Below are 118,542 nucleotides of genomic sequence, written 5' to 3'. Positions count from 1 at the left end.
TCAAGAAGGTCCAGATATTTGGAATTGAACCCACTCTTTTGTTCTGAAATCCCCAGTGGGAAGGGCGGGGGGTGACACGTCAGGACACAGAATTTCCTGAAGGACCTGAAGTTAGGCTCTATCCACAGAAGAGTGAGCGATTCTGCTATGGCAACGAGCAAGGTGCCCCACGGCTCAGTGGTCCCTCCAGGCCTGCTTTTCCAAGGACTGGGCCAAGGGGGAGAATATGGACTTGGCCAGGAAAAGCGCCGGGACATCTCTTTTGTCTATCCGATTGCTTCTTGCCTCAGAAGCAGGCAGACCGCGCGCTGTGTGACAGATGCCCTGGGAACACACCTGCACCCTCTCCCAGCCTGTGTGTACTCCCGGGCCACGCTGGGGTGGCTCTCCCAGGTTTCCTCAGCTGCTTGTCCTACAGCGCCACCCTCTGGCAAGTCTGAGTATGAGGCCAAGGAGGTGCCCGGTCCTTCCCTCCCGGCCTCCTTCCCTCCCCCAGCTGGGTCCTTCCCTCCTCATTAATTATTTGTGCCTCCACAAAGCCCCAGGTCCGATTCTGGTCTGATTCCGCCTTCTCGGGTATCCTGTCACATCGGCCAAACGCCTGTCCTGACTCACGCTGACCCTGGCTGGGGGGACCGCCCGGCACAGCTGGAGTCCCTGACTATCCTTCCTGACCCAGGGTAGAGTCCCCAAAGTTTCCAGCCTGCAGGGGCCTTAGGGACCATCTGCTAACCTCCCTGCACCACCATCGTCCCCGCTCCACAGATGGAAAAGAGATGTCAAAGGAGGCCTGAGTTCACTCAGTAAGCCGGCCCCAGGCTAGCGACTGGTCCACTATGCATTCCAGAGCCTGTCCCTCCAAACCACTCCTCAATTAAAGATGGACGGAAATGGGGGGGAGGGCTGAGCTTTCCATCCCAAGTCGTCCTAATCACCTGCCGACAAATGCCACGTGAGCATGGCTGTCGCCAGAGATACGGCCTGGAGCCCCTGTTTTTGTTCATTTCCCTGCTGGTCGGCATTTGGGAACATTCTACCTCCTGGTCGGGTTTCTTGGCCAAACCCCACCGGAGATTTAACCAAACAAAGAGGCCCATGTGTACTGTCCTCACAAACCACAAGGAGGCAGCTGGTCTGGACCCACAGCTGGTCAGCTTGAAATTCTCAGAAGTTCCCTTGGAGGTGGAGGAAGACAGTGCCCGTGTTGCTGCACACTTGGCAGGAGTGGGGGGTGGGGGCAAGCGCCGGCCTGGGGTGCTGAGACGGAGCCTTTGGAAACAGGACTCACGAAGCGGGGAGGGGCTCGAGGACATGTCTAGTCCTTCCAGAGAAGAAGAGGGATGCCGTTCCTCAGCAGACAAACTAGGACTAGAGCAGACCTCTTGGCTGGTAGGTCCAGCTTTCTTTTCCTGCCGAACGCCCACTGACTTCCGTCTATTTCCAGTCTCTTTTATCTTTTCTTTCTTTTTTTTTTGGCCACAAGCCGGGATCTTAGTTCCCCGGCCAGAGATTGAAGCCGGGCCACGGCAGTGCAAGCACCGACTCCCAATCACCGAACAACCAGGGAACTCCCAATTTCCAGATTTTTAAACTAGAGCCCAAACCTCATCGGTTCTCCCATTGCCACACACTCCCACTCTGATATGACCAGATAACTAACAATTTTCTCAGCCAGAAGAAAGGAGAGGGGGCTCTGGAGTCTGACATCATATGCAGGATTTTTATCAGGGATGGCAGCAATGAGCGAATGGTGATTGGTGTCTGATCTCTGCCTGGTAGGGGGCTTCTAGAAGCCAGAAGAGAAAGCACTGCTCACAGGCCAGAAACCCAAATCCAGTCCCGGGAGGTCCCTGCATCCAGTTAGAGCTGGCTTGGCTTTTTGGCTCACTCATCCAAGCTCCCCAACTAGCAATGGCTTAGAACCACAGATTTGGGGGTCTAGAGCAAGCACACATGCACGACAGCAAGCAGACCAGAAGCTCAGGCGCCAATGTGGGCCTGCATGACAGTCACACAGGTCTGTGTTTCCAATCAAAAACATTCTCTTGCATTTATCCTTCTCGACCAAAACAGTCTTTCCGCTGCATTTCCTTTTACTTGGGAAACCCTTTGATGCTTGAAATCATCATTAAAAGAAAAAAAAAAAAACCACTAGGTTGGCTTTTTATACAGGTTCCTAGAACTGAATGAGGGCAAACATAAACTTGAATTCACAAATGGGAAATAATCTCTGAAGGGGAATTTAGGTTGATGGACGTTGCTGCACTCTGTGAGATCCATGCACACAGGTCCATCCTGCCATACCCCCCGTGACATCACCAGCCTCTAGCCCAGGGAGCACTGCAGGACAGACGGCATGTTTACAGGGGAGGAAGGAAGGGAGGGAGGGAGGGAGGGAAGAATAGAGGAAAAGAAAGAATATCTTCTCTTTCTGGTTTCAGGCGCTCCATGGGGTTTTGAGCTAAACCAACAAAAATGACTGAGAACGGCATGACCTTGAAACCCACAAACTGTCCAAATCCTTGTCTGGCCCATCTGTTTGCATTAGCACCCAAGCTTGGCCCGCAACAGCCAAATCCCTTGTCCCCTCCATGTCACAAACCGGTTTTGTAGGAAGGCCCAGAGCAAAGCGCAGGGCGGGGTGGGGGGAATGGGGGCCTGACTTCCCCAGTGGGGGCCCTAACCTGCCAGAGGAAGAGCTCTGCCTATTGTTCTCCATAGTCGTGATTTGAAATGCATAATCAGTATTCTCCAGGACCCCAGCCAAGTGCAGAGTCCTCCCAGTGACCACGTGAAGTGGGCGACATCACCCCCATCTTACAGCTGAAGAACACATGGCCCAGGAAGCGTCTGCTCAAGGTCACAGAGCAGGGCTGGGATTATGGTGAGGCAGACAAGGCCCTGGCCTAAGGTACAAACCTTTTGACCTCCCCCCAAACTCAGGAACCAAGACAAACAATATTTTAATGTAATATTTTAACATCAAAATTGAAAAATCCCTGATGGACAAAACAGCAACAGGTTCAATAAGGACTTGCCTCACCTTAGCCCCAGCCCTGGATTCTAGAGCCAGGAGTCGACTTCAAGCCTAGCGGATTCTGGAGTCCATATCCTTGGCCACTCCACCCCACCGGCGTTACACTGCCCCTGGCCCCAGCTACTCAGAACCGTGATGACAGCACTCACGCTACAATCCTCCAGGAGCAGAGAAGAAGACCTCAGGACCATTCTCGAAAAGCTTTGAGCACATCTCCTCACGTGGCTCTGCCTGCTAAGCCAGGGAGCAAAACCGGCCAAAAGAAGGCCTTTTCCACGCTCGGGGCAGTGGAGTAAGAAAGTTGCTAAGAACCGTCGATCAGCCATTGGCCCAGGCACTGATCTAAAGTCAAACCCAAGCCAAGAACCCCAGGTAGAGCATGAAGGACGTGGATTCTATAGGCAGAGGCCACATCATAGCCGGCATGGGCCTCTCCTATCCTTGCCTCTCACTACAAACCTCTGATGTTAATGGCTTTGGACCAAAGGGAAAGCTGAGGTCCAGGCAAGAGAGATGAGCTGCCCAGAGTGGAGGCGGGGCCAGAGCCCAGGCCTTCTGAGGGCCAGTCCGTGCAGCCGCTTCCCTGCCCTGGAGAAGAGCGAAGCTTCCTCCTTCGTTGCCGTCGCTCTGTGAATGCTTGGTTTGAGCCCTTCTAGGGCTCTGGGCTCATTGAGAGACTGAAGGTTTAAAAGCAATTTCAAAGGACTGGATGGGCAGGGGCTGGCATCGGAAGCTAGAGAACCCAGGAGAAGTGGGAAGCTGGGGAGGAGGTGTTCGAGCCCAGAACAGGGGTCTGGGTGCTGGTGTCCTGGGAGCCCGGTCCTGGACGTGACCTCATCTCACTCATTCCCTTTCCCTCCCCTGAGTCCTCCAACCCTCTTCTCTCCCTGGGGGGTGGGGGGTGGGCAAGACCCCCAAGGTAGAGGGCTGGGGCTCAGCCGGGACAGAGGGGGAGAGAGGTCTGTCTCCTGCCTTGTCAGTGGAGTTCTCAGAGGTTAAGTAACTTGCCATGGTTCACACCCTGCTTTGTTGAAACTTCTACCCCTCCAGGACCAACCAGACTCCTTTCTCAAAGGGAGGGGTGGGTCACCCACCCAGGATCCCTGGCCGCTTAGTAAAAGGCCAATTCCTGGGCATCCTCCCAGCTAAACAAGAGCCCAGGTGAGTACACACACAGACCTCTCAGGCTGTGGACAGGCTGAGGTGCAAGAACCACCCCTGTGATGGAGAAAAGAGAAAGGAGGAGGAACAATAGTGGAGTTGGAAACCCCCAAACAGGAATAAAACAACGTTAGCGAGAGGGGTCTGGACCTAAATTCCAAATGGAATGAATCGCACAGCATGTTTTATATCACAGTAGACTATGATAATTCCATACTAATGATAGCACACTGACAGCCTGTTAAATACTCTCGGGCTCTAAGAAGCACCGAGACGCTGGCTAGGGCTGCGGGAGGCTGGGGTTCTTGCCTTTTTTTTTTTTTTTTTCCACCGTAGAGGGTTCCCTCCCCAGCCCTTACTCGTCCCCACGCCGCTCCCCGCTCCAGCTCTGATACCCGCGCGGTGCCCTGCGCCGCCAGAGGCCTTGTTTTCGCTGGGCCCGGGATCCAAACCCCCGCCTAAGACCCCGAGGCCAGAAAAAGTCCGTGCTTCGACAGATGCAAGTCCGCCCAGGGCCGGGGCGGGCGGCTCGGACCGCCGGCGGGCAGAGCAGGACGAGACTTGCTTGCGGCTCAGCCGATTCCGCGGATCCTGGCCCCCGGGGCGTCAGGCTCTCTAACAGGCCCAGGATGACAGGCCCGTTGACCCAAGTTGGGGCCTTGGGGTCTGGGGGAGATGAGGTTCTTCCTGAGATGCGGGCGCAGGCCGGGAGCAGGGGTGGGGTGAGAGAGTGGAGAGGGGAGCGGAGTCTCCAGAGGCGCCCAGAGCAGAAACGAGGCCCAAGTTGAGGGCTGGCCGGGAAGGGCGACGGCAGCCCAGGGTCCTCGTGATTTACGCTCCCCTCCCCCATCGGCCAAACGAAAATGAACGGACCGGCCGGCTCGGCCCCGCCACGGGAGGCGCCCACTGACTCGGCCGCCGGGCCTGGACGGGGGCCCCTCGGCGCCCGCCCTCCCGCCTCCCCGACAGCTTGCAGCCGAGCCGGGCCCGCCGTCCCCGGGGAGCCGCCCGTCCTCGGCCCCAGCCCGGCGAGGCCGCTTCCAATCTGCCGGCAGGCTCAGGGGGAGAGGGCGGGGAGCCTTGCCGGAGGCCACCGCCGACCTCGCCCGAGGGAGAAGTTTGCGCTCCGCCCGGCTGCGCGGGGCTTCCCCGGGCCGGGGCTCGGGTTTGGGGGATTCGGGCGCCTCACTGTTCCGCTGAGATCTCAGAGCTGAGCCAGACACGGGGCCGGGGTATATTCTGGGGGCCCGTGGGGAGGGCGCCCGGAGCGCGCGGGCAGCCTGGAAAGGCCTGGGCTCCGGGCGCTGGGCGAGCGAAGGGCGCCTTGGGCCCACGGGGCCCGGCTGCAGGTGCGCGGGCTCGGCTCCCTGCGCCCTTTGACTGCAGACAAGGGTCGCCATCCCTGGGGTAGTGCCGAGAGGATCCAGGCCCCGGACGTGCTTCAGATCTGCCCGCCGCCCTGCGCCCCGGCACCGGAGGCCGAACCCTGAAAGGCACAGAACTAGAGCGTCGTGGAGGAGTCGGGGAGGGTGCGGGGAGAGTTATTCACAGTGAAAAGACCGTGTTTCCAGCGCTGCTTTGAAAATAAATCCTCGGGCGAGCTCCGGCTCCGTGCGAAATGAGAAGCCGTTTGCAGATGTCTACACTCGCGCTCAGAAGCTCTCGCGTGTTCCTGTTCAGAGGTACAAAAACACCCGATCCCGGGACACGCGCCACAGGAGAGGCTATCGGCTGGGTTGGGGTCCGTTGCGCTGTCTCTCTCGGGCCACGGGGATTTCTCAGGGTCCCCCTAACGTCCCAGACACGACATGCCCACGTTTTCCACCCTCGCCCCACAGCGAAGCCATCGTTCTGGCTCCTTCTAGGTGCAGACACCGAGCTTTCCCCACCCCTGCCAGGTCCGCGGGGTCCAAAGAGGTCAGAGAGAGGGCTGCAAATTTTCCTGCACGAAAAACATGTAGACCCCGACGGAAACGCCCTAAAACAACATAACAAATTAAACTATCTTCTCCACACACACAGGTCTTTTTCTGCTGGATTTAGTCCCTTTCTGTTGCTGAAGGAAGAGAAAACGGCGGGGTGGAGGTAGAAAAGGGATCTTTGACAGCCTGGAGGACGAATGATTTGAATAACTGTAGGAAAGTGTAGGGGAAAACTTAAAAAAACCCTCACATTCCAACCCCACGGTAGCGGCGGCCGGGCTCTGGCCCCCTCCCCGCCAGCCTGTACCCCCCTTGAGCTAATCACCCTCATTAGAAGCCTCATCACCGACCTAATGAAAGCAAACCGTGTGGAAATCGCCGGTAAACAGTTGGGTCCGCGCTGTAATTAATTCAGTGTCTCTTTTAATCAAACCGAAAGGAATCGGGCAGCGGCTTGTGGAGCCGTGACATCACCCCCAAAATCGGCCGGAGCCAATCAGCGTCATCACTCCGGGGACACGTGGGCGAGTCCCCTTTAAAAAAAAAAAAAAAACAACGAAAAAAAAAGAAACGAAAAAAAAAACAAAACCCTAGCCCCAAAGTAAAAGTGACACAAGTTCATTTTTTAAAGGAAGGGGGGGAGGCGAAGGCGCGCGCGGAGGACGGGCTGCGAGCTGCAACAGCGGAGCCGGGAGGTGCTGTCCACGGTGCTGACGGGCCCCAGGAGCGGTGCGAGCGCGGAGAGAGGACCTCCCCGGCCAGGTGGGGAGCGTCATGCGCCGAGGGCCGCCGTCGCCGCTATCCGCGGTGCTGACGCCGCCAGGTGCGCTCCGTTCCCCCGGCTGGTAGCGCGGCTCGGGCCCGCTGCTATCCGCGGTGCTGACCCCGCTGCCCTCGGCCACCGCTCGCCTGGAGGAAGCGTGCAGTTTGGATTTTTTAAAAGCCCTTCTTTATTTAGATTCCAACGTCCTCGCATCTCTTCTGTGCCAAAGGGGAGCTCAGGCCGTCCGTCTCCCCCTTTGCTCTCCCCAACTTGGCGCACCCTCCCTCCCATTTCTCCCTGACACTCCCACCACCCCCCTCGGCTCGGCGGCTCCGCGCGATGCTGCAGAAGACGCGCTGAGCCCTTTTGGATCTAATGCGCAGAGGAGGTTGGCCCAGAGCTCCCGGGCTCCCCCAAGGCTGAACTCCATCCAAGGTGCCCGCAGGCTCCCTGCCCGCCTTCCCCATGCCAGCCCGCAGCTAGGGGCAGGGGCAGCGGCGGCTGGGGTTGGGGGGGGTGGGGAGCTTTTGGGGAGGACAGGTCGCAGCTTGGCTATGGAAGGCTCCAATGGCTTTGGGATCGACTCCATTCTCTCCCACCGAGCGGGCAGCCCCGCCCTTCCCAAGGGGGACCCCTTGCTCGGGGACTGCCGCTCGCCCCTGGAGCTGAGTCCGCGCTCGGAGAGCAGCAGCGACTGCTCCTCACCAGCCTCGCCAGGAAGGGACTGTTTGGAGACGGGCGCCCCACGGCCTGGCGGGGCTTCGGGCCCAGGTTTGGACTCCCACCTGCAGCCTGGGCAGCTCTCAGCCCCAGCCCAGTCTCGCACCGTGACCTCCTCCTTTCTGATCAGGGACATCCTTGCTGACTGCAAACCACTCGCGGCCTGTGCACCCTACTCTAGCAGCGGGCAGCCAGCCGCTCCTGAGCCTGGGGGCCGTCTTGCGGCCAAGGCTGGGGAGGACTTTAGAGAAAAGCTGGACAGAAGTAGCAGCAACGCCTCATCGGACTCTGAGTATAAAGGTAAGAAAACGGGAGTTGAAAACTTGCGGGGGGGGAGATGCTGTATTTCTGAACACTGGTACTAAAACAGGAGTGCACACACGTGGGGACATACACGTATCCACTCGGAGCTGCCCCCAGGGCCCAGGCTCAGCAGTCGGTCTTGTCTGAGCCTTTCAGTCGGCCCTGTGGTTATGTTTTTGAGCAACAAAGAGTCCAGCGGAGAGAGTGAGGAGAGGGACGCTGTGTGCCCCAGGAGAGATGCCCCAAAATGCACAAACTTTCCAAACTTCGGTGGACTCCCCAACCTACCGGTGGGCAGAAGCAAGTTCCTATCAGGCCAGTGGCTCTCTGGGAAAAGATCTTGCAGAAGCAACGGAAGACCCAAAGGGTTCTGCTTGAACCCCCTTTTATAAGGGTGAAAACATAGCAGGAAATTTCAGCTGGAGCCCTGAGAACAGTCAGAATTTTCCACCCTTTAATTTGAATTTCCAGAGGGGGAGGGGAATTGAGCTTTCCCTCCCGTTGGCCCCGGTGTGATCTGGGCCCGGGAATCATGCAAAAGAAACGCTCCCTTCAAAGTAGATAGAGCAGCCAGGCGGCTCACGAGCACGGAGCGGGTTCAGAGGTCTCTTCGAGAGGGGAGGTCTCTGCACCCACCCAACTGTTCTCGCTGGATTTGATTTTAAGTGCATTGAGCAATCAACTTCAGGTTCTGTGTGTGGGACCCAGAGATTGCCCGGCGCCCAACCTATCCTGGGGTTGCTTCCCCTCTACTCGCGTTTTCACCTCCATGAATCTTTCCATTGTTGTTGTTTCCTTTCCATCCCGTCTTAACCAGGAAGCTGAAATCAGGATTAAGATGAAAGGGGAAAGGAAGCGGGAAGAAAGGAAAAAAGGAAGAGAAGAAGGAGAGAAAGAATTCCCTAATTTTGTTTCTCACCCCCGCCCACTGCCTTCACTTTAGGTCTTTGGTGAGGCCAGAGGCAGAAAGTTCTTTCTCAGGAAGAAGTCGGGAGGCAGGAAGGGAAGGAATGTCAGGACTTCAAGGGAGAGACCCTGTGTCCCCATCCAGCAGAAGATGGGGGGCTGAGAGCCCTGTGTCCCCACCCAGCAGAAGATGGGGTGCAGACAGAGGCTGTTCAGAGCTCTTTCAGCCTTATAATTAATTCCCAGAACCCTTTCCATGAGATAAAACTTCCCTATAAAGGCTACTTCTTTATCGTCTTGGGGGCCCTACACCTCCTGGTCTATACTCGCACTAAGTCTTCACAAAAATTTCGGAAGGCTCATTTAACACTCTCTTCCCAACTGAGAATTCGTTTGTGGACATGCCCTGACCTCAGATCGAAACCCATTTGGGGCCCCACTCCACATCTCACTCCCTCCGCTTCCCCACACAACTGGTGGAACCTCCACCAGCCTCACTGGGCCAGTCATGCCTAGAAGACGGGCAGCTTGGGCTAGAGCACCCAGGACCCCAGGACGGAGGTCCAGACGCATGTGGCCCAGCGACCCTTGCTCCCCCCGATCACGGCCTGTTTAGAGGGGCAAGGAAAACTTGCCCCGGAGAAAGACAGGTGCGGTGCGGGGTGGGCAGGAGGGGTAAGCAAGGGAGGCAACGTAAATATATATGTATAACATCATATCTTATTCTTTATAATTCTCAGCCACAACACTCCAGTTTTATGTCTAGAGTAAGAGGCCAGACCCCCCCCCAACCCGCCCAAAGCCCTGCATGCTTGTGTCTGGCGCTGGTGCTGTGAAAGGGTTCGGCTCTTGTCTCCTTTTATTTTCTTGTCCGTAGGTGGGATTTTGAGGAGAGGTTTCGTTTAAGTTAATTGGAATATCAATTTTCTTCTCTTGTCCCTGATGATATCTGATCAGGGAGGTGATGAGGGCCAGCTGTCCACATATGGCTTAAATAGGTTTGGCGCTGAGGACAGAGGAAGGTCTCCCCCACCCCTAGGCACCGCTGCCTTTGCACCACCAAAGCCGCGGGGTGAAGAGGGAGCAGAATACCCACCACCAAAACAGTGTCTGGAGCATTTCTCAAAGGTGGAAGCGACTTTTTCAGGACCCACGTTAGGAAATCTTGCCGAGAGACAGACACATGGGGTGGGCATCTAAGCGATTCCCCCGTCCACCTAACCAGCTAAGAGTCGTTTCCTCCGAAGAGGGCACGGAGGGAAGGTCAGTCCCATCCCGAGTTTCTGGTATCAAAGCTTCCTCGGCATAACGTTTAAAGAAGCTGGGCTTTGAAGTAAGGCGGTCTGCCGCGCGCGCAGTCTTCCAGCCAGAGCTGATATCCGTGGAGAAATGAAACCGGCGCTTTGCTCCCAGCAGGGTCAGTGGGCCTGGAACTCTGAGGCATTGAGATCTGGGCTGAGCCTGTTTCGGAGGCTGAGGCTGGACAGCGGCGAGTGCATATCTGAAGGCTCCAGCCTGTGCCGGAGAGGGATTAGAGAAAAAGCCCAAACTCAACCCTCACCCCACCCCCGACCTGGGAGCTCAGCACTGAGAAATGGGGGCTTTTCCAAAATAGTCAGTCCAGACAATCAGGTCAAAAAGTAAGGTTTCCACAGTACCAAGTTTGAGGTTTGGATACTTGTTTCCTTGAACTTGTTTAAACTTTACCTGCCTAGCATAATAGACAGAACTCAAGTCCCCCCCACCCCATCCCAACACATCCCCAGCTCCTGAGGCAGCCGTGCCCCAACGTGGCCCGAGCCTAGGAGGGCAGGGAGAGGCCTGAGCACTGGCCTGGACGAGGCAGGAGGCAGGCATGGGCCCCCGTTTCTCACCCGCCTGGATGCACCCGGCGCCCGGCACCCTCCCGGCCTCCAACCGCTGCCCTTCCGGTTGAAAAGTCTTACTCCCTAGTGGCTCAATTAACCGGATTATTGTTTCCTACAGAGAGAAATCAACTCACATTCAGCTGAACCCTGTCACTGCAAACGCCATGCTCAGTGAAACTCAGCGTAAAGGAAAATACAGAGAGGAAAAGAGGAAGGGAAGCCCCAAACCCCACTGCCAATTCTGGGGAGGTGGTCTCTGGTCATATCATTGCTTTAGGGGGAGAAGGAGGGAGGTCAGTGAGCTCGTTTGATCAAGTGTGCATTTGCGGTGCTGTCAACCCCAAAGGAAAGTGTTGGGGAAGAAAGAAACCACATTGTTCGGTCCCATCCTTGCGACTCAGGAGCAGGGACCCTGCTGGGGTGTCCTGACCGACGCGGGGTGGGGGGAAACACTAGACAGCCACAGTAGGCATCGTATTGACAAGGAAACACAGACCTCCGCGACGTGAGCATCCGAGGGGCAAACGGGGCTTATTTCTCCAAGCGCTTCGTGCTTCCAGATCTGGGCGCCCCGGCGATTCGCCTTCCGTGCTGTGCGCTGTTTGTAGTTTAAGAAACGGGGCGGGGGGGACCATCTCTATAGACTCACACCCGTGCAGGGGCCAGGCGAGATGTGGGTGCAATTATTTGTTCTTCAGGACCACGGTCCGCTCCAGGGTGAACGGGTTTTTGTCCCTCCACGAGACTTTTTCTCCCCCAGACTCCAGCCCTCAGCTTCCTCCCTTCCTGGCCTGGATGCAGCCAGAGGATCGGGGCACAGTCCTGCACCCCTGAGCACGCATCCGCACAGCCCACCGGTTTGGAACCCCTGGGTCCCCTCCCCTCCTCTCCCCTCCCGTCAGGTCCACCTGGTGGATCCCGTTAATCCCTTCAGGGAGCGCCGGCGCAACGTGGGAGCGGGGTTGAGTTCTCTCTCTCGGCTTTGGGTTACTTCTCCCCGGAGGTGTCAGTCTGCCTCTGTCTGGGGGCTGGGAGGTCCCAGCTCTGAGCTGCTGTGCCGCGGCTCCGTGGGACCGGGAGCCACATTTACACGACCGACTGTGACGGGCCGCGGGCTGGGGCGGCAAGGCGGCGAGGCCGGGCCCTGACGCGCGGCTGTGTCTCCACAGTGAAGGAGGAGGGCGACCGGGAGATCTCCAGCTCGAGGGACAGTCCCCCGGTGCGCCTGAAAAAGCCACGCAAGGCACGCACGGCCTTCACCGACCATCAGCTGGCGCAGTTGGAGCGCAGCTTTGAGAGGCAGAAGTACCTGAGCGTGCAGGACCGCATGGAGCTCGCAGCCTCCCTCAACCTCACCGACACGCAGGTCAAGACCTGGTACCAGAACCGCAGGTGAGGCCCGGCTGCGCGCGACAGGGTGGAAAGGGCCGCCTCCGCTCTCCTCCCTGCCCCTCCAGGGGACCCACCAGTACATGATCTGATGTGCCGAGGGAGGGCCCCTGAGCTTTCCCCGTTCTGTAAAACTAGGGAAACTGAGGACTCAGAGAGCGGAGGCCTTGCCCGAAGTCCACGGTGAGGGAGAGAGACAGGACTAGAGTCGATCAGGTGGACAGACAGACATGTGGGCCACTGGAGGTCCAAGCCTTCCCACCCTAGCCACGTCCTACCACCCCCATCCAGCCCGGGCAGCTGCTGGGGGGCAGGGGGTGGCTCTGAGCTCTCCCGGAGGGATTCTTCTGGCCTCCTCAGCCTTTCTAGCCCTGAAACGCAAGCAGGGACGGGGCCCAGTCCTAGCTTCTTGGGGACTGGGGATCCGGGAAACTGGTGTTCGGCGCGGGTCTTGAACCTGGTATTTCCTCATCTCCCTCCCCAACACATTCACAGGATGAAGAGATACACAAACAGGTACAGAACACACACATACAGCCACACACTCAACCCAGAGTCACACACTCACATCGACGCGACTCAGTAATACAAACACACATACACCAGTCGCCCACACACGCTTAGCGGAGGCCGGAACGGTGCTTTCCATAAACAAGCCTCAGAACACGCTGCCCCATTAATAATAAATACCTGATTACTGCTCCGGGCATCAATAATTAAGGCCCGTTACAGTAATTACACAATTATGATGCTGCCGAATAATTCAGGCAGGGAAACGGGGCATGGTGTGGCTGAGTCCGACTCAGTGGGACCGCCTCGCCGGCCAGGTGCGCCCAGGAGTCCGGCCGCAGCCCTGGCAGCCAGCGTGGCCTCGGCTTTCTTGCCTTCCCCCAACCCCAGCCGACCCTCTGCTGGTAGCCTCCCGGCTTCGGCACCAGACAGACTGCAGGGCTCGCCCGAAGCCTCGGATCTGCGTGCGGACTGCCGCGGACGCGGCCGCGCGGCGGAGAGAGCGTGCGCACATCCTCTCCCGTCGCCGTCTCTGGCCCGCGAGCTTCCGCAGAGGCGCCGCCAACTGGGGTACCGCGGCTGTGCTGGCCTCCGCCGGGCCGGCTGTGCCGCTGGGAGATCAACCGAGTCCCCTCCAACGGCTAGCGAAGCGATCCCCGCGCCCCCGCCTTCCTGTCCAAGGCGATCTCGCCTGCCTCAGGCCTCCCCAGGAGCATCCACACCCCGCTCCAAGCGCCCAGACTGCGATCCCCTGGGCAGAGTGTGGCGAGGTCAGACCCCGGGCTTTGGGGTAAGACAGCCTAGCTTAGAACCCAGGGTCTCCTCTTCCTAGGCCATCTTGAAGACTGGCCCGCGCCTCAGTTTGCTTATCTGTAAGTGGGGTTAACAGCCATGGAAGGCCGGTGGGCGATTAAAGGAGCCGATGCATGTAACCCGCTAGACGGTGCCTGGCGGCCCGTTATTTATTAACGAATTATAGTGTGACCCCTTTGGTGTCCCTGCAGGCGCTCTGGGGCACTCGTGAGGGGCAGGGGTCTCCCGGCGCCACAGTTCTGACCCCGCCTTACGCGTTTACTTCGGTCCCTAGGACTAAATGGAAGCGACAGACGGCCGTCGGGTTGGAGCTGCTGGCGGAGGCAGGCAATTACTCAGCGCTCCAGCGGATGTTCCCGTCGCCTTATTTCTACCCGCAGAGTCTGGTTTCCAACCTGGATCCCGGCGCCGCGCTGTATCTGTACCGCGGGCCCAGCGCGCCGCCGCCAGCCCTGCAGAGACCTCTGGTGCCCCGCATCCTCATCCACGGACTCCAGGGCGCCAGCGAGCCGCCCCCGCCGCTGCCCCCGCTGGCCGGCGTCCTCCCGCGGGCCGCGCAGCCTCGGTGAAGCGCCCGCCCGCCGGCCCGCGGAGCACCCGGCCCCCGGCTCCGGGGCTCCGCGCTGGCCCCTTCCGCCTGCCTCTGGGAGGGCGCGGGGTTTCAACGCCCCTTCCCAGGGGCCCCGGGTGCGGCCCTCCCTGGCGTCCAGCCCAGTGTCCCCAGAAGGGCCAAATGCCAAGTCTTCTGCGTCCCGGACCCCGGGACTGAGTCTCCCTAACCATCTTCGGCGTCCTCACTCCCGGCCACTCCATCAGGGAGCCACTTCCACCGCCGGGGGTACACACATCCCCACGCCCCGCCCCCGTCACTCCCCACCCGCGCCCCCTTGCCCCTCCCCGGTGCAGGTGGGCGACCCCCATGCTGCCCTTCCCCACTCCCCCTCCACGCTCCGGCGGTACCCCAAGCCCTCTCCCCGCAGCCCTGACACGCGGAGGGCAAGGGGAGTGTGGAGCCTCCCCCCGCCCCTCCCCCCAGCTCCAGGGCCAACGGCAGAGCTGTACATACCGTGTGCAAAGTGTATATGAAGTTATTTATTCGTGACCCATGAGCCCGTGACTGTGTCCGTGAATCAGTGAGTTTGTGGCCTGTGCCCACCCTCCTCCCAGACGGGGCAGGAAGGGGTCAGGGGACTTGCCCACCTACCCCGACCTCCAGTCCCCATCTCCGGCCTCCGTCCGGGGGGCAGCCAGGCCCCTCGGGTTCTCTCTCTTTTTTAAATGTCGAAATAAACTTCTTACAAATGACCAGGCGCCTGTCCGCGCTCCGTCGGTGGGTCCGCGCTCCGCCCTTCTTCCCCATCCCTCCTTGAGATTCATCGTCCCCTTCTGGGACTCGGGCTCCTTCCACCCTCAGTAAGGAAGTATTTTCGTCTCCCTCCCTTCCTTGGTGCTGTGGTCGTGGGCAGGGGTCTCCCCTCCTCCCTGGCCTCAGTCTTCCCAGCTCTACGGTGAGGTGAGCACGCCGCCCCCCACCTGCCCCTGCCTCTCCATCTGGTTGCTGGACGCTCAGCCGCTCCCGGGGGCCGGGGTGGGGGTCAGCGCCTGGGCTGGCTGGGCTGCGGGCCGGGCTGCGGTGCCCTCGCTGAGCCGGCTCATCTGGCCGCGACAAGGGCGCCGGCAGCTGGTGACCGGCCCGCCGGCCGCGGGGGCGACAGATGGGCTCCGAGGCTACTCCCCGCCCCCCACCACCCCGTCCACCCCGCGCCCCGGCCGCTCGCGCTCGCCGACGCGGCTCTCGGCCCCCCGCACCGGGTAGGACCCGACGAGCCTTCGCTGGGAACCTGACGCCGCACCGGGTAACCCCCGACTCCCGCATCTTCTCGCTCCCCCCTTCACGCGGGGGCTGTGCTGGGGATGCGACCCACAGGGAGGCCAGGTGCCAGCGTCTGCCGCCGGGCCCCAGCCTGCGACTCCAAGGGTCTCAGGAGAGGGCTTTAAGTTCTGAGCCAGACTCCAGACCTCCGGTTCACGTTCAAAGGGCCAAGGTCACCTCCACAGGCAGTTCTCTCTGGGGAGGTGGGCTCAGGTGCTCCCCCGCCCACACACCACCTGCAGCTCAGACTCCCAGGATCCGCCCAGGGCTGGGAAGTTAGGGGCCGGCACGCCGAGCTCTCCCCAGTTTTGCGGCAGGATTGCTCTCAGAGAGGACGGCCTGGCCAGGAGGGGTGGGGTTCTGCTTAAACGTTGACCGTCCCGTCCCGTCCCCCACCCCCCCCGCCCCCACCGCCGGACCCTGCTACTGTTTCCTCCCCACCGCCCAACACCCTCACACCGCTTTTCTTTCCGGGGATGGTGAGGGTATTATTCTAATTTTGCAAAATGCACAGCAGCTAATTAAGTCAAGGAGCGCCTTGGCTTTCAAGTTCTTTAGCATGTGAATGGGGGTTGGTAAATCCCCAGCTCTGGCTGGGGTGGGGGGTGACGGGGGACCGTCCCCAACTCAGGGTTAATGAAGTGGGAAAGGAGTCTCTCACAGCCTCCTGCAAACAAAACCCCCCATGCAACAAACCCTGCCCAAATCCTACACGGATTGACTTAAACCCAGGGGATAAGTGCTTTAAATTAATCTCATTGAATAAGAATGAGACCAAACAAAACTCTTTAAAATCATATTAAAAATCTATCAAAGGACAACTTGCACTGGTGTGCTTTTCATTTTGTGTAAGTGAGGGACATATACTGGAGCAACCACCCTTACATTTACACAGCGGCCGTGTAAATCACAGACACATTCCCAACTATGTAATTGTCCTTGTACCGCCGAGGTGATTTCATATCTTACATTAATGAAGAACAAGACTTCCCTACAAGTTTATAATTACAATATTTTAAATTGTCCTGCACTTCCCATCTGTGATAATAACTTTACAGCCTCTGCAGTGAGGTGGGCTTCGGCTTTCATCCATTTAGAAGGCTAAATTGGTTTCCCGGTTCCCAACCCTGGGGCTGGGTGAACTCTCATTTAAAATAAGGGGGGAAAAAAAGGAAGAATGAATTGCGTGAGACCCCCAGCAGGCAAGACAATAGGAGAGGCACTGAGAGGGGGTGTCTCTACTCCTGCACTGACACCTCCCCCCAACTTATAAACGTAGACTCCGCGGGGGCAGGGGCAACAAAGTGGAGAAGTTGCGAGTCCCCAACCAGCCTCGCTGCAAGGCTTCTGGGCATTTTCGAGAAGTCGAGCTGATTTTAGGGGTGCCCAGCCGCCAGCACACTGAAAGGCTTTGCTCCAAACTTCTTCTCTGTGGAGCAGATTAAGAGATAAGGCGACACGGTCATGCGGGCATTTAACGAGGCCAGTGGAGCGCCCTTCGCAAGCAGGGCAACTTCTCCAGTGGAAAGAAAGCTTTACGTTTCTGTCTCCTGGAAGCGATGGTTGGATTTTAACGGCTTCCGCTGACTTCACGTTGAGGGGCTCAAGGGCTGAACACCAAGGGCGCTAGCCGTTTGGATCCAGCTGCCTTAAGGGGCTCTCATTTACTCCCCTTTCTTCCCTAAATCTCTCCTCCCCTCACCACAGGGGGGAAAAAAAAAATCAAAGGAATCCACCGGGCTTTGTCAAAATGTCCTTTGCTGAGGTTCGGTTGTCTCTGCTTCTCTGAGTGGAAAATGCCGTTTGCATTGCATCAGCGCTGCCTTAATCACTCACCAAGGGCTCTTTGCCCTTCAGTGCGTGAGAATGGGGGGCCCCCTCTGAAGATGCCCAGCGCTAAGGGTTGCAAACAGGAAGATGTCTAGGATTCGAAAACAAAGCATTTTACAAGCCCGTGAGGGAAAAAAGCTTTAGGCTGCAACATTCCATGAAATGTCCAGATTCTCTGACTTTTAAATATGGGGATCAGGCTTATGACACAGAGAAAGAGGTAAGTTTGGGAAATTAGAAAAATAGGCACGATTGGAAATGCACGCAAAATGAGAACAGGTTCAGTGGAATTAGGCTAAGAGCTTTGCCTCACTGACGCCTGAGATGTATAATCTGTCGCGAGCCATACTAAGAAAGAGATTTATTTTAAGGTTATTTAAATTTAGATAATATTAACCCTAAATCTGCTAAATCCATGTTTCTTTATTAACTGGGGGTAATACACTGATTCTACTTAGAAACAGGCCCACATAGCACCTATGGCAAGAAACGCTCACCTAAGTGTCAGCAAAGTAAGAGTGAGTTTCCATCTCAGAATTACACTTACATGCTTTGCACAGTTCTGGCACTTCTCCCCGCCCACCCCGCCGGCCCCCGCCCCAGGAGTGCAGACTCACGCTTTAATGGAATGAATACTATAGGGGGGAAAAAAAATTAAAGAGTAGGGCTCCTCTTTGATCATCCCAGATCACTGGCATTAATCCTGTTTCTCACACAGCTGGGTTTTGTTTATAAAGTTTGATCCCTCCTTTTCTCATCCAAGTCACGTGGACCATTACACACGGAAATAAAAGAAAGGTGGCAGATTTGCCCAAAGTCAGGAGGACCTGTGCTGCAGGTTGACTTATTATCATTGTTACAGATTTCACCAACCGTTCCTTTTAATTCCTATGTGACAGCCAGGTCTGCGAGGTCACATTTTCCCTCCCGCAGGGGACCGGGGCTTACTAGGCTCACAGTCACCCTTACGACGAGTCCCTTCTGGTGTGGTGCCAGCCGAAGCTCACCTTAACGCCCGAGGGATGGATGCAGGGACGCCGACCCGCTCCCCAAGATCTGCACAGACAGCCCACCTTGTAACTCTCATGGTCCTCCCTTGGCCCTTGAGGTCATGTGATCTGGAGGGGCTACAGAAGTGGGGTCTCGACACCCATGCCAGTAACTTCAGGGTGCGGGGGTGGGCTGAGGACAGGAGGAGAAGTGGAGAGGACACTGCCCAGTGCACAGAGAGGTGCCGAGGCTTTCCCCCTTCTCCTTCGGACCCCTCTGGAGTTACCCGTGTCCGAATCTTACATTTATTGGGAAATCGATATGCCCCGGGGGTCCTCTTTCAAACCTCCCAGGAAACACAATGGGGGAGGGGCAGCTGTGGCCTGGGCCACAATACAGACCCCAGGACCTTTCTGGAAGACAAGAGGGGATTCAATGGGAGAAAAAGCTCAGGACACTGGTGCCCTTTGACTTCAAAGGCAAATAATAAAAAGGCAACAGCAAATCAATCAGTCTTGAGAAAGTACAATTTCCCTGGACAAGAAGGAGAGAGCATTGCATGTGAATGCGACGAGGTGCTTAGAGCCCCTGCGCACGGGAAACGTGACCCGCGGAGGCGCTGGGGACCCGCGCCAAATGCTCCTTTGGTCCTTTTTAATGAAGCATCTGTACATCAAGGAGATGATCTGATAAACAGGTTTTTTCCTCTTCTTTTAGCGATTCAATCCAGCTTTTAAAATCCCATTTTACAAAATTCAGGCCAATATATGCGTCGAGAGGGCAGCTTGAAGTAAACTGTGAAACTTCTTCAGAATGTCATCGCAAGGCGGGATCAAATCCCTTCCCGGCTGCAGAGAAGGATGTGAGTCTCTTACATGAAGTCGTGGTGGCACCACGTGGTCTACGGGCACTGATGGAATAAATCCGAGAGAGACCTACAAGGTAGGTTAGGGGCCAACCCATCCCGTGCTGACCCCCGCCCCCCTGACCCCTCAGGCTGCAGCGTGTCTCGGCACAGCACCGGGTCTGCAGGGGGGCGGCACCCTTCATCCTCACAAGGCTCCTCTGAGGAGAACGGGACCCCCCCCTCCGGGATCCACCGAGGCCCAGTCCCGTGGGGGCAGAGCTTAAAACTACTTTCTGGGAAGTCTCGCTGTCCCTCCGCAAGGCTTTCAGCTTTAGTTTGTTCCCACGGCCAAGGCTGGGCGCTGGTTTCGGACGGCGCTGCGAGGCTGGCTGCCGGGCCCTGCGCGTTTGTTTTGCTCTCTGACCTTGGTGACGCTGGTCTCCATCCCGCTGGAGTATTCCGAACGCAAGATTTCAGCAAGGCGCTGTTTACTCTGGGTCTTCCTGTGCAGGTCAGGCCTGAAGAGGGGAAAGGAAACTTTATTACTTTTTTCTTTTCCATTTGGAAAGAGGCTGATGGCAGCTGGTTCCAAGACTGCAGAACTGACATTTCTGTATTAACAGAAGTACAATCCCTTCAATGGCGCTTGTTTTGATATTCTATGCACCAGAAGATTAGATACGGCGCTGACAGATTCTCATAACGGCGGCAAAATATCATGGCATTTTAAAAAGTGAGGCTTTGCTCTGTGTTGTTTTCATGGGGAAAAAAAAGAGCGAAAACACACTCACACTCTGATGGCAAATGAGGTGTATGATACAGCGGTTTGCCAAAAGAAGGGGGAAAACCCGCCTTGAAACTCAGCAGTCAGCGCCCGCTAGCAGCTCCTGGGAACGCCCCCCTCGGCTCCCACTTCCCCGTGCAGTTCAAAGCAACTGGCCTCCTCCTGGGGACCGGGCTCCGGCGACCAAACAGTGAGGGCTGGGGTGTCCGCCACAGACACCTCTTCACCCACCGAAGAGACTCTTGTAAATTATTTCTGACCCCCCAAACCCCAAGCCCAGGTGTGCTTAGGCAGACCGGTCAGTGTCCGCACCGGGAATGGACCGCAGTGGCCCCAGGAATGGGAGGGAGGGAGGTCCTCGCCTGCCCCAACCCGCAGGGAAAACGCCCCAGACTGAAAATCAATGTCAGATGGTGAATCCCGCTAACCATTTTCAAAAGACAGCAACCTCATCGTTAATTTGATTAGAAAAGCAGAGGGGGAAACTTGTAGGAGTTTAGTCGTACACAGAAAAAATGATTATGAAAACTGAAGAGTAAAATAATGTTTCTTAAGACAGGATCCTAACCAAAGCAACAGAGTCGCTACCAGAGACTCCGTCTTGCTCTGCCTGCAACCCCTTCAACACTGACGTGGCAGCGTCTTGGGTTCTTACAAAAGCCAGAAGTTACCCTCTGCTACTTATGTTTACAGCATTTCCCTTTGCTGTAAAAATCAGAAGATAAACCAGACTAAAAATAAACATAACAGAACTCCTTTAAAGCCCAGGAATTAACAACAGGACTAATACCGTGCTAGTAAACTGATTAAGAAAGGGACACCGTTGTAACTAGGTTAAAGCAACCATATCTCTTTACACTCCCGCTGCAGAAGGCAGGGTGCACGCAACGGTGGGGCTAAATCCGTGTCAGTCATACAACAGTTTCTACCATGACAAACGGGGAGAAACGCAAAGTCAACCTGTGTTGGGAAAAAGGTTTGAGGCAAGGGGATAACAGGACCCCGTATTTAAGGGCTAGGCAACTGTGGTAACAAGAGTACGTGCAAGGGCAGGGACGGGACTTGGTGAAAGGATGAGAAATACACAGGGAAGGACTCTCTGGGCTCTACGTTACCACATCTGATCTTCGCTCCGAGAGGCAGGTATGGCTACCATCTCATTTTACAGACAAGGAAACCAAGACTGGAGGAGGGTAAGTAACCTCCCCAAGACCATCCAGCTCCTAGGAGCAGAAGCCCAGATGCAAACACAGGGCCGATGGACTCAAAGCCTGAGCTCCTCCCACCAGGCAGCCGGTCCCGGATGGAACAACTGGGCAGGACAGGAAGGGCCAGCGGGGTCGAGGGTGACAAATGACCACGATCTGACGTGGAGGAGGCCTTCGTGGTCTCACGTGAACGTTTCAGTGGGACGATGCGGGCAGAGGCCAGATGACAGAGGGAGGAGTGAGGGGAGAGCTGAAGGGTGAAGGAGGTGCCTGGGCTGGAACCCGGCTCTGCCGCTCATTAGCTGCATGACGTGGTGAACGGGTGACGCGGGCTTCTTCATCTGAAAAATGGGGATGATACTTGGAACGAAGTTCATAGGATGCGTCAAAATTAAAGAGAGTAAGACATGCGGAGTGCTGGCTGGTGGCTGGCATGTGGGTTGCAGACAATCAGCGTTAAAAACGGAGCAGCTGAAGCCCAGAGATGCCAAGCGAACCTCCGCCTCCCTGTCCCCCGCCCCAGGCCACACAGGAGCCAGGACTGACCCTGGGGCCTGACGGTGGGGCTGGGGCTCTGGTGACCGCGTCACCCTTCTGTGCACAGCAGCGGTTCTAACCCCCCCAGACCCTGCCCGTGTGGACTGTGCGCCCTGGCGTCCGGGGGAGGTCCATCCACACGTTGGGCCTCACGCGCGGCTGGGAAGCGGCAAGAGACGGGCCTGCAGCGGAACGCGCTAAACACGTTCCAAACGGAAGGCTGTCAGCTCCCGTGCCTGCGGTTTATTTTCAGCCGGGTGACACGACAGCCAGAGTGAGCGGGCTCTGACGGGAAGGAACGCCTTCTCTCCCCCCTCGTTTGAAGGCAGGTGCTCACATCGTGTATAATTTTACACGTAACAACCTGAGTTTCAAAATGTGTAAGATTTCAGTCAAGACAGCCGCCCCAGCCCAAGCCCTAGCTCTTCAACGACGGCTCCTGCCGCTGCTAACGCAAGGTGGGTAACCAGAGCCTCAACTGGGGGACCGACCGCGGACTGCCGGCAGCGCGGGCAGACTGGGGATGCGCCCCGCTTCCAGCCGACGGCGCTGGGCAGCGCACCTGGGCTCAGACCGCTGGGCCTCCAGACCCAGCACCGAGGACCCCCCGAGGCGTGCGACACACGGGTGTACACACCCCCACACCGCTCTCGTCTGCTTCTGAGCCACGTGAGAGCTGTCCCTTCCCAGGCGAGCTCAGCCAGCCCTGGGGCTGTGGCAGGTCACCTCTGGTGTGTGTGTCATGCCACTGACCAGGAATATTTGTCAAGGGGCCTTGAGTCCACACCGACGGAGCCAAAGGATGCTGTTAGAAAGCGGGGCTTGGAGACGGTCCTGCTTGCCTTGACGTTACGACCTCAACATTTCCTATAGCTACTCTACGATTTTATTCTAGTCAGTGGACTTCCAACTTGGGACCCGACCTCAAACTCTGAGTGGTGGTCCAGACAGCAAACAGGGGTTCCTGCCTTCCAGACCCAGACCTCTTCCTCGGGAGGAAGAACCTTGGGGTCAACCCTGCAGGCGTTTCCCCTGCTGTCAGCTGCCACCCCAACGGGCCCCACCCTTCCCTCGGCCAGCTCGCCGCCTGCTTTTCCTCTGTTCCGAGGCCCAGTGCCGAAAAGGCAAAGTACAGATGGGAAGATGAAACGTTCTAAACCCAAGCCCACGATGGGCTTCTCCTGCCAAGCTGCAGTTCTCCCAGAAACTTGCCAACGTTCTCGCCCTCCCTGCCCTCCAAACGCCCAAACCCCTCTCAAATGGGCGTCCTGTGCATCCACCGGAGTAATCCTGTAGTTACCAAGCAACAGATCAGTTTATCTAACCACAGGGAACTCCCTTGTAGTGAAGGCTGGATAACCCCCCCCTTGGTTACCAGGCTGGATTACCCAGCAGGATAGGCAGATGCCACTTTCACTGCCAATGAGGTGAAATCACAGCCTAATCAGTAAATCAATACGCCTGCTAGGATGGCCACTGGAGGAGAGAGATCTCAGGACCTTCTCCCAACTTTATCAATAAATTCATAGACGATCGTCCTATAGGTAAAAAGCCATTCTAACACAGGCTTTTGCTAATGGCATTCTCTTGCAGGACAGAATTTTTCATTTTATCAGTAGGTAAACTATGCATTTTTATGTACTGTCAAGTCTCTCAATATTTTCTTTTCTGTTTTATGGCTTTAGGACCATGCTCAGAAAAGTCTTCCTCACCGTAGCCTTTTTAAAATATTCAAGGATATCTTCGTTTAGCCTCTGCTATTGCTTTAATTCCATCTAGATTTTGTTCTGGCTTATGGTAGCATGTGGCGAATTTAACTATTTCTTCCCAAGAGTTATCCGGTTATCCGAGACAGTCACTGAACAAGCAATCTCTTCCCCAAGGTCTTGAAAAGTACCTCGAGTACCTTCCTTCCGACTTTTAGAACACTTCCTGCAGGCCGTATTTAACGAGTAGATGATGATGGTGATGGCGACAGTGGTGGCCCACGTTAGCGGGGTCCACCACACACATGAACATATAAGCAAATAACAATGACAGGGGTTAACGGAGTTCAACATAAAGCATGTCAAATCATAGCCACTGACACCGGCTCTGGGACTTTAATAATGACTGCATTATTAGCACGTGCATGACACCTACTTACGTCAGGTGCTCTTGTAAGCACTTGAGAGGCATCTAACTCGATTACTTCAACAATCGTGTGAAAGAGGCACCACAGGCATAGCAACCGAGGTGCAGGGAGGTCAAACAGCACGTCCAGGGAGGAGGTGGGATCGGGGCCCAGGACTTTCCGACTCCGCGACGCACACACTGAACCACTGTGCTGTACGTTTTTACCACAAGGAGTAAGTTCCTCACGAAATATTTCCAGTACAGAAGCAACGTTCACATTACAGCAGATCTCGAAGACTTTTGGAACCCCTGATAAAGTGCATCGTAAGAGTAGCAGCTGGATGACAAGTGGAAAAAGCAGTTTAAGAAAATCATGATTTGCTCAACCTCATTATAGATATAAAAAGATCCTACATGTACACCCGCAGAGAAAGTGTAAGGCACAAAAAATGTGAATTAAGATTAACTTGCATTGTGGGCTTTCATTGGATGATTTTGAAGCTTTTCTCTATTCCCCAAGCTTTTACACTAAACACACTATTATTTTTGTAATCAGGGAGAGCAGCATACTCATTTTAGGGGGAAACAAATCAGGTGGCACGATTTTACCCTGGGCTGCGATATCAAAGTACTTCAATTTTTACTTATCAAAAACCTCTTTGCCTCTGGCTTTCAGTTCGTTTTTGTGAGGGATTTTTCACTTGTGGTATAATTAAAACAGACAAGACAGAAGACCAGTAAAGCATATTTCTTTCTCTAATCTGAAAAATTCTGCTTGTAAGCAGATGACCCAGGGCCACACCGAGGCCCCAAGGACCCTGCAGCAGAAGCAAGCCCCCAGACTGGAAGAAAAGCCTGGGTTCTGAGCGATCGTGGAAGGAGACAGTGAAGGCTTCCGAGGCTTGAGGCCGACTCCAAGTTTCTACCCTCCTGCCTCGCCCTTACGGATGAAGCAAAGGCACAGAATCTGAGGGGGTTTAGGGGGCTCTCAGATGACAGTGAGAGTGACCAACAACTCCAGGGAGAAGGTGACAAGCAGTCCCCCTGAGGCAACAAAGCAGTCCAGGTGCAAAACCCACCAGTGCGGGACGATCATTTAGCCTACTGAAGGGAAACAAGCTATCAGACCTTTTACGGCCATCGAAGGAAAAGGAAGTGCATCAGGGCTCCTTAACCTCTGGATTCTGTTTCGGCAGAGATGCAGGCTGATGGGCTGCCCATTTTAGGGATGCCTTCTTTGCGATTTCTTAGAACCATACCGACTCTAGCGCTTGTAAAACTCCCAGGGCCCCAGAAGACACTCCACTCCAGGGGAGCCCTGCTGAGGCAGTGGATATCATTCCAGAAAATTCCTGAGTGGCTCTGCGGACGCAGAGACGGAGAAAAAGTGGGCCTCTGCCTCACACCTAACAACCAGACCCAGTGAAGAGCTGGTGGCAGGCGGATGCCAGGCCGTGCAGGTCACAGGCGATCAGTACGTAGATGCCATGACCAACCTGCTGCCCGGAAAGGCGCCCACCACGGGAAGGGGGACAGAGACAAGGCTTAGAGATGGCCGAGGTCTGAAAGCGACGCCCTGAGTCAGAATCCCAGAAGTGCATGGAGCTTTGGGATTACCCGTCCAAGGGCCAGAGACCTTCATGGAAGTTCTGTCAGGAGCCAGGCCTGGACGTCACACAGCAGGTGGCGGTGTTGGGGAAGAGGTGCGGCAGCAGGACCCTGACGGCGCTGGTTGGAATCCCAGCCCGGCCCTCACCTAGCTGACGACCCTGCAGAGTCAGTAGCTTCCCCTAAGCCGAGATTCCTCACACGTCAGAAAGGGCCCCCACATGGATGCAAGGGGTAGCGTGAAGGTAAAACGAAGGGTGCTTTATAAAATCTAACTCTCTGTGAAAACGTTAAGATGGAGAAATACAGGGTGCGCGTGGCAACAATTCAGTGTTTCTGTAACTGGCACGACTGTTCCCTGCAAACACTGAGACTGATAAGCCTGGGCAGAGTCCCAGCTCCAAACCCTCTGGGCTTGCCCTGCTTGACACCATTATCGATGACTCTGCAGATGAGACGAAGCCTGCAGGGACAGCCAGCACGCTGGACGGCAGAGCACCCCAACGGGCCAGAAGGATGGGCTCAGCTAAAAGGTGACCCTGAACTGGGGGCCCACGCTCTTGCGTCAGAGAAGGCGGGTGGTTGGCTCGTCACGTGTGCACACAGGCAGGGGCTCAGCTGCCTGAGCCACAGGCTGACCCGAAGCCGAGGGTGGGAGAAGCCGCACAGCGTCCAGCCAGGAGGCCAGGGTGCGAGTCCCGGCCCCGCCCCGGGAGAGGGACAGCACGTGAGGACACGGGAGGACCGGAGGAGGAAACCCACGGCTCGGACCGGAGCCCAGCCGCGGCTGAGCCCCACGTGGGTGGCAGCCGTGGTCTCTGCTGTCACCACTGGCTGCAGTGACAGACGTGACTGCCCTCCTCTCTGGGCCGGCCAGGCTCTACTGCATGTTTGGACAGTTGGACGAGCCAGATTCTGACAAGAACCTGGGCGGAGAGAAAAGCCGCCCAGACGACGGGCTGGGACGTGGGGCGGCTGGAGGCGCCGGGGCGGAGCTGGCCCTCGGAGGGGAGGACCCCGGCACCGTCCTGCAGAGGCTGTGGGACCTATTTTCTGAGCTTGGCCGAGGTACTACTTCTCTCAGTGCCAGGCTGCTTACTCTCAGAAGGATTAAACGAACTAATGAATCAAAGCCCGCATCAGAGCGCCTGTCCTGAAGGCACCGGGAAAACGCTGACTATAATTATCATTAACAATCCGGAAAGAGGAAAGGCAGAGGAGATGAGCAGCTGTCATCAGATACCGGATGCCTTGCCACGTGGACCCGGGACTGCTTTGATCAGTAACACCTTGTATCGTTAGCTTTGTAAATCACGCACATTCAGCATTTGGATCCCCGAGACCAAAGGGCGGAAAGTGAAAGTGGTCAATTTGGGCTCATTTCAGGAGCTCTAACCAGTTAGCTCTAACTAACTCCACCCTGGAGGTGGCGAGTCCCCCCTACCTCGCTGCTGGGAGCCCTGAAGTGGAGGTCTTACAACCAAGGAGTAATGTGACCGATGGCAAAAGGTTCCGGTGGGCGGGGAGCGTTCGGGGAAGAGTCTATAAAACTTCCACTTTTTTTCTTTTTCTTTTTGGCCACACCGCGAGTCTTGTGGGATCTTAGTTCCCCGATCAGGGATTGAACCTGGAGCCTCGGCAGTGACAGCGCCAAGTCCTAACCGCCGGACCGCCAGGGAATTCCCGTGAAGCTTTCACTTTTTATCCACAGACTCAGAGAGGAGCGGGCAGGGGTAGAGGAATCAGCATTTACTGGACGACGACTCTAAGCCCCGGCCGGTGCCGCGTGTCCATCATCCCTCCCCACGCCCCACACGACCTGACAGGCCCCACGGCAACGCGAAGCTGCTGCTGAGCGCCTGACTCCAAGCCCGGGTCTCTCCCACTGCACCCTCTGCCTCTAGACTCAGAAGGAAACTAGAGAAGAAGCCGGATCCACATCTTGCCCGCAGCTGTCTGTTCTCAGAGGTCTGCCCCATGAGCAGAAAGCTGCTCCCACCCACTCCAGGGTTTGCCATTCTGATGGCTTCAAATCAAATCCTTCCAGATATGCACCAAAATGTCTTCTGCTTTAAGTCCATTTCTCCCATCACACAAAGAATTATCTGTTCACGGGCAAAAAACACCCTTAACAGAACTCATCTACTTGTTACTTAGCCTAATACTAATCATAGAAACCAGAAGCTTCCAAACGGGTGCATGCAAGGAAGGAGACGAGTGCCAGGAATGTGGGCTCCGGTCTCTCAGACTCAGTGCCACATGACCGGGCATGTCCACTTTCTCACCAGTTACTGGGAACTCGGCCGTGGTCGAAGGGACCTGGTGAGGCTCAACGAGACAACGCGTGTGGATTCAGCACGGCCAGGGGCACACGTACTCCCTCAAGAGACACGCTGGCAGACAGCCAGATGCCGTCACTCCGGGATGTCGGCGCTCTCAAACCACACCCCTCTTCTGGACTACTTATTGGTTAAGACGTCACTCCACGTGTCAGCCTGCTGCTGGAACGTCAGGGCCAGAATGGAGAGAACATCTGGAAAAGACCTGAGGTCATTCCCTATGGGTCCTAACCAGACGGAAAGGCTCTGTGGCATAAGAGCAAGGAGTATGTGGAGGGGCTGGGGATGTGAAGGAGCCCAAGGAACGTGGAGACAGGTGAGAGGAGGGGAGTCGTCGGCCTGAACTAAGCTGCGTGTAGCAAGCGGAGAGCTGGGGGACCGTCGTGCTCCTTCCTTCCTGATTTCTCGAACAGTCTGAACTAGAAGAGCCTGGAGCAAGGACAAGGCGTTGCAGAGTCAGGTCTCCTGCTGCGCGAGGCCTCGTGGGTCTGGCATCTGCCAACGTGTGCTGGGCCGGGCACATCTTCAGACTCCAGGGCCGGGAAGGCTCCAACGGGAATGTGCCGTCTCCAGCATCCTCCTGGGAGAGGCTGGCTGGGTTCCTGTTCTTTGTTGTCAGCCCTGCCTGCCTGCCTGCCTGCCTGAAAGCACACGACCCGTGGCTCCCGCTGTCTGCAGGTGACCCAGGTGTGGAGGTAGCGCAGGGCCACTGTGAAATCCCCCTGATTGCCTCATTAGCCGGGGGTGGGCACGGACCGGTGGCGGGGGTGTTTCATGAGGAGGCTGCTAATTGCACGGTGTCAGGCAGAACAAACAGTGGTAGAAGCAAGGACCAGATGTAAAGAGCCGCGTGTGCTGGGCTGGCGCCTGGCGGCGGGCAGGGAGCAACCTGGAGCTGCGCCGGGGGTGCTGAGGGCGGAGGGCCGGTCCTCCGAGGAGCCCTGCCCATGCAGCTCAACCCAGGGTTGTGTGTGAATGCAACGGGGGGAACTCAATAATCACATCACCCCCAAGTGACCCCTCTGTGCCGGTGTTCTTCACCCAGACAGACCCAGCCACCGTCCACAGCACTCGTCCTGCCCCTTGTCCCAGTCTGGACACTTCTTGTCGGTATAGATGTCCCAGAGAGGCAAGCCAGCATGGGCTTCGAAGTCACCCACCTCATCACCCTTGACACAGAGGCCGGTAGAATATGGTCTCGGCTACAGTCCATACAGCTCACCCAGGCTCTAAGTGAAAATTCTCTCCCTTAACCCGAACTCACCTTTAAAGCACGGGCCCTCCTGTGTTTTCATACGGCTCCCTAGCAGCCTGTGAGAGGAGATTCTGCTCCCCCGCCCCACGGGACACGCACACCTGTCCTCACAGTCACTGCCGGTGGTCCTAGCTGTTTCCCTCTGGTCTTCAGGCTGAGGTCGAGTGAACTGACCCTCTGTGGGCATCTGCCCTGGCCCTACCCAGGCTGGTGGAGACCCCGATCCCGAACCCACTCCTCTCCACGTTCTGTGGGTTCCTCCGCTGTGACGTCGGGGAAACAGGGCCCGAGGCTCAGTCCTTCTCGGGGACTGTTTCATGCCAAGAGGAAAGTGACCCCATGCTTGTTCTCTCAGGACAGACTACGGAGTGGACGGGGCGCTCTGAAAGGCAGGATTTGCTGTTTGCTGGGCTAACTAGACAATTAAGAGGCATTTACCTGGTTCCTGTCAGAACAACTCCTCTTTTCTCTTTCCCTTTATGCTCTTCGTCTCAGAATTACAGAAGAGTTTCAGGTTCCGTTCATCTATTCAAAACTACTTCCTGAGCACCTATCGCGTGCCAGGTAGGTGCTGGGGATGCGATGAGGAAAACCAGACAGGGTTTCTACCCTGGGCTACACGGAGGGGAGAGACAGGAACCACACAGACAAACATCACAGACAGGTGTAGGGCTACTGTGATGGCGGTGGGGGGTGGGGTGGAGTGGGGGCGTGCGGTGTCCACCCAGGCAGGTGTGCCAGAGGAGACTTCCTCGAAGAAGGGACGGAGGCCCAAAGACGAAGAGGGGTGAGGAGAGGCCCAGGCCCGCAGCATGCCGGGCAAAGGCCCCGGGAGAGAACGAGAAAGGAGGGGTGCCAGCTGAGGCCGTGGGGAGAGGGAAGAGGGGGTGTGTCCTAATTATTAGATTAAGGAGACATCACCGAAAGGCTGGAAGAAGTGGGGACACGACGGGCAAGGGGAGCACCGGTCAGCGGGACCGGAAGGGCCGCAGGAGACCCAGCAGTGGACCGTTCTACAATGAAGTTGAGGGGATCCATGGGGACGGGGCGGGGAGGCTGAAGGGGGAGACCAGGAGGCCAGAGGGATCAGGGCAGGGATGAGCTGCTCCACGATCGGGTGCGGAGGGGAACCCCCATGTTTCCAAACGGGGCTTTGTCCAGCCTCTGACCTCACGTCTGGCCACTCTCGTCTTCCTACAGAACGATGACTGGCTCAAGGAAACGGAGAGAATTTTCACGGTGGGCAAGACTCCAGGTTTGCCTTCAGCTAATTAAGTGATATTAGGGAGGCTGTAAAGGCCACATAAAAATTGGCAGGCAAGATGCCCCAATGATGAGAACATTGCTTTGCAGGGAGACGCGGCTGCAGCGTCTCCGTGCCCGTCTTGGAGGGGACCAGCCCTGCGTTTTCAAGGTGGTTCCTCATAAGAAAACTTCGAGGTGCTGAAAGGTTGACAGTTAATGACAGGTTCACGCTCTCTGTTCCAGGGACGCTTCTAAGTGTGGTGAAGGCCGGCGGGAAGAACCAGCGCTCCTGTCTTGGTCACCACCTCCGCAAGTGCTCCCGTGTTCATGTCCCAGACACTGTGTCGATGCTTTGTACTCGTCACCTGGTTGATCCCCAGACAACACCGTGAGGCTCCGTGCCACTATCTGAGAGGCGAGGGGACTGAGGAACGGAAACGGTAAGTGACCCAACCCAGATGCCGGTGTGGGTAAAACCCAGGCTCCTGTTAATTACTGCATGGCACTCCCACAGTCAGCATTTAAGAAACAAGTGGAGGGGCAGGGAGATGGCTGATGGGGGTATGAACTGCTCCAACTAGAGTCTATTCCACACAGTAACTCTCCCAAGTTATTTAACAATTACTGAAAAAGTGAGAGTGCCAATCACAGAGAGGAACAGAGCAAAGGCCTTCAAAGATGAAAAATGGGAGAAAACTATAATTTGGAAACATACAGGCACCCCTATGTTCACAGCAGCACTGCTCGCAATAGCCAAGACATGGAAGCAACCTAAGTGTCCATCGACAGAGGAACGGATAAAGAAGACGCGGTATATATGTATACAGTGGAATCCTACCCAGCCGTAAAAAATGAAACAATGTCATTTGCAGTAACATGGATGGATCCAGAGGTGATCATACTAAGTAAGTCCGACAAAGACTAATATCACATAACACCACTTATTACTTATAGGTGGAATCTAAAAAAATGATACAAATGAGCTTATTACAAAACAGAAATAGACTCAGAGACATAGAAAACAAACTTATGGTTACCAAAGGGGATGGGGGTGTGGGTGGGAGATAAGAGTTTGGGATTAACATATATACACTACTGTACAACAGGTAAACAACAAGGTCCTACTGTAGAGCACGGGGACCTATACTCAGTATCTTTTAACAACCTATAATGGAAAAGAATCTGAAAAATATATAAATATATATGTATAACTGAGTCACTTTGCTGCACACCTGAAACTAACACAACATTGTAAATTAACTATACTTCAATGAAAAAAGAGAAACATAAATTAAAAAAAAAAAAGGTGAAAAATGACCCTCAAACGGAGGCCTACAAAATCTCTGATTTGAACTTCGATGATAAAGCATTTCACAGATGAGAAAAGTCTGGCAAGAATGACCTCCCTGAGGATGTTTCCTTATTTTAACAAGTACGCTAAATGCAGAACTTTGGAAGTAACAGAGGTGAAGGACATGCTCTGTCCTGCTGGGTATGGTGGCTAGGATGTGAGGCCCGGCCCCAGGGGACCAGCTCCGTCCCCTTCCGCTACGGATCCCAGCCTGCTGAGCCCTGACCAAGCACACCCAGATCCAGTAAGTACTAAGGGATCAGACAGCCCTACTTTTTGATCAAATGAGAACTACCAGGTAACACTTAGCTGGGCTGGTTTGAGAAAATTTATACAAAGAAATCTACGCACTAAGAAGAACTTCAGAAAGACCCAGATGGTAGAAGTCAGTGGTGAGACCAGCCTTAGGTAGCTGCAAACTAAACAGTTTGGGGGAAAGTGAACTTACAATTATAGCACATAATCCAAATGAGATAGGGTGGTTTAAACCCAACAGACTCGCCCTTTCACATTGCCACCATAGCACTAAGACTTTAAGGCTCATTACTTTCTATATCCTTGAACCACTGACCAGAGTGTCAAACGGATGAGGAAGTTGTCTGCTCACTGGTCCTGGACAGGTTCTACTCACATGTGTGACTGCCTAGACAGACAGACAGACACCCTGGCAAACAACACAGCTCTGCCCTCCCAGAGCAGACAGCGCCGGGTCTCAGCGACTCCTGGGAAGATGGAAACTTTGGAAGGTATGCCACCTTTGCTTCCTTCTCAGGGACTGCTGAATCTACCTAGCTTCAAAATAAGAACTGCATTTCACGGGAGGAAAATGCTGTGTTCGTGATGGATGTTGCTAAGGGGCCATTCAAAATTCTACCGACAGCACCGACTCCCTGTGCACGTGGATATGGAGGTATCTGGGGTGGCGGGCTGTTCTGACAGGCTTGTGTGTCAGCGTCAGAAGAGTGCTTGTGACTCTGTGCTTCTGTGCGCAGGGGGAAGACACTTGCTGTTCCCCTTCAGAACTGAGGACTCAAAAAGGAGACAGAGAGAGACCTGCTGATTAAGACCTTATTTAGGGACATTAACTCCTTTTTTCCTTTTTCTGAAAGGTGGTCCAGTGAAGGAATAAAGGCATACAGACGAGATAAAAGTTCCCTCTGTCACTGCACAGAAATGCCCAGTAGTCTCCAAGCCTAACCCGCCCCGGCCTCATCCGCTAACACCCGGGTGAACTCCTTGCTTGGGGATGGCAGGCGAGACAGGATTTTGCTTACGGTCTCATCAATTTGGTTTGCAGGTATCAGAGGTCTGCACATAACGTAACTATCCTAGCAGTGAACACCATAGATGGAATATGCAGGATAATTCGGAGAAATTAGTGCTAGCATTTTACCCACCCACACAAAACCCAAGGAACCCCTTCTCTTCCTTGACAGATGGATTTCAGAAGAGACGCCTCGGCTCACGGCAATCATTGTGGCCACAGCGTAACTCTCCACACTTGTGTGGGGTTTAATGGACTTTTCTTTCCTGTTCCGTAAAAAGCAGCGACTGGCACTGGCTCGAGCCCTGACTGAGGTGCAGAGAATCTGTCAAGTTTCTCTGCCGCTTCCCCGACCACAGTGATGCGGTCCATGTGCAGATTAGCTGCAAAGCCATTCTTCCTCCGGGAGTGACAGGATCTCCCCCAGTAAAAAAGGTACGTACTGTATCCTTGAGTGCCCGTCTGCATTAACAAGGCAGGGGTGGGGCGGGAGGGTGTAAGGAGTGTGGGGAGAAATGCCTTCAAAAGAGGGGCATGACAACGGAAAAAGTCACTGTAACAGAGTGGTGACATGGCAAGAACAGAGCGCGGCACTGTCACGGGCGGGGTAATCGTGTGACACACTGCTGTCACTCACCGCCCGGCTCCCCGCCGCGCCAGCCAGACATCAAAGGCTGCCCCATACCATCTTACATGCTCTTTATCGGCTAATCAGCCCATTCTTCCCTAAATAAAGCCCTGCTAAATCCCCTGCTCACGGGGGTATCGTAGCCCTGGTGCCCATCTGCCAGCGCAGGTCGGCTGAAGCGGGAGGCGGCGGCTTGCTCTCTCCCTGGCGGCTTCGCAAGGTAAGGACAATGCTGGCTCCGAGTCCCCCGCTACTCCCAGCGCCTTGAGCCTCCCGCTCTGCCTTCCCTGGGTGAGGGCTGGGCACACCCAGTCTGAAGAGCTGCTGTTAACGCTTGCAAAGGTAGGTCAGCTGCTGACAATAAAATACTGGGGTCACGTTTACTTGCAGGAAGAGGAATAAACAAAATACGTGTTTCTTACCAGTGATCACGTGGCAGATGGGTTCCCACCTCCTTCACGTGTCGGCGTTTTAGAGACGGTGGGACAGGATGGCCAGGCTTCCAGACCACTAGGAGGTCATTCCAGACCTGACTGTGGGCCTCATAGTTTTGCCACATACTTAAAACCAGTTACTATGTACAGATGTCAGCTACCCCAAACTAACTCTGGTGCACGGCAGTCCCAAATCTGGAGTGGAGCCGAGGCACCTTCTCCCTCAGGAGGACCTGGCTCGAGCCAGGCGTCTCTGGCCGCAGCCCTGCCCAGGACAGGTAGAGTGTGGCAGCAGGCAACGCCCTGCACCTCAAAACGTCCTGGAAGAAACCAGAGCCAGACGTGTCTCAGTCTTGTCCGGGCATCGGAGAAGAGCGTGCGGGGAAATGCCTGCCTCACAGAATTACTGAAGTGTTGTCCTATATGAGGGGGATTACTGTAAGAAAAAAGGCCAAGCATCTTCAAAACTCCAAAATGGGGGCTTCCCTGGTGGCACAGCGGTTGAGAGTCCGCCTGCCGATGCAGGGGACACGGGTTCGTGCCCCGGTCCGGGAGGATCCCACACGCCACGGAGCAGCTAGGCCCGTGAGCCATGGCCGCTGAGCCTGCGTGTCCGGAGCTTGTGCTCCACAACGGGAGGCCACAGCAGTGAGAGGCCCGCGTACCGCAAGAAAAAGAAAAAAAAAAAAATTCCAAAATGGGAATTAGAATTAGGCAACCTTTTATCCATTATAAAGAGCCTTCTAAGTGCCAAGTCCCTGGACAGATCCAATTGGATGTTCTGGAATCTTAACTCACCGGGTCTCCAGCTCTCTGTCCTAAGGTGTTTCATCCGGATGGCCCTTCATGGTTCAAAAGGCACAGTCACATGTATCACCTAATTCTGATTCTTGTGAAGTGGCTAAAAACGTGGATTTCCTTTTCCCTTTTGTAGCTGAAGAAAATGAGGCTCTGAGAAATTAAGCAAAAACAACGGTCCAAAGCTCACAAGCTCACGTCAGGCTGGAGCTGGAACCGAAGGCCAAGGCCCCTAACTCCAACAGCCATCGCCCTGCACTGGGCGGGCTTCTCCCTCTGTCATTTCAACCAGAGAACCTGGGCCCTGATGAGGCTGACGACGTGACCGGCTCTTGGTGAACATGCAAGACAGACACTGTGCTGGGACATGTAGGAGAGCGCGGTACTGCCCACAGGTGCTCAGTGGCAGGGCAAGGATATACTGGCATTTGTAATTAGTAAGCAAAAACAATGATCTGGGGCTTCCCTGGTGGCGCAGTGGTTGAGAGTCCGCCTGCCGATGCAGGGGACACGGGTTCGTGCCCGGGTCCGGGAAGATCCCACATGCCGCGGAGCGGCTGGGCCCGTGAGCCACGGCCGCTGAGCCTGCGCGTCCGGAGCCCGTGCTCCGCAACGGGAGAGGCCACAACAGTGAGAGGCCCGCGTACCGGAAAAACAAAACAAAACAAAAAAACAATGATCTGCCCCAAATCCCCCATTAAAGCAGCTCCTGGTACCTAAGAAACTCTAGTTCCCGCAAAGGGCTGGGGCTGGTACTAAAAGAACACCGTGTGTTGTGTTTTTTTTGGCGGCACCACCATGTGGTTTGCGGGATCTTAGTTCCCTGACCAGGGACTGAACCCAGGGCCATGGCAGTGAAAGGGCGGAGTCCTAACCAGTGGACTGCCGGGAAATTCCCATGAATACCCTGTCTTTGAGGAGAGAAAGAACACCTTTTACAACTGCATTTCGTGGAGAGAAATCATCTCAGGACCTCTTGAAATCATGAAGATGGACTCGGAGCCCAGTGCCCAACCTGCAGGGCAACACTTCTCACTCCGACTCTGGACCGTTCCTAACGTGTTCTTTTTTTTTGGAGGGGGGAGCGGGGGCGGAGGGAGAAGAGTCCACTGCACTTGCCCTACACGTGCTCAGTGCTGGAGGTGCGTGCCAGCACCAAGCAGAGCGGCACACGGCGCTGGGAGCCCCAGGCCCGGCCCCCATGCCCAGCCAGCCTGCAGGAGCCCTGAGGCCGCAGCAGAGTCTCACGGAACACACCACCGTCTTCCTTCAAGTCCCCGAAGCTTTCCAGGGTGGACCAGAGCACACCTGGAGCTCCGAGTGTGAAAAGCCCCAGAGTTACTCTATCCGTGGGCAGTCTTGCTGTTCCAATAATCCCCACTACTCTGGACCCAGCAGGAGTTGGGTCAGGACCCATCATCGAATTTCTGCAAGTGCCTTAAAAGTATTCAGATTAGGTATTTTTCCAGCTGTTCCAAGCACTCATCATACTGAGAGAAGGGCAGATACTGGCGATAATTTACCACAAAAATGCCAAGTTGGCACACAGCGGCCCCCCACACCATCTCATGGCTGCCAATCTGAAGAGAGGACAAATTCAGCCTACCTTACCTTTTCAGGTTTGCTTTCTTCTTCTTTGTGGCCAAGGCACTGAGATTTTTAGGGGCATCTCTTAGCCCAAAGCTCTTAGCCACATGCCCGAGGTGGAGTGATCGGATGTGGAAGATGTGCTTCAGCTCCCGGGGGTAGGTCGCGTAGGCCCGGATGAAGGACTGCAGGGCTGAAAGACAGTGAGAGGGCGGGAGGCGGTCAGGACGGGTCTCAGCTGCTGCCCCGGCCTAAAGGCCGCCCTGCGCAGCTCACCCTGCCGGGCCACGATGCACACACAACCAGGATAGCACAACAAACGTCAACAACCTAAAGCTATACCTGTGTGTTTTTCTTCATTTCTAAAAATAAGTAAGTCTACCAGCCACAATGAGTAAACCCAATAAAATGTCACATTTTACTGTGTAGCTTGTAATAAACCTAGAGGGGAGGGTCCTATTTTCCTCTTCACTATAGTCTTGGGGTCTAGCACAGTACCTGGCACACAGCAGGTTTCTGTTGTATAAATGAATGAATGAGAGAATGAGTGAAGAAACTAGGACAGGATCAATGTATACCATTTTCTTATGAAAAATGAAATCATCAGACCTTTATATTGGGAAAATTTTCCCCTAATTGAATTATTATTTTTTCAAATAGTTAATACATGCAAATGTCACAAAATTTAAAAGGCTCCCAAGGCTTTATTACGATTGCCCTTATGTTTATTATTACTATACATTATCGTTACTGTAAACGCTGTCTCCGCCCGGAGTGCCACCTCTAGCTGCCCGTCTGGAGGAATCACTGACACCAGTTCTCCACATACTCATGGGATTTTAGAACCGAATTCGTGCTAATGCATCCAGAATCGATCGATACGGGGTTTCTTACCCTTTCAAAGAATGTGTAAAAAAAGGAAACAAAAACAGAATTGTAAAGAGAAAGAAAATTACTGAATTTCTAAAGTAGCCCACAAACCAGTTCATCTGTTGAGGATTGCCAGCGGTTTAGAGCTGTTCATCAGACAGTCTATCGTGAAAGTTTCAGTCCTATTTTAAAGTTAAGAAAGAGGCCCCTGTTCTCAACCTGGCACTGGTCAGAGGCAGTTCCCAGGAGGGTGGCACTCTGGCTACCCCTTAACTGGGCACTCCTTTTTTTTAAAATTTATTTTTATATTTATTTATTTAATTAACTTTTGGGCCGCGCCATGCGGGATCTTAGTTCACGAGCAGGGATCGAACCCGCACGCCTGCACTGGAAGCGCAGAGTCTCAACCACTGGACCGCCAGGGAAGTCCCTGGGCATTCCTTTGAGGAATCATTTTCCTATACCTTGTTTCCCTTAAATGTCTCCCGATAACAGTGACGGTCCAGTGTCTGCCCTGTTCTCACTCCAACAGGACGGGGCTGGGGGGGGGGGGGGGGACTCTTGGGACTGTTCCCCACCCCCACTGACTTTACTTCCCTCGGAGCCCCGCCCTGCACTGCTTCTGATGGAAGCAGGCACTAAACACCAGCCTCTCTCGCCCTCGCTTGTTGAGCCACTGGACTGGCAAGTTTGCCCACAGCTTAAGCGTAATATCCCAGCAGCACCTGGAGACTGGCGTTTATGAACAGTAATAAAAAGTGTCATTTTAGCAGATCAGCTCCTGGAAGGATCCTGGGAACCCATCAAAGCTCTATTTACCGAGCAAAGTGAACTCCTTTTCCCAATCGATGAGAAATAATAACCAAGGCAACCCCACTGTACCCCTCGCTTAAATCTGTGCTTACTCCCCTTTTTAATAACTGGGGACGAGGTTTTTCAAGGAAAATCTTTAACATTTCAAATGGCCCGTGCTGTTTGGAGAGTTCTGACACATATTCAAGTCCTCAGAGGCGAAAGCTCTACAACTGTCATGACCCTGGAGACGCCAGCCTCTTCTCCGCCTCCCTCTCTTTCCCAACCCCCAACGTTTACTCTAGACAGAAAGAGCAGACTGGAACCACGCCACGCCAAAGCAAAGAGTCTGCACCTCTGAAGCCTCATCTACCCCGATACTGGCCCAGGCCTCCTCACGCACCTCACTCTTGGGCTTGAGCAGACTGGCAGATCAGAGGGGATTCCTCTGCTCTGCACCAATCCTGAGAGCTGAGGCTGGAGAGCCTCTGTCCTGGGAGAGCTAGGTGCTCAACGAACAGCTTTACGGGGGTAGTGAGTTTGCCCAGAAATGGCAGAAGGGTTCTCTCCCTCGACAGCTGGTCAGGTAGCACCTCTCACTGCCTGTTTGCGCTAAGCCTCCTCGTCCTCAAGGCTCCTGTCTCGCTGGGGACAGCGACAGTTGGTCGTCCTCGCATACGTGCACACACTCCCGGGTTTGGCTAATTCAGAGAAGCAGGAACCTCAGATGGAGCGCAGCTGTCTGTAGGACCTTCCAAGGGGCAGGAAGTGGCCCTGCTGGCAGCACCCAGGAACGTGTGGAAGGAAGAGGGCTGTGGGCCCGAGGCGAGCGGGAAGGCGAGAAGTCCTGAAAGGAGACATTTATCTGGGAAGACGGATGGTGCTCTAGCCCATCGGAGCAGGCAGTGGCACGCCACCAAGTCCCATTTCAGAGCCGGAGGATGACAGAATTAAGGGAAATCGATTTCAAAATACCTTCCAAGGACATTTTGTCCTTTTGAGCAATAAAACCAAACGTACTCTCGGACATCTGATCAGGAACAGCGGCATCGTGCAGGTGAGGCTTTGGGGCAAGGAGGCAGAAAGGAGCAGAACTGCAGCCTGGAAGCTGCAGCTCATCCTCGCCCCTACCGACCCCACCCCTGCCCGAGAAGAGCACGCGTCTGTACAGAGAAGGCGCGTTGCATGTTCCTAGCCAGCACATCAACAGTGACGACCACCCAAAGACAGGGCGGAAGGAGGCTGCTTGCTTGCCCCTCTAATTCTCCTAAAGACAAAGCATTCGGCCAAGGAGCCAACCTCCCTCCGATCACACTGAGGGGAGGGGGATGATTTCAGTAGTTTGCATTTTCTTGACCTCGAGAAGCATCCCTTCAGAGCCAGGCACAACCCCTACACGTGCAGCCCTTGCTCTTCAGGGAAGAGCGGCTCGAACCGCAGGGGAAGTGGCGCTGTGCAGGTAAAGGACTCCGCTTTCTGAAATTTTCGTTCAGGACCCTGGAGTTCAAACTTAGGTTACCACAATTTTTACCACCTGAAGCTCTAGCTACAAGATGCGAGACACGAGGGGAGTAAGGGGTAACTGCTTCTGGAAACTGACCACGATAAAGTTCAGGTCATTAGCAACGACTGGGTCAGAAAATGCAAAAGGAAAACAAATGCATACTTGGCCCAGCTTCCAACTAGGTTTCTGTCGTGAAGGCAAAACCCAGCTGCTTTGTTAATTATTCATGAGGTGGGTTCTGACGTGGCATAAAAGGGAAGCAAGTCAGTAGTGGGGAATTTGCATATGCAGATTGAAATGCAAAAGACAGTATCAACTCCTGGGGTGTGGCAGTTATGTGTATATTCCCCCCAAACCTCCAGAACTCAATCCTAAGTAAGAGGAGAGAGAAGAATAGGGGAGAACCTAATGTCTGCTGTGGGGTGACCGAGATCTTCTACGGGCAGTTTCCTTAAAAGATGATACATTTATTTCCTCCTTGGTACATCAACATTGGGGACTGGCCCCACTCCAACATCCTTTAAAAAGAAGGCAAGTAACTCTGCTTCTTGGTATAAAGTTCAATGGGAACGATAACGAGAGAAAACACAAGACCGCATTCTCTAAGGACCACTGACTGTAAGTTTTACTCTGAGGACCCAGTCACACTGAAATCGTTGCAGGCTCGCTGGAATGCCCAGATGACCTCTGACACTGACATCATAACGACGGTGTTCTTCCCCTTCACTGCAACTCTGCTGTTAACCCTGAAATCCTGCTGCAAACACTTGACTGTGCATACAGAAAGCTGACGCTGCCTAACTTTCAACAGATGACCAAACTCTAAAGTTCCACTGAGACAAACATTCTACTCCTCCTGACAGAATGTTCCAGGACATCTTTAAAGGCAGGTTCTCAGGAGGAGTTGCTGAATTCACTTTAGGGAAACGCTAGGACAGGGTATTATCAGAAACCAGACTGGAATACGCACTGATTATTTATCAGCAGTTATGGGGCAATTACTGGGACGTCATCTCTCATCTTGGGTGGTTCTGATTAAGGACTGCCTAACTAAGGACTGCCTTTATGATGTGCTAAGGTATGTTAACAGGCACTTGCAAATACTTGCTAACTTAGCTCTGTCATCTATTTCCAGATGACCGTAACTGCCCGGTAGCCAGTCTCCCAGCCTTCACCCGTGCCCACGGAGTTTGCTCTCACTCAGCAGCAAGTGACCTTTTCAGACCTGTCAGACCACATCTCTGCCCCAAGCCCTCCAATGGTTCCCCTTCCACTCGCGGTAACCGGGTCCCCTGGATGGCCTCCACGCCCTTCCTCTGCCACCCCTCCCCTCCTTCCAGCCACACTGCTGTCCAGGAGTTCCCGTGCACTCTGACCCCCACGGCCCAACCTGCCTGGACGCCCTCTGTCGGAGCCATGGCGCGGCCCCTCGTGAGGTTTCTGCTCAAGCATCGGCCTTCAGGACAGGGCTCACTCTGCCCTCACCCCTTCAGCTCCCTCACGTGCTCTGTTCTCTCTATCGTTCTCATCACCTTTCCCTAGACTCTCTAATTTATATGGAATTTACTTACTGTGTTTATGACGTTCATCTTCTGCTCCCCCACTAGAATGTTCTAAAGGTGACAGTTTTTGTCTGTTCTGATCCCTGGTGTATCCCAAGCACCTGGAACGGCGCCCAATTCAATAAATATTTGTTAAAGGAACGTTGTTTCGTTTTGTTTTTTAAAGATTCAATTCATAAAAAGAAGAAAGGATTCTATAGTGTTTATCTATCGGTAAGCCAGCCTGGCATTCTTCTCAAAATAGTAGGTAACTATCGAAAAGAACTCTGGATCACCCAACACGGGGGTAAGTCACTAGCCAAGACACACACGTTCCAGCATGAAAGACACGCAGCTGTTCTAAGCTCCCTTCTCCCGTGCTCTGTTCCGCACTCAAAGTGAACTGCTGAGTCCACCCTTAATGCGTGGTGATCCCAGGGGCCAACTTATCCTATAAAGGCACTGAATATTAAATTAGTACCTAACTCTTTTGTACATTTCCCAGCAACGGGGTTCACGGCCTACAGCCCTTCCTCAGCACTGTTCTCATTTTCCTTTGTCCTTTCAAACAGGAACTGCTTTGGTCTAATGATTCCAGCCCTTGCCTTCGTCTCTAATTTCCATCTCTACAACTGTTCCTACTGACATGTCGTATCTCTTCTATCTGGTTTTCTAAGAAAGAGAAAAATGGATCCCTGAGATCCAAGTTGCTAGGTCAAAGCTCTAGTCCTGACGTAAGCCAAGATAAAGCCTCATTTGTGCAAAACACGGGGAAGGATGAAATTAACATTTAATATCACTCTAAAGCCCTCCGTGCCTGCTTCCAAACCCTGCAGAATTAGGGAGATTGAAGGCTTCTGCTGGTGAGCAAAGACGCCTGGTTAGCCTCTCAACCTGTCTGGGGGGCGTGCGGGTGGAGGTGGGGAGGATGCCCTGCAGGGTTATCCATCCACAATCACCTAAGAAGTCGACCAACCTTTCTTGGCCCCGGAGACCGTCCTCTCACTGGAGTGCACGTAATCTTCAAACACTGTCTGCAAGACCGTGGCTCGCTCTCGGATTTCCTGGGGGCCAACGGAGCGGCGTTTCTGGGAGGGTGACGGAAGGATTAAAGGAGAGACAGTCAGAGTCAGGAATAATGAAGCAGTTTATAACAGATTTAATAACAGTAAAATCACACAGTAACCACAGAGGGGCCAACAAGGGTAATCCTTTCAATATTACTAGGGAAAAAAAGGGAGCGATGAAGATGCTAAAGTCAAGTGAAGATGAGGGTGGGTGGCTTGGTGAGGGAGCAGATCACGTCTCTTCTTTATTTACTTATTTACTTTCCTTCCTGGCCTCTTATGACTCATGTTCAAAATCAAAGTCTACTGGAGACACTTTGGAATTTTCCAAGTCCAATTCCGGCCTTTAAAACACCACTGGACACAAGCAGTTTTTAAAGGCGTCTTGTATGGCCCGTTTAGGCCTTCAGTCTCCTCCCCTGCCTTATACTCATTGGTGGAAGCCTGCCCGTTCCCGTCTAAGAGCATCCCACAGTCACCTGACCACAGGTGAGTCTGTCCTTGAATCGTAGAGCATATGCTTCCTCTTTCCTAGGAGGTTCAGACTCTGAGTGTCTCAGATTCACTCTCTCAGCCCAGACCTCTGTGCTGAGTTCCCAGGAACCCACTGAGGAGTGGGCTGCTCCAGCAAACCACATTCAAGACGATGGCATGGATCGTTGCAGCCAACAGTCCCTCTGTAAGAACTCACATCTGTCTGCATCAAAGACCTTACAGATGGAAAATATTAGGAAAATAGAAACTTCTCTTCTTTTCAGCCTTTAGCAACCCCAGAGAAAAGATTTCCTTTCTTTATATCCCCCTAAAAACAAGTGGCTTTTGTCTCCTGCATCTTAACACGAATGTTCTCTGTTGAACGCGAAACCAAGATCCAAAAGAACCCGATCTGGCTAGCGTGCCTCCCCAAAGATGTTGATTCTTTGGATGGTGCCAATTAAGCTCTACCCACACTCACCCCCCAGTGTGGGTCTCACCAGCGTGAGACCCAGCTCATGCTGCTTTTAACTCCTGTAGAGGACAGGGTGCGAGCCCCTGGGTCTGGCTGACCGACCCTAACCCCGTCACCCGGGTCTTTTTCACATTTAAAGCTGCCACAGAAAGAATAAAGGGAGGAGAAGGAAAAGCCTCCTTCTTCGGAGAGACATTCGTCTCTGTGTTAATAGAGACTTCACAACCTGAAAATGTTTTTAGTTTAGTCAAATCATTCCTGCTACCTGTTTGGTTGATGACAGTCTATCTGATTTCACGGTACATGGTCCCCCTAAGGGTTTTATCCACTCAAATGTCAAGAGAAAAGTCACTCAGGAGCTGTGTTACGAAAGTGGACATTTGCTGTTGTCATTAACAAGGATTTTTTTTTTTTTTACCCTCTTAACTGATGTGAAATGCAAACTTTTTTTTTTGCTGCCCTCTTTTCGTTAAGCCACCTCAGCAGCGAAACTGTCACCTTCCTTGCGGTTTTTTTTTTTTTTTTTAATATGAATGTGAAATTAGCAAGGATGCCCTTTCCCCTGGCGGACAGAATCCTCTGTTATTAAAAAGTAAAGCACTTTAATAATGAAAACTTTTTCCTCTTTTTCCTGTGTTTTAACTGTTTAAAATTAATGAGAAGGGCAGAATGGTTGTCAAAGCGATATTGAAAGCCGGGCAGCCAGGACCGAATAAGCACAAAAATCCCTCTAGAGTGTTAAATAAACAGAGCTGCAGCCCTCTCGAATCCCTCTGTTGGTTATTGTATACATTCTGTAACAGCTCTCAGAATAGATCTGAGAGCCAGGGAGGCAGAGAGGTTTCAGAATTCCAATAAAGGCCTCAAATTAAAGACAGCCTGGTGCGAATTCCAGGAGAAAATTAAAGAGACCTCAAGCTTAAGTGACAGGTGACTTGCTTCTGTGTCACAACTGTCAGGGGATTTAGTGATAATATGGCAATATATTACAAAGGGCTTTTCTTATTTCCCCCTTTAGGTTTCAAAATGAGGTATCTTTTCTTCCCAACCCAAAAAAAAAAAAAATTACATATACACATACATATAATGTGAGTGTGTATACTAGTGAAATATGTAGAAAAAAACACGATAAAACTAGGTTCACATGTTTGAAATGATGAGGTCACTTTAGTAGAATATAAGAAAAAGTTAATGGCAGAAAACATAATATACTTAGGAGAGAGAAGGTCTTACCCCGCCACTTCCAGAAATACTTTATTTTAAAATTGCCCCTCTTGAGAACGAGTATTTTTCAGCTGTCTTCTTGGGAGGACAGTCTGAATTTAAACTGAAGACACAGGGAGCAGAGTCATGCAGTGCTGGCTCAGCCCCAGACAGGTGAATGCTCCCATAACGAGAGGGGGGTCAGAGCCCGGAGGGCACACCCCGCAGCGGGGTGGGGGGGAGGCGGGGGGGGGGGCTCTCCCGCCCTCAAACACGCAGGCTTAGTCCTGCTTCATGAAGCAACTTGCAACTAGCAGACTGTGGGTCGTCTAGAAAAATAACATCTCCAAAGGTCTAGACGCACTCAATACCCTTTTTCTGTAAAGACCCCACTGATCTTGGAGAGGAGAGACAACCCACAAAAACTAGGCTAGGGGCTTGTGATCTTATCTGAACCTCTCACCATGCCAGTGAGCTTTTGGTTAGGATGAGTTTGCAGGCGTATTTCATAGCACAAAAAAACTCTTAGGAAAAACATGTTTGAGTTTGTGTTTATACTGTGAAGATGAAAACTCATGCCTATCAAGAGGCAACAGATGAGTCTAACAGCTGGGCTGGGTTATTTTTGTTGTACACAGTTTCAGGTGGTAGCAGTTGGGCGGGGTGGCGGGGGGGTGGTTATTTGAAGCATGTGTCTTGAAATCGCCAACTTCTAAGGCATTTTTAAACTAAATGGAAGGATTTTGTTTTAATCGTTTTATTGCCAAGCTGAGTTTTACCCCCATGGTCCCTAGAACCTTCTGAGCGCTTCCCAGTCAAGTTGAAAGATCAAATTTATTCTCTTTGTAGGTGGCTGAACATTCGCGCACCCAGACGTAGCTATATATATTTTATATACCTAAATATGAAATATACATTTTACAGATGCTTCACTCGCTTGCGTTCTGTTCACAGAAGCCCCAAAATGTATATGCCAAAGGACATTTACAATGGCCTTCAACCAAGCTGGGTGAAGACGGGCATTATGATGAGGTGTCTGGCTCGGTGTGTAGAAGGCCCAGCTACTGAGCCCACATTCATCTGTCCGGCACCGGCCTGTGTGCCAGAGAGAACTGCCCACATTGAGGATACCAATTAAGACGTACTGTATTTAAAACAGAATTAAGGGACTTCTCTGGTGGCGCAGTGGTTAAGAACCCGCCTGCCAAGGCAGGGGACACGGGTTTGAGCCCTGGTCCAGGAAGATCCCACATGCCACGGAGCAACTAAGCCCATGCACCACAGCTACTGAGCCTGCACTCTAGAGCCCGCGAACCACAACTACTGAGTCCATGTGTCACAACTACTGAAGCCCGCACGCCTAGAGCCTGTGCTCCGCAACAAGAGAAGCCACCACAATGAGAAGCCCGCGCACCGCAACGAAGAGTAGCCCCTGCTCACTGCAACTAGAGAAAGCCCGCCTGCAGCAACAAAGACCCAACGCAGCCAAAACTAAAAAACAAAAAACAGGATTAAGGGCTTCCGTGGTGGCGCAGTAGTTAAGAATCCGCCTGCCAATGCAGAGGACACAGGTTCGAGCCCTGGTCCAGGTATATCCCACATGCCGCGGAGTAACTAAGCCCGTGTGCCACAACTACTGGGGCCTGCACTCTAGAGCCCGCAAGCCACAACTAATGAGCCCATGTGCCACAACTACTGAAGCCCGCGCACCTAGAGCCCGTGCTCCACAATAAGAGAAGCCACCGCAATGAGAAGCCTGCGTACTGCAACGAAGAGTAGCCCCACTTGTCTCAACTAGAGAAAGCCCGTGTGCAGCAACAAAGACCCAACGCAGCCAAAAATAAATAACTTTTTAAAAAAAGAAAAAAAAAGCTGTAACAAAACCCCAGAATTAAAAGTTGTGCCAGCATTTACTTTATTCTCTTTACTGCTCACGTGAGGCACGTACGTAATATACTCTTGCAGGCTGTTTCTCTATGAGATAATTAGTAAGGAAGTCAAGTTAGTTTCGTTTTTCTTTGTCCTCTGACTTTAAGGTAAATTTGGTCCAACAAGTGGTGTTTATGGATGTGTCATCTAGAACCTGGCATGATTACTTGAGTTTTCTAAGTTAACCAGTTATTTTGGTGTCAGTGAAAGCGCAACCTTGATTAGCACATTTTCTTTTTAAAACCAAAGATCACCAGACCTTAAAAATATCAAAACATCCTGTCCATCTGAGCAGCAATTCAGGGTTGAGGTGAACTCACATGGCCCAGAGTGTGCAGAGCATGCTGGGCCTCGTTTTCTTTAAACCTCACAGCAACCCTCCAGGATGGGTACTCGTGCTGTCCTCATTCTACAGATGGGGAAATTGAGGCTGGGGAGGAGGAGATAGTCTGCTCAAGGCTGCAGAACGACTGGCTATAAAGCAAGGACTCGAACCCAAGTCTGTCCGACTCTGGGCCCCAGCTCTCACCCACCATCTTACGATGGCTCCTCAAGCCCCAGCCAGTCTTCAAGGCTGGCCTCAGGCCACAGAAAAGGCTTAAGGAGAGGAACTGGGGCTGCCAGGCCACAGAAGGGCGGATGGCTTGTTCCCCGAAAGAGCAGAGGGAACGTTCCCTTGCTCTGGGGGAGCGTCCTGCCGGAGGGGCCCTGCACCCTTCCACAGCTTCCCCAGAGACGCGCAGGGGCACACGACCATCGGTGCCCGGGAGAGAACTGGGCTGTGTTCAGGGCGTAAATACCGACACCAAAGCCGGTCCTGGAAACAGTGTAAGCCTAGATTATTCAAACCTTTACCATCTCATTTTGTAATTTTGTGGCTTGCTCTCATTTCTGGAGAGCAGGCAGATGCCAATTTTCCACTTAGTGTGAAACAGCAAAAAAAAAAAAGGCGCTGGGCTTCATGTCAATGAGTCTGGACTGTAATTCCACATCTGCTACTAACTGATGTAACAAAATAATAATAATAATAGTAATAATAATGAATACCCTTCGGTACCTGTGTTGGGACTTTCAGGCTATTTCTTACTCAGCCCTCCAATCTCCTTCTGAGAACACTAATATTATCTCAGTTGTACACATAAAGAAATGTACTCATGAACCTTAGGAAGGTCCAGTACTGGCCCAAAGCCACACAGCTGGTGAGATGAGGAACTGGGCCCTAAGGCCAATGCTCCCGACCGCTCTGCTGCTACATGCCGCCTCAGACAGCTCCCCAGGTACCCCTGCTTACCCCACGTAGCTGGCCCGGGGCTATAATTAAATAGCTGTGGGAACATTTGAAAAAAAAAACCCAAAAAACCCAGAAAACAACTGCCCCCCCCCCCCCAACTAGAATTTGCAGTAGTTTCCGAAGAACAGAGAAGTGTACCAAAAACAACGAGTGTCTCATTTCTGGTCAGTTCTCTTGACAACAGACTATCGATAATATGGGATGGCCCAAAGTCTCGTGTGTCCTGGTTGTTCTATAATGAAATATCACTTAAAATAACATGTTGATCAATTGAGTCCTTAATCACTTTCTTGCTCATGGGGATCTCTGCTGTGGTACCATTACTGACCAAATTTCACCTTTATGAAAATGGCTAACGTTACCCAATCTAACAAGCACTTTAGTTCCAATTTCTGGGCTTAACTAATACTAACAGAGGCTTATTGGTACATGGTGAAGCACAGGTGCTTTGAAGTTAGATGGCCTGCTTTCACACCAGGAGAATCAACGATTATTGTGCCCTCGTGAATGTTCCTTCAGCTCTCTAAGCCTCGGTTTCCTCATCTATAAAGTGGGACAGTAACATCTGCCTCATAGGGCTGCTGAGAGGATGGAACGGGACCAAGCGTGTAAAGAGCTTAGCACAGTCCCGTCTGCAACACACGCTGCGGTAACGGACACTTGATTATCATTTCCTCCCCTTTTCTTAGATACATCTCTGGATCAGAACTTAAGTCGGGGTCAGCCAGATGGAGTCCCTGCCTCAGGGAGAATACTGATCCACATAAAGACACGTCCTAATGCACAGAAGAAACTCTTAAACTCGGTCTATTTGGCTCTGACTTTCCAGTCTATCCTCGAGCATCAGAAATGTAAAATATCCAAATAATTAAAATTTCATGGACGAAATTACGCCCAGCAGCATCATTACACACACGCTGACAAGTACACGTGGTACAATGAGTAACGCGGTAGAGTGGGGGGCGGAGGCGGGGCAGTGATTCCGAGCAGGAGGGAAGTCTCGGAAAAGGAGCAGGAAAGGATCCCGGGCTGTCTGCAACTGCTCAGGATCTCCATGTGGAACTGCGCGGATAATAAACATTTTTCTTCTTAATGATCTCAACGTCACTCTTCCTCTGTGTACAGCGAATGTTAAAAGATGGATGAACTAAGTGTGTCCGAATGGAGATTCCGAGCTATTTATTTTTTCCATGCTTTCTGGGGTGGACGCGTCTAGCCAGGTGTCCTTGTTGCTGATCTCGAGGGGAACCACCAGGGCTGAGTGTGTAACGCTGCCTCCAGACTCATTCTGGCCTGGGATGAGACCTGCTTTCTGGGGAGCTCGCGGCCGCCTGGCAGACGCGCAGGATGGACTGGAGCCCATTAACTGGATGAGCCCAGCAAACACGTCCAGGAGCAAAGACAGAAAAAACACCATCAAGATGAGGCCTCCCCTAATGTTCATGGTCCTTAAAATACACGTCTTACTTGACAGAGGCAGTAACTGCCCCATACTCAGAATCACTGCTTCCCCAAATCAGGAAATGCGTCACGCCTGTGAGCAGCAAGCACGATACATAAGAAAACTCACCTGGCTTCCCCATCGTCTCCCTTTAAAACAGTCATCCCGTGCCAGAACAGACAAAATATCTTCCATCTTTATCTCAGAAACACTGTAAAAGGAAGGGCACATCGAGGTAAACCTTCGGTTCTTTCAAAAACATTTGGAATCTTGATGCATAAGACTCGCCTCTCATCAGGTTAATTCGATATAAAGGAGAAGCAACACTCGGTCAGGGAAAGGGAATGTTTTCCCAAACCTTTAGGAATTTGGAAGGAAGGGGCCCTCTATGATATTAAAGGGACAGACAGGGTAATATTCCCAACAATTTCCTTCCCGCCTGATACATTTACATTTATTTAGAATTTATACATTTATTTAGAATTTATTTACACATTTATTTAGAATCTCCTCTATAGGGATCATGTCATTATTTCTTAGTAAATCTGGAACACTAAATAAATAGGCCTGCTCATAGATAGATGACCGTGCCTTGAGAAGACGAACTAAAGAAACATTTCCGACAGTCCCTTTAGTTTTTTTTTTTTTTTTGCTGTATGCGGGCCTCTCACTGTTGTGGCCTCTCCCATTGCAGAACACAGGCTCCAGACGCGCAGGCTCAGCGGCCATGGCTCACGGGCCCAGCTGCTCCGCGGCATATGGGATTTTCCCGGACCAGGGCACGAACCCGCGTCCCCTGCATCAGCAGGCGGACTCTCAACCACTGCACCACCAGGGAAGCCCAGTCCCTTTAGTTTTATACTTAAAGGAAGGAGGTGGCTGAAGACCCTTAACTGTGGGGCTTAACCAAACACCTGAGTGAAGGTAAACAGGTGACCAACGCCCATCGCCCATCATGGCACCAGAACTCTCTCCTAATCTACCCTGAGGGATCTTTGCTGCTCTAGTCTCTTAATTATTCAGGGGTGAGGACCAAATGATCTCTGGTGAATCTAGAGCCCCATGCGAACGGCCGAAACCAGAACTCAGGCTTCCCTTGTGAACAGAAGCCGTCAGCAGCCAGAATAAGACACTCCAAGCTGCCTGGCAGGGGAGTCTGGACAGCCCACCGTCCCCCACGGCTCCGGAAGGCCCCAGCCTTCGCCCCAGGAAGGGCACGCGGCAGAGTCCTGTGTTAGAGGCGAGGAGGGAGACACACTCCCCAGGGAGAGAGGAAGGGGGAAGGAGGCGCTCTGGGGGAGAAAAACAGATCATGAAAAGATAAATGATTTTCTTGTATGTTGTTGGTTTTTTTTTTTTTTCCTAAATGTAACAGCAAATTAAAACATGAATGGCAGCCTCTTCTGTGGGAGAAGACAAAGGTGACTCTCCCCCAAAGGTGACTCTGACAAAGCTATGAATGAACATGTCGTGTCTGTGACATGGTCTGCCTGAGCTGTGTCACTGCTTCCCTGTACACCCCCAGCCCCCAGCCCTCAGCGTTCTTTCTTCGCTGCCAGCTCACAGCCACGTGGATTTGGAAAATATTTTTACAGAGTCAACCAGAGAATGCAGAGTACATACCAAGAGTGTAGGAGTTGGGCGGGGGACGGGGGGAATGTTCGCGGCTTCCTGGAAAATGTTTTTCATATGGGAGAGAAATGTTACGGCTACTGAATTTGCATCTCATTTATGCCTGGAAAGCTGAAGGAAGGTAAGAATCAGAGCCCAGCCCTGCCTTCTCCTTTTTCTAGCTGACCTGCCTCTATTCATCGCTTCTTTTCTTGAGGAAAAAAAAAAAAGAAGAAATACAAAAGTAAAAGCAACATGAGAACTTGGGGTCAGATCCTGAAGTGGGGAGAAAGAACATAGGTATAATGGCATTTGCAGCCAGGGATACAAAGAACTAAATATGCCACAGAAAGGCACAGTTTCCTCAAATGTTGACCTTCAGCCAAGGCACGGCTCGTAGGCTGTATGTGTCCATATGACAATGTTGGGGGACCATCTACTCTAAGTGAACAGGAGATGGGACTGAACTGGAGTGATTTACAGTTGAAAAGGGCCTTTTCCTCCGAGTCTAAGAAATCACTGCTTCCGAGGAACAAAGTACATCTACTCTGCTTATGTATGGTTCTATCAACAAACCTGAATCATCCCACCTCACTATGAAGAGAGACAGCTAAATAGATTCGCGGAGCTGTCTTATGCTTGATCTAAGAAATAACACATTTCGAGGAAGCATTTACATTTTAATAAACCAACGATGACTTTCATCAGAAACACGTTTAAAGGAGAAGTGGGAAGAAGTGAAGAAGTTGGCAAACACCAAGAAGTCGGAAGGCTGCAGAGACAAAGTTCCGGGCGTTCAGACAGAGGCGAAGCGGCCCGGGGCACCTGTCTCTAGCCCTGCTAAATGAAGCTGTCAGGGCGAGCTCCACGCGCTGGGGGTATGGGGGCGGGCGGCGATTTTTTTTGCGATGGCCCTTGCTGCTGAAAGCCTCCGCCTGCCCTCCTGAATCTTCTCTGTAATTCATCAGCCATCCCAGCAGCCCGCCGCCTGGTGCTCAGGCTCTTAGGCACCAAACAGGCACACACGTCTTCCTCCTTTTTCTGGTATTTAGACGTGTACCTTTTGTATTCCAAGAATCTTCAAGTCTGCCTCTTTCCGTGGCATGCTTTTTAATCAGTTCTTATTAGACTTAGTTTTTGTTATTAAGTCAAAGAAACAGTTTCTATATAGATCCCCAACATACAGCCCTTCCTCAAACAGAAATCAGCACGTGTAGCGCACGGCAGTATCGCAGTGACAGATCTGATCATCTCTAGGGTTGACTACGTCTCACCGGTGAAGCAGCCAGTGGTCCAGGACCAGGCACTTCAATAGGTGAACTTTCAGGGCAGAAACCAGTGAGGCTGGACTCCTACAGAACTCTCTGCCCCTTAACTGAATGTTCTTACACCCCCTGTAGGAACATTCTTACAGCACGTAAGACCCAAATCTCTTCCTTGCGGTATTTCCCAGTCTTCGTCCTTCTGAACTTCCTCCCCGAGTCTCTGGCATCACTGAGTTCTCTCCTGACTGTGAACCTTGTGAATTTCCCATGAATGCTGTGGGCTCTTTTTCCAGAAAAGATCATCAAAAGGGAGGACTGTCTTTTTTTTTTTTTTTAATAAATAAATAAATTTATTTTTGGCTGCATTGGGTCTTCGCCGCCGCGCACGGGCTTTCTCTAGTTGCGGCGAGCGGGGGCTACTCTTCATTGTGGTGCATGGGCTTCTCGCTGCGGTGGCTTCTCTTGTTGCGGAGCAAAGGCTCTAGGCGCACGGGCTCAGTAGTTGCGGCGCGTGGGCTCAGTCGTTGTGGCTCGCGGGCTCTAGAGCGCAGGCTCAGTAGCTGTGATACACGGGCTTAGTTGCTCCGCAGCATGTGGGATCTTCCCAGACCAGGGCTCAAACCTGTGTCCCCTGCACTGGCAGGCGGATTCTTAACCACTGTGCCACCAGGGAAGTCCCAAGGGCTGTCCTTTTTTTTTTTTTTTTTTTTTTTTTTGCGTTATGCGGGCCTCTCACTGTTGTGGCCTCTCCCATCGCGGAGCACAGGCTCCAGACGCGCAGGCTCAGCGGCCCAGCCGCTCCACATGTGGGATCCTCCCGGACCGGGGCACAAACCCGCGTCCCCTGCATCGGCAGGCAGACTCTCAACCACCGCGCCACCAGGGAAGCCCAGGGCTGTCCTTTTTATACCTTTAAAATATACCCAGCTCACCAATGATTCGTGTTGGTGCTAATTATTATTTTCCCTTTTTCAATTTCAGGCTTACATTTGAACCTTCCATAGCAATCAACTGGAAGGCATTTATTCGAGAACAATGATGAGAGGGAGAGAGGCAGAGGCATCTGTGCTGACAACTCTGTGCTGACCATCACCCTTTGACTGCGGAACCGTCTGCACCCGTTTCTCCAAGGAGATCACATCACAGTGAACGAGCACAGGAGGCCAACCACAGAGAGCTGCTGACGGGGAGGAACGGGAGAACGTGAACTTGTGGGTCTAGAACGGAAGGAGGAGGGAGCCATGGAGGCAGAGAGAGGCTGCCAAGGTGCAGTGAGTCCCTCCTCTTGTGGGACAACACACCTCTGAGAGTACCTTCCACACATACACGAATCGCCGGGACAGAGGGAAAAAGCTATGGCGCTGGGACAGGTTTTCATTTCGACCCCCCTGTATTTCTGGAGTGTAACTGCCTGATCGGGTGCCGCCTAGACTCGGAAAGGGCCGCAGTAAGAAGTCTGACGCGGCCTCCAGCCCCCGGGAACTCAGAATCCAGCTGGAGATGGAGCTCCTGGTGAAACGCTGACTGATCTACATGAGATTTTCTCTCACAAGAGGAGACGTGCACGTCTTCCTGAAACAAACAAAAACCACTCCTTCAACTGACAAGCTGTATCAAGATGAGAGAATTACGTGAGAGGAAAACCCACACCATCTCCACTTCTGCCCTCTTGAATTCATCGGGAGCGGGTCCTCGCCTTCCCCGACACTGAGGGGTGTGAAGCACATTTTCTGAGAAAGCTTCATTCCACGAACGGTCACACCAGCAATCTCGGAAGAGTGTTGAAGTCTGACTGGGGACAGGGGAAGTCACCGAGTGGCTTCTGAGCAGCTGGGCCACTCCCGTGCCCGGCGTGTACCGTGCCACCACCTTGGGCATCACACAGCTCTTCCTGTGCCTCCAAAAACATTCTATGCATCACTGTGCTTTCTCTGAGCAGAAGAAATTCGTGAAAGTAGATCAGTGTGAAAAACCGCATGCCTTTAGAAGCCCATTTTTAGAGCCTGTTACTTTAGATTTTATGGAAAACATGACTAAACAAACTCATTTCTGTGGCCCAGGTGGATGCTCTCTGCTTTCATCACAATCACCCCCGGCCAGCTCGAGCCACTGTCCTCTGTCTTTGCTTTCTTTGTCTTTCCTCGGGGAGATCGGGGTTCGATGGAAGCCCCTGGCGAAGGTTCCATGCTGCTGAGCCCCGTGGAGTCCCCGACCCAGGGCTGGAACTGGGGGCTTGACGCTGGGGGGTGTGAGAGGCTGCCATCTGACTGGGTGCACACGAGACAGCAGCTGGACAGCCTTGGCCACAAACATGTGGTACATGATTCACCTGCCCCTCATGGTTTCTTCCCTCGTTTTCCTTTCCTGGGGGAGGGCGAGTTGTGTAAAGAATCAAAAGCATTATGTTTTTCCAACTTTAAAGGTCCTAAGCGTTAATTAATTGCAAGAAACAAAAAGGGTGACGAAGAGAGATCTTTGAGAAGCTGGCTGGGCGGGTGGCGCACACTGATTTCACAGCAGGAGCGACGCCAACACAGACTCTACCTGAAAGAGAGAGCGCAACAGATCGTTCTACGCCTTGGAATGGCAACGCAATGAAAACTGTCATGTGCTGATGGCGTTAAGGGTTTCAGTCTTTGCCACTGGCTATTCTGGGACACACTGAGGGATCACAAGGGTTAATGGCTCCTCGTCAGCTTACAAGGCCCATCCACTGTAAGAGGCGACAGAAAATTAATTAGGTGAGATCAGCTGAAACCCCGTGTTTCTGACTCACTTGATTTTGTGAGAAGCCAACGAGTTGACATATTCTGCCTCCGAAGGAGCCAAAATGAGCAGGCTGCTCCCATGGCAGCCAATCCGGGCGGTTCTCCCAATCCGGTGGATGTATTCAGCAGGTGAAGACGGAGCGTTGTACTAAAAAGGGTAACAAAAATGAAGGCATTCGCAGATCAAGGGACTGCCATTAATTGGAAGTGCAATACCCCTCACCTGCCTCCAGGTATCCCAAGAATTAAATCCTGGTGCTATGGTTACCCTACCACAATCACAAGGAGAAGTCACTCAACCCTGAAACTCCTGGCTTCATTGGAAATAACAAGGCTCCGACACGCCAACAGGAACAGTGGCCAAGTTTCAGATAAACGAGACGTCTTCTCGTCCCAGTATCTCCTATTTAATTTCACTTCTCCACAGGTCTCTTCATTTTCCTATTTGCATCTTTTCACTGAGGTGACTGGGCAAGGTGAGAATGCAGGCAGGTGGGCGCAAACTCGCGCAGGATGGCCGCACGGCCTTGGCCTGCTTCCTCAGTAGACAGGGCAGTGGGGCTGAGGCCACAAAAGACGCTGCACAGGGTACGGAGAATCAGGTCTCCACCGCCTCGCTGCAGGCCACCCAGTCCCAACGGAGCAGAGCTGCAGGCCAGTTGAGAGGCACGTTCCCCTTCCTGCAGGGAAACGCCTCCACTCCCACGGACAGTGTTCCTGACCCGGCAAAAGGGCCAAGGCTCTAACTCAGCAGAACGGATGCTCTCTATGGCAATAACGTCATCATCGTCAACACCAACTGTCCCTGTACTCGTTCTGCCCTTTTCTTCTTTGCTGCTACATGCATCAAAGACCAGAGGGCCAAGAATATGATGGGAGGCCAGGCGTGTTAAACTAATCAATACCCACAATTATAAGAAGGCTCTCAATGATCAACTACATGTGCCTGGCCTCCTGCACATTAAAATCATCCTCGCCTTCCTATTTCACATCTGCCCCACGGACAGCAGGAAAGAAGACACAATGCCTCTAGTCGCAAAGTCATCATGTGCTGTGAGCAGAGATTCCTAGCCAGTGACAGGCATGCAATTCCACTAAAATGTGAATAAACCGTGACTCACGTAAACAGGGCCCTGTCCCCTGGCCCCCGTACAGAAGGGCTTAAAAATACCACTCTGCAGACTAAGGAAAAGAAAAAAAAAAAAACTAAAGCCACTAGACTAGCGCTAACACCTCTACCCTCTGGCAAAGCATCTAAGGCTAGAGGTATGTGTAAGATGCTGTCAGGGCCTTAATTGCCCCCTGCAGGTCAATGTGCATGGACACAGCTCTCAGGACAGCTGAGCCATCGCCTTCTGGACACGATGAGGCCTCCCAGGGGCCCAGGTAATTCCTGTTATTTTCAGCTTGCTGAAAACTCTGTGTGTGACACACATTAGTCTGTGAGCAGGGGAGCCTGCCCCTCCCTCCCACGGCTGTACCGTCTACAGGCTGTGCTGTCGTGGTCAGGTGGGCTGGGTTAAGGAAAGATGCCAGGAGAACTGTGCAGATCGGGCTGGTTGCTGCCTGGTGACCAGGACAACACCCAAGAGGGTGATGATAATTATTCTACTTAAAGCCAATGCACCTACTCACGATCACACATTCTGGCCTCAAGCTCGCACCTTAACAACTTAAATGCATTACCTGGACAATCCACGTGACTTGAGGGAGATCTAAGCCCCGAGCCGCAACATCCTTCAAAACAGAAAAGAATATGGCTTAGGACAGAGTTTCTCAACCTTTTTGGGGTCATGGATACATCTGATGATCTAATGCAAACTCTGAGCGCTCACCCCCCCAGGAATGTGGACAACTGCAGGAACCCACTGACGTCCACCTGTGGGTAAAATTCCAATTTAGAGGCTAGTTCTATAGAACCCGGAGGTGAGGCAGCCACAGCCCACTTCACTAGAAGAACATCACCTGCATGTAGGCCTGAGAACTAAGTCATTATCAGACAGTCATCAACCAGGCAGACAAAAAGTATAAAAGCAATGGAGATTTTTTTTTCTCTTCTCTTCAGCTGGTCGCCATCTCAGGAGCAAAGACTCTGCTCTCTGGTTTCTGGCCATTCTGGCAGAGAGACCAGAAACTGGGAACCTTCCAGTCTTTGGCAATAAAGGTACACCTGGCATTCACCTCCAAGCACAAGCCACACCAAGAGTAGCCCCAGCCAACAGGTACTGAGCGCTCACTACACACCAGACAGGGTGGAGAGCATTTTACCTGCGTCATCTTGACTCACTGTCAAAATAACACCTCAGGGGCTTCCCTGGTGGCGCAGTGGTTGAGAGTCCGCCTGCCGATGCAGGGGACGCGGGTTCGTGCCCCGGTCCGGGAAGATCCCACATGCTGCGGAGCGGCTGGGCCCGTGAGCCATGGCCGTTGAGCCTGCGCGTCCCAAGCCTGTGCTCCGCAACGGGAGAGGCCACAGCAGTGAGAGGCCCACATACCACAAAAAATAAATAAATAAATAAAAATAACGCCTCAGACAACTATTACTCCCATTTGATAGACAGGAAACCAAGATTCAGAGAGATTAAGTAACTTGTCCAGAGACACACAGCTAAGAAGCAGAGCTAGCCCCGAAATCCAGGTCTGCTTTACTTTTCCAAGACCATATCACAGTATATGGTTCCACTATCAAAAAAGATGCTGTGTCCCTCATATGCTGCTGGTGGGAAAGCAAAATAATACAACCCCCTATGGTGGGGAATTTGGTAAATATCCAGCAAAACTACATACGCACTTGCCCTTTGACCCTGAGCAATCTCCCAGCAATCCATCCCTGGCAAAAATTTAAAATCATCTATGCACAAGGCTATTCATTTCAGCACTATTTATTTATTTTTTTAAACATCTTTATTGGGGTATAATTGCTTTACAATGGTGTGTTAGTTTCCGCTTTAAAACAAAGTGAATCAGTTATACGTATACATATGTTCCCATATCTCTTCCCTCTTGCGTCTCCCTCCCTCCCACCCTCCCTACCCCACCCATCTAGGTGGTCACAAACCACCGAGTTCAGCACTATTTATAATTGCAGGTCTGGTAATAACCCCAATGTGTAGCAGGAGACGGGTTGAATAAAACACGGCAATACCTACCCCGTAGGACGGCGTTTTACACAGCTACAAAAGGAATGGAGGTTCCTATGTACTGATGTGGAGAATATCTAGGCTATGTTTTGAGCGTGAAGAGTATGCGTTTGTGTAAGAAATGGGGGGAATGCAAATATATCTGCTCATATTTGAAAAAGAAATAATGGAGGGAAAAACCCCAAAGCTTATAAAAAAAATAGTGACCTATACGGGAAGGAAGAGAATGGGGGGAGGGGATGAGGATGGAAGCTGGACTTCCTTTAATGGGCCCTTATAATTCTGACCCTGAGACCACGTGTCAACATAATTAAAAATTAAAAAGTAAGGGCTTCCCTGGTGGCGCAGTGGTTGAGCGTCCGCCTGCCGATGCAGGGGACACGGGTTCGTGCCCCGGTCCGGGAAGATCCCACATGCCGCGGAGCGGCTGGGTGCATGAGCCATGCCCGCTGGGCCTGCGCGTCCGGAGCCTGTGCTCCGCAACAGGAGAGGCCACAGCAGTGAGAGGCCCGCGTACCGCAATAAAAAAAAAAAAGTAAGATAACCAGCTGTCATGCAGTAGGAAAGATAGAATATCACCTCTGACATATTCTTGCCAAAACAAAAACAAAACCCTAACAATGGAATCTAACAAGTGCCTAGACCTACTGCAGGGCAACGGGGACAAGGTAAACAGCACCACAGGGACGCAATGTGGAGTGTCCCGAAGGACAAATGGTCTTTCTTCCACCAAAAAATCCAGGAAGAAGGAGAGGGTAACAAAAACAGAAGACATTAAGTAGACAGAGGGATTAATGGATAAATGCACAGATGGATCAATATGCAGAGAACCAACACCTGGAAGGAGGTTCACCAAAACTGTCAACTGTGGTTATCTCGAGGTAAGGGGATTTGGGGCAATTTTTACTTTTCTCTTCACAGTTTCCTGCGTTGTTTGCTTTGTTTTTCTTTTGACGACGAATGCATATTACTCCCCCCTCCCCACAACCCTGCATTTTTATTTAGAAAAATTTAAACCTACAGAAAAGCTGGAAGAATAGTACGGTGAGCACTTGTCAGTCCTTCATCTTGATTCACCAATTGCTAAACACTGGCACAGCCGCTTTTTCCCTCTCTGTACACATGTGCTTTTCTCAACCATCTGAAAGGAACTTGCAAGTATCATGACATTTTGCCCCTAAATACTTCAGCACATGTCTTCTAAGTAAAAGGACATTCTTCTACAGAAATCACAATACCACCACCACACCTAAGAACTTCACACGAAATAAGTTTATTTTGTAACAATCAGTCCACGTTCAAATTTCACCGCTTGTACCTAAGACGATTTTTATAGTTGTTTTCCTTTCTTAACCCAGGACTGAAGCCTAGATCATTGCATTCTATTTTTATTATAGCCCTCTAGACTTCCTTAACGTAGAACTGCATCCCCACCCTTAACATTTACTTCTTTTTATTTATTTTTTGGATAACAATCCTTTTTCGAAGAGTCCAGGTGTCTTGAGGAACATCCCAGAATCTGGACTTTTCTGTCTCCTCACAGTAAGATTCAGGGGGAGCGTTCTGGCAGAACGACATCAGGGTGGGGTGTATCGCCCAGCACGTGACCTCAGGATACAGGCAGGGTGTCTGTCCTGTGCTGGGGACGCTGTGCTCGGTCACTGGAGCAGGTGGCATCCACCATCTCACTCCCTTGTGACGGTACCTTTCTCCTTTGCGATGAGTGAGTAACCTCAGGAGGGAAACTTTGAGACTGTTTCCCAGAACATTTTGCCCAGTGGTTTTAGTATCATTTGATGCCACTTGTCTGTATCAGTTGTTACCCTGATGTCTACAAAATGATGGCTTTCTAAGCCTATCGTTCCTTCCATTTCTATAACTGGCATTCTTCTGTAAAGGACGGCTCTTCCTCCTCTCTCCTCGCTTTTCAGTATCACTAAGAATTTATAGGTTTTTTAAAAAAATAATAATCCTGGGCTTCCCTGGTGGCGCAGTGGTTGAGAGTCCACCTGCCGATGCAGGGGACACGGGTTCGTGCCCCGGTCCGGGAAGATCCTGCATGCCGCAGAGCGGCTGGGCCCGTGAGCCACGGCCGCTGAGCCTGCGCGTCCGGAGCCTGTGCTCCACAACGGGAGAGGCCACAGCAGTGAGAGGCCCGTGTACCACACACAAAAAAATAAATTAAAAAAAAATAACAATCCTATGCAAAGTTCTGTAAGAAGCACATTAAAACAATCGCACCCTCATCCTCCAGGGTCAGAGGCAGGATTCAAGGAAGACACTGTCCCACCGTCATCTAAGTCACCCAGAAGACCACTGCAGGCAGGTCAGGGCTGGTCTGCCTTCGCTCTGATTAAATCCCACCTGGGATTTGTGGGTCTCCTTTGAATGGTGGCCAGAGGCTGCATTTATAAATGTTAAGTAGACATTCCATGTATTAGAAGTGTGTCAACCACCCAGGAAGTGTTTTCTGACAGCTCCCAGATGCCCTGAAAGCTGAAGGCGGACGTTCCAGAGCCGATGCCTTTGAGAACACAATTTAGAGCGTTCTCTGCACTAACCACAGTCACTGTCTTTAGAAAAACGGACGGGTTCTTAAATCTGCGAAGCTCTTGTTAAGAAATGACTTACTTCATTTAAGTGCTCTGCACGGGGAGAGGTACACAATGGGCTGTCTGAGATTTACAGATAAGCTTTGTAAAAAATTTAATGCTCGTCGGTTTAGTAAATCCAACTAAGAAACACAGATGAATCTCAAAACTAGCATACGGTGTTAGGAAAGCCACTCCGGGTACAAACACGCTGAGACAGTGAGTTAGGAGGCACGGCAGCCCCCGCCATCAGGACTGCTCACGGTTCTTTCCTACTCGGGCTGGGCAATCGGCTCAGGAGGCCAGGCTGACAACCTTCCCACCGCCCACTACTTCTGGTGTTGGGGTGGGGGCACCTCACAGCCAGCCACTGCTCGGACTTCACCAGCCATTTCCTTAAGCACTTCTTTACAGTCTCAGCCGAGGCTACTCTGGGAGTAGATCAATCTTGCCTGTGCAGGAACAGGGAGAACCGGACTCTAGGACCACTTTAGCAGCCACCAATCCGGGCAAGTCACCTCTGCTTTTTCTGAGCCTCAGAAAATGGCTACAATTTACTTATCTCCCGAGGATGCTGTGAAGATCCAATGAGACAGTGGATGTGCAAAGTGTGTTGAGAATCGTAAATTTGAGTGTTCCAGTTCGCGATGAAATAAGAGCTAGACGGAGGCAATGAGGTGGGGATTTAAAAGCCTCTCGGCTCTCTTCCCCCCTCACACCCCATCCACCCGACCCGGGCAGAGGACCACAGAGGAAGGGGACATGGCTCCATCTTCCTGGATGCTGTCAGCCAGCAGCACCAGAGCCACAGGAAACTGACCTGCACAAGACTCAGGAAAGCCTTCGGTTCTCCGCCCACCCTTAGAACTTAGATCCAACCCAACTGTATTCCTTTAACCTAATTAGGGCGAAAGAATCGCTAAAGTCAATTCTGAAAGACACTCACCAGTCAGGCCTTCAAGTCCGCGGGCCTGACAATTGGCCGCCTCCATGAGACCAAGGGGTACAGATGGAAGGCAGCTTGCTCAGGTGCCAGCCTGTCAGTTGGATTAAAATGACTCATTTATTTACCCGAGAACCTCACAAAGTGCTTTTACTAACAGGGAGAGGGGGCCTGCGGCTCTCCGAGCAAGGGACGCAGCAAATTTGCCTCTGCTGCCTTCCCGTCCTGCCAAAGTCATTACTGCGGCGTGTGGAAAGCCATCAGCGGGGCACAGGCCCCCGTCGTCCGGGTGACAGATTGGGCTGCGTAATCAGAGGGGGAAGGAGACAGCGCAGAAGCTGTCAGAGGCGCGAGATCTTGGCTGGAGCCGCCAAAAAGCTGGCAGCATGAGTTAGCGTAACTGAGTCAATAGCCAACCATCTCCAAATGGTCTTGCCATTAACGCGAATGAAATACGAGCGGAAAAGGTAAACTTCGCCTAAAAAGCATGCCCCAGAGGAAACCGAGAAAGTCTCCATTTCTTCAGGGGTGCTGAAGGGACATTCTTGGGATGCTTACAGCCCCCCTCCTTTGTCTCCTGGCCGCCTGGCACAGTGAAATTTCCCAGGAGGAGAGGAAATTAAGAACCGCACAGACCTAACGGAGTGTTTCGAGCAAAAAAAAAAAAAAAAAAAAGAGAGAGAGAGAGAGAGAGAGAGAGAAAAGGTGGCGGACAGCAGCACAGGTGCTTTAGGTATCTTCTGAAAAAGGAGGCATGTGTGGACAAGCACAAAGCATTCCAAGGGATACTCAGCCAGCGGATGCAGGTGGAGCCGGAAGTGCCTCTCCTCGCTGGGAAAAGGCCAAGGCACTGGGTACGTACACCCAGGAACAACCAGGGAGGGCCACGCATCAGCCCTAAAACTAGAGGGAGCTTGGAAACACCACATTCCAGTCACTTGGTGGGGTTTCTCCTTCCCAACCCCTCAACTTAACAGTGGTATTGAAAAAACCTCTGGCTTAGGGTGAGTGCTTCGCTATAAGCCGGAGGAGATATTCTGCTTCTTTGGATTTCTTAACTCCATTGAGGAAAGTGGGCTTTGAACTTCCAGATGACTCCTTCCTGCTAATACCTGCTCCCTCCTTAACTTGGGTTCTTCTTAGATCCAGTTTTCTAGAAGACACAAACTTACATTTCAAATACGTAAGGACTTCTCTTTCCCAGACTGGTCTCTCCTCCCTGACCATTTTCTCACCTCTGCCCAGACTCTGGACTCATCGCGGTCACACGTGTACTGAGAACCCACATTATACAGCCATGTACCAGGTCCCGCAAGACTGCGTGAAGTTAAGAAGATCCTTGCTTTTAAGATGTTTAAGATGAAAGGAAACACAGACACACACACACAGACACACACACACACACACACACACACACAGAGACACACCTTTAACTTTCTTCACAATAGAAAAGATATAAGGAGGAAAATGGGGTCGAGGGAGGGACTTTCTAGAAGTAAAGGAAACAGCAGAACTGTGAGCCTTTGTGTGGTTACACCACAATTCCCAACTTCTCACACAAGACAGTCAGTCTTCTGGCCTCATTAAAATGATCTCAGGATGATAAATCAAAATGGCAAAAGATACGGTACAAAGGGGGAAAGTCCCCACGCAACCATTCACAAGTGCTTCCCCTTTATCCAAAGAAGCGAGTCCGCCATCCGCCTTGTCCTGCTGTGGCCCCGCTGCTCATTAACACCCAGGAGGTTCCCGGAGAGCTTTCAGAGCCCGGCAAGTAACAGGCTGCTGAAAAGGACGCAGTGACAACATCTCCCCAACCCAGGCCCCACCTATCACAGCCAAAGCATCTCAGACACCCCAAGTTTCCACCTATAGCAAACAAACACAGCAGAAGTAGAAGGAAGACTGGGCAGGAAAGAAGAACTTCTCCCCACTGGGGAATCTGGGTTTGTACCCTGGCTTAGAAATGGAGAGGCATGAGCTCCCACCCAGCTCTTTTCCAGTCATTTCCTAAAGCAGAAGAAAGAAAAGATGAGACTGGCTGAGGCTCTGCATGCTGGACGTGGCCTGGGCGAGCGAGAGAACATGCACCAAGGGGCTTACAGAAATCAGATTATGGCAAGCGAGAGCCTGCTTTCCACGTGGCACGCGGGCCTGGCAGGGGGTAGAGGTGCCAAGCCAATGGTGCTCCTCAGCTAGCTGACATCACCTGCCCGCAGGCAGCAGCCAACAGGACAAGGAAAAGCATCGTGTGCTTCTGACCCCACCGAGAATCACATTTCAGAAAATGACCTTTTCTTCCGGAGAGCTACTAAAAAAAACCCCAAAACAAAACAAACAACTGAACTTCAAATACCTGGAGTTTCCTTTGAGACTCAGAGCTCACCCATGTCTGTGAGAAACAGGACAGCATTTGCACACTAGGAGACTCAAGAATTTCCCACCAGGGACAAATCCAGCATCTCAAGGGTCAAAAATAAAGCATTTTGTTCTGGTCCTAATTCCAACACACAGGTTCCTACTGCCTTCTGTTGTTTTTTTTTTTTTTTTGTCGGTACGCGGGCCTCTCACTGTTGTGGCCTCTCCCGCTGCGGAGCACAGGCTCCGGACGCGCAGGCTCAGCGGCCATGGCTCACGGGCCCAGCCGCTCTGCGGCATGTGGGACCTTCCCGGACCGGGCACGAACCCGTGTCCCCTGCGTCGGCAGGCGGACTCTCAACCACTGCGCCACCAGGGAAGCCCTGCCTTCTGTTTCAATACAGATGATCTGTAACATTCACTCTTCAGATAACACCATATATGTGAAAAAGTAAACTTATTCCCAGTGAGCACTTTTTTTTTCATGTCACAAGCAATTCTTTATTGGAATGTTTGAGAGAATCCCATAGGTAAAACTAAATTCTTTATTTTATTTTATTTTTTACAAAGAAGTTTTTAAAATTTTATTTATTCATTTTCTTTAAAGATTTATTATTATTATTATTTTTTTTTTCAGTATGTAGGCTTCTCACTGCTGTTGGCCTCTCCCGTTGCAGAGCACAGGCTCCGGACGCACAGGCTCAGCTGCCATGGCTCACAGGCCCAGCCGCTCTGCGGCATGTGGGATCTTCTCGGACCGGGCCACGAACCTGTGTCCCCTGCATCGGCAGGCGGACTCCCAACCACTGCGCCACCAGGGAAGCCCTATTATTATTATTTTTTTAAATTTATTTTGGCTGCATCAGGTCTTAGTTGCAGCACACGGGCTCTTCGTTGTGGTGGGCAGGCTTCTCTCTAGTTGTGGCGTGAGGATTTTCTCTTCTCTAGTTGTGCTGCGCGGGCTCCAGGGCACGTGGGCTCTGCAGTTTGCAGAACGCGGGCTGTCGTCCAGGCACACGAGCTCAGTAGTTGCGGCGCACGGGCTTAGCTTCCCCGCGGCGTGTGGGATCTTAGTTCCCCGACCAGGGATCGAACCCGCGTCCCCTGCATTGTAAGGCGGATTCTTTACTACCGGACCACCAGGGAATTCCTATTTTATTTATTTATTATTTTTTTATTTCTTATGGAAGTATAGTTGATTTACAATGTTGTGTTAGTTTCTGGTGTACAGCAAAGTGATTCAGTTTATATATGTATATATATATACATGTGTATCTATACATACACACATTTTTTTTTTAATTTACTTATTTATTTTTGGCTGTGTTGGGGCTTTGTTGCTGCTTGCGGGCTTTTTCTAGTTGCGGCGAGCGGGGGTTACTCTTCGTTGCGGTGCGCGGGCTTCTCGTTGCAGTGGCTTCTCTTGTTGCGGAGCATGGGCTCTAGGCATGTGGGCTTCAGTAGTTGTGGCTCGCGAGCTCTACAGTGCAGGCTCAGTAGTTGTGGCGCACGGGCTTAGTTGCTCCACGGCATGTGGGATCTTCCCGGACAAGGGCTCGAACCCACGTCCCCTGCATTGGCAGGCAGACTCTTTTTTTTTTTTTTTTTTTTTTGGCAGGCAGATTCTTAACCACTGCGCCACCAGGGAAGCCCCATATTCTTTTTCATATTCTTTTCCATTTTGGTTTATTATAGGAAACTGAATATAGTCCCTTGTGCTATACAGTAGGACCTTGTTGTTTACCTGTTTTATATATAGTAGTTTGTATCTGCTAATCCCAAACTCCTAATTTATCCCTCCCCCATTCCCTTTCCCCTTTGGTAACCGTAAGTTTGTTTTATACGTGTGTGAGTCTGTTTCTGTTTTGTAAACAAGTTCATTGTATCACGTTTTAGATTCCACACATAGGTGATATCCTGTATTTGTCTTTCTCTGTGTGGCTTACTTCACTTAGTATGATCATCTCTAGGTCCATCCATGTCACTGCAAATGGCATTATTTCGTTCTTTGCTGTGGCTGAGTGGTATTCCCCAATGAGCGAGCATATTAACCTCAGCCTCAGTCTTTAGAAAAAGGCACGTATCAGTGATTCTCAGCATGGAGGTTCTTGAGCCCCAGCTGTCCACCTACTTAACCCACAAACACCGGGCGCCTGCCGCTCTGTGCTGGACGCTGGGGTGGGAAACACAGTCCCTGTCCTCGTGAGCTTGCGGTCTGGCGGGAAGACACCTAGACCAGTTGTGAGGAGCATCCTAAAGAAATGCAGGGCCCACTGGGAGTGCCTCGTGGGGAAGAACTGGGGCTTCTGTTTCCTGAAAAACCGCCACTGAAGCTGAGGCCTACGAAGGAGTTAGTTTAAGTCAGCGTGGTGTGTCCCAGGCCGAGGGAGCTCATGTACCAGGGCCCCAAGGCCAGAAAAAGTAAGAATGACACATTCAATTGAAAGAGGGCCCTGTTTGGCTGAGGGACAGGCAGCAAGAGGGAAAGTGGAGACAGAGGAAACAGGAAGGGGTCAGGCTCCAGAAGTGTCAACGGACAGAGGATTTTTGACAGAGTTCTTTATCAAGTAGATTACTTGGACTCATCTTCGCTTTAGACCAGGCAAGTGAAGACAGTTTTAGAGCAAACACAAGCATCTGACTTGATGGGCTTCATAAAGAGAAGGGCTACTTGGTCAGACTCAGATCTCCTTCTGAGGCACGCATTCCAGGAGCAACTGCTCTCAGATCTGAAGGACCAGAGCCGGCGGGACCACTGTCTGCCACACACACGTGAGAATCCGCAGGTCACCGGGCAGGCCGTCTTGCAGATGACCATGCATATATACGCACACGAGAAACAAAGCTGCACTCGCTCACAAACTCTCCATTTAGAAAGAAAACAATCTCCATTACCTTTCAAACTAAATACAGAACAGGAGTTCCTTAAAAAGTAATTGTATTAAACGAGGCCTAGACAGGCATTCAAGTAGCTAAACGTCGCTGCTTCTACCTAGCCCTTGTTCACAGGATTAATACTAACTTGATGGTATAATTTCATTACCGTATATATAGGGATTTCTCAAATAACCAGCTGGGGATTAAGTGACATCTTCCAAGATGGCACCAACAGGGAAGGCATTTTAATCTTGGGAGCCAGCAGCAACTCTGGTGAAGTGAGTCCCCAGAGAAGCAGGGACGTTGAAGGTGTGAGTTTTCGATCTCCAAAGATCACAAGAGACGTGCACGACAAAGGTCACCGCGGCGCTGGAGGAGGTGGCTACCCACGACTGCAAAGACTGAGGCCGAGTGAGCGGCCCTGAAAACTGCAGGGCAGATGACAGCTCTGGACACCAGCACATAGACTCTGTCCAAGCGCATCTACTCTCCTTTAAGAGAAGGTGAGCAGAGGCAAGCAGAGTGATTTTGTTGTGAAAAGACTTTCTCAGCTCTAATTACTCCCGATAGCTGTAATTTACAAGTTCTTGGTGGAGAGAAATCGCCAAGATTCACACGTTTTCAGACAACAGCTGCCACTATTAGTGAGCAAATCGCCAAGTCTTCCGCGCGGTGGCAGCCCGCTATCTGCGGCAGTAAGGTGGCAAACCAGGAGTGCAGAGAGACCAGCCACACCAAGAGGCCCCCGGAATTCCTGTTCCCTGTCGGGGGGGCCCGGTGACCCCAAGGCAAATCGTCAGGAGACGAAAACCTGCCACCACCATCACAACAACTGTCAACCTTCCCACGGAGCGCAGAATGATACATACCGTGCAAAGAAGAACCCCCGTTTTGGAATGTGAGAATTCTTGAAACACTGCTGTTCTTTCCTGCAAAAACAAGGAAAAATAGGGCCTTTATAACTCTGAGATCGAGTCCAGCAAGGTAGGCTTAGATTCTCATAACTCTCCCAATTTTCTACTGCTGTAACTATTTTTAGGCACAGAGAGAGAGGTTTTGCCAAGGAAGAGGAAGAAGTGGATTCGGAAGAAGTGGATTCTTCACATCTTCCAACAAGACCCTGTACCTACACGACCAGGCTTCTTGGACTGGGGCAGAGCAACAAGCTTTGAGGGCAGCACGTTTCATTAAGACAATGCGGGGGTGGGGGGTGGGGGGAGGCGGCCACGCCCTCCAGAAACAGCCAACACCCAGAGCAAGGAGGGCCAAAGGCCAAAGTTCCTGCACTCAGGGTTCCCAACTCAGAATTTACTCTAACACCTCTTCTACAGGTGGTCTAGAGGCTGAACAACAACCAACCTTTCCTATGGGGCAATTTTCTTAAAAACTGATTTCTAAAAAGACTTTCAAATTATGAAAACCATATATTTTAACTGTAGAAAAATTATACTTCAAGTCAAAGGAAGGAAATTAAATCATCCCACCACTCAAAACAAACCACCACCACTGGCAACACCTTGAAGCTTCCTGAGCCCCCTTCTAGGCGAAACATAACCAAATATGTGGCTTAAAAACTGGCATCATGGTTCTTACACTCCTAACATGCTCTTATCGTATATCAACTGAAAGTGGACATCTTTCCATGCCAATAAACAGCCCCAAACCGCCTCGTCTCCCGTGACTACACCGTATTCAGCTGAATGGGAGCCCTGCCTCCACGTGACCAGCGCCCCACTCCTGACACAGCTGAGGCTGTCTGCACCGCTCACCATCACAGACAACGCCGCGATAAACAGGTCTGCAGGTAAGTCACTGCACTCACGCTTAACTATTCCCTTGGGGTAAACCCCTAAAGGCAGACTTGCTGGACCAAAAGGCCTTGGGCATGAACTTGCAGGGGCCACAGTGGGGGTGTGCTTAAGTCACAGTGTTGCCAGCAGTTAAGACGTGGCCATGTCCATCTGTCAGCAACAATAACAAAAAGGAAATATACCCAAATCACTGCAGATTTGGAAAAAAGAAGGAAGCGAAGTCTCTCTTTCTGCTCTGACACCAAGGTATACCTCATCCTGGCCTTTCGCGGGTACACGTTCCATCACGTGACTGGACCCCAGGCTGCACCTGACTGAGCACAGCGGACATGACAACCGGCACGTAGGGTGTGTACCAGGTACCAGATGCTGGCCCGCACTTCACACGTCTGAACGTATCCGATCCTCAGAGCAGCCCAGTGAGCAGGTACTGTCACCACCCTCACTTCCAGAGGAAGAAACCGAGGCACAGAGAGGTTAAGTAACTTGCCCAAGGCATGTGCATACACTGTTAATACAGGACTGAACTGAGATCTGAACCCAGGGAATCTATGGCTGCAGAGTCAAAATCAGAAAAAGATCAGGAAAGTTCATAAAAGCCCGTGAAAGTAACCTTAAAAGTCCAGACATACTGTACTGAGAGCTGGGGTAAGGAACACAACTACCAAAGTCCTGAGCGTCCATCACAGCTGTCGTGCAGCAACTTCTTCAAACAGTAGCTCCTCTCTGATGCTCTTGTACTTGGTTAGGGTCACGTCGGTCACTTCGGGAGACCACACTAAGGTCAGGTGGAGCAGGGGGCAGGGTAACAAGCCAGGAGGACGTGATGGGGACGGTTTTAGCTTAGTCCCCTGGGACTAGACACTGCACCAATATTTAGAAAACGAAATACAGAGATCCTCCCTGCCACCTTCTACCCAGCTCACAGGGAGGGTGTGAAGGCTAAACACTTAATAAACAAGACAAGTAAACTACTGACAATTATTAAACGATGAAAAAACGACACTTTTCCTGAAAGAGAAATAACAGCAGTAATGGCACCTGACGTTTACCCAGCACTCGCTCTGCACCAGGCCTCGTAGTCAGTACCTGATCTGCATTAACTCAGTGAGTCATCACAACGACGCCAAGAAGTACGTACTACCGTTCCCTCCACCCAGAGGCACAGAGAGGTTCAGTGCTCTCCTGAGGTCACACAGCCAGTGAATGGCAGAGTCAGCACCAGAGCGCAAGCAGTCTGCCCCCAGAGCACACGGCTGTGAACACCCTACCCAGATACCACCCTGTTACAATGAGAGATGCACGGTCTGAAATAACCTAACTGCAGAATCTTCTGTTGACACAGTCAAACCCCTAGATCCTTCTGAGTCCACATCCAGTTCCTTCATCATCCTCACACCTACCCTGCATGATGGCTCTGCAGAAAACAGACCTGGAATATTGATAAAATCAGTTTAAAAAAAAAAACAAACCCATAAATGGCATTATATTATGAAATCAACAAACTTGATTGAATTGGGGATCCTGAAGGTAAAAATTAAGAGTTTGCAGGACTAAAGCTGGAATATTCAGGAAATTCTGTATAGTCTTGTGTTAAATAAGAAGCTGTGGGCTTCCCTGGTGGCGCAGTGGTTAAGAATCCACCTCCCAATGCAGGGGACACAGGTTCGAGACCTGGTCCGGGAAGATCCCACATGCTGCAGAGCAACTAAGCCCGTGTGCCACAACTACTGAGCCTGCGCTCTAGAGCCCGCGAGCCACAACTACTGAAGCCCGCACGCCTTAGAGCCCGTGCTCCGCAACAAGAGATGCCACCGCAATGAGAAGCCCGCACACCGCAAGGAAGAGTAGCCCCTGCTCGCCGCAACTAGAGAAAGCCCGCGCGCAGCAACGAAGACCCATCGCAGCCAAAAATAGATTTATATTAAAAAAAAGAAGCTGTGTCCTTGAGTAACCTTGAGCAACTTCACTTTTCTAAACCTCCGTTTCCTTAATTATTAAAACAAAAAAAAGCAAAAACGAAGAGGGGCTGGACTTGATGACCTTTAATGCCTCCTTTAGCTCCAAAAATGTCCTGATTTTTAAAAGGTGGTTCTAGTCAAACCTTATTCCAATTTCTGGTTTTCTTTCAAGCTTTCTAATTTTCTAAGCTGCCTGGTAACCTCTGCTCTAGGACAAGATGGCTCCCGTTTCCAAGCCCTGCTTGTCCTTCCTGCCACAATTCCAGAGAGTTCGTCTCATTCTACATCCCGCTCGACTCCCTAAATGGATGGCCTGCCTACCAGTAGTGGAATGAGAGTGAACGTAGCTAAGTACCTAAGGTGAGGAAAATGTTCCACTATGCTTCCTGATCAAAAATATTCGCCAGTGCTGAGCCCCTGCAGCCCCTCTGGAACCCAGCGTCCTCTCCCAACCCAAGCGTTCCGAGTGAAAGCGCGGCATCTTGTTGACAATGACAGCAGTCACGCTCAGCAGTACCATATGGGAGCCACAATTTAGCTCCATTAATGCTCTTAATTTGAAGACATCAAGCCCTAATTACACACTGGGTACTAAAAAGGCAAAACCCTTCGCTGGTGCCAGCTACTTAGTGGTACTCTGTTGCCTTAACAGCTGGTTGGGGTACAGTCAGGCCAAGTTGGGCCCGCGAGCTCTCTCGGGTGGAAGAGACCAGCTCCCGGAGCAAAGCAAACAGGAACAATAGGCTCCCCCCCGCCCCATCGACACAGCTGCGTCACCCGCTTTGGCCTCTGGTGGGTCGCCCACTTTAGCCACGTTTTTCCCTGGCCCAGCGGGGTCCCTAGGGAAGCCAGGGCCAACCCAGGAGGACAGGCTCACCTCCTGCTCCAGGTCGCCGTGCAGCCGCAGGAATTTTAACCGCGTGGAGGCACATGGCAACGCACCTGGGGCCAGGGCCCCTGAGCCGCTCAGCAGGGTCTGGAGGAAGAGGTTGTAGTGGAAGTCCACCAGCTCGCAACTCGAGAAAAAGATGATCAACTTCTGGTCTCTCTCAAACTACATCGATACAAAGGGGGAAAAACCGCCACGTGTTTTTAAGATCAGGTGACACTTGAAATGAATCTCTTTCTAAAACACATGGGCAGGCTAGCCCCGATCTGGAAACAGAGGCGACAGATGGCTTTGAATTATTTTTAAAAATAACACAGATCCTCCACACTACAAAGAATGTAGGACAGGAAAATGACATAGCTGCAACCTCGAACAGGCCTCTTGTATCTGAGAAAAACAATTATGCTTCAGAGCAAAGCTGCCCTTAGCTGTGTCCCTCTCCCTCACTCGGTCCCGCCATGCACGGCACTCCCCGGCGGGGACTCTGCACACGCAGTCTTGAAGCTGCACCCTCAAGCCCTTCCACCTACTATCTCCCCATATACCAGAGAAAGTTATCACGTGAATCTAGCAAATACACAAACACGATGATTCTTTCAAAAACACGAGCACAGGCTACTGTATTTATTGCCTCACATCCATCGTGTGTGTACCACCTGCGACACTGCCGGCATCAGTCCCAGGAAAGGTATTTGAGGCAGATCTTAAGCTGAACATAATGGCCATCAGCGACCTCGGACTCTTCACCGCAATCCTAGAACCACTGACTGAGAAGATCTCTGCTAAGGTCTGCGCTTGCACCACAGCTCAGTTTGGAAACTTCTGTGTCTGTCTCAGCTCACCGCCTCAATGCCCAACATGAACAAAACTGTGGTCTTTCCCCGGGTCAGGCTGGACCCAGTCCCCAGACCTACCTTGCATTTCTGCAGGATGAAGCCCGCTAGGGAGACAAGCCTCAGTTTGCTGGGAACCACTGTCACGTACTGCTCGAGACTCGCTGGTATGGCAAAGCTGTCCAGCTCATCGCCAGCTTGTGGAGAAGCTTCAGGAATGGCTTTGCTCTTTGGGTTCGACTGGTCATGGCTTTCATCCAGGACAGAAATACTGACTGGGTCATGTAAACTGATATCAGCTAGCCACGTTACACCTTGGAGAAAACGTGAAAAGGACAAAACAACTGACAGGCACACGCCGTAGAACTGGTCACACCCGCAGAGCCCCCACACCACACATCCAGGCCTACTGAGAAGCTCCTGATGGGTGTGTCCCCAAATGCCAGCACTGATCGGCCCCACTGTCAGTCCAGTGGGGACCCACCTATTTCTTCCCAGGGCCCAAAAACCCATCCACACCACCGGAGTTTCTAAACTCTGACCCGTGGAAGACCACTGAAACAGATGTCTGCCCACCACCCCCCAGAAAGGGTTCTGTGGTCAAGTAAGTTATGAAAACCCTGATAAAAAGCTTTCCCGGGATTCCTTCCCAGGGTTTCCCGGGTTGACAGGCCTTCTCAGGACCTTTATTGTATAAATGTGCACATGAATCTCCAAGAGGGGGAGGTAACGAGTGGCATTTCCCCAACTTTTTGAGCGCAGAATCCCCTTTCCGTGGACTATCTCTTTCTTTTTTTAATATTTATTTATTTTACTTTTGGCCACGTCGGGTCTTAGCTGCAGCACGCGGGCTCTCTAGTTGTGGTGTGCAGGCTCCGTAGCTGTGGCGCTTGGGCTCCAGAGCATGTGGGCTCTGTAGTTTGTGGGCACGCACAGCCTCTCCAGTTGAGGCACCTGGGCTCAGTAGTTGAGGCATGTGGGCTTAGCTTCCCCGCAGCACGTGGGATCTCGGTTCCCCGACCAGGGATCAAACCCGCGTCCCCTGCGTTGCAAGGAGGATTCTTAACCACTGGACCACCAGGGAAGTCCCATGGATTCTCTCTTAAAGTCACTGTTAGTTAGGATACACTCTGAGAACGGCTGGTGAGTCACGTGGATGGCATCTGGTACGTGCGCACCAGAGCAGGCTAGTAAACCGAGTAAAGTGAGAGCTGAATTGTCGCTCAGGCAGGGATTCACGTGCAGGGGGTCCTGGTGGAGAGCGATACAACTTTTCCAAGCCTAGGTGTTCCCATCAACAAAAGAGAGCTAAGAAATTCCATCTTAACGATGATGCAAAGACAGAAATGAGCTTACAGAATATATTTTTAGGATAGATTTCTCTTTAGGAGAAAGGCAGGGTGATTATACTAAAAAATGAGCTGGGATAGGTTGCCACCTTCAGGACAAGAGCCCTGCTCTCAGCGGGTAGCAATCGCGATCGCAACCTCACGAGACTACCAGGTGGGTGGCAGGCAGCGTCCTCCCCTCCCTCCACACCCTGACGGGAACACAGCAGCCTCCCCTTCCTGTGAGGGCTCTGGGCCTGGGACCTGCCCCTTCTCCCTTTCCCCACGTGCTGGGGACCAGCGAGTCAGGATGATGGGAGAGGGAGGCCGGGAGCACAGGACACATGGTTTGAAGAGCAGTCCTCTCGGACACCTTCCTCCTCGCCCGCTCCCCACCGAGGCTAAGAATCGCGGCTGGGAAACCACGCAGCTTGCACCCAGGCCCTTCCTCTCCATTGAGAAGAAACAGCACTTCTTCTCAACTCACCTTCCGTGAGCGTTGCCGACAGCAAGACGTTCTGTCGTTCCCGGCACTCGGCATTTACAGCGTTGAGTATCACTGTGATGTCCTTTTCAAAACCCAAATCCAGGATTCTGTGGTTTCAAGGGAGGAGTTTTAATCTACGTGAATGAAGGGAACACTAAGGGGCTCCAGAAGTTTCGGCAAAGACCACAGAAACAGCCCTTTCCTGCTTCCTGGAAGGGCTCACCTGTCTGCTTCGTCCAAAATCAGCCACTGGATCTGACGAAAATGAATGTTCTTTGTGGATTTAATATGATCCACGAGGCGCCCGGGAGTTGCGATGAGGATATTTATTCCCTTCCGGAGTCTGTTTAAAATTATATATCATAAAAGAAAGTAAATCAGATGGAGCCATAGCAATAGAAAACACAGGGGAAAGGCTGAGGAGGAGACAGATTCAAGGCCAGCGCCAACACGCCACAGCTTGAAATCATGACAAACGTAACGACAAGTGGATACAAAGATATATTTAAGTTCTAATTTTTCCCTGAAGTTTCTCTGTCTTACAAAACGTAACTGTTAAGATCTGAAATCCTATTAAAATTGTCTCAGAGGAATCTTTACTATATAACCCAATGCCCTTTATCTGATCCATAGATGCTTCCTAGAATATTCCAGATAGATGGTCACCTAATGTGTTCTTAAAGGCATCTGTGCCGGGGAACCTCCCACCTGAATGCATTATCCCATGCCAACGTGCTTTAATGGTTAGAATGCTTTTTTCTTATACTGGATCCTTGTTGTAACTTCCATGCCATAGGCACTAGCCTTGCCCCATGGACCAGGTGGAATAAATCTAACTTCTTACTCCACAACCATCCTCCATCCCATTAGTCCATAGTAATAAAAGCCTACAACTTTTAGCTGAGTACATTTTCCAGCTGCCCTTGTAATTAAGTGGGCACGTGCCTATGTTATGGCAATAAGATAAATGGATAGAGGGAGCATGCAAATCCCACCAGTACCTTTAAAAAGAGGAGGTGTGATTATCTTTGTTCCTACCGGCAGGAAATCAGATATAATGGCTGGAGCTCCAACAACTATCTAACACTATGAGGAAAGCCTGAAAATGGAAGCTTCACTCAGCGGCACAAAAAGCCAGAATGAGCCGGGGTCCCCACGTTGGTGCGTGCACCATGCCAGCCCCGACGACTACCGTCACGCTTCTTAAATGTGAAAGAAAAAGAAAAAACTTCCATATTGTTTGCGCCACTGCTGTTGTTAGTTACAGCAGAATCTTACCCTAACCGATACCCGAAGGTTTCAAGTCGAATATTTGCTCCTCAGTTACAGACTACACACATAGTTGAGCATAACTACTAAGCATTAAGCTATAATAAAATAAAAACGTTTTTAAAAGAATGCACAAAATTTGGAATTTACTTCTTGCAACAATTTTCTACCGACACCCATTAGCAATTCTAACACAGAATTAGGAATCAATGCATTTGGGTGAAGGAAGCAAGATGCAAAGCATTATGTAGGTTTATAATCTCGTTTCTGTAAAATCAAACAACAAAAATCCCAAACTCCCACTATCCACAAAAGGGAGTCGGGGGGATGTATCCTTAACAAGGGGGGACCGTGGGTCTCGGGGGCCGGGGCGGGGTTGAGATTTGGGAAGGTAACGAGCTGTTACTGCCCACATCAAAAGGGAGCCCCTGGTAGTTTCACCAAATATTTTTACAAATAGCACCGTTTAGAGGGACCGCTCCCTGGGCACTCAATCTGTCCCCACACACTGGGACTAGGAACCCTCATCTGAGACAGGGCTCTCCCCAGGCTGAGAAGGGCCAGAGTCTTACTGAAGAGGAAGACAGAACAGACTTGAAAAGGAATTAACAATAACCAAACCTCGCCCTACCTGGCTTTTTCTGATTTTCTCTTCTCTCCTCCCATTAACACTCCGGGCACAATCCAGGTAAATGGCTACAGAAAGACATCAGACCAAAATCAATGCAAAGCCCCATTTACTGCAGAGGCTGATTCCAAATTCCCTTTCCTGAAGGAAGTCGTGAGGGAGGACTCGGCTTTTCATTGCAGGAGGTATTACTGTGCAGACACAATTCCTAGGCCTTGCCAGGCCCGTGGATATTAGCGGTAACTTAAATCATACCTATGCGACTAGCTTCCGACACTGTAAGAGAGAAATGTGGGCTTTTTAAGTGATTCGGGTAGCTTCTCTGCCTTTCCCTGTACAGCGTGAATTGAAAACACAATTCAGTAAGTCTACTGCCTTTTTGTTTTTTCCTTTTTGGTTAAGATCAAACCCAAGTACAACGCTTCCTTACTCCCACTCGTGATAAAAGAAAGGAGAGATCAATTCTCAATCTAATTCGGTGGGCTGGCAGCCTTTGGCTTGGAAGCTTTCTCTCTCTTCTTTCTTAAACGAACCCTACTTGCAGCTTGTTAAGTTGCTTTCACGGGATCACCTTAAGGTTGTACCTGTGAGTCTCTGTAGGTGGCTTGCTAGTGACGATGATGAACAGATTACAGGACCCGAAGTACCAGTGAACACTAACAGTCTCACTAAACTAGAAATTGGTGATTCGTAAGGTTCAGATCAATAAAATCCTGCAAACTGTATCTGGGGTGAGCAGAGACATCCAGGGAATCCAAGGAAAACCGCAGTAATTCCTAGCTCTTTGAAAATAAAGAAAAGCCCGGTATCTTTCTCTTTCCTCAAAAAGTCAGGAAAAAAAAGACAAAAGTGAACTCATGGCTTGCCTTACCTTAAGCAGTTTCTGGACAGTATCAAAGCTTTGTAGGGCCAGCTGTAAATGTTAAAAAGTTAAGAGTTAATGAGCGAGGTCCCTTCTTACCTTTTTACTTGTTTTTAAAAACTTAAGACAGTGTAAAGTGATAAGGATCCAACCCTGGACCTCAAGTTAGGATTTAAAAAAAAAAAAGCCCGATACACAGAATCTACTCGGGAAATACACCTTGTTCTTAGACTGATTCTGAAAACTGTCGGTCTGGAGAACGTGGCTAGAGACATCGCATCTATTTCTTGGACATACACAAACACAGTGTTCTGTGCTCCCTCTGCTGGCTCAAATTCCCAGAGTACCACACAGAAAAGTACAGTCTATGGCACACAAAGATGGAAGAAAATGAAACAGAGTCAACCTGTTTGGAAAGAGAGAGAATGTAATATGTGTGAAGGGGTAAACCAAACAGTGACGCAACAGGCTAGCCTTGGGAACGTTACTTTACAGGTGACGTGACTATATCCTAAGGCTGTGCTGGGGCAGAGCAGTAGCTAAAGACAGAGATGGTCATTTCCCAAGTTTATTAAAGGGGGAAAATAATAAAAAACCAACAAGCCCAGTGGAAACCAGAGAAAAGAGAAAATTAATGTACTGAATGGTTTATAACCATTAACAACCATCAACAAAACCTCTACATAATCCCTTTATCCAAGGATATATATATATATACAGTTTCCACACGTTTTGTATTCAGGAAGCATCCCAGGAAAGTAGCAAGTTTGCTGCTGTAAAAATTTAAATAGCTCTGTGCCTGCTCCTTCAATGGATGGAGCTGAGACAGGATGCTGCAGGCTGTACAGAAACCTCCATTGTCATGATCGATTCTCTGCAGGGAAGTGATTAGCGTTTGATACAGGAAACAGATACCCTAATCTGAAATTGCCTCTGAAGGCAAATAAAATAAATCGGATAGAAGAGATTTCCACCAAGAAAGAAGAAAAACATCAAGAAGCTTAACTTTCAGAAACAGGTAAAATTTTTGGTATAGTAGCTTCTTAAAAAACTAAAAGTTCATTTGTAGGGTCAACTGCTTTTATTTTTTAATTAAGTTGTAAAAGAAAACAACGGTGTACAAAAATGTGATTATTTTAATTCCTTTTATAAGGACAGAAATTTATAGTGTCATTAGTTTTTAGATAACAGAGGAACACTTTCCCAAAACCAAAAAAACTTCTGGTTTTCAAAGAGTACTTGAATTTTTCTTCTTGTCAGGAACCAGAAGGATGGTTCCTGGGCAAAGGAAAGGGTGTCGTGATTGGTGCAGCAGGGAGAAAAATGGTAAAACCACTTTTAAATTCAACGATATCACTGAAAGTACTTGCTTAGCACTCGGAAAGTGGGACTGCTTACCTCTCTTGTTGGCACTAGTATCAGAGCATAGGGGCCGTCACCACGCTGTTGACACAGAAGGAAAGAAATGCCATGAGTTGAATGAACGCAGGTCACAGAGGTCCAGAAGGGGAGATTAAGAGTGGCCACTTGTAAACATCAGGAGCAGTTCATTAAAGAGATAAGCCTGCCCACTACCCTCATGATTACACGACATTAATCTAGAAGTTCTGGCCCACGCAATCAGAAAAGACAAAGAAATATATATGAAGCTGGAAAGTAGGAAGTAAAGTTGCCGTTATTAGCAGATGATATTTTATCCTAAAAAAAAAAAACAGAAATAACTTAAGAAATCGGGACTTGAGGATTTCCCTGGTGGTGCAGTGGTTAAGAATCCGCCTGCCAATGCAGGGGACACGGGTTTGATCTCTGGTCCAGGAAGATCCCACATGCCGTGGAGCAACTAAGCCCATGTGCCACAACTACTGAGCCTGTGCTCTAGACCCCGTGAGCCACAACCACTGAGCCCACGTGCCTAGAGCCCATGCTCCGCAACAAGAGAAGCCGCCGCAGTGAGAAGCCCGCGCACCGCGACGAAGAGTAGCCCCCGCTTGCCACGACTAGAGAAAGCCTGCGCGTAGCAACAAAGACCCAATGCAGACAAAAATAAATCAATTAAATAAATTAAAAAAAAAGAAATCACTTGAAAATCTACTACAAAAGAGACAAGTCAACTAGCTGAATACAAAATTAATACAGAAAAATCAACAGCCTTCCAACACAGAAAGTTAGATGGAATCACACTTAGAATAGCAAAAAAGGTTAAAAAAAATAAGCTTCACAAAAAATGCACAAAATCTATACAATAAAAAATTTTAAATACCTCTAAGGCACATAAAATAAAATCTGAATAAATGGAACAATGTATCCTATTCTTGGATAAGAAGACTTAATATTATAAATAAGCTAATTCCCCCTAAATCAATCCACAAATGTTATGTAATTCTAATGAAAATGCCATGAACATGCATATTTATGCATATATAAAGTATCTAAAACATGCCACGAGTATACATACATACGCACATAAAACATAATATATATGACCAGACAAGCTGATTTCAAAGTTCATATGGAAAAATAAATGTGCAAGAATAATCAGGACATTTCTGAACAACATCAGATGACAGGACAACTTAAATCTCCAGTAGTTTTTTTTTTTTTTTTTTTTTTTTTCGGTAAGCGAGCCTCTCACTGTTGTGGCCTCTCCCGTTGCGGAGCACAGGCTCCGGACGCGCAGGCCCAGCGGCCATGGCCCACGGGCCCAGCCACCCCGCGGCACGCGGGATCCTCCCGGACCGGGGCACGAACCCGCGTCCCCCGCATCAGCAGGCGGACTCCCAACCACTGCGCCACCAGGGAAGCCCTCCAGTAGTTTTAAAAAACTGGTGCTAGCACATAGAGATTACAGTAACAAATACAGCCTAGAATAGAATCAAACACATATAGAAAGTCAGGAGATATGATGAGGCAATTTATGTCAGCAGTGAAAAGATGGATACCTCAAATGTCCTTTTAGAAAAAAATTAAGTTAGAAAAATAAAGTTGGAATTAAGTTGGCCTTTTTACAGATGACATAAAACTCAGAAACTATAAAACTCTGATAAATTTTATTACATAAAAATGTTTAAATTTCAGAATGGAAAAGTAATACCTAAAGAAAATTAGTCAAATGACAACGTGGGGAAAAAAAGTATGCCACACATAAGAGAAAGGGCCAATTTCTTAGTTTATAAAGAAAGTTTGTAATTCAATTAAAAATAAAAATAAAGAAGACCAACGACTCAAATAGAAAAATGGAGAGGGATATAACAGCTGATTTATGGAAATAAGAATTCAAAATATGGCTTTTAAATGTACGAAAAGATGTTCAACTTTACTCCTAAGAGAAATTCAAATCAAAACTATGATACAATATTTTTCCCCTGTCAAATGAGCAAAAATAAAACAGCCGATAGGGTTGATAAAGGCACAGGCACACGGGAACTCTTATACACTGTCGGTGGGAATCCAAACTGGTGTAACTCCTTTAAAGATCAATTTTGGAATTATCTACCAAATAAAAATGCAAACTCCACTTACAGGAATTTCTCAAAAAGAGAGACTCACACGTGTGTATAAAGAAGTTGCTTAATTGCTTTCTTTGTAGCAAAATGTTGAACACAATGTAAATTCCACCAACGAGGGAATGACAATGATTTATGGAACATACTTACAGTGGAAGACTAGGCAGCCATTAAAAAAACAAGGCGGGTCAACGCGGTATTGATAAGAAACCATCCCCAAAACATATTAAGTGAACAAAAGCAAGGCACAGACAATCATGCACAGCAAGCAACCATTTGTGTATCAAACAAACAAAAACTTCAACGAAAGGGGGAGGGGAACTATGTATAGTCAGATTTGCTTTATATGCAAAGAATATCCTTGGAATGATTAAACGAGAGACTGGCGATAAGGACCATCCCATCCTGAGAGAAGAACTGTGCCACTCAGGGCAAGGGGCAGTAGAACGACTTACCTGTCACTGTATATTTTTTGGTGCTCTTCAAATTTTTTTAACATGTACGTTACACCTACAAGTAACAGTAACAATAACAGAAGAAAACAAAGTAATCTGACAAGGGCCAGGAAGTCAGCGGTGCCTTGCATCTCCCAAGCGCTCACAGACACTTAGGGAATGAATCGAATACGTTAGTGTAAAAGCTAAGCACAGATTTAGCAGCAAACGAAATTACAAGTGTGGTTTTCGTATTTTGCGTAGGAAACGTTTACCTACAAGGAGAAAAGGATTTGGAATTTAAACTGCAGCCGTCTGTACTCAACATCGACTTTGCGAGACTGCGCTGAAGCCGGGCGAGGAACAGTAAACGTGTTAGTACAACGGTATCAACACAGCAGCGTTAGAGATTCTGACATTTCAAAAGGTGTTACTACACAGAGAAGAAAGACCAATCAGTTCCTCGCAGGGCAGAAGTGAGTGAGGAAGGATGGATGGGATGTTAAAAAGAAATCAGAGCCCAAAGAGCTGAAAGTGTGAAAACACAGAAAAGCAGTCCGTTTTCATTCCGTCATCTGAAGTAACTGAAGACTCTGCTGGTGCCTTGAATCTGCTGCTCCCTCCAGATAGGTTTTTTTTTACAGGTCAAATCTGTTTACAACGAACTCCAAGGGCCTGTACTGAGCATCACTTGAAATAAGTGAATTACATTTGGGCTTGTTCAATCGTCTCTACAGACTATTCCAATCTTTAATAGAACAAGCTGTTACGGACATTAAAAAATACTTGAGTAAATAAGAACAACGACATGGTTGGTTAATACTCTGGATCTGAGCAATTCGGAACACTGCCCTTCAAACCAGCCACACGTCCCTGTTGCTGACGATGACGGTGGAGACTTAGGGAGCAGGTATTATCGCCACCAGGCGCTTGGAAGCAGGTCTCAACTCTCCCCGTGCGCGGACTCCCTGAATCCTCCCGGCAACCCCAGGACACAGGCACCGCCGTGATCCCCCACGAGGCACACTAGGATGAGGTGATGTGCTAACGTCACACTCAGACCCAGGATCTGAGCAGAGCCTCCGCCATGCTGTCCGCCTGGGGAATGTAGTCGCATGTCTCCTGTCCTCCGTTCACGGATCCAGCAAATGAGACAGCTGGGCCAGAACTGTAGGACCCACGCCAGATCAAGTACACGCCCAAACTCTGCAACTTTCCAGGAAGAGAAAACCCTCTACTAGAAGTTCTCCTGGAGTATCTAAACGGATGAGACTTTACCACACCGGTCTAATAATTCACATTTCTTCTCTAACCTACACCGGGTACGATGCTGAGGCCCTCGTGTGAACCACCGCACTGCAAAGTGCCCAATGGAAGAAAACATCAGTCACCTGCAGGAAACAGAATTCCCACTCACCCGCCTCAGAGAAAACTGGCATTAGTGTGAAAAGTATCCTTCTCATCTCTGCGTGTGTACACACATATATATGTATATAAATGCAGAATTATTAGTTATGAAATTGCAGTCATATTATACATACTGTTTTATAACGGGCCTTTTTAACATGGCAAGAATGCCTGTCAAGGTCACAAACAGAAACTGAAGAGAACAGCACTTTTAATAACTATATAAGGTTCCACCATTTGGATGACTGTGGAGGATTTATTGATTTAAAAATCATTTAAATAAAGTTTAAGTAACATTTAAACGTATTCATTCTGAAATAATTTCGGGCTTACAAAAAATTGCACAAATAGTTCAAAGAACTCCCTCACACCCTTCTCCCAGCTTCCTTATGTGGTACTGATTCTCAAAATCACAGTACAATGATCAAACAGGAAAGTAACACGGATTCACTACTACCAGTTAATTTATAGCCTCATTCAAAGTTCATTAACTGACCTATTAACATGCTTTTTCCAGACTAAGACCCGATTCAGGACCACGCAGCATTTAGCTGTCATGACTCCTTCGCCTCTCTTACTCTGGGGTAGCTCTTCAGTATCTCTTTGTCTTTTGTGACCTTAACACCATTGAAGAGCACTGGCCAGTCACTCTGTAGAACGTCCTTTGACTTGGCTTCGTCTGATGTTTATGACTAAATTAGAGTTGTGCATTTCTGGCAAGAAAACCAGAGAAGTACTGTTTCATCCTTCACGCACCCATCAGGAGACACATTAGGCCAACACATCCCGGCACTGGTGAGGCCCCATCCAACCACCTGGTTAAGGTGGCACCAGCCAGGCTTCCCCACTGTAAAGTTACCATTTTTTTCCTGTATCTTCTGGATACATACTTTGAGACTGTGTAAATATCCCATTTTCATCACACTTTAATCCACTCATTTTAGCATCTCTGATGATTCCTGTGTCATTTGCCAAATGATGACGTCCTACAAGTACTCACTGGAATTCTAGTATAAGGAAGGGCTTTCCCTCGTCCCACCTATTTATTCAATAATTCGTTTATATCAGCTGGGACTCAACAGGTATTTGTTTTAGACTGTGGGCTGTAATCCAACACCATCATTATTTGTTTCGTCATTCAAATAACAGGCAGGCTCAATATACATCTAATTCTGCATGTCGCAGCTGAGGAAAAAGTAACCAACTAGCTCATCATCTGTTTGTGAACCCATCTCTCTTCCTATTTCTGATCTCAGTTTCCTCTCAACTGAGAATAACCAGGGTGTATTTGTGAAATTCTGGGCTGGGTCTGGAGATGACAACTATGCCTACGGAACATGGCAGTCACACGGCCTCCTAGGGGACCATTCCAAGGAACCCAGTGCTGGCCCCTCTGGCCCAGGTGCTACGTGTGTTTCGCAACTGAAGATAGGTCCTAGGAAATACTAAATACAAGGTGGCCCAACCGTCACACCCGCTAGTTGGGTACTTATTTTCACTTCTACTATTCATGACAAACCACTGTTTTCAATACAATGTTCACCTTTCTCAGTCAGAAGAGCTTGGCCTCTGGAGCCAAGGAGAATGGAGGTGGAAACCCAGCTCCACAATCACTCCCCACAGGAAGTTATTTAACTTCCTCAAGCCTCCTTTTTTTCTTTTTTTTTTTTTAAATCGAGATAATAATAGTAGTACCTTCCAACTTGGTGGGACTGGGGTAGTTAGAGAGTCAAGAAGACAACACAAGCAAAGCATTCGGCACGACGTCTGACACAGGGGGAGCATCTTACAAACATTCCCTGTTAGAACTACTAGGATGACTGCTACATTTGTTTGTATTTATTCTATTCCACTCTGAGCACGGTCTTCAGATGCAACGTGCTTATGTGATAAATGAACTAAAAAGAGGCAGGGAAACAAAGCTAACTGAAAAGATCTTTTGGTCCCAATATTACTGCTTTGGTTCAGTTTGACGGCTTCTTATGCACTGTGAACAATGACAGGAAAACATACTTTCTTTTCTATTTTTTTCTTTTTTTTTGGCCACACCACGCGGCTTGCAGGATCTTAGTTCCCCGACCGGGGACTGAACCCAGGCCCTCGGCAGTGAAAGCGCCAAGTCCTAACCACTGGACTGCCAGGGAATTCCCAGAAAAACACACTTTCTACTCACCTGTATTTTGGATTTCATTGCTTGAAGAGACTGGACCACGGGGATGCAATAGGCAAGAGTTTTACCTTTTAAAAAAGAACAAGAGCCATCAAAATCACAGAGCCTGTAGATGTCAGAAAACCAGAGACAGTAAACGAACCGGCACTGCTACCTCTGGGCCGTCCTGAAGTCTGGGGACAGGAAAAGTGCACTCACAACCGGGTGGAAACGGAAGCCACCTGTCTGTCACAACTCCTAGCTCTGCTTTGTAAATTCAGTACTTCTAACAAACCTGCACCTTCAGCCCCTTTAACGTCTAACAAGGGAGACAATGAGACATTTCCGAGGTCACACAGAAGCTCAACTCAATGACTGTCCCTAGAAACTAGAAAACTCCCTCTCTGGGGTCACCTCAGCCTCTCAAAGGGGTTTCCATGGTGCTTTCGTGGTGAGAAGCCAGCCAGTCTGAAACCCCAGAGCTGGCCTCTAAAGATCAAGGAGAAACCAAGGATGGCAAAAACTTTGGGCTTCCACCCACCGGAAAGGTGGCTGAGCTGGGGGAGCAGAGAATAGCCGACCTGCCACTAAGAGCACAAGAGGGTCAGAAGAGCAAGTCCAGACTGTTCTGGAAGGCGCCAGAATGGTGTTCCGTGTTCTAGCAAAACAACTGGCATCCGATCAGCGTGTGCTCACAGCAAGGCTGTTTTAATACCAGAAGGAAATAGTCATCACCCACTGGAGGAAAGACAGGCAGCTCCGGCCATAGACGGTGGGATCAGGCAAAGCCCTGAGATGGGCTCTGAGAAATGACAGCAGACTTGACTCCTTCCTGATCATTCCTGATCACGGGCCCCACTGATCATCCCCTTCCTTTCAGGGCTCTAATCAGAAGCAAGCATGGCCGCCCCTCCCCCAAACCAAACAAAGCAGCCGCCACCACGACAGACACCTCACTACACAACCCACCACGCGACCCGACTGTGGAGGAAGGGCAGAAATCAAATGACAACTGACCTGAGCCAGTCTGGGATCTCACGAGAGCATCTCTGCCTTCCAGCAACACAGGGATACTTTGCTTCTGAACGCTGGGGCCGCCCAAAGGAAAGAGCACACGGTTATCTGTAAAGTACCACCTGCCCACGTTTACACGCAGAGATGCAAGATACACAAGATGCGATGACCCCAGGCTCTATCACCTGCCGCCTCAGAGGTTACCTAAACAGTCACGGGAAGGGCTGAGAAACCTCTGATGGTTAGAAGAATAAAACCTCAGTTAGATTTTTGGAACTTTTGGGGCTGCAAATGTTGAGGCAAGCCGGAGACTGGCCGTTCTACTAGACTACTTAAAAAGAAAAATGAGGGCTTCCCTGGTGGCGCAGTGGTTGAGAGTCCGCCTGCCGATGCAGGGGACACAGGTTCGTGCCCCGGTCCGGGAAGATCCCACATGCCGCGGAGCGGCTGGACCCGTGAGCCATGGCCGCTGAGCCTGTGCGTCCGGAGCCTGTGCTCCGCAGCGGGAGAGGCCACAACAGTGAGAGGCCCGCGTACCGAGAAAAAAAAAAAAAAAAAGAAAAATGAGACAGGCGTGATGACAAGCTGCAGCCACCACAAAAGCACACCACACACTCTCCTGCCTTCTGAACCAGGGAATATGAAACAGTAAAACATTATGGAAAGATTCCCAAGCAGAAGAGTGAAAGGAAGCTTGTGAGCCACACAGACAGCCAGGAACTGCTGTCCGTTCTCTAGAAAACCAAATACGGCTGCTACGGACACGGTAAGACGTGTGTCCACGTGTGTACTCAAAAACAAACAACTAAAACAGCAAAGTCCTACTGCACAGCACAGGGAACTATATTCCATATCCCATGATAAACCACAATGGAAAAGAGTACGAAAAAGAATATATATGTATAACTGAATCACTTTGCTGTACAGCAGAAATGAACACAACGTTGTAAATCAACTAGACTTCAATAAAGTAAAATAAAAAGTCCAGGAGGGTATGGAAATCACTTACATTTGGTTTCTAAGACTGAACAAAAATAATAAAGGGGTTTCTTATTTTATTCTGTGACACTCTTATTAATGTTTACTTCTAAGTGAAAGGTGACTTATTAAAATGTACAGAAGCATACACACTCAAAGAGAGGGGGGTCATCTCTGCCCCACACCTGTCACCACTCCATTTCTGTTTTCCAGGGGTTGTCACATTTAAAAACTTTTTTCAGCATCCCATTATATCCAACTAAGTATTTACTCCTATCTTGTAGCTGACTCTAATTCTTACTACTAAGAAATGACAAGATAAATTCTGTATTCTAGACAAGATAGTTTCAGGAAGCACAGACAACAGTGGGATCTTATGCAGACCATCTTCTGGACCAGAGATCTCTTACAGTTTAGAGCTGAGGGCAGAAGGGGACGGAGACCCAGTCCCTCCATCTCCCAGGTGGGGAAGCTGAGCAGCTACCCAGCCCTCGAGGGTCAATAATCTGGCCTGTTCTCTAATGCCAAGACACAAGTTTGCTGTCCTTCACAGACAATTCAGATTTCATCTGTTTATACCCACTTAAACCCTGAGAAAATCAAGATTGACCCAGAGCTCTTACCTGGTCATACTAGACATTTTAAAAACCGTATTTATTGTGGAAATCTAAGAGAAAAGACAAAAAACAAAACAAAACTTTTCTTTAACAAATTTTTTGGGACAAATATATTTAATGCAAATAAGGATGCAAAAAAGGGGAAAATACTGGGGCAAAAATGGATGACCACGATCAAATCAAGTTCCTCTAACCCAGTGGTTCTCAACTGGGGGTGGTTCTGAGCACTGCCTCCCCCAGACCTCCCAATGTCTGAAGAAATCGTTGGTTGTTACCGCTGCGGGTGGGGATGCTACTGGCATTCAGTGAGTAGGAACCCAGGATGCTGCCATACATCCTGCAACGCACGGGGCAGCCCCCATGACACAGAGTCCCCATCCCCAGGCGTGCACGGTACCAAGGCTGGGAAACGCCACTCCAACCCGTAAGTGAGAGAGCAAGTATAGGTAACCCACCCGAAAGAAGGAGTAGGTAAGCCGTGACCATATGAGCCAAGGAAATCCAGACTCCCTAAAAGTGAATGTATGTTTCTCACCTTACTCATAAGTAAGGCTAGAACACTCATTCATGGTTTTTTTGTTGGGTTTTTTTTTTTTTTTTTTGAGAGTCCATTTGTTTGTAGCAAATGCATGTTTAAAGAGCCCCTTCTTCCTTCAATTATTTATAACTCCCTTAACAGCAAGATGCCGGTTCAGTTCCCTCTCCTAGGGTCCCTATGACATCAGCCACCCAGAATAGCCCTGATGTCATTATCTATCCAGTAATTATGAGGTGGATTTCAAGTTCGATATGTGGAGTCTCAGTCCTAAAGTGAATGAGGTGAGGAAAGTCTTTAGAGTTCTTTAAAAAAAGAGGGGGAGTGGGGTGCGGACAGTGAACAGACTCCGAAGTTCACGTGAATGGTCCTGGAAGAGCATCTTAGCAATCTGAGTTCATCCAGGTAACTTGACGCAAAAATAACCATTCTTTGATTTTTTTTCTTCCTAGAACTGTCATTTCACAGACATTCTGAATGAACAGACCGAAAAAATCGACACACCAATAAAACATGGAGGGATACTTACTAGGTGTGGGTGGAGGTCCAGGGCTTGAAAAGCATCTGAAGTGAACACTTTTTCTTGCACCTGCTTTACTACAGGTCTGCAAATGACGAACAAGACGCGGGCATCAGTTCCAAGAAACAAAGAAAAAGGCAGAAGACACTTAATTCCCTTTATTCTCGAAGGGTGTCTACACGTGGACATACCTGTGGAGTTCTGGAATCTCAGGGTTGTTTTTAAACAGGGACGAAGTCTTAATGCCCGGTTTCCGTTCCTGGTTTCCATCCCTCGCACCAGCTGAAGACCTCTTGGGAGAAAACGTTTTCTGTGCCTTCCCCTTCAAAGTCCTTGGAGTTTCTTTAGCAGCACTTTTCTTGGCCGGGAGAAATGATGTTTCACTCCTCCGTTTCGCTGGGGGAGCCTCACTGGACGCTTGGTATTTTCTTCTGGTGGCTGCCGCTTGCTGCATCGTTCCCAAAAGGAAAGAGCGACCAGAGATGCGTTAGTCCATGAAAACAGACCTCAGAGTGAAGCCTGACTGCCCACAGAATCGCATCTCTCCCTGCAGAGATCATTACGCCCCATATGTCAAGCAACAGCTTAGGGTCTACAATCAGATTCTTTGACTCAACCCTTTTTTTTCCCCCAAAAAGGAAAAAAAAAAAAAAAAAAACCCAGAAACCTCAGCTGATCCATCTACTAGACCTCACCAATCATCTTAACCTTCAACTCCACCAAGATAATCAAGGGAGAAACATTTTTCAGGCTGCATTTTAACAAATGGAGTCTGTCTGCAGGGAGGAGAGGACCCACCTTGTGAAGTGTGCAAGCTATGTCAATCCAAATCTCTAGGAATCCATGTACACGACAGGAACAAGAAAGAGGGGAAATGAATCTTTTCTCTTGCCACCAACAAAGCCCATCGGTGACTACGTAAGCTGCATCCCAGCTTATGCCCAGGAAGTGGAAACCTTCATTACCGCTCTACCCCAGAGCGATTGGATCGCTGTCATTCTCTGCCCTCAAGCTGCTCCCCCAGATTCAGATGGCTTGGAGACGATTCCTCCTCCCAGTTTCCATTCCAAATGAGGATTCAGCTCCATCCATCACCTCTATCACAATTACTTCCAACTCTCCTCGCCTTTCCATTCCCTGTCTGATCGCCGAGTACAGGCTACAACGTGAGACACTTTCTTTCCTGTTGCTTCTCATTTCCGTAACATGAATGTTGTTAAATGTATGATGTCCAAACTTCCCCTAGGAGAAGTTCATCCAATTCCTCTATTTTCCTTGGCCTTCTCTTCCAATTTACATTACACATGAATATAAAAACATCCTGTGAGTAGCTAGGAATTGTTATTCTGGAGTTCTGGTTTCTCTTGGAATATGTTATTTTCCCCTTGGCTTGAAATCATGACTTCTGTGTACACATCAGCTTGCTTTAGCCATGACTGTCAGCTTTTTTTTTTTTTTTTTTTGCGGTACGTGGGCCTCTCACTGTTGCGGCCTCTCCCGTTGCGGAGCACAGGCTCCGGATGCACAGGCTCAGCGGCCATGGCTCACGGGCCCAGCTGCTCCGCGGCATGTGGGATCCTCCCAGACCAGGGCACGAACCCGTGTCCCCTGCGTCGGCAGGCGGACTCTCAACCACTGCGCCACCAGGGCAGCCCGACTGTCAGCTTTTGAGTAACCTAGCAATAACAATAGTTCTTTGTTCCTGGCAACCCTAAGGGCTCCTATAGCTAAATAATTCGATACATACAACTTCCAATATTTAGTATTAATATTTAGTATTAATGAAGTAGGTACTGATCTGCTTCATTTTACAAATTTTACAAATTTATTTTTACGAAGTCCCAAATTTTCAGACTAAGAAGAGTTGAAGTCAACTTTCAGGTCGGAATGAAATGTGCAGATCTTACCTGGTTTACAGACCCACAGGCTCTCGGAGCACAAAAAGGCCCAAAGGCCTCTCCCCGCAACGCATGTGTGGACTTCCCATCACCAGACCCCCTGACAAGCGGCCCTGCAGCTCCTGCCTGTACCTCCTCCTACTGTCCTCCATCCCATGAGGCAGCCCATTCTGTCCCCAACCAAGTTCTAGGGGCTGGGAAGCTGTTTCTGACATTCAGGCAAGACCTGTCTCCTAGAAGATCCATCTACTAGTTTGCAGTTTGCTTTCTGCGGCAACTCTTGTATGTCACATTCCTCCATTCATCACAGCACTCCTCGTTTTCCTCCTTCTTTGGACTAAATATCCCAAACAGGACACAAACTTTAGATCCCTTACCATCCCGGTCACTCTTTATTCCCATGTCAACGTCTCTCTAAAGGCAAGTGTCCCGAATTAAGCACAGGATCAGGCAGGCTTTCCATTTCTCGACTAAAACTGAAAACGTGTAATGAGAGCTACAAAGCCCGTTAGAATCTAACCTCGGCCCATCTCACCAGTCTCAGCTTTACCCTCTGCTGTCCCGGACTTCCTTAAATTCCTAGAATGTACCAAGCTCCTTCTCTCCTCAGGGCCTTTGCACATGTTACTCCTACACCCGTGTCCCCAGCCCTCCCCTCATACTCATCCTTCAGATCTAGGGCTACCTGCTGCGTCCTCAGAAGAGCCTTTCCTGACCTCCTCTCTCCACCTGTCAAACCAGGGTGCCTGCTCTTGGCTCTCCTGGCACCCTTATTCTCCTTTGCAGCACTCAGTAAAATAATATAGCACATAATTCATTGTGTGATGTCTGTCTTCCCCATTAGATTGGAAGAAATGGACAAGCCTGTCCCAGGCTTGCACTGAATCCCCTGCACAGGACCACGTCTGGCACAACGTAAGTGCTCAATAAATAATTGTAAGATTAATGAATAACACGTGATGGAATTAGCCTTTTCCGTGATCTGGATCTATTCTATTTGTTAGTTCCCCCGCACCCCACCAGCATCCACAACACATTCATTTAAAAAACTGGCCACCGTCAAGTAGCTTGGTTCTGAAGATACAAAGGTTAGACAAGCCCTTGAAGAAGTCACAGACTAGCGGAAGAGACAAAAGTGTAAAATCGCAAATCTAAACCTGTATTTGTACTACAGAAGAGGTACAGACAGAGGGTTATTTGGGCACAAAACATGAAGTAAGACTACCATGGCCCACAGCGAGGGGAAGGGAGGCAAAGATAAAGGAATGCTTCATGAGGTGGCATTTGAGCAGAGAAGAGCAGGGACACATCTGGATCTTCTAAAAATAAGCAAGTGCCTGAGTCTGCTCTCCCACCTGCATATTGAGGGGATTATGGCAGGTGACCTCTAGGGTCCATCCTGCCCTACCAGTCTACATGCCATGTCTTTGATATTAATAAACATATTCAGTAGCTACTCTACACCAGGGAGTATGCTAAATACTTACATGAATGATGTCATCTATCCATAGGGTACTGGCCTCATCCCATTTTAAGATGAGAACACAGAGAAAGAGAAGTGAGGTAATCTGCCGCAGGATCACTGAGGGATCAAGACTTTGCCCAGACACTAGTTCCATGCCCTGGGTTCCTAACAACAATGCTACAACACCATCTAGTAAATGTATCCTGTTTGGTTAGAAAACATCATGTATAGTTTGATCCCAATTTTGTTCTGCTTGTTTTCCAGAAGGATATATACCACAATGTTACCCAGAGTTATCTCTGAGTATGACAATCATGGGTGGGTTTTGTTTTTTTTTTAATCTACTTTCCAAATTTCCTACAATAAATTTGTATTTTTTTCTTTTCTTTTCTTTTTTAGAAAAAACATTCTGCATAGCATTAGATAGAGAATAATTTAAGCTGTCAAGGTCTTTCCAAGTCCAGTATATGAGCTACTCAACCCAAATTCAGGCTACTAGCAAATCTGATCAGCATATACATAATTCTCATTCAAGACACAAACAAAAATGTAGGTGCAGACAAGACCACTGCAGACAGTTATCATCACCTGATGAATATCCTTTTGACACAGTGGTTCAAGCAATCATAAAACCAGATAGCTGACATTTATTTATTCAACTCACTCCACAAAGTGTTACTAAGTGCTTTCTATGTGTTAGTTACTAGGCATGTACATGGCACAAGCACCCTACTGACCTCCTGATGGAGCAATTCTATTACCCAAAATGGAGTCAATATGACTTTTTAAAAATAATTGACATGTATTAAGTGCTCCTATGGGCCAGAAAACGTACAGAGTCTTTATGTATATTATTTCATTTAATCTTCATAATAGCTTTATATGAAGGAGAAATTATTGTTCTCATTTTATGGATACGAAAAGTGAGGATCAGAGAGGTGAAATAATTTCTTCAAGGTCACAGAGCTAGCATGTTGCAAGGTCAAATCCCAGGTCTGTCCCACTCCAAATTCCACGTTCCCAATTGGCTCGCTGGTACTGATACTTCCCCGCCCCCTCGGCATAGATGCAGCTACAACATCACCCAGCTGAAAAGTCCTTACAAGCCTCTAAATCCTGAAGTTGATTATCACTAAAAAAAATCCAGACAATAACCCAAACAGTGGGTATGAGCTGATGTGAGCTTATACGAACTCAAGGAGTTTCAGCGTCACCACATTGGTTGAAAGGAACTGAACTGAACTTTGGCAATTTTTCAATGGCATTAAGTGATGCTTGTTCGAGAACCGCCCCCCGCCCCCCCCCCACACATTTTCCTTGGCACCAAACTGTAACCTTCCTGGTCATTAAGGCAACATGATTTCCCAACAGATTTCTGCCCTGCAGCCCTCCTCTTTCCTAGGAGCTAAGTCAACCATCTTAAACTAATTTTCAGCTCTGTCTTGGGTTAAATTTAAGGCATCTTTTTCTTTCTCACCTAATGAGGGGATTATATTGATGAGTTGTATTTTCTTTCCCCCCTTCACTGCACGTGGATGAAAATACACCCGTTTTGAAAACTCTTAAAAGAAATTTCTAGTCTCCAGTCCTCATTCCCGAAACAAACGACCCTTAGAGTCGAGGAAAGGGCGGCTGAAAAAAGTTCAGAGATGCTCTTGATAAGTGACAAGCTGGGCCTCTCGCGCGAGCGTCAGTTCCTAAACCTATCCGAGTGACAGTCTCAGATCCCTGCCTCCAACTAGCAGCACGCGCCAGCCTCCCGCCCGTCTACAGCCGCTCCGCTCCCTCCAAGAACGTCTCCGCAGAATGGTGTCCCGGTCTCAGACACGTGTCGCTCAGCGACTCCTCCAGGAGCTGCCCGATATCTGACTTTCCCCTCTTAACTACGCAAGTAATTCGAACCCCGACCGAGAGGCAAGGCGGTAGGTGCCGGCGCGCCGCGGCCCCGGGTGCGAACGAATCCGAAACCGGGTCAGAACTCACCCGCCTCGACTCGGCTGGGCGGGGTCTGGAGGACGTCGTGGGGACTGCGGCCCGGGACTCGGGAACATGGGGAAGCACTCCGTCGGCTGCTGCCATGCCGGCGGAAAAACGAGTCGAGACCTCGCGAACCCGGACCGCCACTCCGCTCCGACCCACGTGAGACGTGCGCGAGGACCCCGCGTAGCTGCCCCGCCGGGTCCTGCGCCCGCGCGCCTTCTGGGTCCCGAAGAGCCCGCGAACACACGGCCCCGCGCCTCTAGAGATCGAAGCCGCGGCCCCGGGGCCCCAGGGCGAGGCGGCGGCCCCGTTTGGCGTCCCTAGTGGCTTGGCCTATGGCAGGGGGTGTCAAGTCACACTCAACCCCACAGTTCATGCCGTGCAGTTCTTTGAATTCCTTTGAGAAACAAGAAGAGGAGTGCCCCATCGAACCAATGTTTCCTTCCTTTGCCGCCCGGTTACTGTTCCCTCAGCACCTTAGTTGCCCCGGAAGGTCCCTAAAAGGGCTTGGGGATTGGCCACGCCGCGGCGGGGGCTGAGGGGGGGGCGGTCCCTGCCCCTCTCCCCCGCGCTGTCCAGCCCGGGCGCTTCCATCCGGGCAGCAGAGGAGTAGCGTTTTTTTTTACAGGCAGCGCCTTGGCCACCTGGCAGGGCTGGGTCGCCTAGCAACGGCGGGGTCCTTCCTGGCTCGGCGGCGCTTCGGGCCTGAGGGGAGAAAACCGCAGCTAAGGACGTTGGGGGCAGGCGGCCGCGTTGCGGGAGGCGGCAACGGGACGGTGACGCGCGGTTGGTGCGCCCGGGGTCCGGCTTCTGCATCCGAGGAGAGATGAATACGGCCAAGGCCCGGGTGGGGCCCGCGGCCGACCGGCCTGCGCCACCCGAGGAGAAGGAGGGCGAGGCGGGCGGGAAGGAGCCGGGGGCGGACGCGGCCCCCGGGCCCAGCGCCGCGTTCCGCCTCCTAGTGACTCGGCGAGAACCGGCGGTGAAGCTGCAGTATGCGGTGAGCGGCCTGGAGCCGCTGGCGTGGTCCGAGGACCACCGCGTGTCGGTGTCCACGGCCCGCAGCATCGCTGTGCTGGAGCTCATCTGCGACGTGCACAACCCGGGCCAGGACCTGGTTATCCACCGCACCTCGGTGTCTGCTCCTCTTAACAGCTGCTTCCTCAAAGTAAGTCATCCCCGGGCCGCAGCCCTGGGTCTTTTCCTGCTCCCCTCCCGCGCCCGCGTCACAGGTCCCTGGGGAATCCCGGCCCACGCCTAGTCCGGGGATTCCCCTCCTCGCCTCCAGCGCTTAGGGTCACGGTAGCTTAAAAAAGAAACAAAAAACCGTCCAGACGTTTACGCCCGATTCCCCGGGTCACCCATCCATTCCACACACACACACACACACACACACACACACAATCCATTCCCGAAACACACACACACACACACACAGAGTAGCTTAAAAAACAAACAAAAAACCGTCCAGACGTTTACGCCCGATTCCCCGGGTCACCCATCCATTCCACACACACACACACACACACACACACACACACAATCCATTCCCGAAACACACACACACACACACACAGAGTAGCTTAAAAAACAAACAAAAAACCGTCCAGACGTTTACGCCCGATTTCCCGGGTCACCCATCCACTCCCGGCACACACACACACACCGCACACATCTCGGCCGGCTGCCGGCACACACACACACACACCGCACACATCTCGGGAGGTCCCTCTCGGAGCCACGTTTTCCCTTTGCCCCAGTGTCTGGCCGGCTGCCAGCGCCGATTTCTTTCCTCGGTGCTTTCTGAGGCTCCACCCCCTGTTGACCCAACCCCAGACCTGCCTCTGCCGTTGCTCCTGTTGTCTGGGGCTTGCTCCCCGAGGCCTTTGGCTGGCTTTGTTTACTGGGTTGTGCCCTCCACTTGCGCCTCTTTTGCTTTGGAGGAGAAAAATTGGTTCTTTCCATTGTCTTTACTGTTTCAGTGACTTTATTATGAATGGTCTTTGCTTCTCATCTTGGGCAGATGGATAAATACTGGATGTCGGGGTTAGTACTCCAGTTTTTCTTCAATAACTAAGAGGCTTTGGGATGTAGAACGAAAAATAGAGCTTCTGTAAAATAAGTGCAGTTCTTAAACTTAAAGCCCGAGATCTCCGTGTAAATTTAGTGCTTTCGGTTTCGTATTAACTAAGTTTGCCTTCAGAACTTCAGGGCTCCTGAAGTTTTATTGTTCTGTCATCACCATTTGCAAGTTGTTTTTTTTTTTTAAGTAGTAAGTCGTATTGTTCATTTTAGTGGTTTAAAAGTATTAAAACTTTCGCTGTTTCTTGTAAAGCATCGTACAAAACAAAGTCCCTGTCCTCATGGAGCTTATCGTCTTTTTGCAAGTCGTGAACAAATAACAGTGTAATAATAGGTAGTGATAAACGTTGTAAGGATATGTATCAATATAAAGAGAACGTATTTTTGTGAACTTGAAGTTTTTTTTTAAAAAACTCTTACTCTGGGCTTCCCTGGTGGCGCAGTGGTTGAGAATCTACCTGCCAATGCAGGGGACACAGGTTCGAGCCCCGGTCTGGGAAGATCCCACATGCCGCGGAGCAACTGGGCCCGTGAGCCACAACTACTGAGCCTGCGCGTCTGGAGCCTGTGCTCCGCAACAAGAGAGGCCGCGATAGTGAGAGGCCCGCGCACTGCGATGAAGAGTGGCCCCCGCTTGCCACAACTGGAGAAAGCCCTCGCACAGAAACGAAGACCCAACACAGCCATAAATAAATAAATAATTAAAAAAAAAAAAAAAAAAAAAAAAAAACTCTTACTCTGCACAGCCATTTAAAATAGGAATCACTAACTGGGTAGGGTACAGGGAACCCACAGCACTTTTTAGGATACTTAATCCAAGTTTGAAACTGATAAGTTGATGTGGAGTTGGATCATTGGTAAACCTGTATGACTAAGCCTTCTGAGATCTTGGACAAGATGCGAACAAAGTGATTCAAGTATAACCAATCAGGTGGATAGATGTTCTTAATGCTACTGAACTGAGGAGCACTCAAGGAGGGAGGCAGAACAAAGGGCTTTAAAAGGTGTATCCTCTGCTGAAAAGGGGCTTACTGCTGCTAAGGATGTCCATATGTACGTCAGCTAGAGAAAACCTTAAGTGTGTGTCTCAGTATGGTAGAGGTTTAATACTTTAGCAGAGAGAATTTAAAGGAAGGAAGGGATAGTGGAACAAGATGCTTTTATCAGGGAAGGTTATTTGGTGGTGAATCTGCAGCAGACCTAAAAAAAGGTAGGGTTTGGGTTGTGAGAAGTCCCCCGGAGGAAAGGGTCATCCAGATGGCAGCAGTGAGGTGCCCATCTCGCCCACATACATGCAAATCACGAGCATAACGTGCTGCTGTTTGTGTAAATAATGATGGGTCAGCAGTTGAGTTCAAGTAGCTTTCCGAGAGAGTCAGAGGAAGTAAAGTGAGGCCAGTTTGGGAACGTTGGAAGGTCAGTCTGAGATGGTTGACTTCAATCTAGGAAGACCTAAAGTGCTGTTACAATATCGTGGACGTGGACTGACCTGGTGTGGTTCAGGAATATGAATCTGGCTGGCCTAGAGGCAAGTAGATGATTGTTGGCGTCAGTATAAAACGGGTTAAGAGACTGCGCTTTAGCACCAGATAGCAAGATAGGCCTATCTATAAAAGGAGAGTAATAAAACCTACCTTGGGCTTCCCTGGTGGTGCAGTGGTTGAGAGTCCGCCTGCCGATGGAGGGGACGCGGGTTCGTGCCCCGGTCCGGGAAGGTCCCACATGCCGCGGAGCGGCTGGGCCCGTGAGCCATGGCCGCTGAGCCTGCGCGTCCGGAGCCTGTGCTCCGCAATGGGAGAGGCCACAACAGGGAGAGGCCCGCGTACTGCAAAAATAAATAAATAAATAAATAAATAAAACATGCCTTGTTTAGAATTTTCAGAAGATTCAGTTAAATATATATTTATATACGTACATACATGTACATACATACACATGTGTAATTACTTAGCACAGTTCCTGGCACACTGTAAATGCTCACTTTAAAAAATAGTCATACAAGTATGAAGGAAGGAGTTTGGGTTAATGCTATGACTGTGGATATGAAGTTATTTATAGTACTGTGTTCTGATAAAAATTTGACTCTGTAGTTGGTTCCACGCCTGAGAAATGAGTCATAGGAAATCTTTATATATCCCTCTGGTAATTGATTGCTTTCCTGAAATTAATTAGTGGCATCTTCCCCTTCTGCACTGTTCTTCAGTATGCACATCACAGAAACCACCAATCAGCAGGCTTACTAGCCTAGCACTGCCTGGTGAATGAATGCTGAGTTGTCCTGCAATTCTAAAAGAGGCTTCTGTGGGATAAAACTGCAGTAATGGTAGGAATGTAAAGAGGTCTCTATGTGTACTTTGATTGCACTACCCGTTGACAGTCCCTGTGGATTTAAATCTACTTGGTGCTGTCCAGCTCGCTGTAACATGAAAGATGGACATTCTGCAACCTAGATTTCAGTATGTAGCACTGCTAGAAGGTAGATCCTAAACCTCTTTGAAGCTTTTGTCTGATCATTATTTAGATTATGAATTTTTTCAGGAAAATATGCAGTTAAATAATAGTTGACATATTATCTGCAATTTGCAAGTTACTGTCCTGGGCACTGAGGTTATGTGATATAAAGGTGGATGATATAAATCTGAAAAGCAATAAAACTGACTTAAGAATAAGTTGCGGACTTCCCTGGTGGCGCAGTGGTTAAGAATCCGCCTGCCAGTGCAGGGGACATGGGTTCGAGCCCTGGTCCGGGAAGATCCCACATGCCGTGGAGCATCTGAGCCCATGCACCACAACTACTGAGCCTGCGCTCTAGAGCCCGCGAGCCACAACTACTGAGCCCATGTGCCACAACTACTGAAGCCTGCGTGCCTAGAGCCCGTGCTCTGCAACAAGAGAAGCCACCGCAATGACAAGCCCATGCACCACAACAAAGACCCAACACGGCCAAAAATAAAGTAATTAATTTAAAAAAAAGAGTAAGTTGCAGTTTCTTTTCCCATTGGACTGCTGATTTAATGAATCATCTAGTTGTACACAGTTCCAAATTCTAATAATATATGCATAGCTAATTTGTATCAGTTGTTAAGAATGTTAGTAACATTAACTCCATCTACTACATTAAGTAAAATAACTATTTCCTGTCTTTGGAATTATGTTCCTGCCCTCAAGAAGTTTGCTGTCTAGTAGCTTCAAATGAGTTTTTATTTGTTAGGTGCTTACAAAGTACGCAGCTATTAGTTGTAATAGTGGCCAACTGGGAACGGGATATAGTCAAATGATTGGCTGGGGGTCAGCCTCTGGGAGCTGGACTCTTAACTGGTATGCTCCTAGGGCATCTGAGTACTTGTTTTGATTTGTTAACTAGTTTGTGCAGTAGGCTTATTCAAACTACCTAACATGTTAGAAATTACTGCACAAAAAGCCCTAAGGATTTTCCCTCCTGGCTGACATCCACACCGCTCTCCATTCCGTCAAGGATTCTTCCTGCAATGAGTAGGACCAAGCTTGAGCTTCCTTTATTTCATTCTGCTGCTGTTTGGGGTTACGCATTCTGTAAGTTTGCTTTCAGTTCTACAGTAGATTTTATTGTAATAGTAAATTATCCTAGTCTGAGAATTATTGCTTAGTTTACAGTATTATGGGATTTGGTGAACAATTTTATATCTACCCTCCATTTGGTGGACAACTTAATGCCTATCTACCCTGCATTTTACATACTTTTATTAGGTCTCATTAGCATTTACTTAATCCTCAGAGAGTATTAATAATTGTCATCATAGATAACATTTATTGAGTATTTATTAGTATGTGCTTTACATACATTGACTTAATTAACCTTCCAAACTCTATGAGAACATGTATTCTTATACTCTTTATAGACGAGGACTTAAAGCCAGGAGGTTTGAACAGTTTGCTCAGGGTTACAGAGCTAGTGTATGATAGAGCCAGGATTTGAATCCAGGCAGTCTGGCATCACAGGAAAGATTTTCACTCAAATTTTATATACCCATCCAAAGCTCTGGGCTTTGATTAGCATTGTTTTATTAACAGGTTAGCCAGTGACACCTGTATTTAATTGGAATTTCCAGTCTGTATTTCTCCAGCATGTCTGTAGGTGTATCCAAGAGACTACACTAAAATCAAGATATACTGCCCAAGACACAATTTCCAGAGATGACAGCCCCCCGAAAGGTTCTGTTGTTTAAAAAAAAAAAGTTTGGACGTATGGACACCAAGGGGGGAAGGGTGGGGGTGGGATGAACTGGGAAGATAGGGACTGACACATATACACTAATATGTATAAAATAGGTAACTAAAGAGAACCTTCTGTAGAGCACAAGGAACTCTACTCGATGCTCTGTGGTGACCTAAATGGGAAGGAGATCCAAAAACAGAGGGGATACGTGTGTACGTATAGCTGATTCACTTTGCTGTACAGCAGAAACTAACAACACTGTAAAGCAACTATACCCCAGTTTTTAAAAAATGGTAAAAAAATAAGTAAGTAAATAAATAAAAGTTTGGATAATTCTGGTTAAATAAGTCTCTTCAGGGCTTCCCTGGTGGCGCAGTGGTTGAGAGTCCGCCTGCCGATGCAGGGGACGCGGGTTCGCGCCCCGGTCCGGGAAGATCCCACATGCCGCGGAGCGGCTGGGCCCGTGAGCCATGGCCGCTGAGCCTGTGCGTCCGGAGCCTGTGCTCCTCAATGGGAGAGGCCACAACAGTGAGAGGCCCGTGTACCGCAAAAAAATAAATAAATAAGTCTCTTCAGTAGCTCCCTGGCTGTAACTCTTGACGGGGGAATAATATATCATATATAGAATTTTCAACACTTATTTGGTTAGAGACCTCTTTTTCAAGGGGCAACTTAGGGGAGTGATGTTCTGTTTTACACACTTTAGGAAAAGTTAGTCTTCTAATTCATTTGTTGGACTTTATATCTACCTTTCATTTTATATGCTTATGTATTATGCAGTTAGCAGTTAACTATTTGTTGCATTATGGTTTTCTGACACATCTCTGGCTGTCCAAGCTTTATCAAGGAATGTAATGGTTCTGAGTTCATCTTCCAAGGTCTTTCTATATTCTGGAGTGTAATTGCTCTGGGCTTGGGGACTTAAACTCATTTAAAGTGAGTTTCGCTATATCCATGTATATTTAGGCTTGAATTCCTTTTTAATCATGTTTAATCTACCCTTTCCAGTTTGAAGATCAGCCTCTATGTAAAAGAAGATTGACACTAAAAGGGAATCGAAAGATTCTGCTTTCTCTGTTACCCATTTCTCTAAAGACAGTGGTTCACGTCCTTTTCTTCTTCCTACTTCTGACATAACAGAAGCCATACTGTATTTTATTTTTATTTATTTATTTTTGGCTGCGTTGGGTCTTCGTCGCTGCACGTGGGCTTTCTCTAGTTGCGTGGAGCGGAGACTACTCTTTGTTGCAATGTGTGGGCTTCTCATTGCGGTGGCTTCTCCTGTTGCGGAGCACAGGCTCCAGGCGCGCGGGCCTCAGTAGTTGTGGCACATGGGCTCCCGAGCACAGGCTCAGCAGTTGTGGTGCACGGGCTTAGTTGCTCTGTGGCATATGGGATCCTCCCGGACCAGGCCTCGAACCCATGTTCCCTGCATTAGCAGGCAGATTCTTAACCACTGTGCCACCAGGGAAGCCCCCAGAAACCATATTTTAATTGACCTGTGTTCTTTTGGGGCTTTAGCCTTTCTGGCTATTTTCTTATAGCTCTGGACCACTTTCTTTTGGTCATTTATCTCTCCTCTATCTTTAACGTCCCTTTAAAATCTTTCTAAAGAGCTCACCATTGTACACCTAGACATTAAATAAATAGCACTGCTCATGTATGTTACAGACTTGGAGGAGGGAGAGATGAATGAAAGCTAGAATGATCTCAGAAGGCCTCATAGAGTTTGACCTGGTAGGAGGGATGGGATTCAAATAGGAGGAACGAGAGCATTCTACACAGGGAGCCAGGGAAGGCAGAGTGGGAGTGTTCAGGGAACGGCAAATAGTCTAACGGCAGTGGACATTATTCTATACAAACAGTGGACAGGCACTTCCCTGGTGGCGCAGTGGTTAAGAATCCGCCTGCCAATGCAGGGGACACGAGTTCGAGCCCTGGTTTGGGAAGATCCCACATGCCACGGAGCAACTAAGCCCGTGTGCCACAACTACTGAGCCCACGTGCCACAACTACAGAAGCCCACGCGCCTGGAGCCCGTGCTCCGCAACAAGAGAAGCCACCACAGTGAGAAGCCTGTGCACCGCAACGAAGAGTAGTCCCCGTTCACCGCAACTAGAGAAAGCCTGCACAGAGCAACAAAGACCCAACGCAGCCAGAAATAAATTAATAAAAATAAATTAATTAATTAAAAAAAGAAAAGAAAGAAACAGTGGACAGAACTGTTGGAGTTGGCTCTCAACGTAATTTGTAAATGAAATTTCAGATAGAAAACTTAAGAGCTGACACTTGTGTTACAAAAATATTGTTAAAAATCCAGACATCTGGGGCTTCCCTGGTGGCGCAGTGGTTCAGAGTCCACCTGCCGATGCAGGGGACACAGGTTCGTGCCCCGGTCTGGGAAGATCCCACATGCCGCGGAGCGGCTGGGCCCATGAGCCATGGCTGCTGAGCCTGCGCGTCCAGAGCCTGTGCTCCGCAACGGGAGAGGCCACAACAGTGAGAGGCCCGCGTAATGCAAAAAAAAAAAAAAAAAAAAAAAATCCAGACATCTAATTGTATCAAAGATGTATATAGGTAGATATTTTTTCATGACTTTCTCCTTTATTGTTTTGTGACTAGTTCAGCAGAACGCTTAGCTGACTCTTTAGAATCAAGTACATCTTTGTCATTGCTACTGCATATGTCAGTTCTGAGAACCATGTGGGAACGAGGCTATGAATAATGACAGCACTTATTCTGACCCTTAAAAAAAATTGCCATTAGCTGAGTGAATGCTCACTTAGTTTTAGACATGTGTTGATCTTTTAAATGCATGTCATGCCAAAATTAACAGAACTGATATCAAATTACTGTTTTACATATTTATAATATGTAAACGTGTAACTGATTTATGTGAATCAGTTAATTCACCCTAATCAATGTAAATATAGTCCTCTTAGAGTGAAATCTTTATCTGATAGTTTTTGTATCTCTTATTTTCAGGTTGGCTCAAAAACGGAAGTTGCTGAGTGTAAGGAGAAATTTGCCGCCTCTGAAGACCCCACAGTCAGTCAGACTTTCATGTTGGACAGAGTGTTCAACCCTGAGGGGAAGGCTTTGCCACCGCTGAGAGGCTTCAAGTACACTAGCTGGTCCCCCATGGGCTGTGACGCTAACGGCAGGTGCCTCCTGGCAGCACTGACCATGGACAATCGCCTGACCGTCCAGGCTAACCTCAGCAGGCTGCAGTGGGTCCAGCTGGTCGATCTGACGGAGATTTATGGGGAACGCCTTTACGAGACCAGTTACAGGTTCTCTAAAAGTGAGGCCCCGGAAGGGAATCTCAGGGATTTTGCCGAGTTTCAGAGAAGACACAGCATGCAGACACCAGTCAGGATGGAGTGGTCAGGCATCTGTACCACTCAGCAGGTCAAGCATAACAACGAGTGCCGCGACGTGGGCAGCGTGCTCCTGGCCGTCCTCTTTGAAAACGGCAACATTGCTGTGTGGCAGTTTCAGCTACCGTTTGTAGGAAAGGAATCCATCTCTTCATGCAACACAATTGAGTCAGGAATCAACTCGCCTAGTGTTTTGTTTTGGTGGGAATATGAGCACAGTAATCGGAAAATGAGCGGCCTTATCGTGGGGAGTGCTTTTGGACCTGTAAAAATTCTTCCCGTCAATCTCAAAGCAGTTAAAGGCTATTTCACGTTAAGGCAGCCTGTCGTCTTGTGGAAGGAAATGGACCAGTTGCCAGTACACAGCATCAAGTGTGTACCGCTGTACCACCCTTACCAGAAGTGTAGTTGTAGCTTAGTGGTGGCCGCAAGAGGACCCTATGTGTTTTGGTGTCTTCTTCTGATCTCCAAAGCAGGCCTGAATGTTCACAATTCTCACGTCACAGGCCTGCACTCGCTGCCGATTGTCTCCATGACCGCAGACAAGCAGAATGGGACGGTATATACTTGTTCCAGTGATGGGAAGGTGAGGCAGCTGGTTCCCATTTTCACAGATGTTGCGTTGAAGTTTGAACACCATTTGATTAAACTCTCGGATGTGTTTGGCTCAGTGAGGACACACGGGATAGCTGTGAGCCCCTGTGGTGCGTACCTGGCCGTCATTACCACCGAGGGCATGGTCAACGGCCTCCATCCCGTTAACAAAAACTACCAGGTTCAGTTCGTTACTCTCAAAGCCTTTGAAGAGGCAGCTGCTAAGCTTCTGCAATCTTCAATTCAAAATCTCTTTAAGCAGGTAGATTTAATAGACCTGGTACGTTGGAAGATTTTAAAAGATAAACGTATCCCTCAATTTTTACAAGAAGCTTTGGAAAAAAAGATTGAAAGCAGTGGGGCCACCTATTACTGGCGTTTCAAACTCTTCCTCCTGAGGATTTTATACCAGTCGATGCAGAAAACCGCTTCAGAAGCCTTATGCAGACCCATCCTCGAGGACTCAAAAATCTTACTAGTTGACTCACCTGGGACGGGCAATGCTGAGGGTGAGCAGCAGGAAGAAGGCGCTGCCTCCGAACAGACGAATAAGCAAGGCCTTCAGGAGAGGAGCAAAGGAGGTGATCCAGAGGGCCCCACAGACGACTCAGTCACTCAGCCTGGAGACACTGGAGGCCGAGAGCCAATGGAAGAGAAACTCCTTGAAATCCAAGGCAAAATTGAAGCTGTGGAAATGCACTTGACCCGGGAGCACATGAAGCGAGTCTTAGGCGAAGTATACCTGCACACCTGGATCACAGAAAACACTAGCATCCCCACCCGGGGACTCTGTAACTTTTTAATGTCTGATGAAGAGTACGATGACAGAACCGCACGGGTAGGTGTTTATTAACAAAAACACTGAAAAGTCTGCTTTCTTTGTGAGAAAGAAATGACCTAAACTTAATTCGTAAAGCTCAACTTCTGCTTTGACATTTTTTAGGTAATTGATTGGCATGAGGTGCAGGAGAATAAATAAGAAACAGATTAATGCAGAGGACACACTCATATCACACAAAGCATATTTCAGTTCTTACTCTCACTGCGGCCTTGATTGGTACGCAAGGTTTGGGAGATTTCCAGGCTGTGGATGAACTCCAGAAGCAGACCACGTTGTGATTGGGCAGTCCCAGCAGGGGAAGTGTGGCACACCCTCCTTTCCCTTCCTGTTTGCAGAAGGTTTGGGAAGTGGGAGGACTGTGGCCGGGACTGTTTCCATTTGATAGTACTTGAGGGGGTCTTCTGATTTAGTCTAGAAGGGCATAGGAGATAAACAAATAATTACTTATACATTGTTGTTTTGTTACAAAAACTGGGTATAATCTTTATTTTGATGATAGAACAATCTTACAGTATTATCCAAAATGTATTTCACAGAATTCAAGTTCCCTGACAGAACAGTAGGGTTCCAAGCTTGGGGAAATACTGCATACTCTATACTCCTCTTAACGGTTCCCAGTGTACCTCATCCTTCTAAGGGTTCTGGGAATTGCTATAGGAAAGAAATCATTTAACTTTGTAACTTATTAATCAGGAATCCTGAGCTAACAGCTTTTAAAATCCTGAAGAATTGTGTTTTAAGGAACATACTGTATACTAGAATATTCAGGACCACAGATGTCTGTGGTTCTTTTTACTCTGAAGCTTGATATTTATTCTCACTGCCTAAAGTCTTATCTAAAACATTAATTGCAGGTAATAAATTCAGATATCTTCCATGCCTAATGTCAAACCATTCGCGAATCACTTGTTGCATTTTCTTGTTGGAAAGGTGTGTCTGTGTGTGTGTGTGTGTGTGTGTGTGTGTGTACGTGCGTACCCGTACACCCCTAAAATTATTTCTTAAGGATGTTTGCAACAATCTGATGTTGACTGAAAAAAAACACAGAACCTAAAAGTTCAGTTACATTTTATTTGGCAGACAAAACTGAGGACTTAAGCCTGGGACACAGCATCTCAGATAGCTCTGAGGGACTGCTCCCAAGGGGCAAGGGGGTGGAGCCAGGATCTATTGGAGTTGTTGCAACAAAGACCAGGGTAGTTGGAGCATTAATGATTGCTGTTAATTAAGGAAAACCAGATATCTGAAGTTAAGAAATTGAGCACTTTTCTATGTACGGGAAGATGCAAAGTCTGGGCTCCCTGAAACTCCTTTGATGTGCACCTCAGCTACATGGGGCCAGTATCCTGTGCTTCTCATCTAGAGTCTCCTTGGTGCCCCATCAGGGGTGGCTGTAGCGGCTGACTGCTAGGTGCCGGGGCAGGGTGGCAGGGTCGGGGTTGGGGGGCATCCTGCCTCCATCATGAGTTCCCTCAGGGCTCACCGACGGGCAGCTGTAATGTGATGGCTCGATGGCAGCAACGTCCTTTGTTTACTGATATGGCAGGCAGTGCTTTCATTCACACCCGAGGAGTTAAGATGTACTGTTCATGTAACTGACTTTTCATCTTTGAAAGTCAACTTTTAAGAATTGTTTCATTGTGGTCTAAATTGTGTGGAAGAGTTTTCTGGTATCACTGGTTCATAGGACCTAGCAGGGATATTATAAGTGTAAAATATTAACAAAAACATTTTAGGAAATTTGTAATGGAAGCTGGTTGGCAATGATTCAGAATAATTGTCCAGATGCTGCATGAACATGGAAAGCTACATTTAGCATAGTTACTTGGTTCCAACAGAGCCAATTTAAAGAAGGGAAGATTATACTCTGCCCATCTACAGCAACTGAGTTTTGATTGAACACGATACGTTTCATGTTTTAAAATCCTACTGTGTAAAACAAATGTTTTTTGTTTTGGAGTTTACTAGTTAAAGGCTAAGGAGAGTACTTAACTTGTAACTTGGAATTTATAACTTTCTTTATCCCCTGCTTTGAAGGTTGCTCGTGAAATCTGACAGTAAACCATTGGACAGTTTTCTTAATAAATGCACATATTTTGAAAGACAGGGAATAAACTTTGTTTTCAACAACTAAAAAGTAAAGTAAAATCCTACTTTTACTTTATTCATAAAGTGTTCATAAAAATGAATCTTTTCAAACCTAGTACATTGGTTGTTCCTGCTATAAGGGACCATAAATAAGAATTTTCAAGGCCAAAAAGGCCAAAAGTTAATGGGCTTTAAATTTGTAAATTATATGTAGAGTAGGTAAGACACCCTTTTAAGCTATTAAGATACCCTTCAGAACTTCAGTGAACTAATTTTAGTGAATCACAGACTAAGAAGTTCTTACACAAGAGCTTAAGTGTCAATGGATTAAACCTTTGAAGGATATTATCTGCTAGTAAGACAAGGTGGTTCTTAAGGATTGGTGTATCCCATGCCTCCCAGTAATATAGCTGGTAAAGGTGTTTTTCCAACAAAATAATGAAGTAGATCAGTGTTTTGCAGACTTTCATTTTTGGAGTGATGCAACTCTAATAAAGCAGAGAAACAAGCAAAGCTGAAGTAGGGCCAAGGCCTAGAGCCCGCCCCGTCCATCTCTCCTACTCCCACGGTGGGTCCTGCCATGCCTCTGCTGTGGGGTCGGTTGGTCTCCAATTGCAGGCTGACTGGATTGGTCATGGGTCTTTGGGCCATCAGAAGGGAAATTATTATTTTTTAATCTTGATTATCTTTTTGCTTTGTAAGCTTTTCTTAAAGAATAGACTTTTTTTTAAACATCTTTATTGGGGCATAATTGCTTTAAGAATAGACATTTCTATAGTTCAGAGTTAGTGTTTCACATGATATTTTGCCTATAGAGATTATGTTTTTCTTAAAGTCAAAACATTGTAAGTATAGCTGAATACTTTGTCTTCTAACAGAACTCTGAAGTCCTTGTTTCAGAAGCAATTAAAGGCAAGTAATAAGATTTGCGTTTTCAGAACAGTTTTCCCTTTAGTGGGTAAAGTTACCTCTGTCGTCACAGGGTGCCTGAATGAATTTCTTTTGTTGTACTCAGCCAGTTGACGCGAGTTGAAGGTCCAGCTTTTTTACTTTTCAGAGAGAGTGCTGGGCCTACGTGGAGATGCAGAGCTCCTGCTGTGTGTCAGATGCCGTGTAGGTTTCCATTTCTCCTCTGTGTTAGGAAGCCCTGCACTCACCTCAAAACATGCTGACTGCTTTGTCTCACTAGGTGCTGATCGGACACATCTCAAAGAAGATGAACAAGCAGACTTTCCCTGAGCACTGTAGTTTGTGTAAAGAGATTTTGCCATTCACAGATCGCAAACAGGCAGTCTGTTCCAATGGCCACATTTGGCTCCGGTAAGCTGCTTTTGCTCATTTTCCAGTTTTGTGTCACACAAACCACTGTAAAGTGTTTATCCAAAGTATATGTTGCCCACGCCATTAGGTTGGAGAAAAGCTGCTACTATAAAACCTGGTGTGGCTTTTTACCATCCGTTTGACTCAAGCAAGACACCCTTTAATGATGAGTTATTTTCTGCGTCTTGTATATAGGGGTTTATTTATTTTGGTAATATTGTTTTGCTTTGAAGTAGCATTAAATTTTCAAAAATCAGTATGACAAAAGCAATACCTGCTGAAGTTAATAGAATATAAAGTGCTTCTGTACTCTGTTTGGTTTATCTCTAACAAAAGGTCGAGGTCTTCCTCCGTCTCACTCTAAGAGGGAACCTTGGCACGTCTTCATCTTATGGCCCCACGGGCTGCACGTGACGCAGTTGGTCACTCCCTCTTCCTCCTCCTTAAAGTGCTTTGTTATCACCTGGCCCTCTGGACACAGTATCTCCTTGACGTCCATCTTTGGACCTGTCTTTCTTCTGTTACCACTCTCCCTGGGCTGTCGCCTATCATCTGTACACTGGTGACTTAAACATACTGCTTTAGTCTGAATCGTTCCCCTTCAGTCTAGACTTCATATCTAAGCACCTGCTCAGTTGCTCTGTTTGGAAGTTTTAAAGGCATTTCAAATTTGAATCCAGCCTTTTCTTGCTACCTCCACCTCTACATCCCTGGTCCACGACACCATCATCTCTTGCCCAGATTATTATAGTTATCTCCCAGCCCATCTTCTGTGTCTTTCCTTGCCCCCTCCAGGCTGTTCTAAGTAGAGCTGAGGTTGTGATCCTATTATGACCTCATCAGCTTATGTCACCCCCTCTGCTCAAAACTCTCTAGTGGCTGCCCATTTCTGATGAGTAAAAGCTAAAATCCATTCAGTGGTCACGACTCCATGGCCTGGCCCCCATCAAGGGGGCCATTTTCTCCGGCTTGCTGACTTCACTCGAGGTGCACTGGCCTCCTTGTTCCTCAGGTACATGCGGCACCCCTCCCACCCTGGACGTCTTCACTGGCTGTCCTCTCTGCCCGGGGTGCTTTTCCAGCAGGTGTCCACAGGGCTTCCTTCCCGGCCACACTGCCTAAAATCGTGACACCTGATGACATCCCTCTCGCGTCTCAGTATGTAGTCTTCATCCCTCTTCCTTGCTTCATTTTCCTCCTTAGCAGTTATCACCACTTTATATATATATATATATATATATATTTAATGAGGAACCTTCTGTTTCTTTTTTATAAATCTATATATTTTTGGCTGCATTGGGTCTTCATCGCTATGCATAGGCTTTCTCTAGTTGCCGCGAGCGGGGGCTACTCTTGGTTGCGCGACGCGGGCTTCTTATTGCGGTGGCTTCTCTCGTTGCGGAGCACGGGCTCTAGGCGCATGGGCTTCAGTAGTTGTGGCACGTGGGCTCAATAGTTGTGGCTCGCGGGCTCTAGAGCACAGGCTCAGTAGTTGTGGTTCACGGGCTTAGTTGCTCCGCAGCATGTGGGATCTTCTCGGGCCAGGGCTCGAACCCGTGTCCCCTGCATTGGTGAGCAGATTCTTAACCACTGCACCACCGGGGAAGTCCCACTTAATATATTTTTACTTTATGTTTTTCTCCTTTCGCTGGAATAGAAAGTTCATGAAGACAGGCAATTTGGTTGTTTTGTTCATGGCTGTTTCTAGAACAATGCCTGGTGTGTGGTAGGCACTCAGTAGGTTTTTAAAGTTTATTTCCAATAGAAACAGGATTGTGCTACATATAACTACCTTAACAACTTGCGTGTTCTCTTAGCAAGATGTTGTGGGCATTTTCCACATCAGTACGTAGATCCCATTCTTAACAGCTGTAGAGTTCTCCACTGTATGGATGCTCCAGCACTCCCTCTTACTGATGAATGTCTGGGTTTCCCGGCCGTTGCTTTGTCCCTAGACTTCCGATCTGACTGTTCCGCCTTATGTTTGCGGAGAAGAGGAAACCAGCTTGTAATATAGTGGCCTTGTAACAGTAGCCACTTGGCCTGTTGGCGCTGCCAGCGTGCCAGGCACGACTCTGAGCGGTACACACATCCTGAGCCACACGAGGGGCGCCGCCACTGTTCCCATTTTACAGATGAGGAAACTGGGGACTGGGGAAGCTCGAATTTGTCCAGAGGCACCCAGGCGGTTAGCGGCAGAGCTGAGAACTTGGCCCATACATTGTTGTTGCTCAGATGGCTTCTTCCACAAAAATTATTTTCATTTTTGCTGATTGAAGTTAGTGCCAGAATACCTGGGTGTAATTTCTCCCGGTGAGAATGGGGGCCTGCTCCCACTCCCCCCAACCCTCCCTTCCTCTCTGTGTTTTTTACTGCTTAGTTGCTCATCCTAAACACTGTTACCCTGCAGAAAACCTTCCACGCAGAGCCCAAGTGTTCTCTCTGATATCCCACTGCTGCCCACCTTCCCGTATCTGCCTGGTCCTGGTAGATGCTCAGTGAGTGGTCATTGGATGGAATTGAACCTCTGAGCTTTTGCTCATGGCCCTTCCTTTTTGCACCGTTAATTCTGTCTTCCGTATCTTTCAGGTTTTCCCCACCGTGCTGGGGAAGACACTGCTTATACCTAATCTTACAAATCACTGACAAGAATAGTTTCCAGTATAACACATAGTTGATTTTTTTAACATGAAAAGTTCACAGTGCAATCAGGTGTAAGCGGACTACATTCTTTCTCAGTGCTGCAAACATGGCAAAAAAAAAAAAGAAGCTGCAGTGACTGTCTGGATTAGAAGCTTTGTATCTCTTGGTTTAGCCTGACGGACACTTCCCCTTTACTAAGTGTGGGGGGGGTGGGTAGGTCTGGCCTGTGCAGAGGGATACATTGTCGCCATGCGTTTGTGAACTGTTTTTGCCCTTTACTTAGTTAACTTGTGGTTTTAGAATAACTGTATGTGGTGAGTTACCTTCAATACTATGCTGCTTTCCACCGTTAGTAGAACTGATGGTACAATCTGTCTGCTTTCAGGTGCTTTTTAACCTACCAGTCCTGCCAGAGTTTGATATACAGAAGGTGTTTGCTCCATGACAGCATTGCCCGCCATCCAGCCCCAGAAGGTGAATGCTTTCCCAGCTTGTGGGAGGGTGAGGTTGAGCACACCCAAGTCCCCCCTCCTGCTTAGTCTTGCGTCATCAGGGATGGTGAGCAACACTATTATCATGAACCACAACGAATTAAGAAATGGTCACTGGAACGTTATTCACGCTAACATACCTGGTGATGTAAGTGTGGGGTAAGCAGGGCTGCAGTTTACTGCTCTGTCACTGCAAGCAAATTATTTATTCAGAAAAGCTTGTTTTAGACGGCATGCATAGACTATATAGTGTTTGAAGGAAAACTCTGCAACTGATAACGTACACAAAGACAGCTTTGCTGAAGCGGGGACGTGCACTTGCAGTCACCCTTCTAGTAGCCGTGGTGGGGTTCCTTTCCGGCTTGGCCAGTATTCTCTTTCCTGATAGCCCTGGTGACAAAGCCCACATTTATGACATAACTAGTTGGAAATAAGATCGTAGATGTGTGTCAGGAATTAGTGATGTAAACAGTCCCATGAATGTCAGTTTATGACCTGAGGTTCATTAACATCACACTAACCAAATGAGCTAACTAGACACCATTATCCACCTGTGTACACTTTGGGGGTAATTTATGGTCTCAAGTACAACAAAATGTTCTGTGTAAAACTACACCCTTATTGATTTTTGCTCTAACCTGGCTGAAGCTCTCTAATTCTGAGAAGTTGGTGTGTTGGCAGCTTGTGTTCTGTATTAACTCTTTGTTATGGAAAATGCAATCATAAAAGTAGAGAAAAAGAGTATAAGAAACTCTGATGTACCCATCATTCAGCTTCCGAAATTGCCAGCTCACGACCTTTCATGTTTCATCTGTGGTCCTCCCCCCTCTTCCCTCCTCTTTTTTTTTTTTGCGGTATGCGGGCCTCTCACTGTTGCGGCCTCTCCCGCTGCGGAGCACAGGCTCCGGACGCACAGGCTCAGCGGCCATGGTTCACGGGCCCAGCCGCTCCGCGGCACGTGGGATCTTCCCGGATCGGGGCACGAACCCGCGTCCCCTACATCGGCAGGCGGACTCTCAACCGCTGCGCCACCAGGGAAGCCCCCCCTCCTCTTATTGGATTATTTTGAAGCAAATGTTGGGGGACTTTTAAACACTCATTGCAATTGAGAATTGGTATACTATTTAGACAGGAAATCAGGAAGAAATGGAAACAAATAAAAAACACACACCTGCCAGTTGACTTTGTGTTGAGCCGCATACAGCTCTTGGGAAGAATGTGAATCGCTGAGATCTGGAGTACTAACCGGTAGAGCACAGTATTTCACAGACCAGGGAAGTTTTTAAAAGGGGGAGAAAGTGTTGACACAGTGTTGCCATGTTTTTATTTTTCCAAGTAATGTATTTTTTAAAGTTACTGTAATTTTATAAGAGTATTTTAACATTATCCATGTATGAAGGATATACTCTCAGAACAAAGTATAGTCCTTTCTTTAAACAGAATAAATTTAGCTTTATGAAACACTCATTCATTACCCTTATTTTCCTATTTCATCACGCACTTAGCTTTGGGCACCACAGATTTAGTCCAACCTCGTCTAGAATGTTGTAGTGAGAGGCTCTGTCCAGGGACACAGAGCTGGGACCAGAGTGGCCATCCCTTAATACTGTGGTCCATCCAGGGCCCATCCCATTTGATTGCCTTTTCTGAAGTTTACGCTCAATACTGCTTGTCTTACTTTTGTAGATCCTGACTGGATTAAGAGGTTACTGCAAAGCCCCTGCCCTTTCTGTGATTCTCCTGTCTTCTGAATGTCCAGGATGGGAAGATGGAAAGGGCATGTACTCTGCTGTGGAAAGTGCCGTCCAGCCCCAAGAGCTAGGACGCGCAAGAGGAGAGGCACCCTTCATGACTGTACATAGGGCGTGGGGACTCACTGCTGAAGTGTGTTCTCTGTCTCCAGGGACTAAAGGATGTCTTTAAAGTGACTGAGTGCAGAGATTTTAAGTCCTTTTGAGATGAACGTTATCCCCCAACTCCTTGCCAGTGAGGAACTTACTTTTCAAGTGTCTTGACTGAAGCAGTTTGAACAAAACGCATGCCCTGTCATTTCTCAGAACAGAATGGTCCCTTCTAGGGAGTATGGGTAAGGGCCTTGCTGGGCCGAGTTAGGCTTTTTAATCCTGGCCTTGGTCTGGAACTGTCTTGTGGCTCCAGGGAGCTGTAGTACCTGGTGCGTGGTATGCAGTGTCCCAACAGATATTAAAGCGTCTGGAACAACCTGTGGGCCTGATACTTTGTTCTCAACAAACAGCTGCAGATCTGCATCCTGCCAGTTGTTTCTCACACATATTGGAAACATTTTCTTAAAACTGTATATTTTAAAGAGGTTGAAGCCAAGACTAAAGTTGGTTTTAATGTGTCAGAAGGTCAGGTGACTCTTGTAAGTTAATAATTGTGACTTATTTTTAATGATCTCTCCCATGTCATCAGTTTCCTGCTCTGACTCCTTCACAGGTATAAGGATGTCACGTATTCCTGTTCACCTGCGTCACAACCCTCTTCAGACTTACCTGTGACAACTTGGTGAGATATTTGTACACAGAGGAAAAGTAATATTTTCTCCTTTTTTATTAAAACATTTAATATTTTTAATGTTGACATTTCCAGACGTATCATTTATATCCCGAGTCTGTCTAGAGACGTCCAGAAAGAGACAGGCAGCTCAGAAGTGTGGACCCTTGAGCTCTGGTGCTATCGTGTGTGTAGCTCAGTCAACCAGAGGCTGGGAATTCCTTCCCTCTGCAAAGGTCCTCGATATTTATAATACAGGTATTTTCCTGTGGACTGTTAAGAAGAGATGTTAGACATTAATTGGTCTTAAAACCTACAATTAACAATAGACATTCTAGAACTACAGTGTTCTTGGGTTTTTAAAATAAGTATCCTAGGGATTGGTGCTAATTAACAGGACTGTAATGCACTCACCTTGAAATGGTGCATATTTCTGGAAAGTTGGATGGGAAATACAAAATGTGAAATTTAAGTGATATTAAACCTTTATTCTAACACTTATTCTTGCTTTTATTTTTGTATCCTTAGTGAAAGACATTTTGTCCTCACTGAGAAACGCTCGCTGTTTGGAGAGCATGTAACAGCAACACCGCTCCCGCCTGTAGGCTCTCTCCCCCTAGTGTCTTTCCTGCTCTGCCCGTAGTTATTGGAGACCGGAGCCCTTAAGAGGCACTTCCAGACAGTCTGCTTTGAAATGTCTTTTGTTTCCCTTTCAAATGTTTGTTTTTGTCTCCTGTGTTTAATTCTGTATTCCTGCTGCTGTTTAGTTCTGCTGGATCATCTGCTTATCTTTCTCATTTTGGTGGTAAAATTTCAAGAGGAGTGTTTATCCAGACTTTAGGGTCCAGCATGTTCAAATGATTGTCAAGGAAGAGAACCAGGCAACATTCAAATCAGGAAGAACACAGCTCAGGAAGCTGTATAGTTGCGGTCGTTTGTGCCTAGAGCTGTTTCACTTTACAGTAAATATGACAGTAAAAATTGAGATCCTGTCAGGGAATTCTTGCAGTTTCTATACTCAGAGCACATGCTGAGTTTCACTTATACTCAGAGCATGTGCTGGGTTTCACGTATTTTTTTTTTCCTAATCAGAGTTAGTAGTTGATTTGTTCTTACTGGGGAATTTTGTGCTGCTGCCATTTAAAACTTACGTTGTTTTTATTTAAAGCAATTAATGCATTTGGGGGGAAAATTTGACTCTTAGGAATAAACTAAAAAGGGTCACCTGAGTTATTTTGTATGTCTGGGTAGCAGTAAACATGGCAACTCTTTTACTAGAACGTGGCTTCTCTCTGGGGGGGGCTCTGCCCAATGGCATTCTTAAGGCTGAAATCCAGCCAGCACCTGCCTCAAATTTCTGCACACCGAGTTGGGAGCCCTCCGCCCCCTCTCCCCACCCCTCCCTTCTGTGGAGGTTAATCCATTGACCTGTGAGAACGAGAGATTTTCAGTTAATGGCAGGATCACACAGCGCGCTTCTGAATGTCCTGAGGGTCAGCATACTTGGTGACAGAGTGGTGAGCAGCGAAGCCCTGGAAGAGCGTGAGGGACGCCGGGAAATTGTCTCCTGGTTTACACTTAGCATATGCCCTCTGTGCCTTCCTAGAACTCACCTGATCTGTGTAGTGGGTTTCCAGTTCATTTCAGCTGTCACCGCTCCACGGCGTGGATGAGACGGCCATGATGCCACTGCTTTGCACGAAGGTGCGGGAGCAAAGGTCCTGTGCAATCAGACCTTCTAAGCCATGACAGTGTTGCATTTTGGGAGTCTGATGTCCACACCTGTGTCACACTTTCTCTGTTGAGGGTTCTTTCTTCCTGTTATTCTAGATAAGAAATTGAGAGTTCGTTAGGCCTGATACTCATTCTGAAATCCTATGTCCACTACCCAGACTTCAAGCCATCTCTGCCTGCTGTTGTATCTGCCCAAACTACCAGTTATTTTTCAATGTCAGGAGTTATTAGAACCACTGGCGAAGCTCATGGTCGAGGGTGACATTTTTCTGCCTCTCCCTCTAGGAAGTTTTTGAGAATGTTAATGTTGGGGTGTGTGGGCTAGACCTGTTAGCAGCCTTCACCAGTTAGGTTAAAAGAATGTCAGAGGGTAATAATGGAATATTAAAATATATTCTGTTGTAACTGTAATGGTGTCAGATAATATGCAGAAGAAATCAAGGCTCATTGGTCTTGTCTGGAGGAACACAGAGCTGCTTTTTCAGAACACCCGCTCTCCTGGCAGCACTGAGCTGTGTCGGGGTTTGGCGAATTGCCGCGGCTCCTGGAATGAAAGCAGGAATTACTGTCACTGTACGAGTTCCACGGGTCCATCCATCCTCTCTGCTCCTGACCTCCCTCTCCCTCCCTTCCAGGAGAGGTCCTCTCCATTTCCGTCCCTTTAGTTCTCTCAGCTTTAGGACACCTTCTGAGCTACCAGATTTGAAAGAAAAATAGGTTTGTGATAAAATTTCTCAAAACTAAATCACATAGCAGGTCTCCCTTCCTAGAAGAAACTATTAAACAGTAGTTTTTCTTTCTAAGAGTAATAGTGTTAGTTGTTAACACCTTGATAAACTGTATCTGGTTTTCTTCAAAACTCTGAATTATAATTTCCCTGTTGGAAATTTCCCACACCTTCAGGCTGGACTTCGGGCAGAGTGGGCTGGATTTCAGCTCCCTGCCACCACCCGCTCTGCTCCCCAAGCCAGTTATTCCTGACAAGCAAAAAAAAATTCTGGCTATATTCAAAGTCAGCAGGCCTAAACTTTTTTAAGGGAAAGGTAGGTTCTGCCCTTTTTTCTTTTTAGAGATGGGACAGCACAAACAGCAAATAGCTGGACCAATAAAAGCATCTCTTTACGGCTAGCCCTGCGTGGACTGTTGGGGTCTGCAGGCTTCCATGGTTGAGTGTGAACAAACACATCCCTGTGCTCTCACGCTGCTACCTGTGTGGGTGGGGCTCAGCAGCTCTGTTGACAGCAGAGCGGCTCGGGCATCTAGCCTCTCCCCTCACCATCGTCGGATTGTAAAAATGCCTCTACAGCAGATCTAACTGAAGCGAAGTGGTTGAACTTCAGCTGTTAGTGGAAGTAGCAGCCGGCAGTTTTCCAGCAGAGTTTTTAGACCATGTCTCAAGTCTCATAGGTATTAAGCTTTGAACTGCTCGTTTTTGATGCTAAAAGAAGTTTTTGGAGCTAGGATCTTCACGTGATAACCTGGTATCTGCAGCTCAAGCTGACGTCAGGGCGCGTGAGATTTGACTGTCCTTATACTGAATTAAGTCAGCTTTGCGGAGTTGCTTCTAATGATCACTCTCACCACAGCATCACTATCCTGGTGTACAGCAGGGTTTTTCAGAAGATGCAGACTTGTTTCCCTGGCACAGATACACATCAGTGTCAGGACTGGCTGGCTGGCCTGAGTCTGGTAAATAGGGTGCAGCCTCCAATCTGCCTGTATGGTTTGTTTTAAGATGGCTGTTTCTGAAAACTTGCTGTAGAAATCAGTAAATTTAACAGGGGAGAGACTTTATATAAAGAAGTCCTGTAAAGAAGTTAATCTTTTTGTTATATACATGTGTATGCCCCCAACCTCTTAATCAGATTAGGTGATTCAGCTTTTATCTTGCATTTTAACTTATAACTATACTCTGGTGGGGGGAGACTTAATATACGATATGAGGTCCTAGACAGTGCGTTTATTTACCACAGTATTATATGGTTAACCAACATGGTGTTCGTTCATCCATTCATTCATTCATTCATTCATCCCAGGCTTGGGAGGAGTTGCAAAGGGGGAATGATGATACTTTCATATTGATGTGATAAAGCAAAGGTGCAGGCTGTCTAGTTGAAATATTGTAAATGGGTTGGTGGACTTGAATTTCAGAACTCTAACTCTTATAGTTATTTCTAAGGTAAAAACTTGCTTACCTCACTATTACGCAGTCCTGTTAGTTTCATAGAAAGATCCCGTGAAAATGGTCTCCTTGGATGGTGTCAGAGGTGGTGGCTTTGAAGCATTTCATGTGTTATCAGTTTGACTCTTGGCTAACAGACTGGTGAGGTCTAGGGTGTTTTGTTTTGGTTTTGGTATTAATGCAAAAGTGAATTACGTCCTTTTCAAGACTGACTCAGATTTGTACTTCAGTGTATGAAAAGAAAGTGAACATCAAACTTGTGTATACAGAAATGAGACTGTATAGAGAAATAAGTCTGTGTTGTGTAGAGTAGTATATATTTTGTTTATCCAATGCCTGCGCTACCTTTGTGCTTGGCTTCAAATTATGTGTTGTTTACATATGACATTTTTTGAAATAAAAGAAAAGCAACTAAAAACTTAAGGTTATAGAAAGGAGATGGTTTTTTAATGCTTACCATCTGATTAGGTGGTGTGTTTTAAACTTTTAGTGTGTAAATAAAAAACTTTAAGAATAATAGCACATTTTGCTTGGAATACCCCCATCCAGAAGAATTGGCTGCTTCTCTGCATTATATGTATGTACATAGTGTTCATTATTAGATTGTAAGCTCCTCAAGGGCAGGGACTGTCTGTCTCATCTTGGTAGTTCCTGCAGCACCAAGTGTCAAGTGCCTTGCACAGAGTAGGTGCTGGTGATACAGAGAATGAGTGAGTAACTTCCTGCCACCTGTAAGACGAAGCATGGTTCACTTTTTCCAGTGTGTTCAAAGCTACGAAGAACTGATGACCGGAAGAGGGCAGAATTCTTTCTTGGGTTTGAACTGGGCCTCCTGGGCTGAAGCAGACCATGCTGTATCCTTTGCACTAGTTATCTTCTTTCCCTGAAGATACACTGGTGTCCTGAGCTTTTATCTGATAGTAGGGCAGAGGTTTCTGGGAAAAGTTTGAAGTGGGAAAGATAATAGAGAAAATGAAATGGAAATTATGGAGGGTGTTTGTCAAATGCAGTCCTGTGGGGCAATCTTATTTTAGTTATTACTAAAGAAAAGGGTAGCAAATTCTCTTTCTTTACCAGTTAGCTGGTTGGCCAGTTTTCCAGTTAATGAAATCATTGGTTTTTTAGCTTTTTCCCATTTTGGATACCCCGCAGTTGCTCTTAGGATTCTGGTACTTAGAGTCTATTAAAGTTGCTGTGAATATCCAGTGCTGTACATAACGGCAGTTTTGTAAATGTGAAATAACCTCAATTATGTTGTGTTTTGTATGCAGAGCCACTAGTATTGTTATCTTGGCCACTTTTTTATTCAAAATAAATAAATAATCAAATTACTTGTATATCGTGTGCATATTTTCACCTGGTTTCTAGCAACGCTTAGAAACCTCTTTTGTCCTGACCAGCACCAGCAAAGGTAAGTAATGCGTAGGCACAAGCAGAGGAGAAGGGAAAGAATTGTACAAGAAATGGCCGTTAGCAAGGATCTCGAAAGCAATTCAGTATGCCTTCGGTGGTTTATTCCAGAACAAGTCTGAGGAACGTAAGGGGAAACAAAACAGCTTCAGTAGGCTATTAGACCACATATAGTTAACAATTCAGTTAAATAGTATCTGGTGAGTACTTAAATGAAGTGCTCGTTGCCGGATTTCAGCAACAATAAACCTGTGATTCAGACAGATCCTCCTGCT

At 49.3% G+C, this 118,542-nt stretch overlaps 3 protein-coding genes across 3 annotated transcripts; 2 read left to right on the top strand and 1 right to left on the bottom strand.

Annotated features, from left to right (window-relative positions):
- The first annotated feature begins 7,252 nt into the window (after positions 1 to 7,252).
- On the top strand, positions 7,253 to 14,697 carry BARHL1 (BarH like homeobox 1). The gene is made up of 3 exons (XM_032635098.1): positions 7,253 to 7,903; positions 11,850 to 12,072; positions 13,667 to 14,697. The coding sequence occupies exons 1-3, from the start codon at positions 7,438 to 7,440 to the stop codon at positions 13,959 to 13,961; spliced, it is 984 nt and encodes a 327-aa protein (XP_032490989.1). The 5' UTR covers positions 7,253 to 7,437; the 3' UTR covers positions 13,962 to 14,697.
- A 3,888-nt stretch (positions 14,698 to 18,585) lies between these two features.
- On the bottom strand, positions 18,586 to 92,928 carry DDX31 (DEAD-box helicase 31). Its single transcript, XM_032635072.1, is given in 21 exon segments — positions 18,586 to 19,314; positions 19,317 to 19,450; positions 36,110 to 36,278; positions 41,769 to 41,880; positions 48,802 to 48,883; positions 54,325 to 54,464; positions 56,003 to 56,053; positions 67,095 to 67,154; positions 70,875 to 71,051; positions 71,801 to 72,033; positions 73,535 to 73,641; positions 73,758 to 73,877; positions 75,435 to 75,499; positions 76,303 to 76,344; positions 77,692 to 77,736; positions 83,811 to 83,875; positions 84,804 to 84,874; positions 86,402 to 86,445; positions 87,460 to 87,535; positions 87,642 to 87,898; positions 92,797 to 92,928. Coding segments are annotated over 21 exon segments (2,559 nt in total). The 5' UTR covers positions 92,893 to 92,928; the 3' UTR covers positions 18,586 to 18,901.
- Positions 92,929 to 93,324: 396 nt separating this feature from the next.
- On the top strand, positions 93,325 to 118,194 carry GTF3C4 (general transcription factor IIIC subunit 4). Its single transcript, XM_032635073.1, has 5 exons — positions 93,325 to 93,961; positions 102,056 to 103,882; positions 107,163 to 107,293; positions 110,322 to 110,410; positions 112,114 to 118,194. The coding sequence occupies exons 1-5, from the start codon at positions 93,620 to 93,622 to the stop codon at positions 112,176 to 112,178; spliced, it is 2,454 nt and encodes an 817-aa protein (XP_032490964.1). The 5' UTR covers positions 93,325 to 93,619; the 3' UTR covers positions 112,179 to 118,194.
- The last annotated feature ends 348 nt before the right edge of the window (positions 118,195 to 118,542 follow it).

The sequence above is a fragment of the Phocoena sinus genome, chromosome 6 (assembly GCF_008692025.1).
Source record: "Phocoena sinus isolate mPhoSin1 chromosome 6, mPhoSin1.pri, whole genome shotgun sequence".
NCBI classification, from domain to species: domain Eukaryota; kingdom Metazoa; phylum Chordata; class Mammalia; order Artiodactyla; family Phocoenidae; genus Phocoena; species Phocoena sinus.
Note: the sequence above shows the minus strand (reverse complement) of the source record. Positions and strands in the feature narration are given on the sequence as shown.

Bases quoted from the DNA above. Each gene is read 5' to 3' on its own strand.
- GTF3C4 (XM_032635073.1), top strand. From the start codon at position 93,620: ATGAATACGGCCAAGGCCCGGGTGGGGCCCGCGGCCGACCGGCCTGCG. The intron at 103,883-107,162 runs GTAGGTGTTTAT...TTGTCTCACTAG, and splicing joins ACGATGACAGAACCGCACGG to GTGCTGATCGGACACATCTC. The intron at 110,411-112,113 runs GTGAATGCTTTC...TTACTTTTGTAG, and splicing joins CCGCCATCCAGCCCCAGAAG to ATCCTGACTGGATTAAGAGG.
- BARHL1 (XM_032635098.1), top strand. From the start codon at position 7,438: ATGGAAGGCTCCAATGGCTTTGGGATCGACTCCATTCTCTCCCACCGA. The intron at 7,904-11,849 runs GTAAGAAAACGG...GTGTCTCCACAG, and splicing joins ATCGGACTCTGAGTATAAAG to TGAAGGAGGAGGGCGACCGG. The intron at 12,073-13,666 runs GTGAGGCCCGGC...TTCGGTCCCTAG, and splicing joins ACCTGGTACCAGAACCGCAG to GACTAAATGGAAGCGACAGA.